The sequence below is a fragment of the Helianthus annuus genome, chromosome 10 (assembly GCF_002127325.2).
Source record: "Helianthus annuus cultivar XRQ/B chromosome 10, HanXRQr2.0-SUNRISE, whole genome shotgun sequence".
NCBI classification, from domain to species: Eukaryota; Viridiplantae; Streptophyta; class Magnoliopsida; order Asterales; family Asteraceae; genus Helianthus; species Helianthus annuus.
In genome coordinates this window covers 153,817,176-153,961,354 of record NC_035442.2, presented here as the reverse complement: position 1 = coordinate 153,961,354, position 144,179 = coordinate 153,817,176, and the positions used below count along the sequence as shown (strand labels likewise).

The window sequence follows — 144,179 nt, the reverse complement described above, 5'->3', positions numbered from 1 at the left end:
TAAATAAGTCTTATAAAATATTAGTGAATCATATTTTATTGGCAAGTTTATATAATTTTGAAGATTTGTATTTTTATAAATTACAACTTAACTCTTTGTATTATACCTTTTTTAATCTAAATGTTATCGTTTTAGAAGACCATGATATATGGATCTTTGAGTTATGATTTATGTATTTATCTATTCTGAGGTATTATGTTAGCATGCATTACAAGGGGTAAAAACTATGGCAATGTTTTCAATGGGATCATTGTCATTGACAATCCACTAGCTTAGCTAGGTAGCTTAAATGGCAATGTTTACAATGGGATCATTGTCATTGGCAATCCCTTGATCATCACTAGCTTAGCTAGGTAGCTTAAATAAGTTGATATTAAGTTGCATAGAAAAGCGAGAGGTCGCTAGTGGCATTGGTTATCACTCTCTCTACCTTTGAGAGATCACCAATGGCAATATTGATTCCTCTATTTCTCTTCTAGAGATCGTCATTGGCAATGATGATATCTCACGAACATAACAAAAAGTCGTCAACAACAATGGTGATTTATGGGTAACCTCTTGCTCTCATTTTGACTAAGCTACTTCACGTAATTCAAGGTTTAGAAATCGCCAACGGCAATGGTGATGAACCCCTCGTAAAACATGATCAAAATTTTACCCGTTTGTGATGCATGTAATAATGGGTAACTCCGAAATAAATAAATAAATCCTTAAATTATACTATATTTAAACCTTGATCAATAATCGTGTGCACATGGGTTAGCCATATTCATTTAAAACTATAACAAACTCAAACAAGCTTGCACCCCTGCAACTCATAACTTGCTTAATGTATATTACAAATTCACTTTGAATACCAAGTCAATCAAAACTACACTAAAATATCTAACACTTTAAATATGTAGTCAGATATTATGTAGTCGTGGCTTATGCTTATAAGTTATGATCAGCTCACAAGAAGCCACACGAATGTGTTCACAAAAACCACATATACTTGTGTGCTATCGAGCGGATGAGAACCCAAATTTCACAAAGGATCACACTGCTATGTTAATTAAATTAAGGGGCTGTTTGACAACATCTGAATGGTTAAGTGCTGAACCAGTAAGAGGTCTGAACCATTAAGTGCTGAACCAGTAAGAGGTCTGAACCATTGTTCAGAGGCAAATGTCTGACCAATTCAGATTAGAGGTCTTAACCATTCAGACTCTGTATAAATCTTAACCATCTAGAGGCAAATGTCTGAACCATTCAAACATCTGCTCATGAAACAAACAGTCTGAACCATTAAGAGCCTCATTAAGAGGTAAACAAACAGCCCCTAAGACGTTTAGCATAGAAGTAGTAAATTTACAGGGTTATCATGTGCAAGTTTTGAACTAAATCTACCTATTTGTCCTTGTTACGGTGGCTTAAAGATCGGGATATTTATCATAATACGAAAGTCTCGGATTTGATTCTACCCAGAGTTTTAGTTGAGTAAATTACAAAAATCGTCCTTTAAGTATGTCACTTATTGCAAACTGTGTCCTTTGTCTTCAATAATTAAAGAAAACGTACTCGATGTTTGCAAACCCTTGCAAGTTATGTCCTTTAGCACTAACTCGGTTAATTTTTGTGGTTAAATCTGACCAAATGGACCACATATGAGGGTATTTTTGTGGTTAAATCTGACCAAGTGGACCCCATATGAGAGTAAAAAGACCAAAATACCCTCATGTGGGGTTCATTTGGTCATATTTAACAATAAAAAATTAACTGAGTTAGGGCTAAAGGACATAACTTACGATGGTTTGCAAACATCGAGTACGTTTTCTGTAATTATTGAAGATAAAGGACACAATTTGCAATAAATGACATATATAAAGAACAATTTTTGTAATTTACTCCAGAGTTTATATGACTTACATCTATGTTAATCATGAAGCTAACTAATAGATTCTGTTGAGAAGGGTTACCCTTTTTAGATTTACTTAGAATACATTTGGTAGTGTTTGTATCGCGTAATGAAAAGAATTCTGAATAGAAAGGAAATGTACATTTCATATCTTATGCTATCGTTTCAACCAAAAAAGAACTTGAAATTAAATCCAAATCACCGGTTCACTTTCTTCTTTCTGAATACAACCTATATATAATGCATTTTAGATGGACAAAATTATAAATTCATAGTATATGTTAAGACAAATCTAACACAAGGCATTAATTCAACTATCAGATTGATGGATTATCATATAATGAAGTTGGGCTATTAATTAGTTATCCATTAATATTGTTATTGTAAAATACAACTCTTTGGAATTAAAAGGTAATTTCCATGCGATACTATGACACGATATAAAGACGATATTAAGACGCGGGATATTAAGAGGATACGATTTATCAGGTTATAAAGAGAAACTTGAAATTTAATACTTGAGATATTAAGACGCAAGATACTAAGGGGCTGTTTGGCAACTTCTGAATGAGTAAGTGTTAAACCAGTAAGAGGTCTGAATCATTAAGTATTGAACCAGTAAGAGGTCTAAACCATTAAGAGCCAGTATAATGTTTAACCAACCAGAGGCAAATGTCTGACCAATTCAGATTAGAGGTTATAACCATTCAGACTCAGTATAATGTTTAACCATTCAGAGGCAAATGTCTAAATCATTCAAACATCTGCTTGCGAAACAAACAGTCTGAACCATTAAGTGCTGAACTAGTAAGAGGTGTGAACCATTAAGAGCCTCATGAAGAGCTAAACAAATAGCCCTTAAGACGATATGATATATTGGTTATAAAGTGAAAGTATGAAATTTAATTCTCGCTCATTAGAACCTAAAGACCAATCATCTCTTTTCTTCAATGTAGCGGTTGTATAATTTCCTAATAGCCGACACTTTCGTCTTTTTTTTCATTTTTAACCTTATTCAAATTTTATTATTGTAGTGAAGATCACCCCGCCGCGTCGCGCGAGTTCTTTCTAGTTTCCTTTTACATATTTTACATTCAAACTCGATTGACAATTATACCAATAAAAACATTAAGAGATTTCAAAGGAATTCCTTAAAATCCAATTTCAATTAATATTTTAAAAACTAGTTTTTAAACTGCATTGGGTAGGGCTTAGAAATGGTTTAACCGGTAGTACCGGGCGGTAGGGGTGTTCAAAACCGGATATCCGAAATTTCGGATATCCGAAATTTTCGGATACCAGATTTTACTATCCGAATCCGTATCCGAAATTCGGATATCCGAAATCCAAAATTTTCGGATACCAGATTTTACTATCCGAATCCGTATCCAAAATTTCGGATACGGATTCGGATAGTGAATCGGATATCCGAAAATCAAACTTTTTATTTATGTTTTATTTTTTGATTATTTTTTTCATATTCGGAAACAGATATTTTGGATAGTTTCGGATATCTGAATATAAGTTTTCGGATATTTTTCGGATATTTTCGGATATTTTTCGGATATTTTCGGATACTTCGGATATTTTCGGATATCCGAAAAAAAGAAAATTTTGAAAATCACTATCCGAATCCGAAAAATTCGGATATCTGAATTTCGGATATCCGAAATTTCGGATATCCGATTTTTCGGATATTTCGGATTCGGATATCGGATATTTCGGATCGGATTTTCGGATACGGATAGTTTTGAACACCCCTACCGGGCGGTAATACCAGGCTGACTAGTTAACCCTATAATTCCATAATAATACAACTTCAACACATCTAAAAGTACATGATTCAATAACCATAATAAAAAAAATAATTCAGAAAATACTCCAAATGTACCCGATTTGAACTTGGAACCCAACAATGGAATGGACAGGTAGCGTAGCCTCGATGGGTAGCCTGCAACTGTTTGTGGCAAGTGATCAATGATCACTAGGCTTTCTTCTACCTTTTTACCAAAATAAGGAAGATAAATCTCGGAATTATTAGGATTTTATTAAAAAATTAAAAATTTAATTTGTAGATTAACAAAATCGGTACAACGGTTTGAACCGGTATTACCGGATTTACAACCGGCACATAATATTTACCGTTTGCTAGTTTAATCTGCCCTTATCGAGCCGGGCTTGAGGTTGACAGCCAGTATTACCGGTATTTAAAACATTACATTACATTCTATAAAACGAACGCTAAACCTCCGAAAACTACATCGTGTCGTTATCATCACTACATTCCTTAATCTTTATCATGAGAATCATGGACCATGGTGACCATTACACCCGTGTGGGGTTATATGCTTGTTCTTATTTTATTATATTATTAAACTAACATCATAATTGTAGTTACAAACCTATCTCACTTTTAGTGATGGAAAAGAAGGTTTTACAGGTAGCGATCGATAACAGGATACTCAATTCTAGAAATGTAGTGGTTGCCTTTGATAAATAATTATTACAAAATAAATATGAAAAATATTTTCTTAGCAAGTTTATTACAAGATTTGTATATATTATTGTTATCACAATACTTGATTATTGGCTAATTGGCTGAAGATCACCACCGTCTTCGTTTTGTTAGCCGTCATCACTATTTTTGCATAAACAAAATATAAGGTGAACGGATTTTAATATTATTTTCTAAAGTGACTAGTTTTGACCTATTAGTTAACTCAACTCATGTGTTTTGCTAGACTTAATAGATATTATATAAAATATTAGTGAATCATATAACTTTGACGATTTATTTTTTATAATTATTACTTAAAGTGTATTACACCTTTTTTAATCTTAATGTTATCCTTTTAGAAGACCATGATATATGGATCTTTAAATTATCATTTATGTATATATTTATTTTTGGGTATTACTTTAGCATGCATTACAAGGGGTAAAAACTTAGCAATGTTTTCATTAGGGCCATTATTGATAATGGTGATCTCTTGGTTATCACTAGCTTTGTTTGGTATTTGGTTTATAATAGGGTCGGAGGTTGTTTTAATGAAGTTAATTTTCAAAAAAAAAAGTTCACTAACTTAGTTTGGTAGGTTAAATAAGTTCACACTAGGTTGCACAGAAAAGCAAGAGATTGCCACTAATTACCACTCTTTTTATCCTTCAGAGATCACCAATGGTAATAGTGATTTCTGTATTTCTCTTTTAGATATCGTCATTGGCAATGATGATATCTCACGAACATGGCAAAAGTCATCAACATCAATGGCGATTTATGGGTAACCTTTTACTCTCATTTTGACTACGCTACATCATGTAATTCAAGGCCTAGAAATCACCAATGGCAATGGCGTCGAATCCCTCGTAAAACATGATAAAAAATTTACACTACAAGAACAGGGCACCTTTAGCGGCGACGGGTGTCGCCGGTATTGACCACTTTTGTCGCCGCTATTGACCATTAGCGGCGACATGTCGCCGGTAAAGCATCGCCGGTATTGCTGGGCCGGTATTAATTATTGTCGCCGGTATTGACCAGCCAGTTTTAGCGGCGACAGTTGTCGTCGCTAAAGGTGTCGCCGGTATTAACCTTCGTCGGTAAAGATTGAAAGGCAATAGCGGCGACACGTGTCGCCGCTAAAAGTCTGTTTTTGTTTTTTAATACAGCAGCTGTATATACAGCTGCCCAGCCAGTTTTACGGCCGAAAAAACAAAACCTGCCTATTTTCAAACAACGCAAGCACACGCCATGAACATAATCAACAGATACTAAAGGTAATATAATTAAAAACTACGTTTAAGTCGTACATTATATCCTACAACATTTAATTAAATCCAAATCATACATTAAAAACAAGTCACTCATCGTCATCGTTATCGTTGGGTTCATCGTCGGATTCATTATCGAATAAGTTGTCAGAATCGTAGTCTTTTGACTTTCCTTTTCCTTTTCCTTGTGAAGCAAGATAGTTGTTAAGTTGGTTCAAAAATGACGGGGTTTGGAACAAGCTGTTAACAAAATCCTACAATAATAGATAGCAAAACGTATATTAGCATATTAATTAACGCTACCAACATATATTTAACAAGGAAACATGCGTTCGTTTGTCATTTTATAAATTGCGTAGTTTACCTCGGAAAAGGGTTCTTGCGTCCGAGATTGCGAAGACGACATGTTAGATGACGAGTGCGAGGTGCGAGGACGTGTTGGAAGAAGTTTTAGGCCCCATCCTGCGGTACCATCCTCGCCGCTCACCCAACGCTTCCTGATACGGGGCAATTGGCGGACCCTCACCGCTCCATTCACTTGTGGCGTGTTGTATGTTCCGCTGTATTTTACGAAGATGATTAAATATATATGTGTATATATATATATATATATATATATATATATATATATTTGTTATAGAAAATAATACTTAAAAGAAATACTTACATAATTTTGTTCAGCAACCGGATCAACCCAATTCCCTTGATTGTCTGTGTGGGTTTTAGCATACGTAGGTACCCAATCCATATCCTGTTTAACATTAAACTTAGATTAGACATTAAATAAACAAAAGCTTACACACACGCACACATACATAAAACATTACATTTTTATAGGCGGTGCTACCGTACGAAGATGTCCCCCCCACGGTATGGGAATTGTTGTTTCTCGCGTACTAGTGTGTTGGCCTTGCTTCTTTTAATATATTTTTCTTCCCGGAAACCTTCGATGGTTCTCAACCAGTTATCATAGGGCATATCCGGGGGATGGAATGCCCTTGCACTCTCAAGATCATTGTAACCTCCCTTGCTCTTAAATAATTTTTTAGCATCGTGCTTGCGGTCAGAGTACCGCTTCATAAGCACAGCCCTAATGCCACCCGTCAAGTTTTTGGCCTCTATATCACGTTCCACTTCATCAAAATTGAAATTTTCCTACAAATTAAATAAAAAAGTTAAAATATCATATACAAATTAGATTTGCATGTGCTTAAATATTTGATAAAGTTTTATGCATATAAGTTATTTACCCGTAAGTGGTTCATGAGGGCATCCTTGTAATGTTGTTCAACGTTATCCCATCCAATTTTATCGAACGGGGTGGACCGCCACATATACAGGCCGACCTCCCGTGAAAACATATCTCTTGTTTTACCAACAGGGGTATACGTCACCTGCTTGTCAAACGTAAGCGATACAGCCCCCCCCCCCCCCCCCCCCCCGCTTTTACCAGACGCCTTAGTTTCTCGTTTTTTGCTTTCCCCCTAACCCTCTTCGGGGGAACCGCTGCAATTAAAACAAAAATAATTAGTAACAACATTTATAATATAAAAAATATAAGGACTACAAAATAATTTAGTAAAAGACTTACCGTCTGTCTCGTGTGTGCCACGAAATCCACCAGGAGGAAGCGGTGGATCACCAGCGCCGTCACCCCCATGTCCCCAGGGGGCCACATCAGCCATCAGATAAGCGAATATCAACAATACAGAAAACATAATCCCTATAAAGTTACAAATGTTACAGCATGTGAATGTGTATGACATGATTGTTTGTTTAAGAAAAATTCGGCAGCATTTCCTCTAAGCTCCCAAGTATATATGTAATGATATATATACCCGAGGAGCAAAGAGAAAATGATAACCGAATCCTTCTTAAACAAACAATCATGTAATACACATTCACATCCTAAATGAGATAAAGTATTCAAAAAGCAGTCCCAAGATAAATGGGGACAACCCGAAATTAATTTCTAAATCAATTTCGGGCGGGTATTTCTAAACTCGTTATGTTTAAAATGATTAATTCAAACACGGGCACAATTTTTTAAGCTTGTTATGTTCTTAATGATTGTTTTAAATTTTGGGCGGAACGTTATGTTTTAAATCATGATTTCAATTTCGATTGGGTGTTTTCTTAGCTCGTTATGTTTGAAATGATGTATTCAATATCAGGCACGGTTTTTTAAATATGTAATGTTCTTCATTTTGTTAGCTCCTTTTTTTATAAATGTTTTCAAACCTAAACACAAACATACTAATTATCAAACTTAAACTTTTTTTTTCAAACCTACACATAAACATACTACCAACACACATACATACTTATAAAGACACATTTACATACGTACAGATACATACCTACAAACACACATTTTGACCAAAAACACAAAATTTATACTTACTTACATACATACACATTTGCATACTTTATACAAACATACATAATAACATACACATTTTCACCAATTACAAACATTTACATGCACAATTGTTCATCATTTGTAAACACCTACATACTAACATACACCTACATACATACATTCATAAACTTACATACACACATACATGCTTACATACACCAAAATACACAAATCAATAGATTTTCATATACACATTTTTATCAAATACACCTACATTATACATTTGGCATACTAACATACACCTACATACATACATTACTTCATAGACTAACCGTATTCGAGATGCTTACATACACCTAAACTTAAAAAAAATAAAAAAAAATTATACATTTACATACCTAAACCAAATCAATAGATTTTCATTACTTCTAAACTTAAAAAAAATCAATAGATACACCTACATACATACACAAATCAATAAATTTTCATTACTTCTAAACTAAAAAAAAAAAAAAAAAAAAAAAAAAAAAAACCCGTATTCAAGATGCTTACATACAACTAAACCAAAAATTATACATTTACATACCTAAACCAAAAATTATAGAATTTCTAAACTTTAAAAAAAAATAGAGCAAAAACAAAGTGAAACTAACCGATGGTGGTGACCGGATTTGAGATGGTGGTGACCGGATATTTGAGATGGTGGTGACCGGATTCGAGATGGTGGTGACCGGATATTTCTTCCACAAACACAAAAATACACAAAAATGAGCAAAAATTAAAGCCTATAACATGTATATAACAAATGTAGAGAAGAAATCTAACAAAAACAAAGTGAAACTAACCGATTTGGACGATTTTCGCGAGTTAGCAGCGGTGTTCGGAAGTTTTTTTGGGGGAAAAGTGAAAGAGGAGGGAGAAGTTGGCGCTGTATAGGGGTTTGGGTCGTTCAACCATTAGCGACGACAGGTTGTCGCCGGTATTGACGCTTGTCGCCGGTAAAGACTTTAATGAGGTTGACCAGAGGTTGACCAGGGATAAGATTTGTGTGGCTAGGGATTAAAGTTCTGACATTTACTTTTAGCGGAGACCAGTTGTCGCCGCTATTACCCTACCCATGTCGCCGGTAATGATATATTAATCCCTAACCGTCAGATCATGCTTTTGATCAACGGATGGGGTTGTGTTTGAGATCCTGTGACGCGGATCGACCAATAGCGGCGACATTTGACCTGTCGCCGCTAAAGGTGCCCTGTTCTTGTAGTGTTACCCATCTGTGATGCATGTAATGATGTAATCTGTTCTGCTTCTTTTCGGTAGTTTTGTTTCTGTTTTCACCCTCTTGCTGGCTCTTTATATTTATATATAAAGTGGGTTTGCCGTTCAAAAATAAATGGGTAACTCCCAAATAAATAAATAAATAAATTCTTAAATTATACGATAATTAAACCCTAGTCAATAATCACGGTTGGATTAGCCATATTCATTTATGGACAACAGGGGTGTTCAAGATCGGATTATCCAGTTTTCGAATATCCGAAAATTTCGGATAGCGAATATTAATATCTGAAATATCGGAAACGGATTCGGATATTTAAACGAATATCTGAATTTATAAAAAAAAAATCAAAAAATTCGTTTCGTGCATATATGAAAACTAAACTTGTCGTCGATTTTTCAAATTTCCAACATTGAAAACAAATAATGTTCAAAAATTCACATATAAATCTGATTATTTACTATGTCTTTACTATATTTAAACTAAAAATGGTACCTCATATAATAAATACTTACTATTTTTTAGTTAATGGATATCGGAAAATCCGATTATCCGAAATTTTTAGAAATTAACATCCGAATCAGAAAATTCGGATAATCCAAAATTTTGGATAAGAATTTTTGGATATTTCAGATTTTGTTTTGAATCCGGATTTTTTTAACACATCAAACTTATAATAAAAGACTCCAAATAATGCCACATGGCATTCTCTCCTTCAACCTCATAAATTTGATTTATATTTGTTTAATAAATTTCTTTTAATATTAATATTAATTAATAAACAATATATAGATATCACTTATTTTTATCGTTATCTTTATCTAAAATTAATAAATAACTTCAATTTTGCAATTTAGGCCCTTTGTTTTTTTACTTTTAACCCAAAGTTTTTTATCTTTTGCAATTTAATCCCAACTCTTTTTTATTTTCAATTTTGGTCCATCATACTTTTCTTCTTTCCCAAGTTTTTCGTTTCGTTGTAAATTTTGTGAGTTAACGCACCGCAACGTGCGTGTGAGGTTCAACATTTTTACGTATATTTTTTTTCCGTTTGACTGGCCCGTCGCGTTACATCTATTTTTCTGCGTTTGACAAGTTCGTCCAACATGCGGGTCCTGGATAGACTTAGTTATTTTTTCTATGTTTTACGTTTCGGTTTAATTTCTCAGCAACGAGCGTGCGTGATTCAAAGATTTTGCGTCTGCTTTTCGCTCGGCGTTATTTTTTTCTCGTTTTTATTTATTTTGTTTTTACGAGCTTTTCCGGTATTGGTGGTGGCTGACAATGGTTTAATATTTCTACTACTTAACACAGTTTTATGACAACCGCTGCAACGCAGGGGCTTAATAATAGTCATTATATTATATTTCCATAATATAAATTTGCAACACCTTCTTGCATTATGTTGTTGTAATCTAAGCATAGGAAGTTTTTCAAAAAAAAATTGTGATTTTTCACTTTTAACCCAAAAGTTTACATCTTTTGTATTTTAACACTTTTAATTTGTTTACTTTTAACCCAAAACTTTTCATCTTTTGTAATTTAACCCAAAACTTTTTTATCCCATGCTTTTTATCTTTCGCAAGTTTTTCGTTTTACGTTTTGTTCTAAATTTTGCGAGTTAATATGTCGCAATGTGCGTGTGTGGTTCAACGTTTTTCGTCTATTCTTTCACATTTGACAGGTATGTCGCAACGTTTCTATTTTACCCTTTTGGCAAGTTCGCCGCAACGGGCGGATCCTACATTGACTTAGTTATTCTTTTCTACGTTATTTTGCGAGTTAACACAGCGCAACGTGTGTGTGCGGTTCAACGTTTTTACGTCCATTTTTTTCAAAAAAACAAGTTCGTCGCAACGTGTGTGTCCTAAATCGACATAGTTATTTTTTTTCATGTTATATGTTTCAGTCTTATTTCTTCGCATTAACACGCCGCAACTTCAGTGTTGGTGTTCGCTACCAACGGTGTGACATTAATTTTATTTGGTATAATTTTAGACCCCCGTCGCAACGCGGGGTGATTAATTCTAGTTATAGCTCAAATGGCATCCAAGATGGAGACTGTTGACTATTTGACTTTTGGGGTAGGGTAGGCCAATAATTGGAGGTGTACTCCACACTTAGAGAGCTATAGTGTATACTGTATACCATTCCGCATCTATCATAAGTAACAACACTCGTCAAGAGACAATTAACATGTAATTTCATTCCTAGTAACTAAAAAAACCTCCCTTTGCAGCCACCACACACCACCATGGCCAAACCGAAATCCGACAAACATGGTGTTTCAGGTAAGTCCAATGAACTCATCACTGACTTCGATCCATCAAAACCGTCAAAGAAGAACAAGTACGCTTTCGCTTGTGCCATGTTAGCTTCCATGACTTCCATCTTGCTTGGTTATGGTAATCTACTTCTCTATATCTATCTATCTATCTATGTTTGTTTTTTATTTTTATAATTTTTTTAAAATCCCACATATATTTTATCCAGATGATACATAAAGCTTATGGACTTCTACTAAATATTATTGTTTTAAACTTATCTTTGAAAAATATGTTGCTTTTAATATATTTACATTATGCAACTAATTTTGTGGCAGATACTGGTGTGATGAGTGGTGCGCAAAAATACATCCAAAGAGATCTTGGTTGTAGTGACAATCAAATCGAGATCCTTGTCGGTACGATAAACATATACGCGTTGGTAGGCGCAGCCGTCGCTGGGAGAACGTCCGACTGGATTGGCCGTCGGTACACAATTGTCTTAGCTGGAGCTATTTTCTTCATTGGAGCAATCTTGATGGGGTTCGCTACTAACTACGCGTTTCTCATGGTTGGCCGGTTTGTTGCTGGTATTGGCGTAGGATACGCGCTTATGATAGCGCCTGTGTACACAGCCGAGGTTTCGCCAGCATCTGCGCGCGGGTTCCTCACTTCCTTTCCTGAAGTGTTCATCAACGCTGGTAAGTTTAAAGAGTGTGTGAGTTAGTCGTTTTAAAAAAATAAATAACACGGTAGTTTGAATACATATTTAGCACTATTTATTTGGAAATGAGTTAAATGCCATTTTAGTCCCTGTGGTTTGGGCCATCTTACCAGTTTAGTCTAAAGGTTTCATTTTTCGCTTGTGTGTACAAAAAAGTTTCACTGTTGCCATTTTAGTCAACTGGGTTAACTTCTAACATTTTTTCTATTAACGAGAAGGTCATTTCGGTGATTTTATATGACCGAATTGCCCTTTTAGTTAACAGAATTACATATAAAATGACCGAATTGCCCTTCTCATTAACAGAAAAAATTGATGAAGTTAACTCAGTGGACTAAAATGGCAACAGTGAAACCTTTTTGGACCCACAGGCGAAAAATAAAACTTTCGGACTAAACTGACAAAATGGCTCAAACCACAAGAACTAAAATGGTGTTTAACTCATTTCCAAATACCAAATACTATAATGCATAGTTTTAACTTTTAACCATCTGCCAATATTTAAATTAAGGTAACACAAAATAACATTTATTGTGTTATTTGCTATATTAACTTTTTTTTTTGTTTTTCAGGAGTAATGCTTGGGTACGTGTCGAATTACGCTTTCTCAACGCTTCCGACTAGCTTGGGATGGCGATTCATGCTAGGAATCGGTGCTGTCCCATCGGTAGTCTTAGCCGTGGTGGTCTTAGGCATGCCTGAGTCACCCCGTTGGCTAATCATGCAAGGTCGACTCGGGGATGCCAAAAAAGTCCTTGATAAAACCTCCAACAGCTTAGAAGAATCCAAGCTTCGGTTGGATGAAATCAAGGAAGCAGCTGGCATCCCTGAAGACTGTAATGATGAATTTGTCCAAGTATCTAAAAGTAGCCACGGTGAGGGCGTATGGAAAGAGTTGTTGATCCATCCGACACCCACCGTCCGCCATATCCTAATGGCGGCTCTAGGCATCCATTTCTTCCAACAAGCGAGTGGAATAGACGCGGTGGTGTTATACAGCCCGAGAATCTTTGAAAAGGCGGGGATAACTAAGGACACGCCGCAACTACTTGCAACCATAGCCGTCGGATTCGTGAAAACATCCTTCATCTTAGTAGCCACGTTTCTACTCGATAGAATCGGACGAAGACCCTTATTGTTAACCAGCATAGGTGGCATGATCGTATCGTTAATGACACTCGGTACCACATTGACCATCATTGACCACTCTGATCACAAGATCACATGGGCTGTAGCTCTCAGCATTGCTACGGTACTATCCTTTGTGGCGTTTTTTTCGATCGGGATGGGGCCGATAGCCTGGGTGTACAGCTCAGAGATCTTTCCATTGCGGCTGCGGGCGCAAGGGTGTAGCATGGGTGTGGCCATGAACAGGGTGGTGAGTGGGTTGATTGGGATGACATTCATCTCATTGTACAAGGCGATTACAATTGGGGGCGCCTTCTTTCTGTTTACGGGTGTGGCGATTGTGGGATGTTTGTTCTTTTATACCTTGTTTCCGGAAACACATGGTAAGAACCTTGAAGAAGTTGAGCAATTGTTTGGGACGTTTTTCATGTGGAGGTCAAGACAAGCAGAAATGGACAGAAAGAAAGAGGCTGAAATGGTAGCCCATAAGGCCTAAAATTAAGTTTAGGCATTAAGATAAGAAAATATGTATGTAAATGTATTATACATTATGTTGTAGTTTGTTCTGATTTTACTGTAATGTTCTGAATGAGTGCTTTCATTTGTTCTGATTTTATTGTAATGTTCTGAATGAGTGCTTTCATTTTTATATTTACAGTTATATTGTATTTTATATAAAGTAACTTAAATGATATAGTTAATTACATAATTAGTCCTTGTTGTGTGTCATTATTATTTTGTTTATTGAGTTTTAATCTAATTATGAAGAAGACCTTGAAAACTAAACATATATTTGCATAAATTTTAAATTAAAAAAATTGTGTGATTGATCTTGAGAAAGTAAAAAAAAAAATCTTGTGTTCTTCATTCTCATATATGAGTCATTTGTTTTTGATAAAACACATGCCAAATGTTCCTCTGTAAAAACCCTCTCATTTGAATCATGAAAAGTTTTGAAATCAAGGAATGGGATTATTTGGTTTTCGAATATCTGTGTAGAGGGATGTCCAGCATCGGATTATCCGGTTTTCGGATATTCAAAAATTTTGGGAAGTGAATATTAATATCCGAATATTTATCCGAAATTTTGGATGTTCGATTTTCAAATATCCGAAATTTTGGATACGGATTCGGATATTTAAACGGATATCCGAATTTATCAAAAATCTGTTTCGTGCATAGATTAAAAGTACATTCATATTCGATTTTCCCAAAATCAATTCATAAATCCATATCCGAATCCGATTATTTATTATTATTTTTTTAATAATTCTTCTTATATTTCAAACTAAACATAATGCTCATATAATATATATTTATTATTTTTCTTTTAGTTTCGGAAATCAGATAATCCGTTTATCCGAAACTTTTAGAAATCCATATCCGAATCTGAAAATTTGAATTATCCGATCTTCGGATATCAGAAATTTCAGATATTTAGGATACGGATTTTCGGATATTTCATATTCGAATTTTTGGATATTTCGGATTCAATTTTTTATCCAGATTTGTTTGAACATCCCTAGAAGAGTGCATGGTAAGAGGGGGGGGGGGGTGTAATTGACTTTTAGTTTTATGTTTTATTTTATTTTGAGTATATTATGGGTATTTTGGCATAGAGCTTTTAGGAGCTTTGAGCTTTAAGCTTTTAAGAAAAAACTTCTACTCAATAAAAAAAATCTTATTTGGTTGAAGGAGCTTGAAGCTTTTAGGTTAGGAGCTTGAAGCTTTTGGTTGAACGCTACTACTAGTAGCGTTTAGAAGAAGCTACAAGCTTTTAGGGAAAAAATGACTATTTTAACCTCTAAATATAATGAACTTTTTAATGCACAAACTTTTTAAATTTTTAATTATGTCTATTTTGACCATTTTATACATTTTATTAAAAGTTCTAACTACTCTACCAAACACCAAATATATCTAAAAGCTACAGCTACTAGCTACCAGTTACAGCTAACAGCTTCCAGCCACTAGCTACTTTTGCCAAACATATACTCATAATGTTATTTAGTCATTTACACAAAAATAACATATTTTTAAAAGAAATTAATGTTATAAATACAAAATGTTACAAAACAAAAATAAAATGACTAATACCTACAACTTTTAAATTCTTAAATGTGAATTTAAATCTGAAGTGCTAAGATAAAAGTATATTAAATCTGAAGTGCTAAATATATATATTAAATCTGAAGTGCTAAATATATATATTAAATTTTATTATAATTAACAAAGAGTGTTATACTATATTTGGCATAGTTTTTCATCACGCTAAAGTTAATGTGATGTTTAGATGTTTATACGTATATGTTTAGATGTTTAGACTATACGTAGTGGAAGGGTAAAAAGGGAGGGGTAACCCTCTTCACTCCACCCCACCGCCTTTACTCTTGGGTGTTGCTCTCTCAATGTGTAGATCTTTATAGATGTTACTCTTCACCTTGACTAACTTGACTTTTTAGTCTCTTTACTTTGCCCCTCTTGTCTTTCATCACGCTTTCCTTTTTATGATGCGAAGGACCAAACCCTCAAGGTCTACATGACAGGGCTTTGCCCCTTCGATGAACGAAAAGAACTTTTATGCGTGTAGTCTTAATGTTAACTTCGGTGAACGAAAAGAACTTTTTATATTTGTATACATCATAATAATTTTAATGTAAGCATATTTTTTTTGAACGGCCGACAGAAATTATTTTATTCAAAGTAGCAAGATGCTACGCACCAAATATACAATGTTTAACACCAAGAAAATCAAAACAGAACGATTACATCATTACATGACACCTACATTGAACCGACTCCAATCCTCCCATGACAGTGAAATCAGCCTTGCTCGACTTTTAATCCATAAGAAAGCCATCGATTTTATCTCATCCAATGTTCTCGTTGTATTCGGCACCACTTGCCGGAATAATATGTCATTTCTCAACTTCCATAAACACCACATAGCCACCAAGAATAAGATCTTTGGATTGAAGACCCATAAATGATAGGGGACTAAAGTAATTAGCCACATTTGAAAATATGACATGTATAAAATATTACTTAGCATGGGTTCAAACTTCAAAGTTCAGCTTTTAATATACACGTTGTTTTATTTTATTTTTGTATATAAAAACTAATAAGATTTATTTATATCAGCAAAAGTAGTCCATTTTAAGCCTTACATTTTTTTAGGTGGGACAATAAAGTGTCAGTGTTAATCTTAACTTGAAGAAATCTCATTCACACATTCATTCATACATTAACATTGTGACACTCGTTGTGAATCACATATTTATAAATATAATATTAAAGAATAAGACTCAAAAATTTATTTTTGTTACAAATTCATGTGCCACATGTTTATTCAGGCATGTAATGATCATGTGTAATGATCATGTGGGGATTTCCTCCCTTTAGAACGAAATTTGGAGCCTAGTTGTTGTGACAAGGAAATGCTCATTTTGATGCATGTGTGCTTGTCTCCATTGTGAATAAAGAAAGATACACTCAAAGGGAACCTCACAAGTCTCACAACTATTCAAAGGGATAATGAAGGTTATCAATTTAATGATCACTTGGTTTAAAAACGATGACAAAAGTTTATACAAAAGTAAAACAACATGTGAGACGTTTTTTATTGGTTACTTATGTTATTGTGTTCACTATTTGAAAATGAATTGTGAATATGTGTCACTTAAGGCTAATGGGTATGGGCGTGGGTCGACGTGGCAGAAACGTCGCCAAGGGATGATGGGGACGCTCCTTCAGTTTTGCTTTCTTATCAACACAAACACACACATATACATACATACATATGTATATATAAAGGGGCTCATCACCACACCCTTCGTTAAAGAATTTCATAACTTTAATGATGTACATGTCTCGCATTATTTTCCAATTAGAAAACTTTGAGTAAAGTGGTAGTCGTGTAATATTGTACGTCACTCCATTTAATTGGATAATATGTGTGATTAAACCTCATGTCACTTGACTTGGGATAAAGCAATTTCGGGCTGAACCAAAACTTTATCTAGGTAATTGATTTGAAGTAATAGTATTTTTGTTTAAGTACTATGTGTAATATAATAAGTCGTTTACGAAGCGAAATTATAATTTTAATAAATCCAAATTTTTGGTTTTCAAAATATCACATAATCAAAGCAAGAATTAAGGGCAATGGCCAAAAAATTAATAATAAATATCATAGTTATGTCTGCTTTTCATTTTAGGTAGTCACTTTTTTCCTTTTGTTAATTTAAAGTATCAACTTGTGTGACATTTCATTATCATGTTAGTTGCTATACAGACAATATTTTGGTCATATTACACAAAAGGGTGTTAAACTACATCTAACTTGAATAGTACGTTATAAAAATGGCAACCACGACAACCAGCAAAGTTTACTGTGAAAAAAAAATATATACTTATTTAAGGGCCGACCATAAAATTTAATAAAAAGACCAATAGTTTGGGGCCGCAACATTCTAGAGGCCCTAATCTTTCGGTCCAGCTTTTTTAAATTGATATATTGTTAGACATAATCCGTTGTTCAATTCTCAGTTCTCATTAACTTTTACGTCTCCTTTTAGAGTTGAGGTTATCCAGTAGATTTCTAATTTCACTTCTTCAAATCAACTTTTTGACTTCACATCTTCAAATCAAATATGGCTCTTGCATATATAGAGCTTTAAAGATTATGTTACATGTTGTATCTTTGTGTGCTTCAAGTTTTAAAATTTTAGAACTTCAAGACATTTTCATTTTTATAGAACAGAAAGCTTGTAATATGACAATCTTTTTGAAGGTAGTGCCTTTTCGCTTTGTGGTCATGTTTAGCTTTCACTCCTGCAGTCCTGCATCTGTAAATTAATAGATGTTTATACACATAAGAAAATATATAACCTATAGAAAAAAAAATATGTAAATCCTTCGATTATAAACTTTTTAGTTAATTGTCCCGAGTCTGAAAGGAGAATGATTTATAACAATAAAAATTGAAAATCCGGATTTTTGGTTCACTTTTAAGCCACCAAAATGGTTAGCCATTCCTTTGTTTCTATGATTTTATCAACGAATTCTATATTAATCTTAAACAGTTAAACTAGAAACTAAACGTATTACTCTTATTTTTTGATAAATTAGTTTCTATTCAAGAATTGTTTATTAAAAGAGACAGAAAATGTGAAATTGTTTATTTTTTATATAATTTTCCCCAATTTTAAAGCCATAACTAGTAGATGCCCCGTCCGCGTTGCGGGGCAATGGCCGAATAATTCTCAATCAATTAAAAAAACACTACTATAATTTTGCTATGAAAAAAAAACGATGATAAGACCGTAATTTTGCGCTCAGGGCAAAACTGTAATTTTTCAGGACTAATGAACCAGTGTTAGGTAGCTAGAGTTATGCGTCGCCCGCGTTGCGGGGCGCTAAACCGAGTAAATCTTAGGTTAATAACATGTACGCCTTTACGTCAGTTAGTTATACATGCTACCTGTAACACGATATCAAAAAAGATACTTCAAGTTAACCAATTAAAGAAAAACAATACCATAGTTATGATAAAAAAATTAACTAAAATGATGACAAGCGTGTAATTTAGAGTTGGGGGCAAAACAATAATTTGTCAGGACCAATTAGCGAGTGATAGGCAGCTGTTTGGCATGAATAAAAACAAAATTAAGTCAACAAAGTAAAATAAAACACTATCATGGTTTTGCCAAAGAAAAAAAAAACTATGGTAAGATTGCAATTTTTAGCAGAGGTAAAATCATAATTTTAAAATGGAGATAAAATAATATTTTGAACTGAGGGCAAAACTATTTTTTTTTATTTTGAAATGGGGGCAAAATCCTAAAATTTTAGCTGCGGATGAAACCGTAATTTTTAGCTGGGGGCAAAATCGTAATTTTAAACTGGGAACCAAATCGTAATTTGGCAGGACTCTAGCTCAGGGCAAAACCATTTTTTTATTTTTAACTGAGGGCAGAATTGTATTTTTAACTGAGGACAAAATCGTAAATTTAAGCAGGGGACAAAAGCAAAAATTTATTTTGAATCGAGGGCGAAATCGTAATTTTACAACTGGGATAAAATTGTAATTTGGCATCACCTATAAATAACTATTATATGAAAAAAAAGAGAAAAAAACAAAACAAAAGTCAAAAGCGGCCGCCAAAAGTGACCAACCACTTAACAAAACTATTCAATGACGCCATATCAACTTGTAAATGTATATGTTGAAAATGTAATAGGAGTCAAATATGCTGTCGTTCTAACCTCATAAATAGTGTTGTTTTTATTCGCATATAATATTTAATTTCTAGTAGTATTTTGATAAATAGACAAAAACATCTTTAATTTCTAGTAGTATTTTGATAAATAGACAAAAACATCTTTATAATATACATAAACAATCAATACAGGCATCCAAACAGTCTAACTCATATGTGGAAAAAGGAAGCACCTATGTCGACAGGGCCAGAAACGGACCCATCTGGTTCACACACTGTTTAAGAGTTTTGACTTTGGTTCAAGAAGAATATGCTTAGCCGACGCATTTGACAACGTTAAAAGATAATCAATCACAGCTTCACAAATTATATCCAAACGCATGGGTCGACTCACAGGAGTACTGGTGGCGGAGCTTGAACGAAAAATCAATGGAAGCTGGACTCTAAAAAGCCAAATCAGTAGGGGATAGACTTTTAAAAAATCCAGTATTTTACTTTACAAAAAAAAAAAATTCGGGAACTTTCGGTAAAACTAACACTACAAGCGAAAAAATCAGTGTGGGTCGGGGCACCCCTGGGCCACAAGAAAGCTACGCCCCTGATATGTAAACGAACCAAACGTTCATGAATTGTTCAGCGGAAAATTCGTTTGTTTAATTAAATAAATGAATGAACACAAACAAAAAGTTTTGTTCATTTAATTAAACGAACGAACGAATATGAACACGAGTTTTATTCATTCATTTATGTTCATTTATCTACGTTCTTGATGTTCGTTCGGTTATGTTTGTTCATTAGTGTTTGTTCGTTTAAATTTTAAATAAATGCATAAGTAGTCATATATTATCTACTTATACTAATTCATAACATGTGAAATGAATAGTGGCTTTGTCTTTTTCTTCCTTTCTTTTTTTCTATTTTTTTAAGTTTTAAATTTACTCAAGAGACTCAAAATAATATACATCTTCAACCACATAGTTTTATTTTCGTATATAACTTTCGTTCGTTAGTATTTTTTTTTATTTTACAAAAGCTAAATATGCAATATCATTTTTTTAACCGGATTGAACTGGCGCCCAACGAAAAACAGTGGTACCGTATTGGCACTATTAGAACAGTTAATGGTATTCGTTTACCGTGGTTTTCAATCGATATAAACCATGTGTCGACATACTTATGGACTTAATGCAACTTTATTTTTTAAGTGTTCTCTTTCGATTGCAATATTGAGTGTCGGTACTATATCGATACCATAATGAACCAGACCAATATCGATTAGATTCCTACCATTAACGTTATTTTTTCCACCGCGTCTACGATTCATGTAAAATCTATTAGAATTCGGGTCGCCTTCGCCGCGAAGTGCGGATGTAACCCGCTAGTTTATATAAATATAAATATAAAACTGGCTATCAAACTACTTATTATAAATTATAAATATTAATATTTAGTAATTTCTAATAATAAAAACTGGGCTTTCAAATTAAAAAAAATAAACTAGGTAATTGAGTTATATACATTTAAAGTTTTAAACCACTAATTTAGATGTGTTTTTGGATTATATGTGTTACACCCTGTTCGTTTATGTTCATAAATGTTAATTTATGTTCGTTTATGTTTGTTCAGTTATGTTCATTTGTGTCCGTTTACATTCATGAAAGGTTCATTTAGGTTTTATATAGGCGAACATGAACATACACAAACATACCCATTTTCTTAGTGAATGAAATAAACAAAAAAATGTCCGATTATATGTCCTTGTTCGTGTTTGGTTTTTATTAAATGAACGAATACGAACCCAACCAGTAAAGAACTTTAACGTGAGATTTAGTAAAATAAATTTTGGCCTGCCAATCATTGTGTAATTCTCAAATCATAATCCAAAATAAACTAAAGTCTCATAATTCAGCCAAATAAATGAGTTTACTAATTACAAATTACTAGTATCAAGATTCAAGGGTCAGTAGATCCAAATCCACATGAAGACTGACATAACTCACTGAACTTGTAACATACACTTTCTTCACCAAAAGAATTGATCTAACCAGGGTTATATGTCTAAAATACCCTTAAATAAAAATAGTAATAATTACAATAGTAATGATAATAACAGGAGGGTTTATTTTTCAATACCCTGTTGTAAATACTGAATTAAATCATAGCCAGCAGTAGTCCATTTGTTATAGGCATCAGCACATATATGGATCATGTGATTTGCTGCTTCTCTCTCACTCATCTCGGGACGAAATCTCTTTCTTAAATTACCAATTGGATCTCCTCTGCTAAAACATGGTAATCCACTTTCTACCATCAATAAAACTGTGTTTATAATCCCGTTCATATGCCGGCGAGCATTAAGGTACCCCTTAACACACAAACTGATACATAACCGTCTTAGTTATAACCTCGAATCATAACTGCTGATCTAAATAAAGTATAGTCAAAAGTCAAAACCTTGCAATGTCTTACCTTTCAAATAAATGCCACGTGTCACTTTTCATGGCACCAGATGGATCAAGTAACTGAGTCATTTCGTGACTCAGCTTGAAGTGAGCACTTTCAAACCGCATGTTCCCGCCAGGTGATATCTCGAAAATGAACCCAAAGTCAATGTGAACAAGCCTCCCCTCACTGCACCCACAATATATTCATCACTCAAAAGCATACAATTGTAGAATAACTTTTAAGCTAGTTGAGCGTACTTGTCGATTAAAAGATTTCCGTTATGTCTATCTTTTGGCTGAAGCAACAAGCTGGCAACAGCATAACCAGCACTGCTGACGATGAAATTCTCACGGGCAGTTTCAAAAGCCGGTGAACCAACCGGCCCAAAATCCTGTTGAAATATTTCGTACAGACCACCATCAGTTGTTTCACCCATCTGGCTTCTGCTGCGTGAATTTGGCACAACCTGTCAGCATACAAGTACAACCTTCATTAGCAAAATAGTGTAGAACTTAATGAAAATAAAGCTAAAATAGAAGCAATGTATAACAAACGGGTGACCTCAATTATTCCTCTTTCTGGGTCGGTTGGAAGCACTCCGTAGGGATATAAATAAAGACCGAGTCCAACTGCATCAAATATGTCTTTTAGAAGTGAAATTACTTGTAAAGCAAGCACGTCTTGTCTACAGTCGTCTCCAACCTGCATAAACAAGCTCATTTAACCTAACCATGTGATGTAAGTTCCGCTATGGAACAATGGTAATAATACTTACCTTGAAAATACAAGCTTGCGGTTTAATATCTTTGGGGTCCCCGTCTCGATCCGCCACATCAAACGTGATCATAATCGGTACCTTTGCTGCTGACTGCAAGGGAATTCCACTATTTACCTGAATACCCTTGACAAGTTTATTAGGAGCTGTAGGTAGATAAAGGTCATCCCCAGGCAACTGAATTTTTTCCAACTCTCTGTACCATATAAATAATAAAATTAATAAAAATGTTAATTTATTACTGACTATATATAGGGTCTATGACTCTACTCTATATTCAAATAACAGAAAGATGTTAAGATACCTCCTAATGCCATCTCTCCTCTCTTCTTTTGGAAGTGGATAAAGAACACCTGATATAGATGTAACTTTTTCAAAGAAATCAAATTCTCTGTGAAACACGTCACGGGCCTCGGGACCAAAACCATCGATAATGTGTTCTCTAACAACTGGCAGCAGAGCTAGAAACGCTTGAGTCTGAAGGGGACAAAATGGTAAATTGCTGATCATATAAATATTGTAAGTTACCAAATTAAGAATGGATAAAAAGGCATTACCTTTGCTGACACTGCTTCTTTACTTTGCTCTGGTTCACACGTCTCGCCCTGATATCAACAAAAACAACTCAAATTCGAAATTGCCTTACAAAAGTAAAATGACTAATACAGCCAATGAGGTGGTGGTGGAGTGGTAAGGGAGAGACTTGGTGTTCTAAGGAAGCCAGGTTCGGTTCCTGCCCTCCCCATTATTTTCTGCGGCACCTGGTGATGATGGGAGACTAGGCGAATAGGTGGAGATCGCTAGTTCGATCCTTGAACTGAGCGGGTTTTACCTCACCGCACTGTCGTGCCTTCGGGCGAGTGTTCACGGGCTTCGGCCCTAGGTGAGGGTTTTCCCCGGTTCGGAGGTGAGTGTATCCCAATGTGGTGAATTTCGCCAGTTGCCAATTTGGAGGACTCGTTGGCCGTTCAAAAAAAAAAAGACTAATACATTTAAAACCAGAAAAAGAATATGATGGATGACCTGTAACTGCCAGATGAGAATATGGGCAAACACGTCACTCCTTTGAGTAGCTCTAAGCAAGTACCCTTCAATCAACATCTGCAAATTCAGGCAATAGTCATTTATGTAGAATTGTGTGCTAAACAAGAAACAAAGAGGCATAGTCATGCAGTCAATGAGTCAAATGTCACTTTGATCAACTATACCCACCTCATCATCATACCGCAAAGCTTGAATGAGTTGGGGCATGAAAAAGGTTACTTTGGAGGGAGGGTAAGACTCCAATACCCGTAAAGCATAAGCCATCACACGCGGGTGACCCTTGTATGCTGGAGTGAAAAACTCTATAGCTTGTGTAATTGAACAAGCAGCCCAATATGGCAATTGTTGCAAAAGGGGAGAATTTTCATCAACTGCCTTAGGGGTAACAAAATATGGTAGAGCTTCAGGTATGTTACGGATCTCCAAGATATGCGTCTGTAACAGAAATAAAAAAAAAAGTTACTATAATATAAATATATAATTATATACTAAATATTAACAGACATATGTGAGTATGTGACCTGAACCAACTGTGTAATTTCTGCCTTTATATTAGGATTCGCTGGAAATCTAGCACCTAAAGAGAAAGCAATCCGAGGATCAACAGCGAACGCAGTTCTTGTATACTCAACCCATTTCTCCGAGCCAATTCTTGACCGAGAATTCGTGCTCTCTCTACAATCGATGATAACAAGTAGTAAAATATTAATAAAAATATTTGATATAATAAAACTATACAGAAACTGATGTTGGTGAATTTACTTGGAGCTAACAGGTTGTGCCCAAACTTCAAGCCTATCAGCTTCATGCTGGCATAACATTAAAAGTAACTGTTTCCGCTTCTCTCGATCAATCGCGTAATTCTCCATCAGTCCCCATACAGGGTGACAATGATCCTTCTAGGATTAGTAGATTATTAGTAAAACCAATAACAATTACTGTAAGCAAAATGTCACTATCTTATAGGTGTGTGCAAATGATGGTTCGGTTCGGTTTTCACCTTTAACCAAAACCGTAACCGCTAGCTTTGGTTATGGAATTTCCTTAGCCATAACCATAACCGAACTTCGGTTTGGGTAATCAGTTATGAGACTTGGCTATTGTTCGGTTTCGGTTAATTAACCAATCTAAGTTTGAACTAAAATTTAAACTAAATGAGCATATTAGACAATTATTGTCTCAGTTACAATTGTTTTTATAAATAAAAAGAGACATACAAAAACATACACATGCATAAAATGAGTCAAATTTTATATAATAATTATATTTTAAACATTTCAAAACTAATTATATAACATAAAAAGCTTCCGTGTATGTTTTTATGTATGTAGTGTTTGATTCCTTGAACATGTATATTTTAAATATAGATATATTTTAAAAGTATGTCTTAATTCATTCTGGTTCGGTTCGGTTCGGATCGGTTAACGTTTGGTTATGGGACACCTTTACCATTAACCATAACCGACTTATCGGTTAATCAAATAGCATTATCCATAACCGCCGGCTAATATCGGTTAGCAGTTAATTTGATTCAGTTATCGGTTAATTCCGGTTAACGTTAAGGTTTGCTCACCCCTAGTATCTTACCATATCAATCAAAGAGTTTCCATGTTCCCCAATTCTTGTATCGTATTGCTGATTAAGGAGAAACTGGACAAATGAAGACAAGGATTGAGCTTCACTATGTGCAAAATTCCCATGATCAGATTCAAACCATTCGGGTTCATGCGCAAACCAGCCTAATGAAGCCCTGCAGTATTCCAGAGAAGTCAAAATCACCAGTTAATATGAAAAAGTTTATTAAAAGATATTAGAGTAAAATGCCATTTTCGTCCCTGAGGTTTGGCCACTCAAGACCACCCATTAACCTAGCCTTAAGTTAGTATTCAAATCCCTTTTTAAACACCTTGTGTGACTTATAGATAAAAGTTAATTTTTCGGAGATGTAATCATAGTGACTTTCGTCCAAAGGTTTTTTTCCGCATCTGGATCCAAAAGGTTTGAACTCTTGCCTTTGGACGAAACTCGCAAAACTGGCCAAACCTCAGGGACGAAAATGGCATTTTACTCAAAAGTTTATAATAAAAAAGTTGAATTTAATATTTTAATACCGATAAATCCCGTCTTCCAGAAGCTGAAGTCCCATTCTAACTTTTTGTAACCTCCCGCGATATTTGCATGAGCAGAATTTAAGTCCAAACAGCATGACTGTGAAAAAAGTACCAGCAGCGGCCGGGTGCCGTGAAAATTTCCACGGAAGTTTTGTAGTCGCCTGTAACATCCTACCAAGAAGCAACAGTTGTACTATGCTATCATGTTGTACAACCTCAAAACGATCAATGAAAAACCCAATCCATAACTTATGTGCTTGAATTTGTTGGACAGGATCCGTTTCAGGGGGTGATTGTGGTTCACCGGGTGAGAGGTGGGGCCTTAACTTGGCAGCGGGTCCGGAATACCTCACGTCAGATGCAAATAGACCACGTTTTGTATCAATGGTCCATAACCATGCATCAACAAGCTCTGCAAGGACTACGGGGCCCAGTTGAGGTGCAGCTGAAACTAACCATGTCCAGATGAATATACCGGTTTCCATTGCATCGATTGTAGAAATGTAAGCAGGACACCAGCAAAGAAGACGCAAAAGTTGGGAAAAGCTCTCTACATTCGTTTTTGAATCTGAATCCTGAAAATTTTCATCCCATGAATTCTTCAGCAAATGATGGGTCGGTTTGGGTTGTGATTTATCTCAAATCGGTCGCAACATGCAACCTCGTAAGTTTTTTTACTCATAACTAATCTATGAAAATTAAAATAGTAAAGTACACGGATGGTCCCTGTGGTTAACCAAAATTTTGGATTTAGTCCCCAGCTTTTTTAAAGTACATGGATGGCCCTTGTAGTTTGCACTTTCCGTATTTAGTCCCCAACTTTTGCCAAAAGTACATGGATGGTCCCTGTGGTATGCACTTTGTAACGCATTTAATAACTAGACGTTGGGGACTAAATGTGTTACAAAGTGCAAATCACAGGGACCATCCGTATACTTTAAAAGAACTACGGACTAAATCCAGAATTTTGGTTAACCATAGGGACCATCTGTGTACTTTACTCAAACTAAAAATGGACAAAAAAGGTGGTTGCGGTCAACCCAGCCTGTTTCAACCTATACGCCTATGCTAAAAATGGCATGTTACAACCCGAACCCATTTCGACTTTGGACCCGTAACCCAAACCACCAGACCCACCCATCTTACCACCGCTAAATATCACACTGAATTCCAGAATTTGCTTGAATATTTACCAGAGTTGATAGAACCAGTGCAGCTGCCTGAGAACAAGTTTCTCTAAACGAGGATTTATCCACATCACCACCCTTCTCTGCAGTGATAACAAACTTTTGAATAAGACGAACAAACTTATTAAGTAATATCGAACCAAAAGACTCTTTTTTGGGCTGTGGTGGTTGAGGAAAAGCTCCAGATATCAATCTTGAAAAACTACTCTGGGCCGGGCCAGAGCCCGAGCCCGGTCCAGGAGATGATGAACCTTCAATATCATCATCTGCTTTCTCCATATTCTCATACAATCTTGTCATTCCAGCGATTTCTCCAGAATGATTACACTTCACTGTTGCACTAACAATAGCTGTGCTAAGAACTTCAAGATTAAACGCCTCCGTTAACTTCAGATTCCCACCTGATGATGCAGCTGCTGCAGCCATAACTGCGGGTATATTTGCGGTTTTTGTACCGCTCCAGCAATCGCTTTTCCCCGGCCCGATCCGTATTTCCGATAAAAGTGAAACGACGTCGGTTGTAGGCTGGGCCCGTTGCCACATGTTTGCTTTACAAAGTTTTTCCTGAAGAAGGCCCTGGCTGGTGCATGGTGCATGTGAAAGTGAAATAATAATCCATTCGCGCACGATTTTTTGGTATAAGGATCGAACAGAGGATATCCAAGCGGGATCACTAACAATAGCTGAAGGCGGGTCATTTTGCACAGAGAATAGAAGATTATCCAGACAACATGAATTCCACAAGATCTGGAATTGTTTGTTACACACATAGTGAAAATAGTGTTTCTGTTTATTTAGATTTAAAGCCAAGTATTATACTATTTTTACCTGTGGAAAACTATCCCGAAGTTGAGATAAGAGTTTAACGGAGACTTCTCGAACATGTTCATCTCTTTGAGACAAACTCTTTATGAGAAAACATGCGTGAACACCAAGTGTCGATTCTCTAACATCCAACGGATACCCTGTTTCATATACTTGATCCTCCTGCACCCATATCATCAACGCACAATGAAGAGTGTCTTCACAGACAAGTAATCTAACAGTAATTCTCAACAACCAGAATACCAAAAAAAAAAAAAAAAAAAAAACATTACCAGCCATGACAATGCTGTCTCAAAAGCACGGTGAACAACAGCCATTAAGCATTGAAAAACAGCAGGCACGAGATTTGGACTTTTTAAATACTCAAAAGCGCAGCTGAATGCACTCCTAGAAGCCGTAGAATTGGGGCTGCAATTAAGGAGCCCGCCATTGCTGCTGAACCTTATGATTTCCAAAAACGCAACTGCAAGAAGATAAGTTGCCTTCACTCCTGAAAAAATTGAGCAACGAATTACACAATCTTTCACAAACACTTCGTACTTGCAAGCAAGACAAAGAAAATAAGTAATAATATCTAGTATATACCTGAAATTGTGCTCATAGTCCAAACCTCAACACGCCCTCCTAAAGCAGCGGAAAGCGCTGCTCTTTGGCTTGCAGCCGCTTTTTCGTTTCCACTTCCTCTACGACTACCGGGATTATGAAGTGCGTTAAGTTCTAGCTCATCTTCAAGCCATTTTACAGAGCTAACAACCTAACCAAAACAGAACCGGTGAATAAATAAAAACTGAATCTATAGTGACAACATTTACTGATTCCAGTTAATGACAACTTACGAGGGGTGGGGTCCCTTGAGAGATACGCTTTACAGCAGAACACCAGTGAGGACTCCACATGTACGGTCCATTCACAGCTTGAATAGAAATTGCAGTTGTACTTCCTGCGCTGCTGGATGTTGTAGAATGTGACTTCGAAGATTCCACCACTGGAGGTGCTAAACCGAAAAGAGCAATGTAGAACCATAGATTTCGAAATAACTTTTGAAGTGAAGGTTCAACGTCCACCGTTGGGTCAAAATCGGAACATATTTCAGCTACAGCTGGAAGTAAAGGCCCCAAGAAATCAGCTCCACAGCTGCACATTGCCAATAAAAAAGCAAGTAAATAAACGCTTTATGCTAACATCATAACGATACAATAAAACAACTCATACATAAAGTCATAAACAACTTATACCTTCCACTTTTGGACTCAGCAGCCAAGCCTACATCTGAGCATAATGATAATAGGCGTTGACGATAGTCGACTCGTAGTTGGGCATTTTTAAGGTCTCTAGCTATCAATTCAAACCCTGCAGGAAGAGTCTAGAATTTAACCGAACTAGTGAGCATCTATCGAAGATAATGTTTATTTACTACAAGTTTATTTTTGGTTTAACAGATTGATTTTATCATTTTAGTAAAACGATTTAACCACCAACTTAAATAAGTAAATAAGTTAATCCCTCATCCCCAGAAAAAGAAGTCAACATTTGACTAGCAAGAGTCAAACTTGAACTCTCTATTTAAACCGATGACAACTGTTGTAAATTTAAAAGGAGAATAATGATAAAATGACGAGATACATACCTCAAGGCGTTCTGAATTGGCATCTTCTGGCAAAGTATTGCTTTCTGCAGATGCAATGGTAGAAAGTTTGCTCAAGTAACTCCTCATCATTAGCACAACAACTTCACGATACGACTTCTCAAACCCTAAGCTTGCCATGCGAGAAACAGCATCAAGAATCTGCAGTAACCCAACAAACAAAAATTGAGAACGCCTCTAGATTTTCAAGAAATGAGTTGCTGTCAAGATATGAAACCTATAATACTTGAGATGATGTCATACCCGAAGGCGTAACAAGCCAGGTGTTGAAGCATCACCTTCCTCTAGATTTTCAATAAATAATGGCAATATTGTGTCAACCACTTCAGCTTTATTAACTTGTACATTTATCTGTGCAAGCAACCGGATGACATTGAGCTGTACAACAGGAACAGCCTTCTCTTTAGCATCCTGATACAACAAAATAAAAATGGTCATTAGATATATGTTTCAACAAAACTGGAAAGTAAAGTCTAGTATGCGCACTGCGCTATCATTTATATAACCACGAGACCGTCATTTGTTCAAAAAACAACCAACCTTTTCCTCATAATCATTTTGTTCACGAATACTTGTAGCCAATCCCATGATAAATGTATCCACCGGTGTCCGGTCTTTGGTCCATCCGTATTCGATTATCTCACAGCTCGTCTTTAAGACACTATCAAACATAGCTCCCTGGTTATTTCCGCTACTCTCTGCCTACTCAAAGAAATATAATGCAAATAAACAACTAATTAAACATCAAAGAAATATGCAAACAACAATATGCCAATAAATAGTAACCTGAGCACATGTAAGTAGCACAAGCTGTTTGAAACGAATAAGCAAAACCCTTAGTAGATGACCTCCACGAGTAAAAGCAATTTTGGAGATACCATCAAGCAATGAATTGAAAAGATCTTCACATGTTCGCAATCTACGCCACACAGAGTATAGACAAGCTTCAGCTGCTTCTACTAGCAAAGCAAGAGCCCCATGCAACAATTTCTTTGATGATTTACCATCTAAATCAAGGGACACGTGACTTTTAACTTTTAATTTAGCAGCAGCCTTGTAAACAGAAAGCTTCAAATTGATTCTAGCTTTCAGTGATGCTCCCTGCTCTGTCCAGTCATATTTCCTTATCTGCCAAAAATCATCCGTTCATAACTTCATATACTCTCTTTTATTTCGCATTTTGTTTATATGAAGACAATATATGAATCGTGTTTGTCAATTGCTAAGAAGAGTTGTTCAAGATACAACACCCCATTAGTGCACCCCAATTTTATTTGTTTATTTTTTTGCTAAATTCTTTGTTTAATGTTTATATTAACCTTTTAGGTCAATTTATGCGTCAATCTGTGTTTGTTTTAGTTATTTTGTCTATAATTTTCATTTATTTGTTACTTAACCCAACCCATTCAGCCTGTCCATATTTAGCCCCCCATACCCAAAATTCTTATATCCGCCACTGGTCATACGGGCCATATACGTTTGTCAATCACATAAATCATTTTCTCCATGCCATACAGCCCGTGTGACACGCTAGTGATGTCTGAACACTGTGTCATAGCCTAAGTCATTATACCTTGAGGAAAGAAGTCATTATCCGCAGCTGTTCCTTCGCAATAAGCCGTACACGTTCCAAAAGACCGGGATCAATCTGAACTTTATCAAGAACCCGTTCAATCAACTTAAACGCAATCTCTTGCTTCTCCAACATCTCCATAGCCTCCTCTTTAAAATTCGGAACACCCTTATTATCTCCACCACTTGGAGTACTCGACCCATCAACACCAACATTCCCACTCGAACCACTCGGACAACTCCCCAAATACGAATCAAGCAACCGCGTAACCAACTTATTCGCATCCGCAGGAATAATCTGCGGAAAACTCTCCGCCATCGCTGCCAAAAACGCCCTAGAAATCCCTAACTCATTACTCCCATCATCAAGAGCAGCAAACACAATCCCCCCCATGAATCCCGCAACATCTGTACTAAAATCCTGATACAACTCACCCGCTTTAACAACATAACCTAAAAACTCATTATAAAACGAACCAATCGATGAAACAGCAAACGCTTTCGGCCAAAACGATTGACCAAACGACGACGGAATGGAACGAATAAACTCCAAAACCGTGTTTCTAGGGCTGACGTCATCGTAATTAGGACATTGAGATATGAATCTGGCCGTTGCGAGAACCGCGTTGAGTTGAGAGCGTGAAACCCTAGGGGAACCGGATAGTAATGATTCTGGTTGAGGACATCGTTTGCAGATCCATGCGATTTTGGATGAATTTGGAGTTGGATTGTTTGAAATGAGATCGCAGAGCTGTGTTAATGCCTCCATTGTTGACGATTGATCAGATTAGGTTATGAATGAGATTGATTGAAGGTGTGTTGTGCATTGAAGATGATTACGTGAATGTTGTTGCATTTGCATGCAGAAGGTTTGTTTGTGTTGTGGATTGTTGAAAGTTGAAACCCTAGATGTTTCCCCAAATTTCTATGGTTTGAATGTTTGGTGCAAATTGTGGCTCTCTGTTTCTCCTTTTTTGTAGCCTTTGTGAAAACCGTCACCACCCTTTGCTGCCGCCACGAAAACACGACGATTTTCCCGTTAAACTTTTGAATTGTATTCTAACTATAATATGATATTATAATCTTTCTTTTTTCCTAAGCTCTCATGTCTGTCTACTCATGTCTTATAAAACTGTTAAAACTGAAATTTATAAATAAAAATTTAAGAAATTACGTATGTTTGGTAGCCAGTACTCTCGTATACGGTATATATGTCATTTATATGCGAGTATTGTGTTGATTAGGGGCGGATAGAGAGCTTGGGTTTTAGGGGCAGCCAAAGAGAAAGAGATAAGCAGTTTGAGTAAAAGTTTCTTTTTCGACGATGACTCTGCAAGTAAGGACCGTTTTGTTAACTATTATACGAAGAAGAAGCATAAATGAGGCATTATTTTAATTTGATTTCTAGTGCGTATAGTGACACAAAAGCAAGAGATGGTACAATGTAGCATTGGATTTGGTGAGTTAATATTTTGTATTTCTTGTATTGGTTTACTAGTATAATAACTCTTAGACCATGTGTAGTGGTGATACACTATAATGCCCCCACCATGGGGCGTTTTGCGCCATGTGGCGTCCTAGTCAGCAAGGGGGCATTATAGAAAAAGAGGTGTAGTGGGGATAATGCCCAAATAATGCCCCTTCCAATTATTAAAAAAAAAAAAAAAAAAAAGAAAAAGCAACATTAATCCTATTGGCTAGTCAAACTAACACCCTGCCACCATTGGTCCATTTCCCTGCCAACATTAAGCATCCGGCGTTTTCAACATCACGCCAAGGGTGCCTTTTTCAAATTTTTTTTTATTATAACGCCCCATGTAATGGAGGGGTGGGCGTTTTCGGGCGTTATTTTTGAAATTTTTTTAAAAAAAACGCCCCACTACACATGGTCTTAGGCACAAACACGTTTATGACATTCATGAAGGTAGCAAGCTGGTACATTGTACCATCTCTTACAAATCTAAATCTGTGTTACATTGTACCATCGCTTGCTACCTTCATGAATGTGTTTATCAAAAAAGTTCACATCTTACAGCAAAGAACTCTTAGGCACAAACACGTTTATGACATCCGCTATCCCAAATCATTTCACAAAAATGGAACATGAAACTTCTGAATAAACACACATTCATGAAGGTAGCAAGCTTTTATGATTATTGTGTCATCTTTTACGATCAATGTTTTAGGAGTATCTTTTGAATTTTATAAACATATTGGAATACTATTTGTCAAGCGAATAAATTACCTTACAACAAGCTCATATCTTTTGTTGAAAGTGTTCAAGTTGGAAACACAAATATCATCTAGGTAGTGTTTATGATCTGCTTAGATAATCGCATTACCAAGCTAATTGTAACTTGTGATATATAGATTAACAGAGAATCACAAGTACCAAAATCACCTCAAATGCTCACACAGGCATTTCATCAGCATGTGACATGCACGTATTAGATCCGTTGTACCAGGATCAACTTTTAAATCATTTCATCTCCAAAACACATGTTTTAACAATAACCTTCATCCAAATCATCATTCCAGTGCGAATAAATACAAGTTTTGCAAGAATCAGGCTAAAAAGCAAAATTGGAAGTCTAAAATAACGTACCTACAGACTGTTTAACTTGGATTTTGAATACAGAGATGCAGAGATAAAAGTGAAATCATAAGGTGATAAAATAGAGACACGAAGTTGAATCTTAGGCCTCCATTGCAGCCATCGTGGGCGGGTAATTTTAAGATAAATTCAGAAAATAAGTCTCTTTTCAGGGGCAGTTAAATGATTGTGGGCGATGGAGGAGGGGAGAGATGGGGCCGGTGGAGATGAAGAGTAGATGTGAAGCACGTGTTGAAGAAAGTGATTGAACGATTCTTTTTCTGGGTTTCCATTACCAATTAATTGAAAGTAAGGTGAAGAAGGCAAGAGTTGGAATAAAATTGTGGAGAGCACCAAATTTTGTCTTTGCCATTTCATATGCCATGTTAAAAAGCCAATGAAATTACGTTAGTGCTCATCCAGTTACCTTAATGTAGAATTAGTAGGAATATCTGTGCGTTGTTGCGAGTACTTTAGTTTTTTTGGGGCATGTAGTTTTTGGCTTGATCGTTGGAAGCTAGGTTTTAAAAAAACTCTTCTAGCACTAAACACAAACCTAAAAACATATCGCATTAACCATACCCTCACCACCACCATGGGTCTTTCACATAATCACATGCATACTATTTAAAAAATAATAGATGGCATTCCACACACACGTGGCTTAATTAGGATTTGAACACATGATGTCATAATCTTAGTAACATAACAAATAATACCATTGTAGCTAGTGTGCGAATGATATAGAACTAATGCCAACAATAAAGGACTTATAACAACCTATACTCCTACATGTATTTAAGAAGCTTGACTAAGATCTTTAAAAAACGAAATGAAACGACATAATCCGAAGACCATAAAAGGTAGTGTTCGTTTATGCGTGTCCTTCTAACAACACACGAGAAATAGTTATCTACTTCCAAGTCTAGAACATTCCATGATACAAGTCATTATACATTTATAATGGAAGAATTAAACATGATCATATACCAAGAATTGTGTAATGTGCAAAAGATACTATCATGTGCAAATACTAAAAACTAAGCTAACAAAGAAAAAGTCTGAATTGAAAGAACCTCCTAACCATTTATTATAAGAAAAGATTGTTTATGTATAATTCAGGTTTAGTGTTTATAGTTAACACATTAAATGCACAACAAAAATCATTTTGTATGAAACAAACAAATATGACCAAACCTCATGGACGATTTAGGCATTTTACTAAAAAAATATATACACTAGTAGATGTTAACGAAAATTATCGTGACCCTCTAATCAAATGATTCTAGTTCCCCCACTCAGGAGAGGGATATGGTTATGTGGTTGGTTTGAAATGGGCCTTTATTAGAGATATTGGATTTAGATAACCCCAATTTTTACCAATTGACCGGTAGCACTCTTAATTTTCGATTTGTACCACACCATTCCCAACTTTCAACTTATTGGCCGATAGCACTTCCAAACTAACCCAACACTAACCCAGTCTGCTAACATCAGTTGCACATCACCAAACTAGTGCCACATCAGCAGCCACATCATGAAAAAGCCAAGTTAGATGTTACGCCAGCTGCCACGTCATTAAAAAAGCCATGTCAGATGTCACGCCGGCAATAATTCCACGTCAACACACAAGTGCCACATCAACAAAAAAAAACTAACTGGTTAGGGTTCAGTTAGTTTGGGAGTGCTATCGGTCAATAAGTTGAAAGTTGGGAGTAGTGTGATACAAATCAAAAGTTAGGAGTACTATCTGCCAACTGGTGAAAATTGGGGTTATTTAATTCCAACATACTTTTTTTAATGTGTTAATAAGAGTAGGTTAGATATAAATTGAGAGATGGATAGAGATTTTGTGTAAAATAAATGGTTGAATGTGGTATGTATATCTAGTGTTTAAACTTGAATTGTTTTATAGGGACACAAATCAATTTTTATGGCATTATAGTCTTGGAGCACGGTAACCGTCGATTTGGCGCTCTTAATTTTTGCTTGCCCTCAGGGTGGTCTTCTCGTTAACCCCGCCAAGCCTTGTCTAACTCCCCGCCTCCACTCCACCCACCTTAAAAAACATACTACAAAAAATCGAAAGTGCATAATTTGATCTATGAAATAATATATGTCTTTTTATACATATTGGCTTAAAAATTTGCATGACTTCATAGATCTTCTTTATTGCTTGGTAAGTAAAGTAAGGGTGGTTAGATGGTCTATTGTCGAACACTCTAATGCTAGTTTAGGGTTTCAAAATTTACTAAATGATATTTAAATTGTCAACCTTCTCATGCCACCGAACAATCCGAAACTTAATTATTATGATTATTAAGATAACTTAATGCAATAACCTCTATGTTTACATGAGTAAGCATGCCTAGCATGAAAATATTCATAATTGAATCTAACCATAAACCATACGTTATACCTACAACAGTCTAAGAACCACTCTCTTCCATTCAACATCGGTGTGCCGTTATCTACACCATTATCCATCCACATCAACCTCCTTCCCTTTCCACCTCATTTTCTTCTTTGTCCAATATTTTACGTGGGGAATGGTTCACGCATAGTAACCCTTTTCCACCATTCTTCATACAACATCATCATTTTTATACCCATGCATGATCTAATGGTTGTGCTAAACATACACTCTCTTCATTCTTTCTATTTGTTGCATTGTATATTCAATTTGTTACATTAGTGTTCTATTTTTTTTTACACAAAAAGAGAAAAAAAACCTCTTTGCTCGATGTTGTCAAAGGTAGGATGAAATTTAGAGGATATACATTTAGTCAACCTTATAATTATCTTATAATTATAAAAGAGAAACTTTACTAAATCAACTAGTATCTTTTTTTCCTTGTCAAATAATTGATCTTATATTATGTATATGAGAGGGTTTTTTTTAAATAGGTGTCATAGAAAAATGATATTTTTATCTTTTATTATTGAACAATACAGAGATGATCAAATAGGAAGTATAGTTTGGGTAGAAAGAAAAGAGATTGTGACATTGTTAGGATCTGAGTTTGGATTGATTGTGATTTGTGTTTGAATTTAGATGAACAAATTAAAGAGTAGTGCAGCGGAATTTAAATGGAAGCAAACTTTTCACAATCAAACAGAAGAAATGCTTTCAATCATACATTTTCATCACTGAATCAAATGATTAAATTTAACTTTAAACTCCGATTACAATGTATGTATGATATGCAAACTCCCCCTCAGCCCGAGCTCAGTGTTTGTTCGTGCAGAAAGAAGATGGTGAAAGAGCTAGAAAGAACAGTACAGAATACTGTTCTATTTATAGGCACTTGCAAACCACTGAGCATCTAAGCTGACGTCACCATGAAAGTGACATCTAACAACCTAACAAACTCTATCTACTGATCTATACAACTACTGCTTTGCTAACTACTGATATTGCATTACATGAGATGAATAAAACTGCTGCTGCATCATTCTACTGCTGTGAACTCAGCAGTACTTGTCATGATCAGCAGTGCTTGAATCATGGCAGTAGATTGAGCAGCAGAGCTTTAGTTCTTCAGTCAGACTTTGACTTGATCAGCAGTTGTAGGTCAGCAGTTTGCATGATCAGCAGATAGGAGGTCAGCAGATGTTGAAACCACTTTCAAGGGGAGGGACTTGCAATCAAACATCTGTTTATTCTGGATCCACTGCTCTGATCCAGTTTTGGCTTTCATTATCTGTTCCTCTGGTAGGGTTCAATCCCAACAATTTCCCCCTGGAACAGATAATGCCAAAACTCTTCATTATTGTAGATCTTTATTGCCTCAACAACAGTTCCCTTATTTGCCCTTTGAATTGCAATTCAAAAGTTAAGGCATCTGTATCATCATCATCCCTGCTAAGTGGAAGATCAAGGAGATCCTGCAAATCTTCAAGACTCAGGCCAAGAGCTTGTTCCCTTGTTAGTTTCTTCACTTCACCATCAGACCTGAACACAGTCAATACGTGGGTCTGTTTATCAGTTTTCCACTTTAGTACTTTTGAGCCTGATGGGTTTCTTGGGAGATTTTTATTTGTTGAGGAGTTTGGTGATGTTAGCCTATTCATGACTGGTTGAGCAGTACTTGCAGATTGGTCCAACTCAAGAGCTTCTTTAATCATTTTTTGTATGCCTTCTTTCACAAGGTCATCTCCAGCAATTAACTCTTGAATTGTTTCAGCATCCAACTGTTTTTAACTCCTTCTTTTATAGATGGCAGCACCAGTAGGAGCAGTGGTTCTTTTAACTTGCAGCTTTGGTGGCCTTTTTGAGACCTCTGCTTTGGAGTAGTTAGGCTTTTGTGGAGCTGTAGGATCTTTCTTCCTAAGTTCCTCCAACCTTTTATAGGTGGCCCTGACCCTAGCTTCTCCCCACTTTGACACAGAGTTCTTTGACCCATATTCAGCAATTATCAGCTCCTCTTTCATTCTCTTCAACTCTAAGGCTTTGTCAGCTTCAACCTGTTTGAATTTTTCAGGGGGAGACTGTTGGATATTATCTTTGATCATTTCATGAATCCTGGCTACTTCCTTTTCAAGCTCAGGAATGGACCAGTTTTTGTACATGTGTTTCTCCCCCTTGTATTTCTTGTAGGTCATGATGTTTTCAATGTAGTCTTTTCTTAGGGACTCATCTGCCCTTTCTGAAATTTGTTGACTAACATTTTTGGCAAATTGTTCCATTGATCTGACCTGTGTAAGAAGAAACTGATAGTTTTGCTGAAATTCCCTATCAGATTTCCCTTGTTTGTTTTTGTTAGCGATATCCTCTGCTTGCTTGGCTTTGATTTCCAAATATTCTTCAATGTTGTTTGGCCTGGGATATCCTCTAACTGAAGGCAAGCTCCTTTTGGCAGGGTTGTCCTCATAGTAGAAAGATTTGATTTCATCTCTAACTGCTATGAGTTCTAAAGGAAACACAACACCTGCAGGAGATAATGGCTTTTGAATTTGAGTTGAAGAGAGAGGAATGGGTTTTGAAACTGTGACAAGTGCTTGGGATTTTGAAGCTGTTGGTGGTGGTGATGGAGAATCATCATCTGATATAATAACCCTTCTCCTTTTTATTTTAGGAGAGGCAGATGATGTTTTGGATGGAACAATGGAGGTGGTTTGTGACTGACTAACAGTTGTTGAAACAACTGGTGTTTCAACCACTGTTGTCATTACAACAGATGTTTTAACATCTGCTGTCTTCTGCTTTAAGGCAGGAACTGATGGTGGAGACATTGTTGTTTTTGGTGGTGGTAAGGCAGTGGTAGTGGTGTGTGTTAAAGTGGGAGCAGTTGTTGTAACAACTGAGGTACCAGCAGATGTTGATACAACAGAAGTTTCAGCAATTGTTTGGATGGAGGTTTGATGTTGGTGGCTTTTGGATGGTGGTTTTGGAGTATGCTTTGGAAGACTGGATGGTGTGGATTTGGGTTTCCTTACTTTTCTAGTAAGATTTCTTTTTGGAACAGGATTTTGATCATCCTTTTCACCAGAACAACCCTGCTCATTCAGCTTCATGAAGGCTCTTTTCTCCTCATTCCACCTTGACAAATCCTTTGCCGCTCTATCCCTTTTTACACTTATGACAGCATCATCAAATGCATTCTGGGTAACATCAACCTTCTTACTACCATCTGGCAAGGGAATTTCTCTGAGCATTGCATCTTTTTCTGTGTCAAGATATAGCCCATTATCAATCCCTTTCTTTATCCACTCCTTAACTTTCTCCCCCTTTTTGGCATTATCTGAGGGGATTTCATCAATGAAAAGAACTGTAGGAGGAGCAGTGCCAGTGGTTGTCAACAGATGGGCCTTGATAGCCTTGATGTCATCGTTTGTATCCTTGAACCTAGACGCCATTGCATTTTTGAGCTCTTGAACATGTTTTTCATGCTGCTGCTCAGCCATCTGGTGTTGTTGGTGGAGAAATGGTTGAAAAAGATTCCAGAGCTCATTTGTAACATCTGTTGGTGGTGGAGCAGGTGCTTGAGGTGGAACAGCAGTGGATTGTACCATTTGAACTGTCAACAACTGATGCAGCATGTCTTTGATTTCTGCAACAGTGGTATCCAGTTTTTCAACTTTGTCCGTCAATTCCTGGTACTTTAAACCATCACCCAATTTAATGGGATCATCTGATTTCCCACTAGCAGTGGTTTGATCAGATGTTGAGGTAGGGAGTGTACTCCAAACATCAACAACTGATGCCCCTTTTTCTTGGTACTGAGGTCTTCTTCCTTCAACACTTGATAATCTTTTGATGGAACCAGTGGGTAATACAAACTCACTAGCAGATAACAGAGGTGTTATGGAAGGAATTGCCTCCAAGGAAGTCTTATTGATATAACCACTGTCCAAGTGTAAACTTGTAGGTTCAACACTTGTAGTGGCTGCTTCACTTGGATTACCACCAAGAGTTACTTGTAACTCAAGGGGTGTAACCTCCTCAGGTTGTGTTGGTGGGTTAGCAAAGATTGATACATCAGGCCCAGTCTTTTGTTGAGGGATATTCTCATGGACAGGTGATTGAGAAGGACTGGTTTGTGCCAGGTTCAGATCAATTGCATCCAACAGTAGTTTGGTATTAGGTGGAATTGGGGATGTGAAGGTAGGTTTAGAAAGTGGAATTGCCCCAGCTATTGGGCTGTGGATGATGGAAACGAGTGCTTCCAGAGCATCATGATGTGGTGACCCTTGTTGTACAACCTGTTCTTTTTGTGAAGAGACAGGAGGAGTTTCGGCTAGGGTTTGAGATATTTTTACCATCTGCTGTGAGGAAGTAGCAGCAGTGGTTTGTTATGACTTTTTGTGCTGTCACAGGCAGTTGCTCTGGTATCTCATCCTCCAAAGTTGCCTTTTTGATGGGTTTGGGGGGTTTTGATTTTTCTTTTTCTGTGGCTTTTTGGTGATTTTAGGTGTGGGTTTCAAGGCAGTTGTTTGGCTACCTTGATCACCTTGAGCAGTGGGCTCAGCAGCAGATACCTGAGGAGCAGTGTTTGCTGCTAAAGTCTGCTCAGACACCTCTGCTTGTGTTTTGCAAGGTGTAGACATTCTTGTAAATGTTTCAGCAGTTAAGCTTTTTATCTGAAAAGAGTCACCTTGATTTATTACCGCAAGATCATCTTTACTGATTTTTTTCTCAAAATAATAACTCAAAAATCTTGGAAATAGTAAAAATGATTTTGTTTCAACATTGTTAACCAAATCATTAAAGATTGCCTGGGAATAATTAAAGTTTTCTTGTTGAAGAATAGCATATCCCAGATTTTGAATCTTCAATGGTATTTCATTAAAAGAAGTGGTTTTATTTGAAACACACATGAGGAGGGTATGGAATAGAAATCGTGTTGCAGAAGGGAAGAAACCTTTTTGTAAGGTATCCCTCTTCATCATTGTGTCTGCATACCCTCGCTCAATGAAGTCAATTTTTAACACGTTTTTAGGGAAAGAAAGGTTACCTTCCTGATCATCGAGCTGAAAGACTTCTGATATGGATTGCGGTGTGATTCGGACTGCTTTCTTCTGCAGAGTAGAGTTAATGGCTATAACATCTTCTCCTTGTTTTTCAAGGGTACAATTTTTCCAAAACTCTCTCTGAGTTTGCAGGTAAATGGGTGCATCAACGGTTAACAAAGTTTTGTACTTTGATGCGTTGATCATATCGAGGATGGAATCAAATGTATCGATGTTGCCGGGTTTTGTGAGAAGACCCAGTAGATTATGAGACGGTTTGTGTGGGATTTCTGTGGAGGTAGCCTTTTGAGAGGCCCCTTTCGAAGTTTTTGCGGATGATTTCAATTTTGTCATTTTGAAGATGAGGATCGAAGATGAGTCTGTGGAGAAATTTGATGGAATGGATTGGAAACTGCTTTTGAGAAGAGAATTTTTAAGAATTCAATTCGACAGTGAAACCCTATTTGGGCTTTGAAAATGGGGTTTTGTAGAGGAAAAGTGAATGCTGACGTGGCAGCGGTTACAAAAGGTCTGACCACTATGTACTGTCCACATGCCATCCCCTGGTGAAATGAAGGACAGTACTTTTGAACAATACATTTTGTGAAAACAACTGGTGAAGACAGTAGTTGTAATGGTAATGGAGAACAGTGGATGCTTTTCACTATCAGTAGATAGCTCAGCAGTGGACATAACACTGATTTTGACCATCAGTGGTTATCAAAGGAAAATGAGAACAGGGGATGACTTTCAGCAGTGGACAGACTTTTGAAGAAGCACAGACTTTTGAACCCATCAGTGGTTATGGCAGACGTTTAGGATTTTAATGAGAAATTCATTTTTAGCTATTTTTAAGGATGGATTTTTGATTTTCTGAAAATATTTTAATGCTTTTATTCATAGAAAAACAGGATTTTGCCTGTTATTCCATGTTTAGCATGCCAATCCTAGAGATCAAGCTTTCAAAGGTGGATGTGTCTAATACTTTGGTTAGCACATCTGCCAACTGATCCTTAGTTGGAACATGATGCAGAGAAATCAAACCTTTTTTCATAGCAATCCCTCACAAAGTGATGTCTGATGTCGATGTGTTTGGTGGTTGAATGGGAAACTGGATTTTTGATGATATTTTCTGCTGCCTGGCTATCCAACATAAGTGGTGTCTTCAAAGCAGTGATACCAAAATCCAGTAACTGATTTTGAAGCCAGAGCAGTTGGGTTGTACAGCTTGCAGCAGCTATATATTCTGCCTCAGCAGTGGATGTGGAAACAGCTGCTTGCTTTTTGCTTTGCCAAGATACTAAGCAATTGCCTAGAAATTAGCACCCTCCTGAAGTGGACTTCCTTGTTTTATCACATCCAGCAAAGTCACTATCTGAAAAACCTGAAAGCTCAATTTTACCATGAGCTGGATACCAGATACCAAGTGTGGGAGCACCTTTGAGGTATCTGAATATCCTTTTTACAGCAATAAGGTTTGACTTTCTAGGGGCTGATTGGGATCTTGCACAGACACATGTTGCAAACATGATATCTGGTCTAGATGCAGTTAGGTACAATAAAGACCCAATCATGCTTCTATATAAGGTCTGATCAACCAAATCATCCTTTTCTTCAGACATGACCAATTTATTGGTTGCAATAGGTGTACTACATGGCTTACAATCATCCATATCAAATTTCTTTAAAAGTTCTTTGGCATATTTGCCTTGATGGATGAAAGTACCATTTTGCAGCTGCTTTACTTGGAGACCAAGAAAGCACTGGAGTTTACCCATTGCACTCATTTCAAACTCAGCTGTCATGAGTTGCCTGAACTCTTCACACATTTTATTACATGTGCTTCCAAAAATGATGTCATCCACATAAATTTGGACAATCATCAAATCCTTCCCTCTCCATTTTAAAAACAGTGTTTTATCAATCCTGCCTCTGGTGAAACCAATGGAAAGTAAAAAGGTGGAAAGAGTTTCATACCAGACTCTTGGTGCTTGTTTCAAGCCATACAAAGCTTTATTTAGCTTGTAGACATGATCTGGATTAAATGGATCCTCAAAACCTGGAGGTTGACAAACATAAACCTCCTCTTGAATCTTACCATAGAGGAATGCACATTTGATATCCATTTGATACACCTTGATGTTATGGTTGACAACAAAGGCCAAAAAGAGTCTGATAGCTTCAAGTCGTGCTACAGGGGCAAATGTTTCATCATAGTCAATACCCTCTTCTTGTCTGTAACCTTGAACCACAAGCCTGGCTTTATTCTTGACAACAATACCCCTTTCATCAGTTTTGTTTTTGAAGACCCACTTTGTGCCAATAGGACTTACATTCTCTGGCAGTGGTACAAGCTCCCATACTTGTCGTCTTCTGAACTGTTGGAGCTCCTCTTGCATGGCTTCTACCCAGCTGTTGTCTTTCAGTGCCTCTTGGTACTTGACTGGCTGATGGAGTGATAGAAAGCCAGCAAAAAGACAAATGTTTTGGGATTGCTTTCTTGTAAGCACCCCTTCATTGATGTTGCCAATGATTTGATTTGGTGGATGAGATTTCAAGAAGATGAGCTCTCTTTGGTATGGAACAATGGCATTGAGTGGTGAGGGCTGCAGATGTGTATCATCTGAGCTAACCACTGCTGGTGACTTTGATGACCCAACAGTGGCTTCAAAAGGTGGTGGTATTGGAGGTAAAGGTGTGGACATCTACTGACTTTGATCCACAGTTTGAGGACTTTTGTCAGCAGTGTTTGATGAGATAGAAACAGGGGTTAAGGGGCTACTTTGGTCAACAACTGTTGAGGTAGCAGTGGGAGAGCTTTGACAGCTGTTTTGAACACCTGATGCTCTTCCCATTGAAGCAGACTTTTGAGGAATGATGATCTCATATCCATAGTCTGGTGAGGAATCCTCTGATGACCCTGCACTGTTAGTCTTGACAGCAGTATTTTCAAAAGTGAATTTATCAAGATCAAACAAATCAGCAGGATTCGCTGGGATTTTCATTGATGAAAGTTCATTAAACTTTACATTCAAGGTCTCCTCCACTGCCTTGGTCCGTGTATTAAACACTTTGTAGGCCTTAGCAGTGGTTGAGTATCCCAGGTGATAACCACAATCTACTTTGGCTGCAAATTTTGAGATGGAATCTTTTAAATTCAAGATAAAACATGGGCAGCCAAATACTTTAAAGTATGAGATCAGTGGTTTGATTTTATACAGAATTTCATAAGCAGTCTTTTTGTGCCTGGGGTTGATTAAGACTCTGTTTTAGACATAGCAAGCAGTATTTACTGCCTCTGCCCAAAAAGTTAAAGCAAACCTGAATCTGCAAGCATAGTTCTGGCAGCCTCAATCAATGTTCTGTTCTTCCTTTCAACAACCCCATTTTGCTCTGGTGTTCTAGGGATGCTGTACTGCCTTACAATCCCTTTCTTCACACAGAAGGCATCCAACTCCTTATTTTTTAACTCTGTGCCATTGTCACTCCTGAAGACTTTTACTGGAAGGTCAAATTGCTTTTCAACCTGTGTCACAAAGTCTTGCAAAATGCCTGCAGTTTCATCTTTTGAGTACAAAAAGAAAGTCCATGTAAACCTAGAAAAGTCATCAATAATAACCAGACAATATCTCTTCTTTTTGAGACTCATGACTTGAACTGGGCCAAACAAATCCATGTGCAGCATTTGCAAGCACTGGGTTGTTTTGGACTCTTCAATGGACTTGAAAGAGCTTTTGTGTTGTTTTCCTTTTAAACAGGAAATGCAGTGCTCAGGACATGAAAACATTTTTTGTGGTAGTCCTCTTACAATGCCATTTTTTGAGATTTCAGTGATGGTTTTGAGATTTGTGTGCCCTAGTCTTCTGTGCCAAAGTTCTGTCTCTTTGTTAGAGGCAGCTGAGAACAGACAGGCATCAGCTCTAGGACACTCTCTTGACATGTCAACAACATAAACATTGCCACTTCTTTGAGCAACAAGTTTAGTTGTGCCTTTCTTGATTATTGTTTCAATCTTACTAACCATTTCTGGTCCAACAATCCTACAACAATCCTTTGTGAAGAATGAGCCAAACCCTTTATCACTCATTTGAGATACACTCAGGAGGTTGAATTTTAGATTGTCTATAAGATTGACATTTTCAAATTTTACATTTCCATACTTTACTGTACCAGACCCCAGAACTTTTCCTTTACTATTATTACCAAAGGATATATCACCCCCTCCATGAGTTTTAAAATCTTGAAGAAGGGCTTTACATCCTGTCATGTGCCTGGAGCCTCCACTATCTACATACCAAAGACTATCTAAGCATGCAGAAGCTCCCTGCACATGAAGTAAAAGGATTAGTTCATAAAAGTCTCCAAAGCCAACAGGGCTTTGGATGGGGTCTCAACAGTGTCTGGGATGGAGGCAGATGTATGGACAGTGGTTAGCACAGGGGTTTGAACATTTTTGATAATGTTTTTCTCTAACCACTGTTGGGGGTCTTGACCCATCATCTGTTGATAACCAAAAGGATGCCTGTTCACTCTTGGTTTAGAGGGCCTTTTGTAGGTCTCATAAACGTGTGGAATCCTTTGGTATTATGCTTTTTCCTTGCCTTTTCTGAATTGATTGGCAGGGGGTGCATCAGTCACATATACATCTCTTTGGACAGATGTTTGGTTCAGCTGTTTTGTGACAGCAGTTTGGACAGGGACAAACAGTGGTTGTTTCTTGGTGAACTTGACAGATGATGTTGATGGACTCAAGGATGTTTTTGCAGTGTATTCATTCTTTTTTATGTCAAAGTTTTTGAGATACACACATTCTTGAGTTTTGTGATTATTTTTACCACAGATGGTGCAGCTTTCAGCAGGTAAAATGATGCTTGTTTTGTTTATATCATATGCTTTTAGATGAAAACAATCTTTTGTTAGATGATTCTTCTTTTCACATAATTCACAAAACAAGTTTTTGATCTTTTCTCTTTTCTTCCTTTTCTCAGATTCCTTTGCAATAGAGTTTTGAACCTCTGTTGGGATATCTTTGATAGGAATGATTCTTGCTTTTGGAGCTTTTACACCATCAGTGGTGGTGAAATCCATTGGTTTGAAATTTTCCAGGATATCACACTCATCAGACCATGTGGGTTTAAATTGGTATTTCTCAATTTCCTCAAAAGTTGAGGATCCCACAGATCTTTCCAGAGTAATTTTGTTACCAAGTTTGTCGGTTATTTTAACCTCTTGGCCATTTTTGTTGGTTGGAATTATCTCAGTCGAATCAGCTTGTTTTCCAGCAGTGTTTTCAAGATCATCATATTTTCTATGTCCAATACCAAATTTAACATTGCTTTCAAGCTGTTTTGCAAGCATAACCTCATACCCTTTACAAGACTCCACCCATCTTTCACAGGTGATCTGGGTAGACTCCAACTCCTTTTTGCAAACTTGGTATTTTTCTACCATAGTTTGGAGTTGAGTTTTGGTTATGCTCTGCTCTTCTTTTAAACTGCTGATCTCTTTATCTTTTTCATTCAATTTGTTTCTAAGTTCTTTTAATGACTTTTCAAATTTGACTTCATCAGATAGAACTTTATTCCTAAGGTTTTCATTTACCTCTTTGATGTTAGCAAATGCAATAATACATTTGTCTGAACACAGTTTTTCAAGAACTTGAGGTGATACCTTAGCATCAGCCATCATGGCAAAATCACATTGATGGTCATTATCTTCATCAGCTCTCCCTTCTTCTTCACCAGCTTTCTTCAAATCTTCTTTCTCTTTGTCATCTTGTGACCAAAGGTCGGTCAGTGGTTCAATCAGGGTTTCTGAATTTTCTCCCAGCAGTAGTTCACCAGCAACTGCTGTAACCACTACTTCAGCAACTTCATCCACTGTTTCAGCACTTAGCTGTTCACCTTCAGTTTCAACCCCTTCTGGTATTGACTCTAATGCCATCAAACAAAATTCATTATCAAAAGTATCATTAGTAGCATAGAGAGCAAAATTTTCATCACTAAGTTCATCAGGCATGCTGCTCCAATCAACAAAGCCTTGTGTGAAAAAGCTTTGCTGATCTGGTTGTGTCGCTGTTGGAGCAGCTTGTTGAGGTGTAGTAGGTTGCACTTGTGCCTGAGGAACAGGGGCTTGGACATACTGAATTTGTGGAATAGTGGTTTGAACATAATGCACAGGCACAGGGGTTGCAGCATAATGAGCAGTGTTAATATGTGCTGCAGGGGCATATTGGGTATAGTGCACAATGTTTTGTTGTTGTGGTCTAGGGTTTGAGCCAGGGTGAGTAATTATGGGACCAGTGGTTTGACTCCTGCATTCCCTAGCAAAATGACCTAGCCTATTACACTTGTAACACTTGATTTTTGACTTATCCAACCCAACCCTCAAATTTCCATGAAGCCCTGGAAATTTTCTCCCTGTTCTTTTGTAGAATTTGCTTGTTCTAACACTAAGCAAAGCCAATTGATGCAAGATGTCCATCTCTTCTAAGTCAGTGGGATCAAAATGTTGCAAATCATTCAGCTCAAAGCACAAATTGTCTGACATCTGGTTTTCAGTATTGGCAGTGAAAGCATAATTTGCAGAGTGAGAATCAGAGTTGTTAAAATTACCCCCAGCAGTTATGTCAATAAAGTGATCATAACTCTGATCCTTACTGCTGCTACCAGATTCTTCCTGACCAAACAGAGTTGTGCTGCCAAATGAATAGTCATCAGCAACTTTACCAGACTCTTGCAATTTCCTTTTCTGGTTTAACTCCCTTTCATAGGTCAGGAGTCTACCATGGAGTTGGGTCAGGGTCAGATCTTTGAACTCAGCTGAATTTCTGGTGACAAAAGCAATTGTGTCCCATTTTTCTGGCAGTGATCTAAGGAACCTGCTATTTTGGGTTGCATTTGGAAATGTAACCTTAACAAGCCTTAGTTCACTGATGAGACAACTGAAACGTTCAAATTGTTAAGTTAGTGACTCCCCTTTGATATGACAAAATGTTTCATTGTAACACCCCGTGTTTTCAAATGTCAATGTCAAAGTCAAAGTCCAAGTCAACTTTGACTTTCTTTGACTATAGGTAGTCTATTTTCAGTTTTAGTTGTATTATGTGGAGTAAGTGTTGTAATCAGAAAGAATCGAAGTAATCGAATGTTTTAACGCGAACCGATCTACGACTGTGAATAGTAGGAAGTATCAATGCGATAAAGTTAACTAATCTATAATCAAACCGATCTAACCACCATCGAACTCGAATCTCGAATTACGCGAACTTTGGTTGTTGATATACGTGTGTGTGTGCCTTATGTGTTACCTGTGCGTGTTTATTTTATGTTTGGTGTGTTACTCAATCGAACCAATCGAAACTCGAATCGAAACTCGAAACTCAAATCGAATACAATCGAACTCGAACTACGACGAATGGTAACGTGAGGATAGGGTAAAGCATATATGATTGTATGTTAGATATAGTGGTTGGGATTAAAAGTAATTTGAATAGGAAACTCTATCGTACTCGATCGAAACCGAAATATCGAAAATCGTCGCCCCAAACGTCAAACTAGGTTGTTGATTGATCAGGCTATCCGCCGATCGAACAGCCCAGCCGATCGAACAGGCTGTTCGATCGAGCAGGTTGTCCGATCGGGGAAGCCTGGCCGATCGGCCAGCCCTTTCCTCTTTTGGAGCCTATAAATAGGGTTGTAATTGTCACTCTTTACCACTTTTGGAAAGTTCTGACCGACCAGCTCGTGCTCCTCCTTTTTCCTCAGATTTCTTCCGATTTCGGTAAGTTTCCAACCTAAATATTGTACTTTATTGATCAAAACATGCTCCTACACCTTTCTATCTTTCCAATCTTGGTTTCTAACCATGAAATCATCAAGATCTAAGCATTCTAGGATGATGTCATCATGGTGTTCTTCAAGAACATCATGTTTTGGCCTCAGTCCACCATGAATAGCTCGGATCTAACCGATTTCCACATAAACAAGTCAAGATCTATCAGAGATCTAAACATTTACATGATGTAAAGAACTGGAAGGAGGATTTCCAACTTTCTTTCAACTCTTTTACACTCAATGCCTTCAAACCGGTAGAAACGGAGCTTGAGCCAACTCACTAATCATTCCAATGGTTGGGTGATTCAAGATTCGGGTTCTATCTACGAGGTTCACCGACTTCGGGTTAAACGTTAAACCGACGTTCCGAACCGTTCACCGGCCGGACTTGGGTGATTCCTGTCCGAGCAGGAGAAACAAGTAAGAACGGAAGTGTCATAGTTCAACTCGTTGCCAAACTACCTCAATATAACCTCCAATAATCAGAACAGCCAAGTGTTAGATGAACAGGCCGACCAGGTCAGGGTGCTGACCGAACGGTTAGGCTGTTCGAACGAACAGCCCAACCGATCGGACACGTCAGCCGATCGACCAGGCCAGCCGATCGGCTAGCATGTGGCCCCACACTTTTGACAAACTCATGAGGTATGGTATTGAACGAGGTAATGACCGATCGAACGACTGATTGGTAAACATTACTCTTCGGATCATGAGATACTATGCTTCAACACTTAATCGATTTTCAACTCGTTCGACGCATTGGGGTGCCACCCGATCGAACATGCTATCAGAACGAACAGGCTGTTCGATCGGATATGCTGCTCGATTGAGTGACAACCTGATGAGGACTACTACTGAAGTTCCTAACCGATCGGATAAGCCGACCGATCGAACAGACCGTTCGATCGATCGACCTGAAAGGTAAGAACACTTCAGTGTTCTCAAATGCTACAACAAAAACTTCAAAAGTTCAAACCATCATACACAAACACATCCTACTCAAAGGAAGAAACAATCCACTCGAACAGTCCAGCCGATCGAGCCTGTCGGCCGATCGAGCAGGCTGTCCGAACAGACTGTCTAGCTGAACGAACAACCCACTCGATCGAACCAACTGTTCGATCGACCGGGCTGTTCGACCCGCTTACACTTGTTTCCATTATTCGCGTTATTCATCGTTATGCTATCGAACTGTTCAGGCTAACCCTACTCTCAAGCGCTCCCTTCAATCCATCAATCAATCGCTGTGAGTATACTCGATCCCTTTTTGCTTTTAGCACTTTTGGGTGTTACATACGTTACTTATATCAAAACACAATCGATCACACTACTCAATTATTTGAACGCTAACCGATTCGCATGTATTACGTGACTAAATGAATGCTTGTTGATTGTGTTTACACGTGGAATGATGTCCACCTGCCTTAACGACGTAGTACTATAGTTTGGACTCAGCACCCGTTCACACGGGGGTTGTTAAGGACAATTACTTGCATGGATTATGGTGGTAATCATGTATTGCGAACCGTCTCGGACGGTCAACCCGCAGTCATTGGTATCGATAGATCCATGTTGATAATTAACATGCTTCGTTTTCCTCTGTGTACGTGCTGGTTATGCGTAAACTATTCGAACTCTATATGCTATATCAAACTTGTATGCTCACCTTTACATTTATGTATTGACTGTATTTTAACGTATGTGACAGATGTTTAAGATGTTTGCTTGCTAGGAAAGCGAGGCTAGAATAAAGCTCTAGAGGCCCCCAACAAATAATTGTCTGTCAGGAAAAAGCAACTAGAGCATAGTTGTCTGTAGATCTTGTCAGGCTGGGTCTTTAGGGGCATTTGAACAATATCTATGTTTTGTATTAAATTAAATATGAGTTGTCGGAACAGAACTACTTGTTTGGATGTTATCTGTAACAATGTATTTGTTTATTCGGGATACGGTATGGGACGTATCTTTAACTGGATTATATAGATAGTTGTTATGGAAACTTCTGGACAATCTGTTTCGCTCAGTGCCATGCCCCGATGATTCCGCCATCGGTTGGGGTGTGACATTCATACTGCTGATTCAGAATTTCCCTGTTGTTTTCAATAACCTCTTCTGTTCCCCCGAATTGTTCCTTCAATGCATCCCACAATTCTTTGGCACTGTTACAATGTAACAGCTCAGCATAGATTTCGTTGGGTAGTGCAGAGGCTATGATGCTAAACGCTTTGGCATCAAGTTCGAACTTCTGAAAATCCGATTCAGTGTAATTTTCAGTTGGTTAAGGAACGAACTTTTTAGTGTCCTCTGCGCTTGGCACCATAGGAACATAAGGACCGAAAACGACAGACCTCCAACATCCAGTGTTTTGTTGAGCGAGGATGTGACACATCCTTCGCTCCCAGATGTTGTACTCATTTCTTTTAAGCATAGGTGGTTTAAACAAAGAGCCAATGTTATTTTTATCATCTTGTGATTGCGACATATTTCTGGTTGTTTTACAGGGTACTGATTAATCAACTTTATCGGTGATTAAACCTTACTCTGTTTTTCAACACAGCAAACAAACTATCAGTATCAACAATTTCGAGCTGAACTATTTACGTCAAAATGATTGTTAAATCAAATTTGACTGTCCTAGCTCTGATACCAATTGTTAGGATCTGAGTTTGGATTGATTGTGATTTGTGTTTGAATTTAGATGAACAAATGAAAGAGTAGTGCAACGGAATTTAAATGGAAGCAAACTTTTCACAATCAAACAGAAGAAATGCTTTCAATCATACATTTTCATCACTGAATCAAATGATTAAATTTAACTTTAAACTCCGATTACAATGTATGTATGATATGGACTTGTCGTCACTTCCGACTTTAAGAGTCGTGTTTCTGCCTCGATTCTTGGGCATTCAACACGCATTCCTCAGGTCATACTTGTGAGTTCAGGTCGTTGGAGTCCGTCGAATGCCTTGGTGAGATGAAGTAATATTCGGAACAATTTGCCAAAGTTAGGGCTTCACCCCTGGCTTAGCAATTTCTTCCTTGTTTTAAGAAAATCTAAGGAGAATTTTCATCAAAATGGGGATCTCACTCCTGATTTGGTATAATTCTCCTCGTATGTTATTGAAAATATCAGGATAAGCATGAGTTAAATGGATAAAATCATCATAAGTTGGGCAATTTAGCCGGGAGTTTGCGGTTTTCACACCTATTCCTGACCAAATCGCTTAACTTTAATTGAAAATTCAAGTGCAGTGATAGTGAAGAATTGCAGAATAAGGCACATAAACTTGGTCTGTTGGTTCCTAACTATAGTCTAGATCTCTAAGGCAGCGACCCGGACTAGGTCGTGTCTCACCTAATTCCCTATAGTTATGGCTCTGATACCAATCTGTCACACCCCAACCGATGGCAGAATCATCGGGGCATGGCATTGAGCGAAACAGATTGTCCAGAAGTTTCCATAACAACTATTCATATAATCCAGTTAAAGATACGTCCCATACCATATCCCGAATAAACAAATATATTATTACAGATAACATCCAAACAAGAAATTCTGTTCCGACAACTCAGATTCAAATATTATTACAGCAATTGTTTATCTGCTTCTAGACCCCTATTCTGTTGACTTTCTGGCTGTATTGCCAGAGGACAAGATCTATAGACAACTATGCCCCAGACGCTTGTTCTTGGCAGACAACCATTTGTTGGGGGCTTCTAGAATAAAGTCAATACATATAATGTAAAGGTGAGCACACAAGTTTGATAATAGCATAATAGAGTTCGAATAGTTTACGCATAACCAGCACGTACACAGAGGAAAACGAAGCATGTTAATTATCGACATGGACCTATCGATACCAATGACTGCGGGTTGACCGTCCGAGACGGTTCGCAATACATGATTACCACCGTAATCCATGCAAGTAATTGTCCTTAACAACCCCCGTGTGAACGGGTGCTGAGTCCAAACTATAGTACTACGTCGTTAAGGAAGGTAGACAGCATTCCACGTGTAAACACAATCAACAAGCATTCATTAAGTCACGTAATACATGCATATTGGTTAGCGTTCAAATAGTTTGAGTAGTGTGATCGATTGTGTTTTGATATAAGCAACGTATGTAACACCCAAAAGTGCTAAAAGCAAAAAGGGATCGAGTATACTCACAGTGATTGGTTGTGGATTGAAGGGAGCGCTGAGAGTAGGATTAGCCTGAGTAGTTTGATAGCATAACAATGAGTAACGCGAAAAGCAAACAAGTGTGAATGGATCGAATAGGCTGGTCGATCGAACGGCAGGTTCGATCGAACGGGCTGTTCGATCGGCTGCTATGTCTGTTTGAAGAGTCCTGTTCGATCGGCCGGCAGGCTCGATCGGCTGGACCATTCGAGTGGGTTGTTTCTTCCTCTGGTGTGTTTGTGTATGAGGATTTGAACTTTTGAAGTTTTCGTTGTAGTATATGAGAACACTAAAGTGTTCTTACATTTCAGGTCGATCGATCGAACGGTCTGTTTGATCGGCCGGCTTAACTGATCGGTTAGGAACTTCAGATGTGGCTCTCAGCAGAATGTCACTCGATCGAACAGCCTGTTCGATCGGCTAGCATTCCATACTACAAGTTGTAAAATTGTTCAAGTGTTGAAGCATAGTATCTCATGATCCGAAGAGTAATGTTTACAAATCGAGTAGCATCTTCGATCGAACACCACTTCGTCAATAGCATACTTCATAAGGTTTGAAAAAGTGTGAGTCCATGTGCTAGCCGATCGGCTGGCCCGGTCGATCGGCTGGTATGTTCGATCGACTGGGCTGTTCGTTCGAACAGCCTAGCCGTTCGGCCAGTATCTCTGACCTGGTCGGCCTTTCGTCTAACACTTAGCTGTTTGATTATTTGTTATGCTTTTAAGGTATTTTGATCGCGAGTTAAACCGTAGAACGTGGGTCCTTACTGGTTGCACCGGTTCGGACAGGAATCACCCAAGTCCGGCTGGTGAACTGTTCGGAACGGTAGTTTGACGTTTAACCCGAAATCGGTGAACCTTGTAGATAGAATCCGAATCTTGAGCCTTCTAACTGTTAGAGTGATTAGTTAGCCGGTTCAAGCTCCGTTTCTATCGGTTTTAAGGTTTTGAGTGTGAAAGGTTGAAGACAAGTTGGAAATCATTCATAAAAATGTTAAGATTCTTACAAATCTTAGTTTGTTATGTGGAAATCGTTCAGATCTAAGCTATTCACGGTTGAATGAGGCCAAAGTATGATGTCCTTCAAGAACACCATGATGACATCACCCAAGAACACTTAGATCTTGGTGATTTCACGGTTAGAAATCAAGTTTTGAAAGATAGAAAGGTGTAGAATCATGTAATGATCAAGAACGTACAAGAATTTGAGTGAATACTTACCGGAGTTGAGAGAAATCTGAGAAAAGGTGAAGAAGAAGGCTCGTTCGGGCAGAGCTTTCCAAAAATAGTAAGGGTGACAATGACAGGGCTATTTATAGGCTCCAAAAGAGGAAAGTGTCAGCCGATCGGCCAGGATCTCCGATCTGATGGACTGCTCGATCGGCTAGGAACTTGCTAGCCGATCGGCTGGCCTGTTCGATCAGGATGCCTCATGTTCGATCCGCGACCCCTCTTGAGTGTTTCACGACGGTTTTCGATGTTTTGATTTCGATGGACGATGATATGAATACGATAGAGTTCCCAATCAAATTACTTTCAGTCCTAACTACTATATCTAACATACAATCTCCTATAAGTCACGTTTCGATGTCGGTTTCGATTGAGTTTGATTGCCTTTCGAGTTTTGATTCGAGTTTCGATTGATTCGATTGAATACCACACAAAACGTAAAGTAAACATGCACAAGTAGCACATAAGGCACACACACACGTAAGCATTACCACACTAGTTCGAGTCTCGAGTTCGATTGATTGATTTGATTAACTTGATTATTGATTGATTAACTTTATCGCATTGTTACTTCCTATTATTCACAGTCGTAGGTCGGTCGCATTGATTAAATATTCGATCAATTCATTTAGACAACACTTACTCCACATAATACAAATAAAACACAAAATCGACTAATTACAGTCAAGAAGTCAAAGTTGTCTTGGACTTTGACTTTGACTTTGTCATTCGAAAACACGGGGTGTTACAGCAGAGCTTTAGTTCTTCAGTCAGACTTTGACTTGATCAGCAGTTGTAGGTCAGCAGTTTGCATGATCAGCAGATAGGAGGTCAGCAGATGTTGAAACCACTTTCAAGGGGAGAGACTTGCAATCAAACATCTGTTTATTCTGGATCCACTGCTCTGATCCAGTTTTGGCTTTCATTATCTGTTTCTCTGGTAGGGTTCAATCTCAACAGACACGTGACAAAATTGAAAAATAAAGGGAATGATATTTTAGTCAATTTTATCTCATTTTCTCCATTTCTTTTTCCCTACATCTTCAAACCCCATCATCTTCAACTTTTCTACACTTTCTATCTCAATAATCACTAATAGTGCGATTTTCGTCATCAATCAATGATTTAAACACTCAATCAACGTGTTCTTCAACTTTTTTGAAGATACCGAGTTTAATTTCATACCATTTCTCTTTTTTATGGTGATTTTGAATCAAATCACTTGATTCGTTCAATTAGAACCTATAAGTGTTTCTAGCAATTTTTTTTGTAAGAAATCGGCTTTGATTTGTGTAAGAAATTTTTTGAATTGCGTTTTACGATATGAGTTTTCGAATTAAGTTACTGCATTTTACAAAGGAATGAAAAACACATTTTGTTGAGTTTTTAGTCCATTGCGTTTTAGAAACAACACATCTTTTTGTGTTTTTACTCCATTGCGTTTTAGAAAAAAAAAACATTTTTTGTGTTTTCAGTCCATTGTTTTTTTTTTTTTTAAAAAAAACACTTTCTTTTGAGTTTTTAGTCAATTGTGTTTTAAACAAAACACATTTTTTATGTTTTTACTCCGGTGCGTTTTAGAAAAACACGTTTCTTGTGTTTTTGGTTTATTGTGTTTTAGAAAAACACATTCTTTTGTGTTTTAAGTTCATTGCGTTTTAGAAAAAAAAAATATTTTTTTTAGTTTTAATCTATTGCGTTTTAGAAAAAAAAAAACATTTTCTTTGAGTTTTTAGTTCATTGCGTTTTAGAAAAAAAAAACATTTTGGTTTGAGTTTTCAGTCCATTATGTTTAAAAAAATACTTTTCTTTTGTGTTTTTAGTCTATTGGGATTTAGAAAAAAAACGTTTTTTTTTTGTCAATTGCGTTTTGGAAAAAAAAACAATTTTTATTTTTTGTGTTTTTTTGATTGTGTTTTACATATCTGGGTTTTTGATTTTTTTTTCAAAAGTATATAGCAATAGTATATTTGTTTTAAAGATAAAAAACGCTCGTTCTTATGGTACAATTTTTATAAAAAAATATCGTATGAAAAAGTTATTAACGTTTAAAAAACGGAGAGAATTAGAGAAGAGAACAACTACTGTTCCGAATGGACTAGAATAGCTTAGTGAAAACTCACATAGCTCGTTTTTTTTATCAATCCAACCCATTTAATTTAAGTCGTTAATTAGTTAATGAGGGAAAAGATCAAATAGGAAGTTAATTTTCGCTAGGAAGGATAGGAAGCCATAGGATTATGACATGTGGCAAATTTTAAAATAAAGAGAAAGGGTATTTTAGTCAATCCAACTCCTTCTTCTTCCTTTTTCAAAACCCAGTAACTTCAAAATCCACCATCTTCAACTATTTCTTCACTTTCTATCTCAATAATCACTACATTATAGTGCGATTTTCATCACCAATCAATGATTCAAAGCTCGATCAACGTGTTCTTCAGCTTTTTTTTGAAGAAAACCCAGTTTAATTTCATAAAAAAAATATCGTTTTTTCCGGTGATTTTGGAGATAATCACTCGATTCGTTCGATTCGAGCGTTGATAAGTGTTTCTATCATTCAAATTTCGTCAATTGATGAAGAAATCGGCTTCGATCCATGTAAGAAATTCTTTAATTTCATTTTCACGATCTGGGTTTTTGATTTAGTCATTGCGTTTTGCGATCTTTGCGGGGGTCCGGGGGCGGCAGCCCCTGGTAGCGGGGTCCCAGGGGCGGCAGCCCCTGGCGGGGTCCAAGGGGCAGAGCCCCTGGCTGGGGTTGAAAAAAATTTTTTCGATTAAATTGCTGTACTAAAAACGCATCAGAAAAATTAATTTTCCATAAATTGGCTCATTTCGAAGACAGTAATTCGTAGACAATTCAGACAGTTCACAGTGACAGACAGTTTTATGTGTCCATTGCGTTTTAGAAATAAGAGAGTTTTATGTGGTTTCTGGCTATTGCGTTTTAGAAAAAAACACATTTTTAAGTGTTTTTAGTCATTGCGTTTTAGGTAAAACACATTTTTTTGGTGTTTTCAGTCCATTGCGTTTTAGAATGAGTCATTTTTAAGTGTTTTCTGGCCATTGCGTTTTACATATAAGACATTTCTTTGTGTTTTTGGTGCATTGCGTTTTAGGTAAAACACTTTTTTATGTGTTTTCAGTCCATTGCGTTTTAGAAAACAGACATTTTAAGTGTTTTCTGGCCATTGCGTTTTACAAATAAGACATTTCTTTGTGTTTTTGGTGCATTGCGTTTTAGGTAAAACACATTTTTATGTGTTTTCTGGTCATTGCGTTTTACAAATAAGACATTTCTGTGTGTTTTCTGGCCATTGCGTTTTACAAATAAGTCATTTCTTTGTGTTTTTGGTGCATTGCGTTTTAGAAAAATGTCATTTTTAGGGTTTTTTTTTTCATTGCGTTTTACGTAACTGGTGGTTTTTCTATTGCGTTTTACGCAACTGGGTTTTAATTTTTTTTTAAATATAGCAATAGTATACTCGTTTTAAAGATAAAAAGACGCTCATTTTTTTGGTGCAATTTTTATAAAAAAAAATAATGTCGTATGAAAGAGTTATTAACGTTTAAAAAATGGGGGGAAATTAGAGGAGAGAGAAACTATTGGCTTGGATTGAGTAGAATGCCCTTGAACAAACTCACGCGCCTCTTTTCTTCCTTTCAATTTCCCTGATTTAATCTTAGCCCTTGATTAACTTAATGGATGGTCAAAATCACTTCCTAGTCTTCCTAGCCAAATAAACTTCCTATTGTATCTCCACTCTAGTTAATGAATGAATCAAGATTATTTCGTAACCTCATTACTAAATAAACTTATATCTGACCTTTAAATAATAAATAAAATTAATAATAGATAAGTTAAAATCCAATGTTAATTAAAAAGAACCCGATCTATCAAGACCTTGATGAACAGGCCGACATAACTTCTCACCGTCGGTACCATCTTCCGATCTAATTTTACGGCGGTTCACACGAACCCTGGCCACCGTCGGTTCTCCCGCAAACTTCGATTTTAACGGTGGGTTTTGTTAGAATTTTCGTGTAACTTTTAGAAAAATAATTATTTGTCAATTTGTCAAACAAACTGAACGCAGCGGAAAACATGTACACGAGGTTCGGTTCTAAACCGTTTCCACCAGTGATCTCTTTACAATCAAAATAGGTTATAATAAAATTAAAGAATCGTGACATCCAAGAAAGACACCTTGATTCAACGAACGATCTCGCTAGATGATCGTTGACCACGAAATCATATTTGTTCGTTTGAAACGATTTCAAACGAAACCTTAAAACTAAAGAAAATAAGGTTCAAAACTTTACATACCTTTTTGCGTAATTGAAGAAACAAAAACTTGCTTCTGCTCCTCACCAGAATATTAAATCTTCGGCTGAGTATGAGAGGGAAACAAGTTTTTTTTACCTTTTTCTTCTTGTTTGCGACTATCAAAAGGAATAAAAAATTCTCCTCAAAAAGTATCGTCCAGAGCAATGAATATATTCATGAGAGCTATTTAATTCAAGATTAAATAGTAATCCTATTATATAACTTTCATATATATCTTTGGAAATCAAATTGCCATATATCCCCAAAAGATATTTTTGGAGGAATTCTTTTATATTAAAGATATAAAGGATTAAGAATTGTAATCTAATCACAACTCCACCATAATTATCTCATAATTAAAACAAGTATCTCTCTTTTAATTATCTAAATAATTAACAATATATATATAATTTATTATAATTAACAAATTAATTATAATATTAATCTGGCTCACCGTAATTATTCTAAATAATTACCAGTTTCTTTTATTACGTTTATTATTTCGTGATCCAGTGATTAACGATTAAAACACCGTTAAATGTTCGTTGCCCAAAGTGTAACTCTTTGGGTCGTACCTTGACGGCAACGTTGAATTCAAATCGACAATTGAACATTATATCCAACAATCTCCCACTTGGTCGATTGGCCGATTAAGTTTCAATGTAGACAATAGTGGGTGCCTAGCTGCATCATATTGCCCCCGGCAAGGTATGACAAATTTATGTCAACTAATTCTTTGCACTAATCAAACCTTTGGTTTTGCAAGTACTATAGCCCTGGTTATCGACTCATTTATCCCTCTGTATTGAACACTTGTTGAACATGAGACATGGATCCAATTCATTCTCATATATTATTCAACATTTCTAATTTCGTTCCTGATTTGAAGTGGTTTATCAAACTACTACTAGTTCGAGCGTGGCCACGCGTTAACACCAGTTCAAACCAACGAAAGGCGCCAGAGTGTTCCTCTCCTAAGTATAGAAGCACAGATCCCTTTGGCTACAAACAACTCCCACTAAACTTCAGATCATTCCCAAAACTATCCTTATTACTGCCAGTTACATACAGCGTTAGATAGAATCAAAGAGCAACCACTCATTTAAGTTAGTTCTAGTATGTACCGCAGGTCTAAGGATACAATGATCGTACCTATTCAAAATGTCTTATGACTAAGATCCATGAAGATCATTTTGAAACGAGTTACGCCCAATATGATTCAACTAATCATATCAGTGAATATGGTTCTCAACACTTTGAGTATCCATGATATGGATCAACCATCTAATTCACAATAGTCTTTTACCAGATTGGTTCTCACGAATCTGATAGACTACGGACATTTTAGAATACAATATTCAAAGATACTTAACGTACGAATATTTGAACACAGATATAATAGTTTAAAAGACATTCAACCATTAAATTCAAATAAACATAAAATACTGTTTACAGTTCAAAATGCACCAAATTACTAAATAACAAAATCAGACCCACTGTCTAGCATATCTAAGACCTATACTATCAGCATGCTTCTCGTGTCTCACTTGAGGTATAGGCTTAGTAAACGGGTCCGCTAGATTCTGATCAGTATCAATTTTCTCTACTACGATGTCTCCTCTTTCCAAAACTTCCCGTATGTAGTGGAATTTTCTGAGAATATGCTTCGTGCTGTGATGCGACCTTGGTTCCTTTGCCTGAGCAATTGCACCTGTATTGTCGCAAAATATCTCGATAGGCTTCTGTATGCTTGGTATAACTTCGAGATCAGCAATGAACTTTTTCATCCAAACAGCCTCCTTAGCAGCTTCTGAAGCCGCTATATATTCTGATTCAGTGGTCGACTGGGCCACCACGCTTTGCTTAGAACTCTTCCAAGTTATAGCACCACCATTTAAAGTAAAAACATAGCCTGTCTGAGATCGTGAATCGTCACGATCCGTTTGGAAGCTTGCGTCAGTGTAACATTTTACTTTCAGCTCTTCTTCCAAACTGCCAAATATCATAAACATATCCTTAGTTCTTTTTAAGTACTTTAGGATATTTTTCACAGCAATCCAGTGACTTTTACCAGGATTCTGTTGATATCTGCTAGTCAAGCTCAGAGCAAACGATACGTCCGGTCTAGTACATAACATGGCATACATGATGGGACCGATAGCAGAGGCATATGGAACCTTTTTCATATCCTCTTTATCTTTGTCCAATTTGGGACACTGATGACTATTCAGTACGGTTCCACTTGCCATTGGCAAGAGACCCTTCTTGGAATCTTGCATTGAAAAACGTCGAATGACCTTATCAATATATGTACTTTGACCAAGTCCAAGTAGCCGCTTAGATCTATCCCTATAAATCTTTATTCCTAGAATATAAGCAGCTTCTCCAAGATCCTTCATTGAGAAACATTTACCAAGCCAGGATTTAACGTCATGCAGCATCGGGATATTGTTTCCAATGAGAAGTATGTCATCTACATACAGGATTAGAAAAGTAATAGAACTCCCACTAGCCTTCTTGTAAACACACGGCTCATCTTCATTTTTGATAAAACCAAATTGTTTGATTTTCTGATCAAAACGAAGATTCCAGCTTCGAGATGCTTGTTTCAATCCATAAATGGATTTATTCAACTTGCAAACTTTCTTAGGATTCTTAGGATCTACAAAACCTTCAGGCTGCTTCATATAGACATCTTCTGTAAGGTGTCCATTTAGGAACGCGGTTTTGACATCCATTTGCCATATCTCATAGTCATAATACGCGGCTATGGCAAGTAGAATCCTAATAGACTTAAGCATGGCTACTGGCTAGAAGGTTTCCTCATAATCAACTCCTTGAGTCTGAGTAGATCCTTTAGCAACCAACCGAGCCTTATAGGTTTGCACATTTCCATCCATGTCTGTTTTCAACTTGAAAACCCATTTACTTCCTACAGTCCGACATTCGGGAGGAAGTTCAACCAAATCCCAGACTTGGTTGTCATACATGGATTGCATCTCGACGCCCATGGCTTCGAGCCATTTTTCAGATTCGTTACCTGAAATCGCAGCTTTGTAGGTTGAGGGCTCTTCTTGATCAATTATCAAGACGTACCTATCAGGTGAATACCGATTAGGTTCATCACGATCCCTCGTACTTCTGCGGACGCCTAGTGTTACATCAGATTCCTGAATCCTATCAGGTTCATGTTCAACAATATTTTGTTGAGAGGCAGATTCGACTATTGGTTGATCAATTTGTGGTTCTCGAATTTCCTCAAGATCCATAAGATTATCTCCAATTCCTCGCGCCATAAGCTCATCCTCTAGGAATGTTCCTCGACGCTTACTGAAAACTCTATTTTCAGCAGGATTATAGAAATAATAACCAACCGGATATGCATATCCAATGAAAACAACCTTTTCACCGCGAGGATCAAGTTTGTCCGAAGACTCACTGGTAACATAAGCGTTACATCCCCATATGCGAAGGTAAGAGACTTTAGGTGGTTTACCATGCCACATCTCATATGGTGTCTTTTCTACCTTTTTAGTAGGAGCAATATTCACAAGACGTGTAGCAGTTTCAAGAGCATAACTCCAAAAGGAGTGTGGTAAGTTTGTACGGCACATCATTGATCGAACCATATCTAATAAGGTTCGATTTCTCCTCTCAGACACACCATTGAGTTGTGGTGTTCCGGGTGGAGTTAGTTGGGATATAATCCCACACTTCTTTAGATGTTCACTAAACTCTTGATTAATGTATTCACCACCTCGATCGGATCGAAGTGCCTTAATCGTTTTCCCTAGTTGATTCTGTACTTCATTTTGGAATTCTTTGAACCTTTCAAAGGTTTCATGTTTAAACTTCATAATATAAACATATCCATATCTACTATAATCGTCAGTAAATGTAACGAAGTATCTTTCCCCATTCCTTGACATAGTCCTGAACGGACCACATACATCAGTATGTATGAGTCCTAACAGGTCTTTGGCCCTTTCACTAGTTCCGGTAAAAGGGGCCTTAGTCATCTTGCCACTTAGACAACATTCGCATAAATCATAAGTCTCCTGGCCCGTGGATTCTAGAATCCCTGCGGTTTGGAGCTTCGTCATGCGATTGATGTTAATATGGCCAAGACGACAATGCCAACGATATGTTTGATTAAAGCTAGTTTTAACACGTTTAGAGGAAAGAGAGCATACTATATTATTTGATCTATTGTTAGAAGTATCTATTTCATAGACACCATTGTGAGGCTTAGCCTCGAAATAGAACACACCATTTAAAAATGCAGAAATGCTACCATTAACAATATCAAAAGCATAATTAAAACCTTGTTCTCTTAATGCAGAAACAGAAATAATATTCTTAGTCAAACTAGGAACATAAAAAACATTGTCTAAAGTAATAAACAATCCAGAAGGTAATTCAAGAATAAATTCTCCAACTGCCTTCACAGCAACATTCTGCCCGTTCCCAACATGCAGCTCTAAGTCACCCTGCTTCAGCTTTCTAATCCTTTTTAGTCCCTGCAAATAATTACAAATGTGAAAACCACATCCAGTGTCAAACACCCAAGATTTGCTCGAAAAGGAAAATAGATCAATAACATGTATACCTGAGGATTCTCCAATCTGCAGCTTCTTAAGCTTCAACTCAGCCAGGTACTTGGGACAATTCCTCTTCCAATGCCCGATCTCATCACAGTGAAAACACTTGGCATCTTTATGAGGCTTTGCCTTCGGAGTGGCAACCTTTTTGCCTTTGCCCTTGTCTTGCTTACTCGCCTTGCCTTTTCCCTTGGATTGCTTCTTCTTGGTAATTCTTCCTTCCCTGATCGCCAGCACTGGATTGCCCTTAGTTGGGATGTTTGTCTCAGCAGTTTTTAGCATCTGATGCAACTCTGGGATCGTTCTTTCCCACCCATTCATGTTATAGTTCAAAACGAACTGATGATATGAATTGGGTAGCGAGTTAAGGATCACATCCGTGGCTAACTCATTACTAAGGGGTGCGTTCAGACGCTCCAGTTGATCAACGAAAGACTTCATTTTCAGTACATGAGAACTGACCGAAGTACCTTCCTGCATGCGACATGTAATGAGAGATCTCATCACCTCAAAACGCTCATGACGAGCTTGCTGCTGAAACATGTTTTTCAGCTGCTCACTCATCTCATATGCTCCCAAGTTTTCCAGATTCTTCTGAAGTTCTGGAATCATCATAGCAAGCATAAGACATGTCACATCTTGGGAATCATCAACATGTTTTTCCCATGTCCTACGGGCTGCACCCGTATTAGCAGCAGGTGCTTCGGGAATTGGTCCTTCAAGGACATAAGCCTTTTTCTCCGCCCTGAGAACAATTTTCAGGTTGCGGTACCAATCCATGAAGTTAGAATTATCAAGTTTAGCATTTTCAAGGATGGACTTAAGCGAGAATTTGGTGTTATCAGAATTGTTTGTAGACATCTGTAGAATTTAGAAGAAAATTTTATTAGTAATTTTCATGCATTAACCTAATTCAATTTTGACCCAAGATATACAAAATTTCAGGAATTAGGATGAGATCCCATCTCCCCATAACTCAGTGAATGGACTTAGCACTCTTCACTGGCATAGATTGAAGGGTAGGTGACGATCACCAATTGTGTCAGCTACACAATTCTCGGTTTGGGGTCGCATGACGAGTGTTGTCAAGCATTGGTACGTTAACCCCAACTACACCCACCTTCACAACTGTAGAAGACGAATGCAGGGTAAACACTAACATTCGCTCTCGTGTCGCAAAAGTAATATTTGTCCTCAAATAAGAACCGTAGCCCGGCCCATGTAAGCATGGAAATCGCGGAACTACCCCTAACCAAAACCGTAGGCCTGGATGCAGGGTAAACACTAGCACCAGGGGTTCGGATAGATCAGTTCGGGTGTTCTTAATTTAGGGTGGCGTAGAATATCGATTTTAATTTGGGTTATATTTTAAAATTTCCAGTTCGGGTCGTTTTAAAATACTTGTACGGCCTATGGCATGAACATAGGCTATACAATTCCTTTGTAAAAATCAATTTTACGTTTTAATTTGTGACGACTTGAAACACCTTTCAATCACTCGACCGATTAATTTTAAATACCCTATTTAATCTAAGTTGGTCGTGTCGCAAATTTATTTTAATCAATAACTTTTATTAATTACGGTTTTCAAATTAACTTTTAATTTTTTGAAAAACCAATTTTGATTTTTGTATTTTAAAATAAACTGTTTATTTTAATTACCTATCCAATACTTAATAAACCTTTTATTAAAATTGTCGTTTTAATGATCGTGTATTAGTTATTAATTTTATGGCGTAATAAACATCTCATGGCAAAACGCAAAATAAATAAATAAATATGCAATTCCGGGTTCATAATATGTTCAGTTCGTTCGAGCCCAAGAACGTGAACCGAACCCATTAAGTGTAGCACAAACCCTTTTGTGCTCCCACTTAATCTTGGATCCAATCCTAAAAAAAACTTCCTTTTTTTGTTTGTTTAAATTTCCGATTGGAAAAATTTAATGAGTTCTTTTTTTTAATAAAAAAAATATATCGCTTTCATATTAAAATCATTATTTCAATATTTCCAACTTTTTAATTTATTTAACCGCGTAGCTAAAAAAAAACTAATTTAGTACGCGTGTCATAAAAAAAAAATTCTAAACCCGGATTTGCATAGTACGATCATTAAGCTAAACGAAATAGGTTAAGGCCAAAAATTATTTCAAAGAAGACTTTGACAAGTGTTAGTTTTGGCCTTAATACAAACTTGCCTATAACTATTGTACGCGACAAGTTCCTATGCCAAATCTACTCGATTTTAAGCATGCAATCCTATAAACTATTTTATCAAAAATAAACCTACTTTGATTTGTAAGGTGGCTCTGATACCACTGTTGGAATTCTCGTGTAACTTTTAGAAAAATAATTATTTGTCAATTTGTCAAACAAACTGAACGCAGCGGAAAACATGTACACGAGGTTCGGTTCTAAACCGTTTCCACCAGTGATCTCTTTACAATCAAAATAGGTTATAATAAAATTAAAGAATCGTGACATCCAAGAAAGACACCTTGATTCAACGAACGATCTCGCTAGATGATCGTTGACCACGAAATCATATTTGTTCGTTTGAAACGATTTCAAACGAAACCTTAAAACTAAAGAAAATAAGGTTCAAAACTTTACATACCTTTTTGCGTAATTGAAGAAACAAAAACTTGCTTCTGCTCCTCACCAGAATATTAAATCTTCGGCTGAGTATGAGAGGGAAACAAGTTTTTTTTACCTTTTTCTTCTTGTTTGCGACTATCAAAAGGAATAAAAAATTCTCCTCAAAAAGTATCGTCCAGAGCAATGAATATATTCATGAGAGCTATTTAATTCAAGATTAAATAGTAATCCTATTATATAACTTTCATATATATCTTTGGAAATCAAATTGCCATATATCCCCAAAAGATATTTTTGGAGGAATTCTTTTATATTAAAGATATAAAGGATTAAGAATTGTAATCTAATCACAACTCCACCATAATTATCTCATAATTAAAACAAGTATCTCTCTTTTAATTATCTAAATAATTAACAATATATATATAATTTATTATAATTAACAAATTAATTATAATATTAATCTGGCTCACCGTAATTATTCTAAATAATTACCAGTTTCTTTTATTACGTTTATTATTTCGTGATCCAGTGATTAACAATTAAAACACCGTTAATTGTTCGTTGCCCAAAGTGTAACTCTTTGGGTCGTACCTTGACGGCAACGTTGAATTCAAATCGACAATTGAACATTATATCCAACAGGTTTGTGTTGTAGATTAAGGTTTTATATCTCTTTCCCCGTACCAGAAACTTAAACCCCCAAACTCCACCATCATTGGACGTTAAATCAACTCATCCGTTCTTTTTCCCTCGATCTTCTGAAGAAAACATTACAGGCATGTTTCTATACCTATGTAATGAATTGCAAGTCTGTTTGTATGCATATACTTTAAATTATTTTTCTTTTTCACATACATTCCATCGATATATATTTTTATGCTGAAATCATTTGTGTTAGAGTAAAGAGAAAAATGCAATTTATGTCCCTGTGGTATGTCCTAAACATCAACCTGAGCCCCTAAATTAAATTTTTGGATGTTCGAGCCCCTGACCTTATAAATTCATAACACTTTGAGTCCCTGCCGTCAGTTTGACTGTTTGAGGCAGGGGTAAGGCCGCCTTTTGACATATATTAATAACACTTTGCGTCCCTATGGTATGAGTGAAATATCAACCTGAGCCCCTAAATTCATTTTTTGCTTTTTTCTTAAGAAATCTAATAAGTCAAATTAAATTAACTCTTTTATTTTTTAAAAAATGCAATCTAATAATTAACTCTTTTTAAATAAATGCAATATAATAATTAAATGTATCCTATATATATCAAAGATCCACAAACAATTGGGTTATATTCATTCATAATAAAATTCTCGATAACAAAAGACCGTAACTTACAGACTCGATAACAAAAGACCGAAACATACAATACAGAGACAAAACGTCAAAGATCCACAAGCAATTATGGATCTTTACTGACGGGTGCACTTCGGAATGTAGTAGATATGAATGAATATAACCCAAGTGGTAGATATGAAATTCCAGAGCTCGCTAATTACATATTTGCCACTGGGGTTGTATTCATTCATATGAATGAATATAACCCAAGTGGTAGATATGAAATTCCAGAGCTCGCTAATTACGTATCTGCCACTGGGGTTGTATTCATTCATATCAATCACTTCTTTATGTGCACCGCGCCATCTTCTAGGAGGTTGTCAAGTGTTCTCGCCTTCGTAGTTGGTGTTTTGCGTAGTATCTTTACGTCCGCAGCCATTCTGTACAACAAAACACATTCAAATGAGGAACACATTCAATCTAAAACTGATCCAATATAAACACATTCAAATGAGGAACACATCAATTCGAAACTGATCCAATATAAACACATTCAAATGAGGAACAATGTATTCACAATCTGATCCAATATAAACACATTGGGTTTAAATAACTACACAAGAATCAACACCAAAACATATTCAAAAACCTCTGTTTTGAAACTGTTCAAATGAGGAACACATCAATCCGCAAGAGTCAACATCAAACAAGAATCAAACATCAAACAAGAATCAAACAAAACCACAAGAATAAAAAACCTACACATTCAAATGAGGAACACATCAATCCGAAACTGTTCTTTTTAAACAGTTCTCAAACAACTACACAAGAATCAACACCAAAACACATTTCAAGTATCAATATTGATGTGTTTAAATAACTACACAAGAATCAACACCAAAACACATTCAAAAACCTCTGTTTTGAATTTAGTACCGTATTCATAACCAAAACACATTCAAACAAAAATCAAACAAAACCACAAGAATCAAAAACCTACAAGAACCCACAAGAATCAAACAAAACCAAACCTTTTGATACCAAAACACAGCCATTTAGTACCCTCTGTTTTGATACCCGAGACAAAAACCCACAAGAATCAAACAAAACCAAACCTTTGTTTTGATATCCGAGACAAAAACCCACAAGAATCATGTTATCTATGTGATTTAGGTTTGTGATTTTACCGTATAGAAGATAACCCTCTGTTAACCCTCTGTTTTGATACCCGAGACAAAAACCCACAAGAATCAAACAAAACCAAACCTTTGTTTTGATATCCGAGACAAAAACCCACAAGAATCATGTTATCGATGCGATTTAGGTATGTGATTTTACCTTGGATTGTTATCGATGAAGATGATGAAGCTGATGAATCTGATAAAGATGATGAAGATGAAGATGATACAGATGTATTGTTTGGAAGATGCAGATGATGATGGTGATAATCGGTGTTGGGAGATGGGAGAGATTTGATTGAGAAGTGTGATGAAACTGTTCGAATCATGATGAACTGAGATTAAGTATAAAAGATGTTAAGGCTCAAGGGCATAAAGGACTTTTCACAACTGCCAAACGGTCAAACGGACGGAACACTGACGGCAGGGACTCAAAGTGTTATGAATATAAGGTCAGGGGCTCAAACATCCAATAATTTAATTTAGGGGATCAGGTTGATGTTTAGGACATACCACAGGGACGCAAATTGCATTTTTCTCTAAAGTAAATTACAAAAATGTTCCTTTATTTATGTCATTTATTGCAAACTGTGTCCTTTATCTTTAATAATTACAAAAAACGTACTTGATATTTGCAAACCCTTACAAGTTATGTCATTTAGCCCTAACTCAGTTAATTTTTTGTGGTTAAATATGACCAAATGGACCCCCATATGAGGGTATTTTGGTCATTTTACTCTCATGTGGGGTCCAATTGGTCAGATTTAACCACAAAAATACCCTCATGTACGGTTCATTTGGTCAGATTTAACCACAAAAATTAACTGAGTTAGGGCTAAAGGATATAACTTGCAAGGGTTTGCAAACATCGAGTACGTTTTCTGTAATTATTGAAGAAAAAGGACACATTTTGTAATAAGTGATATACATAAAGAACGATTTTTGTAATTTACTCTTTATGTAACTAGATCAGGGGCAGATCTATATGAGGACTAGGGATAGCCCGTGATACCCCTCAACTTTCTTGTCGAAGTGTAATTTTTTTATTTTTTTTCCGTTTTATGTATACGGAGATCCTTAAGCAAATATTAGGATACCCCTTAATCCAATATTAGAAAGAGATGAGAAGAAAACGAAATATATTTTTTTATTAGAAGATGAGAAGAAAACGATTTTTTTGAGTTAAATGCCCGGATGGTCCCTGGGGTTTTTTTAAATAACACCTATAGTCCCCAACTTTTGGAAATTACACCGATGGTCCCTATGGTTTGACAGTTTGTTACTCGGATAGTCTCTGGAGTGGACAAGGGTCAGTTTTCTCCGTTAAGTCCATTTGAAATTACTTATTTGCCCCTTGTTTTTATTAAAATATAAAAAAAAATTACACACACATATATATAAACACTCACTCTATCTAAAACACACACATACACACACACACTCTCTCTCTCTCTCTCTCTCTCTCGCTCTCTCAGGAAAAGCCCCACCACCACCTACCGTCATCAGCACCACCACTGCCACCACCACCACCACCACCACCATTCGCCCAACTCCCAGTATAAGAATCAAGTTACAAGGTTAAAGATTCATTGGGGTTCAGGAGTAACGAAAATTAGATATTAACTAAGGAATTTAAAGGTTAAGAGATAGGAGAATTTGATCTAACCAACTGTGAAGTGAGACTAAAAGGATGTTTTCGGACTTTATTTATTAACCGGCTGAAAAAATTGCAAGATTTACGCGGGGCCTTTGTTGGGTTGAATCTTGATTGAACAAGTGGAAGAGTGTTTGTTTGTGGTTGCATCACATCAGATCAGGATTCACGATGTTAAAGAGAGTGACTTTTATTTAAGATGCAGGAATCGACCCATAATCGAGCGGAGTTCTGGGGTTCGATTTGCGCCATACCGATTGTGTTATGACGGGATTGAGAGTGATCTCCGGGATTTGAATTTGGGATGATGATACTGGGAGTTGGGCAAATGTGGATGATTGTGGTTGCGAGGATGGTGGCAGGTGGTGGCAGTGGTAGTGCTGGTGACGGTATGTGGTGGTGGGGCTTTTCCTGAGAGAGAGAGTCAGAGAGTGTCTGTGTTTTAGATAAAGGGGTTGTTTGGTAGCCTCTTAATGGTCATTAAGAGGCTACCTCTTAATGGAACCATTAAGAATTTTACTAATGAGAAGGTAGAAGAATGTGACATGTGATGATTTACCATTCAGAGGTTACCTCTTAACCATTCAGACTTGAGGTTACCTCTTATTCATTCAGAGGTTTTAAACCATTAAGATTTAGCATCTGAATTATCATTAAGAGGCTACCAAACAACCCCAAAGTGAGTGTTTATATGTATATATGTGTGTGTGTGATTTTTTTATGTTTTAATAAAAGCAAGGGGTAAATAAGTAATTTCAGATGGACTTAACGGAGAAAACTAACCCCCATCCACTCCAAGGACTATCCGAGTAACAAACTGTCAAACCACAGGGACCACCGGTGTAATTTCCAAAAGTTTAGGACTATAGGTGTTATTTTACAAAACCACAGTGACCATTCGGGCATTTAACTCTTTTTTTTAAGATGAGATAAATTACTATAGTTGAGCTCTCAAAGTTGCAGAAACCTTGATGAAGAAGAAGAGTGTGGTTTTTAAAACCAAAATGTTCTTATTAAAAAACAGTGACCACTTTACCTAATTTATTCAAAGTTTTCTATTTTCTTTATTATTTGTAAAATTGTCAGTCAACTTGATGTCCATTATTTATTTATTTACTACATTTATATATTTCTTTCTTTTAATTTTTTTATTATTAACTTATTTATTATTATTCTATTTAATCAACTTATTACCTATTAATTTCTTTTATTTTTTCTAGAACTTACTATTTATAAGAGCATCTTATCATAAATTATTTATTTGTATTTTAAACATATAATTGACTAGATAACCTTTTTCCGTCATGTAAAAATGCTTTATAGTTGAGATTATACAAGGGAGTTAATAATAAAAACCTTAAACACCTTAACAAATATACTAAATTAAAGTTCGTGATGAATTATTAGTATACATTAGAAAATACAAAAACTTATGTTATAACCCAACCCAACCTAAGTCAGAAATTTTTATGTTTGCTCGTATGAATTTGAAACATCTACAAACAGTGACTCCATACAAATAAAATTCTCTATCCGTCACTAAGTGTACGGTAATTTTTTTTTACGTCTTATGAATGTACGCTAAAAAAATAGGATACCCCTGATTTTTTTCTAGTTCCGCCACTGTTGTGTTAAGTATTTTTTTTAACGACAAGGAACGACGTGCCAACCACCCTGACACCGGGCGATGTGGCCAAGGTCGACTACTCGACCGCCGCCAACCCCTTGGCTCTCCCAGATGCGCGGAAACCCGACAGTGGAATAATCAGTAAAACCTCGCCTCCCATCCAAGACGAACTGGCGCCACCCGTATTCGCCCTTATCCTGGATGCTGCAGAAAATAACGAAGAGTGAGAGTCGAACCTGGGTCACAAGGAACATCAAGTCTTTCCCCAACCACTCCACGATTACCTCATTGCCATTGTGTTAGCTATTTAGTTGAACTATTAATACCACAACTTTCTGTTAAATTTATGTTTAATGTTTTTTTTTTCTTTTTATTTTATGTAAGCTAAAATCGCAAAATCAAACCGTTTTACAAACAGTTTAATTTGGTTCGGTCTAATAGTTTACTGTTTGTTTTTGGTTAAAAAAAACGTTACTAACGGTCTAGTTCATGCTTTGATATAAAAGTCGTAAAAAGCCGAATCATGAACGCTGATACACCGATGAGCTTTTTTTTTAAAGAAAAGTATGAGTGTGAATTTCTGACACGACTGAAAACACGATACAAATTTAACATGAAATTTGCGGGTTTAGGTTTAGTCTAAACGGGTTGGGTCAGGTTCGGGTCAACCCAGTCGGGTTGATGGGTTGACCAACCCATTTATAGTATTTTTTATTTTTATACAATATGTTTTATGTCATAAATTAGTCCGGGTGTGTATATTATGCATAATTAAATACTATTAAATAAGCAACATGTTTTGGCTTAGAGAGGTTGTACTCTTTGCTTTACGTGCTTTCCAAAAAAAATTTGCTCTGCTTCACTCACGTGCCAAACACGAACATTGCATCATCCTTCTTCTTCCCAGAAAAACCGCATCAACTCTTCTTCCTCCCCCAACACCCTTTCTATTCTCTCTGTCAACACTTAACAGTTGTTTCTTAGCCTTCCCAAATCGAAAATCGTCTGAGTTTGCTCCACTATTTCACCGAGCTCGCACTCTACTCTTCAACCGTTGACTGGTGTGCACCGTCGCCGGTACAATTCGTCATTGCAATCGAGTAATCCGTCAAGGTTTGTACATATTTCGTACTTTTGTTTGATTAATTCAACATTTTTCTGTATAGTGTGCTTATTTATGTTGAAATTTTGCTTAAATCTGGAAAAGTAGAGAACGAGATCTGGAAGTTGAATGTGCTTTTGAATGATTTTGTTTGTTGTTGTCAACCATTTGATTCCATAAAGTTCATCTGAGTAGTACTTAGATTAGGTATTTTACTGTTGTTTGTGATGAGTGAAATAGCTTAATGTTGTTTATTTTAGTGTATTCTCATAACAGGTTTTATCACTCACACTTTGGGGAGAACTGAAACCCAAGCACCTCACGCTTGAAAGTTTATCGCAAGTGCAAGGGAAACTTCTGATGGAGTGTAAGAATTTGATATTGGCTCAACAAAATGGGCTCCTTCTCAAGGTCTAAAAATTGCTACAGAATCTCAGGTCTTAACCCCCATAAGTTGCAAGAATCATACACCTTTGTAACGGTACTCCTAGATATATTTGTTGAAAGACTTAGATTATCGTTGTAATAATATTGTTTTTTTGATCTTAACTAATGGTTTAATTATCTATAGGAAGTTTAAAACTTGATAATTAAGGTGTTAGTGGCTAAACCTGGTCCGTCTTATCCGGTTTAACTCGCTACCCAACTGCCCATCTAACCACCTGTACTTGCAGTAATTAAATTGATAAATGGAGTGATCTACCTTCAGTTTGCAAGTGTAAATAGATGTGATAAGTTGATTAAAAAAATGCATACCACAGAGTCACTGAAGTTCATGGTAGATAGGGAGAAAGTGAGACTAAACCTTCTGGTGGTGGTTAGCCACCGTACGCGGCGGTGACGCCACCCACTCCGGCGAGGGCCGTTGGTTATGATTGGGCTGGAGAAAAACTGCAGTACGTTTCCTTCTTTGATCTCTGCTCTTGGCTTTGGTTTCCGTTTTCCAGTTGATGAAGTTCGCCTTTTAAGATTGACTTGAAGATGGTTTTGCAAACAGAGTTTTGTGCACATCTTTGGTTAGGTTACGTGTACATTGTCTAAATAAGACGCGTGTGTTTGTGGTGTCATTTTCTTCCCCCTTTGTAACCCACATAACCACCCAAATCGACACAGAGGCTCTCCAGTCATCGCTCATCACCACCGTTCTGCCCCAAATCGACGTCAGCGACCTAACACTACAACACCACAAGGCAAGCGATGGTTTTGTTAGGAAATTAGGGCTCCAACAGGTATGTTTAGCTTAATCGTAATGTTCATTCATGGTGGGTATGCTTACAGTAAGAAGATGGAGGCGGCGCGAGGAACCCGTTTAACACCGGCAAGAATTTTGGTAAGCCTAGCTTCAATTGTATGTTTCTTTTTCATTTAGATCGGTTTTCATTGTTTCCGTTTAAGCTATTTTTTGTGTTACAAAACTCCGGTGACTGATTGGTTGTTGTTATGTAAGTTCGATGTGTTGTTTGCTATGTTCCTCCTTGTCGTTTGTGTAGAAGTTAATTAACATTTTTCTGTTCATGAAAGAAACAATCTTAGTTTGTTTCATTGGCACTGCATGATTTTGAAAGGACAATTTTGTTGCTCCCTGCTCACAGTTTATCTCATGGTTACTGGGCATATATTTTGATGGATCACATATATGTGATCTTTTTTTTTTTACTTTTGGTTGATGATGTTTGATTTCAGTAAATTATTAAAAGAATAAATTAAAATAAATGAGAACTAATTTTAGTGTGATCTTCCATAAGTCTACTTATGGCTGACTAAGTGCATCAACAATAGTCTATTTTGAGGGCATTTTTTAGAGCCGCATCCGTGTACAAGGATGGTTCAGAGGAGTTTTGTCATCGAGTGAGGAGAGGGTGTTTTTAGTTGGTTTATCGGTTTTTAAACGCTGCTTACATGGCCACATTTTAGAGGCCAGCTATTGTGGGTGCAGCGATTGAGTGATAACAAAAAATATTACTTAGAAGATTGGCCACATACCCTATAGTTATTTGGATCTCAAATGAAGTTAAGCATTTACCAAGTTAATGGAGTTAGATTGGTCACTTATAATGTATCATAAATACTTTTCACCAACCAAAGGCCGAGAAAACGTCTATACTTAATTCATAGGGACTTCAGTAAACGGGTTGAAAGAATATAAAGCCAAAATAATGTGTACTTATTGTAACGAAGTTTTGTGCAGTTTGAAGCTAGACGACCATTGGTGGGTGCAAATGTAGATGGATGAACATGTTCAGTTCAAGAGAAAGGATTAATATCAAGGGATGATCCGAACAAGATTTATAAAAGTATGTAAAAGGTTAATGGTATTTGTATTGTCATAGGTTTTACATGGTTAATGTTTAATGTTATTTAACTTTTCGCCGCAACACGGATGGACTTTCATCTATCGTTTATATACGTTACGCCTTAATTTGTATGCCCCCGGCCGCAACGCGGCGGGTGTTCCATCTAGTTCTAATTTAAAAAGAAAAATTAACATAAAGTTTATAATTAAAATGCAATTTTATTATATACATTTGTGTTTTTTGTAGGAAAATTTTAATTTTACTATATTAATAATTTGCGATAAAAAATTTAAAAATTCGGGTTGAACGGGTCGTGTTCAAGTTCATATGTATAACAAGATTTTCAGGTTCGAATCAGGTTCAGATTCGCCTAAAATTTTTGGGTCGGTCGGGTTAAACCCGCGACCCCCAAAAAAACCCACTTATATGTTAACCTAAAACACCGATTTTGATTTGATTTTGATAAATATATTTGGGTAAATTATGTTTTTCGTCCTTTATGTTTGTATCGGATTGCAATGGATGCCCTTTAACTTCAATAATTACAGTCACAGTCCTTTATTTGTAAAACTCATTACACTCTACGTCCTTTAGCACTAATCAAGTTAAGATTTTCAGTTAAATATAACATGTGCGTTGCAAATGAGGGTATGTTAGTAATTTTACCTATTATATATTTAAAATATCTTATTTAGGGCATGTTTGGGTAAGCTTTTTGAAACAACTTATTGACTTATTGGGGCTTTTTGAAAAGTCATAAGCTCTAAAATGATATTTGGCAAAGAGGGTGTATGTGAGGGGGAAAAGCCAATAAATTAATAAGTCACAAAATCCTGACTTTTCCAAAAAGCTAATAAGTCAATAAGTTGTTTCAATAAGCTTACCCAAACATGCCCTTATCCTTTCATTTTCACATCCATCTAACCCAAACCTTATCCCCTTTATCCCTCTTCTCTCTCTGTATAAAACGGCCGGCTACCACCCTTGGTGGCGGAGCCACGGCGGCCGCGCCAACTACCACCACCATCCCAACCTCCGGTACCCACCCAAGACCAGTAAACAACAACGGTTTCCTCCATGAATCGGCGGTGCTCGATTGACGACCTTTGAAGATTCCGAGAAGGAAAGTGATTGCAGATAAGTTTGTAAGGTCTGTTTCTCCGATCTACTTCTCGGATTTATAGATCAATGATTCGTTAGCTTTTCGTTCAATCGGATTGTTGTTTTTCAGTGAGTATGTAATCTAATTTGGTTGAAATGTTGAATCAAATTTTGGTAATTTACGATGAGTTTTATGAAATGTTGAATCAATTTTTGATAATTTACAGAACAAAAGTCAATGTCGATCAGATTGACAGATCTAGGGCTCATTGTTTTTTAATTGGATGTTGTTATGAAATCGTAATTAAATGCAGGCCTAGGGTTTCAATTTTAAAGATTGAAGATACAGGGGTTAACTAATTAAAGGGCAGGAGATATATATATATATATATATTAATGTTTTTATTTTTTTAATAATTTAAATAGATTGGAGTAAAAAGACATAACTGCGCACATGTCATACTTGACTGAAAATTTTAATCTGGTTAGTGATAAAAAGACGTAGAGTGTAACGAGTTTTAGAAATAAAGGACTGTGAATTGAAGCTAAAGGACATCCATTGAAATCTGATACAAACATGAAGAGAGAGGACAAAAAACGTAATTTACCCAATATATTTTGGTTGGGGGTTGTTGATAGCCTGATAGGTAAACTAGAGGTGTGGATTCAGTGACTCCCTTATAATATCCACGTGGCACTCTACTCCCAACACATGATTGTCATTTTCCACACATATCGTCTTTTTCTCGCAATCGCCACAATTTCTGGGCGTACCACATTCATTAATGGCTTGAGAGCATCCACAATTGACCTCCACACTTCCCTTATCTTCTTAACTTAATTTGTTCGACTCCAATTTGGATTTCTTTCATCACAGATCAAGATACCACTCGGTAACTACTCATTACACCTCAAAATTCTCCTTAATCTTCCAGTATTACTGTCAATTCAAGGGCTTTTTGTAAGATTTCATAGTTTTTAGAATCTTGGTTTTTGTTTGCTTTTTTTTTTTTGTGATTACTCTCTGTTGGTTATGGTTAGCTTATTTGAATTTTTTTCATAAGTAAATGGTAAAAGTTAGAACCTTTAGAAAGCACAGGTGATGGATGATGAAATTGAAAAAGGGGGTTAGGGTTTTAAGTTTTAATTAGGGTTCTTTATTAACAAGAACGTATGAACACATTAGGGATTTTAATTATTTTTTATTAACTCTCCAAACGGAAATTACATCGAAATAGAAGGTAAACTGACAACAAGAATGTAAGAAATATGTTTTTTTTTGGGTGATTTAATATGTTTTCACATCACACAATGTTAGTTTGATCTTGAATGATGCTTGAGTTGAAGATAAATGAATGAAGAATACGTCAATTGACCGACTCAAACCGACCTAGACTAGCTGACCCGCTTCTTAGTGGTCTGGTCTTCAGTAAGATATTTTTGCTGTTTTTTGGTCATTAGTTCGGTTGAGTCTTAACTCTTAACGCGGTACGGTTTTTAACAGTGCACAACTCTACATGCCAGGACCAAATTTATAATCGAATTTAGAAGCAGGGATAGAAAGAGTAATTAACGAAGTTCAGGGACCAAATTTGTCACAACCACTATACCACATGAACTGATTATTGTATTTATCATTATTTACATGTCCTTTTTGCTTATGTGATATATTTTTTCGTTCCCACATGGGCTTTATTTAGATTATTAATGCTATCTAGAAACCATCTTTGGTTACTTTAAACAGAAGTAAAACTAGATGGGCTGGTGTAGTTGTGTGTTACTATGTCCATATTTTTTAATTAATAACACGTTGCGATATTACTGTTCAATCGTTCTCTTATTAATAATAGATATGATAATTTGTTTTCTGCAGACTATGGATCCAGTAGCCGAATCACAGAAGTTTTTTCGCAGGATCTCACAAGTAATATCTATTCAAATATTTTTCTATAATTTATTAATCATCTTCGTTAATTTTAATTTTTTCAAGATTCTTTTTGATATATGCACATTTAAACGCATCTTTTGTTACACAGAGTAGCAACATCATGCTCTTCTTGCTCTGGCATGTAGTTCACTTAATACTCAGTGTTTTATACATTGTTCGGGAGATCTTTCGCGCGATTGAAAACTACCTTATAACAAACGGATACGTGAAAACGTACACCAATCTAAATTTAGATCGAGTCAAATATCTTGGAATTGTTATCGACAGTGATGAAGCCCGTAACACTTCAAAAGTGGTTGAACTTTTAGAGTGGCTTTCAGCCTTAGGCGTGAAAAAGCTCTGCCTTTATGACCGCGAAGGTAAAGAAGATGCTAATTTTGGAATAATTATGTTTTTTTTTATATATTATAGAACAAAAGATATGTCACATTTATTGATGTATAATTTTTTGGCGGATCGTTTTTTCATTTACTAATTTAGGAGTGTTGAAAAAGTCAAAGGCGGTCTTCATGGAGAGATTTGGCTCTACAGAGAATTCAGTAGCCGGTCCACTTGTCAGTAAAAAACGTATGGACTTCGAATTTGTTTCAATCACCGATGGAAAAGAAGCAGTTGCCAAAGCAGCTAACCTACTCTTCAAAAAGTATTACGTGGATGGAGATTCAGAAAAACCGTTCTTTACTGAAGCCCACTTAACTGATGCATTAAAGACCCTCGGTTTGTTGTTTCTTCCCTTAGTATCTTTGTTGTGCATATGGTAAAAATCGATCATGAATCTTTCTCCGTGGTTTAATATTAGGTGCCGTAGAGCCAGATCCTGATCTTTTATTAATTTACGGGCCAGTGAGGTGCCACCTTGGTTTTCCAGCCTGGCGAATTCGTTACACAGAGATGGTGTAAGCCTACTTTTTTTTTACAAAGTCGCTATATCTGAAAATTGCGATGTTGGAGAAATTAGTCTTTTCTTATCAGTGAAATGTCTAGAATACCCTTGAAATCTTGAATGATACTTAATTAATCCACCTAATGGTGCTTTATACGATGCAGGCATATGGGACCACTAAAGTACAAGAAACTTGGTTTGATTATGAAAGCTATTCACAGATTCACTAAGGTGAAGCAAAACTATGGTACGTTGAGTTGACAAGATATATTTTTCGTTGAATACGATTTGGTATGTCCGTCCACATGCAATTAGTCTTGTGAGCTCGATACCAAAGAGACCCACTTTAAAATCATGAACTCTTTTCGTAAATCTTGCATCTTGGTTTGGTATTTTTTTTATAAAAAGACGAATCGTTACTCATATTTTCTATATCTTTGTATGCATCAGGTTCATAAGATTCTAGTACTGAGGACGAGTTGATGACTTAAGGGGAGCAAAATGCAAAGTGTAGGGTCGCTACTTCTTACTGAAGTGAGCAATTCAGATACATTTGTGGTTTTGTGTTTATCTGTATTTTGAAAACAATAAGTAATTTAAATACTTGTTTTAAAATCCTGTTTGCAAAGAGTACTGATTCGGTTCGTTTTTGGGGGGAAGAAAATTTATCTTGTAAAACGCACGTTGCATCCCACTTCGGCTTAATGAACTAACAGAAAGGCGGAGTTCATTATAAAAACAAAGCCCCTTGAATGAAAGAAACATACCTTTCTCGGCCTTTTGGCTAAGATCAAGTGTAGTGTTTGTTCTTATAAGTTTAATATCTGATATGTGGGTCATAGACACAGTCGATATTTTAGTTTTTTTTGGCAAATTTGAATCACTGACGGGTATCATCGTGCTATTAGCGGAACTATCGGATCATCTAGCTCTCTGGGTCTTAACGGGGTCCGTTCATCTAGTTTGTTGGGGTCTTAACGTGTCGCCTCCGGTTTGAATTATTAAGTTAAAAATTTATTTCACATAATTTATTGAAGATTACAAGATTAACCACCGTGGTGTGGTCCATGACGTCCTGGGACGCTAAAATCGCTGAGGTGGCGGGTAGCGTTAATCACACCCCTGGCCTTGGGCAATAGTGGCTTTCGCCTTTCACTTTACTTTGGGTGTGACATGTGAAAGTGTTAATGGATTGAGGTGGCTTTGAATTTCTGGTTTATTATATATATATATATATATATATATATATATATATATATATATATATATATATATATATATATTAATTTATAAAATAAAACAACCTGTTGCCCCCACGCCCTCAACGGCGCCCGCCTGTGGAGGTGTACCGCGCCTGGCGCCCGCCTACATGGCATCGCAATGGCGCCCATAACACACTCTCAGTAGTTTCACAAGTCGCCAATTTGCCACTAAACCTATATGGGGCCCAATATGCTATATTTGAAGTTCTATACTTCTGTAAAATAGTCTTTCCCAGATTACAAATGATGATTACAGAATACTCTTTCCCAAATAATGACAGGCACATCACTTGATGATTACAAAAATATGTGTTCCTAATTGCAACATACTCTATCCTCCCAGATTACGTATTTTGAAAGCGAACTCGTATACTTCAATTATCTGAGATGCAAATGAGCTAATATACTTCCTATCTTTTGGCTCATTCCGAAATTGGTGAGGGGAAATATCCGACGATCAACTCCAGTTGAGCTGAGTACCACTTGCTTGTGGAGCTGAACCTGACTTCTTTTTCATTTCCGAATTCGCAAGCATTACTTTAAGATCGATGCACATTCAATGATTATTTAGATTAGGAGACTTGATGAAGGTGTAGTTCCTCTTATATCAACAAGAAATTTGCCTTGATTATGGAAAAATCCAAGGTTGGAAGTTATGTTGGTGGGATGAGATGACTAAACAAGTGATTCACAATACTCTGTGCTTACATCTAGGTTGGTGCTGTGAGATATCCGGAAACCAACTCCAGTTGAAAATTGTGGGAGATCAAGAGTGGCATTTGCTTGTCGATTATCGAAGGTGTAACCAACTTCATTTCCAAACTCTCAAGTATAACTATAACATCCAAGCACCAGCCATCTCTCTTCAGGCATTACTTAGATTAGCAGAGTTGATGAAGGCATAGTATGTCTATAATCTCCAAGAAGTAGATACCGAATAAATTTTATAAATGGGCTGATCAAATTGTGAGATGGGTGGGCTAGATAAAAGACACCGTTTTAGTTTTGAGTTTTTTGCAGAAATAGGGGGTTTGAACCCCCAAAGAGTGCTTTTAGGTGGTCTGTAATTTTTTGAGTGTTCATAGGTAGTTCACCCTTTCAAACAGCGAACTTCTCTCCATATTCCTGCAAAAGTCTGAACTTATCTCTGAACATCGCTGATTGGAACAGCCAACTTTTGAAAGTCGCTGTTTGAAACAAATACAATAATGAACTTCGCTGTTTGAAACTGAGATGTTATTGTATGTCGCTGATTGATAACAATACTTTCCCAAATTTGCTGTTCTGAACCAATGCATACAAATATGTTACTAAACCTCTTAGACTATGGGGCGGGGGTTGGAGAGAAACGCCCAAGTCACCACCCCGGGTGGGCTTGGGTTTGGGCGTGGCGCCATTGGCGTGGGATTCAGCCCGGGCGTTGGGCGGGGCTACCCACATGACATGGTGAAACCTCATTGGCCAAGAGCACTAGCCACGCCAGCCCAACCACGCCCCACCATACCCCTTTGAAATTGGCTTTTGGTATTGGGTGCCCCATACTCCACGTGTCGCACCATGCCCCCAACCCACGCCCCACCATACCCCACGGTCTTAGAAGCATTAATGTGGTGTTCACGTGATTTTTTTGCAGAAATTATTGATGATATACATGCAGGTCAAAGACAAAAGATTAATAATGCATAATCACATGCAAGGCAAAATCATTTATAAAGCAATGTTTTATACAGGTCCGTAACGAGCGTGGGTCCGTATCATCGATACGGACGATGGACGATACGGACCCACGCTCGTTACGGACGACGTTGACTAAATAATAAACATATTATATATTTATGACTGGGTCTGTTTCGACGCTCGATACGGACCTACGCTCGTTATGGACGACGTCGACTAAATAATAAACATATTATATATTTACGACTAGTTAAGTTTCGACGCTCGATACAGACCTACGCTCGTTACGGACGACGTCTACTAAATAATAAACATGTTATATATTTACGACTAGTTCATCGAGCGTCGAAACGGACTCACGCTCGTTACGGACAACGTCGACTAAATAATAAACATATTATATATTAACGACTGGGTCCGTTTCGACGCTCGATACGGACCTACGCTCGTTACGGACCTGTATAAAACATTGCTTTCTAAATGATTTTGCCTTGTTCCATGTGATTATGCATTATTAATCTTTTTTCTTTGACCTGCATGTGTAGAGAGGTCACATGCATAAAGCTGTCATCAATAAGACTCAGTTTCAAACAGCGAATTTTAATAAGAACTCAGTTTCAAACAGCGACTTTCAGAAGTTGGCTGTTCCAATCAGCGATGTTCAGAGATAAGTTCAGACTTTTGCAGGAATATGGAGAGAAGTTCGCTGTTTGAAAGGGTGAACTACCTATGAACACTCAAAAAATTACAGACCACCTAAAAGCACTCTTTGGGGTTCAAACCCCCTATTTCTGCAAAAAACTCTTTAGTTTTGAGGAAGATTTTTTGCATCCCACATCGGCAGAGACAGAGAGAGCTAACAAACAAAAGGGAAGTTCAGTATAAAAAGGAAGGGCCTGGAATGAAAGAAGCATACCTTTCTCGGCCTTTTGGCTAAGATCAAGTGTAGTATCTGTTCTTATCAGTTTAATATCTGATATGTGGGTCATCGACCCACTCGATATTAATCTTATTTTTTATGGGGGAAGGTCCGTCACAGTAGCTTGCTGCTGGGATCTTCACGCGTCGCCTTGGTCTTACACTACCACTGAGGCCTGGCGCACCCCTCCAAAACATAGTTCAAACTTGTGTGATTAGATTTGATGTGATAAATGTGTTTACCACTCTGTAAATGCTCATTTGATTGATTAACGGCTAATGGATTTCCAAAGGGGAATGGAATCTCTTGAAGCAGGGATGCCCTGAAGATGAAAGGGCTGTGTTAAAGTTCATTCCATAGACTATGCAGGCAGTCAAGCAGCTTTCCAAGATCTTGATGAGGCTTCTTTGCAATCTTGGTTTTACTGAAGACACCCAATACTGTCCAGACCGGTTTTACTGAAGACACCCAATACTGACCGGCTACTAGCGGTCCGTTTAAGTAGGCTACCCAATCTTGGTCTTGACCGGTCACATGATATAACCTTTTGATCACAAGTTTCGATTAAGTGTGGTCAATGACACGAAAAAAAAAAAGCTTCATTTGTGTCTGAGAGTCCTAAACATAATTCCAACCGGTACTACATGCCTAACGTATATTACAACATGGCTGTCCTTTGTATAACACCACATGTACCAATAACAGTCAGTAAATTACATGTCAAAGATGAACATCCCTAACATTAAAATCTTAGTGGATAACTATTTGATATAATCAAAGCTTGCAACATTGGTACCACAGGTAGCTCGCATGCTACGTCATCAAAGTGGTGAATGCCAGATCATCTATGATCGTTGCATGCATAATGGTGAAACCAATCAGATCTAGTATTCGGTTTCGAGTATTCCATCAATGAGCCCAAATTCTAACGCCTACAAAAATAAGGGGGAAAATAAAGGGTCGTAGAAACTTGGTTGTTGTTAGTTACTTTATGTCTTCACGAAGAGCTCCAAGAGTATTCAAATGCATAAAGCCACGTAAAGCATTCTAATTATTAAAGTTCGATTACTTTTGTAATAACATCGTAATCATATTGAACACAATAATTATTCACGGAACTACAAGCATTACTTTTGAGACGAAACTTAAAATCTGAATAGAAATTTACGGAACCAAGGAAAAAAATAAAAGTTGGATCTGTTTCGGGAACAAGATCTATGAATGAGACTGAATAGTACCTCTGAAATGGATAGAAAACGATCCCTTCCAGTGTATTGTCTCACTTTCTCCAGTAGTAAATGCCGAACACATCATGTCGATATTCTGCATCATATTTAAAATAAAGAATACAAACTCCAACAAGTGAACATGTTAAAAAAAATTAATGAATAAAAACATCCAAACTGCAAGTCATCCAAAGTAGGTGACCAGAAATAATTAGAGATAAAAGAGTTATTTTTGTTTTATGTTTTCTAGTTAGCTAATTGTGGATGTTTATTAATTAGGAAATAATATCATACTCTAATTATGCTTTTGCCTCTAAATAACCAATCCAAGCAGGGATCATTCTGATTAAGTTTTGAGTAATTTTCTGAATTTAATGAGAGCTTATTCCTAAGATGTGTGTTTATGGATTGTGACTTAAAATAAAGCAAATATAGCATTCAACAAAAGTGGCATAATAAACTGACCACGATATACGCATAGTTTCCAGGCTGAAACATTGTAAACAAGTATGATTTGTAGAATAAACGTCGACAAGTGAAAGAGGAAACTACAGAATTGAGAAAATATCTTTTTTATCAGACTTTTGCAAGATTTATAGTTTTTTGTATCACACAGTATAATTTTATTCACCTGGTATCACAAATCCGTTCAGTTTTGAGGATCAGAGATGACGGATATTGAGCACCAGGTTATTGTATGTATCCCACATCAAGAAAGTGATAAACTTGTTATCTGTTTATAAGCAGCAGATGGTACACGAGAGTTGCTGGACTTGGTAACGGAAGCCTGTAACTCAGTGAGGGCTTTAAAATGATAGACATATACCGGCTCTTAATGGTTTAGACCTTACAGGCCTCACACGTTTAATTTTAAAACGCGTTGAAAGCTTAAAAAAGTTCGAACTTACTTCTATTTTATTATTACCGTTTAAAATATGATCATACAAGACAAATTCCAATTCTTGTGATGTTATTAATGAGTCTGACAATCTTTTAAATCACATGCAAACATCATGAATTAACTTTTATCCTAAATGGAATTTAAAATAAAAAATTAAAAAATTTAGTGAGTGATGGAATTGTATCATTAGTGATCACCCCCACTACAATTCTATCACTAGTAATAGCATATTGGGTGATGACATGGCATGAGTTGATTGAATATTGGGAGTGATAGAATTCTATCACTAGTGACCACCCCCTCCCCTAATAATGCATAATAGTTTGATGGACTAGTTTTTGTCCCAACATTTCCAGCTGTACTACTTTAATAAAATTGTAAAACAAATCAAAGGCACATAGTTGTATAATATTTCCCTTGCACAAAAGAACCATTTTAAAATAGGTAGATTTACTACAAATCTTGTAATATTTTGGAAGTAACAATAATTATTGAAGGGTAGACTTGTAAAATAAGTTATTCTTCATTTAAAGTTCACATTTGTTTTTAGATTATAAAAATAATAACATGAACAATAAAAGCAGATGCAAGTGAGTATAAAAAAAAAAAAAAAAAAGTTAAAGTAAGATATAACTTGAAAGAATACAATATATGCCCATGGATTTCCAAGAAGAATATCACATAACTACTTTTTCCTTGCTATAAGTAACACACGGTGCTTAAATTATATCATACAGAAATATAATCAACTATGATGAAGGTATTTGAACATGATCATCCCTTGAAGCTCGTTGATTTGAGGGTGAAGGATGAAGATGTAGAAGAATCTGATGATGAGGAGGAGAAGGATTATTTGGTTACACACAATGAGTTTGTATGTACTTGTAAGCGGTGCGGTCAAGAAATCAATGAGTACTACAGGTACTACTATAAATGCGTAGATGATTCATGTGATTACCCTCTTCATAAATCATGCGCTGAGCTCCCAACAAAACTAAAACACACATCACACCCAAACCTTCTTACCCTATGTGTATGTTCCATTCCTCGGGAATGCTCTTATTGCGTAAGAGGACTCAAGGCTTATGAAGTATGTTATATATGTTCTGGTCATTGTTAAAGCAGTACAACATGCAAAGCTAGCAAACATTATGACAAAGTTTGTTAATTCAACATACTACAAATGACACTTTTCGCCATACACATCCACTTATCCTTTCCTATTCCTTTCCATTTGAAGAGCAAAGAGCTAAATATTTCCCTAGATGCAGAGTATGTGATGGAAGGTTTTTGGATTATCTTTGGATTTACAAATGCGAGAAATGCATTTACTATTCACACCTTGATTGTGCGACATCAAAAAGGGAGCCGTTCATGTCCATAATGTCTCATGGTAAGTAAATCAATATGCATATGACTTATTTCAATTAATTAGTTGGTATTATTTGAGATACAAATCACATAACCATAATTTCAATCTGTCAGGAAAAGGACAAACCGTTAAGAACTTTGAAGATGTCGACTATCCTAATCTTCTCCAACTCCCATTTCCTGATCAGACTTATAACATACCCAAGCATTTATTTTCCAGAGAAATTGGGCCTACAACTTATGAGGTAAGCCTAGAGCATCTCAATCATGAACATGAGCTCATTCTAGTTGATATAGAACCCATTGGGCCAACCTCCTCCAAGAGCAGTTCTTTGATCATGTGCCATAATCCAATGAAAAAGATAGAACTGTTATGCAATGGGTGTTTGAGGCCAATCATGGAAAGGCCATTTTACAAGTGTGGGGCTAACGAAGAAGAGGGTTGCAACTTTGCTCTTCATGAGTGGTGCGCTCGTTTACCAAAGAAAGTAGAAAACCACCCAGGTCACCCATACCATCCTCTCACTCTAATGTCAAATGTTCCAGGTTTGTGTTTCAACATATTTCATTGCAAGGTTTGTTTCTTACCATGCAACGGATATGGTTATGGTTGTGCCAAGTGTGAATACTACGTTGATGTTAGTTGTGCGTTTATGCCGGAGAAAATAACACACAAATCTCACCCAGATCATCTTCTTTCAATAGTTAGAGTGATCCCCTTAAACGATCGGTGTTTCATGTGTCTTGCATATATGACTTATGATCCTTTGTTTAATAATGACATACCTAGTCGATTAGGTTTCGGTTGCAGTACTTGTGATGTGTCTTGCATATATGACTTATGATCCTTATGGTGTGCAAAATAAAGAGGGCTGACGAATGATTGTGGGGGCCACTTCACTTTAAACAGTTAAACCAAAAGGGGGGGGGGTCCCTCTAATCCAAAAGCTCCAACACACTGTGTGACTTGTTATTATCATCGCTCCCTCCTATCAATTCCATAAGGTGTTCATAGCTCGTATGGATTGTAAATGAAACCACTCTTTCTTAGGTACTTGCACTCATAGCTTCTTTTATGTGTGAAATAATGTAATGAAATATATGTTTAATTATTCATCCTTTTGTTTAACAAAAATCTTGATTTTATGTTTCAATTTAGTAGTAATTTTGAATCATTTATGCTTCAGGGGTAACAATAGCTTTAACTTATGCCTCACTATGTGAATAGATTTTTCAAAAGATCGAGCATCAGTGAGCTTTGTTTAATGAGTTTATGCTTTACTTTGACAATAGCTTTGATTAATGCTTCGATTTAATTTTAGCTTTAACTTAACTTTGATTATGTTTCAAGCTAATCTTATGTTCTTTCCCATAGTTGCAAGAAAAGAAGATATTAAAATGAAAAACAAGTAAAAGACACATTAGTTGTACCAATAAAAAAAATACATTTAAAATACCTGAATTTAATACAGATCTTAGTTAATTTGTGACATCTGTTTAGGGAAAGATAGTTTTATATTACTAATGTTCCATTTTGCAACCTATAACAATAAAGCAAATAGAACTTTCAATTTTAGAACTGACCACAATATGCAGTTTCTGTTCTGAAACATCGTAAACAAGTACAATACGTCCCAGCTTTTTATATGAAACACTAAAGAATAAACGTCAACAAGTGAAAAAACAAACAACAGAATTCAAAAAATAATTTAGGGCCAACCTCGTCAAAGATTTGTTCGTTTATAATGCGTCATAATCCAATGAAAAAGATAGAAATGGTCTGCAACGGATGGTTGAGACCAATCACAGAGATGCTATTTTACAAGTCTGGGACCGATGAAGATGCAATATCTGTCATGGCATCTTCAGATCATAATCCGAAGTCCGAGTCTGTTTGTTGTAGAATAAAGAATTTCATAGCATGGGAAGACACATCTTATCCTCGGTCGGGTTCAGTTATGAACATCTAATCATGGTTTATGGAAGAATCTAGGGGGAACATTAAGTTAGAATTAGTGGTGGTAGATCAAATTGATGGGTTTCTTGGCTAGAAACAAATCAACAATGCAGCGTTCTTAATTTTATGGAATGCTTTTTAAATCCCACAACGGCTGAATGAGCTAACAGACAAGTAGGAAGCTCAGTAAAACAAGAAAAGCCATTTTGGCTAAGATCAAGTGTACGTCGTATCTGTTCTTATCAGTTGTTTAGGGGTGTCCTTTGTATAAAAATCGAAAAAAATAAATTTTACACTACCGGTAAAAAGTTGAGCCGTAGCCCGTGCTGCGGCTGGTTCTAACTTTTAAGCCAGGTCCGCCCCTATCTAGGTTGATGCGGGGAGATATCCGGAAAGCAACTCCAGTTGAAAATTGTGGGAGATTAAGAGTGGCGTTTGCTTGTTGATTATCGAAGGTGTAACTAACTTCATTTTCAACCTCGCAAGCATTAGTATAGATACCGAATAAATGTTATGAATGGGGTGATCAAATTGTGAGACTGATGATGGGTTAGATAAAAGAGCGTTTTAGTTTTGAGGAAGAATTTTCGCATCCCACATCGGCTGAGAGAGCTAACAAACAAGAGGGAAGTTCCATATAAAAAGTAAGGCTCTTGGACAAAAGAGGCATACCTTTCTCGGCCTTTTGGCTAAGATCAAGTGTAGTATCTGTTCTTATCAGTTTAATATCTGATATGTGAGCCATCGGCTCACTCGATATTAATCTTATTTTTTATGGGGGAAGGTTCGTCACAGTAGCTTGCTGCTGGGACCTTCACGCGTCGCCTTGGTCTTACACTACCACCAAGGCCTGGCGCACCCCTCCAAAACATAGTTTAAACTTATGTGATTTAGTATGGTAATAATAATTATGTTTCCTACCAGTCAAATAGATTTTCAAAGGCTTTCAAACAAAAAGAGCAAAATCCCAGTAAAAACCAGATTTTCAAAGGCTTTCAAACAAAAAGGGCAAGATCCCAGTAAAAACCAGTTCAAGAAACCTGTTACGGTACAATTAATGGAATTTCTCCCTTCTGTGTTTTCTTCTTCTTTTATCTTTCTCCAATTTTGTCACGTAACACAACTGGTATATGTTGGTGTAATGTATTGAAGCGTTTGACTTACTGGATTACCAATTCTCATCTCCAATCGGCTTTGGTGATAATGGGACGTAATTTCTCCACATATTTGATAATTGTGGCTTTTAGTATATAAATCACAACGGTGTGTGTACAAGGCGTCATCGTTTGCTGGACAATACGTAAAAGCTTCGACTCCAGGGACATTTAAACTGTTATTGATGGGAAGCTTCTTAGCAGGAAGTATGAAGCTCCTGGAGCTTGTTTCTATCATCCAACTTGTCTGATTCTAAGTTCATGTAAAAATTTGTTCTTTTTTATTAAAAAAAAAAAAATGACGTGTTGTGCGTATTAAAAAAAAATTGTTCTTTTTTTATTTCTAAGCAGTCCTACAATCCCAAACCTTTCATGGAGAGAATAATGAGGACTACATTACACTCCATAACTGAGTCCTTTGTATAACCACAGGTACCAATAACAGTCGGTAAATTATATGTCAAGGAACATCTAACATTAAAATCTAATATGAGAACGAAGATCCACTAGATAGAATGATCGTTTTAGTGGATAACTATTTGATTTAATCATGCTTGCAACATTGGTAACATAGGCAGGTTGCATGCTACGTCATCAAAGTGGTGATTGCCAGACATCTATGATCGTTGCATACATAATGGTGGAACCAATCACATCTAGTATTCGGTTTCGAGTATTCCATCAATGAGCCCAAATTCTAACGCCTGCAAAAATAAGGCAATGCAGCATTAGTTTCAAGGCGAAACTTTAAAATCTGAAGTATAAATTTATGAAACCAAAGAAAAAAAATAAAAGTTGAATCTGTTTCTGGAACAAGATCTATGAATGAGACCGAATGGTACCTCTGAAACAGATAGAAAACGATCCCTTTCAGTGTATTGTTGCACTTTCTCCAGTGGTTGGCCAGTAAATGCCGAATACATCATGTCGATTTTCTGCATTATGTTTAAATAAAAGAATAAAAATCCCAATAAATGCACATTTAAAAGAAATTAATGAATAATTGCATGCTAATTAGAATTGAGGGCATACAAATTCCCAGTAATCATTTCACAAAAAGAAATACACATACCAACATCCATGTGATCAACCACTAAATGAGAAGGGACATAAGGAATATCTTACATGGCGATTCTGAACAGCTTCGTTGACTTGGCGCCGTACATCCTCAACATGACCCTATAATAAGTAAAACAAAGTAAGGTGCTATTTGTTTTTTAAGAGATACATGTCTGTAGTCTGCGGACAACAGACCAAACTTCTGCAATCTGCAAGAAGAAGGTTGTTTGTTTTTTTAACGTATATAGACTTCTAAATAAACTGGTGGTGGTATACAGACAGTGGTGGTGGGTGGTGGTGGTCGTAGACGGTGGTGGTGGTGGTGGACGGTGGTGGTGGTGGTGGTGGACGGTGGTGGTGGTGATGGACGGTGGTGGGTGGTGGTGTTTAACCTTTAGCAGACCTTAGAAGTTCTTAGAAGTGGCTGGGCCAAGTCTGCATTAAGAAGAGCTGGCGCAAACGTTTTTTAATGAAATGGCTTCGGAAAAACAAACAGCCTGCAGATGTCAATATCTGCGCCGTGCAGACCACAACGCAGACAGAAGAGTTTGCGCAGATCTTTTTTAGAAAAACAAACACCACCTAAGAATTAATTCTACCATCAAAACCATCCAGTTTCAACTTTGTAGGTCCAACAAACTACTTTGAACTTTAATGCTAACAAAAAAAGCATATGCTAAAGGAGTACTAAGTATTATACGTATAAGAAGCATCGATGTTAAAACTTCAGAGGTTGACAACCGTGGCTAAACGACTAAACCATAGGCTTAAACTGTAATATCTGTGAAATATAAAAATTTAGCCATACCCCACATCCACTTTGTGGTTGATGTATCATAATACGTGCATTTGGCATTGCGTATCTCATCCCCTTCTCTCCACCAGCAAGAAGAAGTGCCCCTTCACTTGCAGCAACTCCAAAACACACCGTACCAACTTTAGGCTTTATCTGATAAGAGGTTAAAACTACATATTAAACAAAAAGAAAAATAAAGGTATATAAATGCTTCATTATCTTGTTCATCAACGACAAAACATTATATATTTGCTAATGAGGGACTGTTTTTAACAAGTTTCACCAAGTGTAATTGAAAACAAAGTGTTCAATCTTACCCAAGACATGCAATCATAGATTGCCAACACAGAGTATGTACTCCCGCCAGGACAGTTCACATACACCTAGGTAAGAAAACAACGGTGGTTCGCATATATTAATAATTATTTTACAGATTAAAAATGTACAAGAAATAAGTATGTGAGTGGTAAAAATGAAATCACACCAGAATATCTGCGTTCTCGTCTATTGTGGCCAGTGTAACAAGTTGTGATATAACTCGCTGAGCAACCTGTGAGTTGATTGGCTGGCCAACAAAAATAATACGATTCCTGAATAATACGGTGGAAAGATCCAAAGGTCCACCTGGCGTCATGACAGCTGGCATTATAGGTGGAGGGGCCCCTCTTCTTGCTACAATTGGATTGTAACTGCTCAAAAATCGAAGTAAAACAGAAATGATAGGGATCAGGGACTCTATTCACATACTTTAACATGAATGCTATGGTTTCATGGAGAGTGGCATGTGCATGTGTGAAACTTTTAAGAAGTTGTATTGCTTGTCACTGTCTCTATGTGTAGTCGTTTCTTTAAGAAAAAGGTTCACAGCCTACATAAGCCTCAAAAACCATTCAGGCCGTAGATAACTTTTTAGTGGTTTCATGATGGCTACATTACACTGCAGTTCAATTTTGCATACAACCACTTTAGAGTTTGTGCTTATTGATCTATCATTTCCTTTCTAGCAAATGAGCTTCTCGTTAAGTTGTGAGGTCTAATGGTTGCCGGAAGGACTTGATTTGTGCTACGATGGCACGAGTCCAATGGTGCACACCATAAACTAGAATTACAAGCTTGGCACGTATGAAACTTTAGGCCTGTTTTTAGGTCGGTTGTGCAATTCTAATAAACAATTACTTAACCCAAATTCAACTGTTACATAAGTGAATCTATGTAACCGTAAACAATGTAGTGATGCACCAAACTTAAAATCAATAAAAAGTCTCTCTAGTCCGGTCACGGTCACGTTCGTAGCCTGATCACAAAGACGTAGTAAACCACATTACATTCTTGTTCTCTTTATTAGCAGGTGTTCGTTTGGGTCAGATTACCCAACACTTTTTTCGTCTTTCATGCTTAGTTGCTTACCTTTATAATTTTTAACATGATCATCATCAATAACAGATGAAACTATTAAGCATAGTGGTTACATAATAGCTACGCATCGAGGGAGTACAGGCGCTAAACCTTGAATTAAGAGGAGCATGTAAGTTCATTTCCTCTGGTGTCAACTGCAACTTTTGTGCATTACTTGACAACCCTGTTAAAAATAAGAAAGATATAATTGAAGTTGAAAACAGGCATTATATGAATTTATTTACTTAATAACCATGTTAGTAACTTTATAAAAGTTGAGAACACATAAAAGAAAAGAAAAGCAAAACAAATTAGGGCTTTATAAGTTTATTAGCAAATTCTAAAAGTTACTAATGTTGACCTAATTATCAAATACTTTGTAAATCTATTGGTTCGAATTAAGTTATATTTACATTTAGGATACAAGAGTTCTACAATTACAAGCATACCGAGTTTAGCTGAATCGCTATACGGACTCGGTAACGCACAAACTGTTGATTTCAGCTTGGAGCTTCTGCTGCGTAAAAATAAACAAAATCCGAATTATCATATGAAATTAGAAGTGTATTGGAATTGAAGAATAAAGTATGATGATACCGTTGGTGAGGAGAAACGGTTGAGAAAGTAAAGGACGGTGATATGGCGGAGGCTGCCATGGTTCCTGCTTGTACACGAAAGGGAAGAGAAGAGAGGATAGAGTACCCGGACCCGTAAAAGATGTTTTCCAAGCTAACTTATTATTGTTCAGTTGTACTCACAATCCGACCCGATTAGAAGTGATTCAATAGTTGCAAAACCACATCTTTTATACCGTAACTAGTGGTTAGAAATATAAAATCTATACATATAATAAAGTAAACCGATGTGTAACACGTGTCATTCATTCATTGGAGGCGTTTATTTTTTGGTTTTCCCGCCTTTCTTTCATATTTATCTTCTAACAATTTATTTTTTAATTTGTAGATAATATTAAATAGAAAAATATTTTAATAATTGTAAATAATATATTAAATAGAAAAATGTTTATCTGATAACTATAACCCTTTTATTGAAGTTTTAAAGGGTTTCACGTTTTTTTGCACCTGGTCTTTTATATTTTAAATTCTAGGATTTGGCTAAAACACACTTTGCCATTAATCACATAATTTTTTTTGGATTTATTAAAAATTCATGACTATATTATATACTTATAAGCTTGAATATATATGTCAAACTTAAAAATTATTCTTCAAAAATTCAGTAACATCTATACTCAATATATAGTGACACGTGTCATTTATTGAAGACACATATTTTTTAAGTTTTCCCGCTTTTCTTTCATATATATCTTCTAATAATTGTAAATAATACTAAATAGAAAAATGTTAATTAAATACAAAAAATATAGGATAACATCAAATGTATATCGATTACTTAAATGAGTATACACATGTATGAGATTTTTTTACTATTATTATTAGTTTCATTATTTATCAAATATATATAAGTGTTTCCGTCTTTGATTTGCATTTACAAGAAATATTTATTATACAGGGTCGGCTCAACCATTTTAGAGGCCTAAAGCAAGTTTCAAAACCGGGGCCCTTCTTGCCTATTTTTTTTTCTTGTCCAAAAAGAATAAACGACGGTCGATCGGCCTAAAGGAGATTCAAACCCACCCCCTTAAGGTACACATATGACATGCGCGCCAACTGGGCTACAACCTTTTAATAACAAGGCTCATACCCATATAGTATATAATTTTTTTTTAATCTTGAGGCCCTATACATTTGATGGCCTGAGGCCCAAGCCTCAAAGTACTTGGGCTTGGGCCGACCCTGTTATTATACAGTTTAAATTGTTCAACCCGTGTAACACACGGGGAACTAACCTAGTCTATACATATAATAAAAGAAACCAATTGGTGAACACATGTCAATACGAGAGACATCTATTTTTTAGTTTTCTTGCCATATATTTATGTTTATTTTTATCTTCAAAATTACAAGTTTTAAAATAATTTATCAAGTTATCTCATATTTTAAGTCGACGTTTATCTATAAGTATATCTCTATATTTTTATTTATCATCTAATATAATCTATATACTTATCTTTAGTTTATTATTTTGCGAATAAATTACATAAAACGTCCTTTATGTTTCCTCAAACTTGCAGGTTCCAGCCTTAATGTTTAAAACTTGCTAAAAACATCCTTTAAGTTTATTTTTGTTGCTGCTTTAATCCTTTATGACTAACCAAGTTAATTATCTCAGTTTATTTCCCTCACATGCCTAACATGTGAGGATCCCACTATCGTTTGATGACCGATATCAACTGACTCGCAAAATGGAATGGGGATGTGGTGCAAACGCAAAACTGCCTGAAACCCAAGCAAAAGTGCCTCTGTTTTCACCGGAGATGTAGTCCAAACACAATTGGATCTCTTAAATTTATGGGGCCATTCACATGGAGCAAGCCCCTTTTCATTTCGAGCTATCAACATCCACTTGGAGGAGAGATCCAGCCCGTGTTTCGCTGACTAAATGCCAAACAAGTCATATTTGCAGGTTGATAGCCTCATGTTAGTTCTGTATGTGAATTCAAATTGAAAAGTGCATATCATTTTTTTGTAATTGTTTTCCTCTTTAGTTTTGATTACTTGATTGAGATTACATGTATTAAGTAGGGAAGAATAAAAACTAATATTTAGGTACAAAGCAATGGGTCATGAATGGGGAAAGAAGAAATAAGTGGATTTAATGGACTTTTGTAATACACAAGTTTATAACCTAATAATAGAAAAATAAAAAAAAGTAAAATATTCTAATATGTAAATAGTATATCAAAGTTCTTTTTAAAAAAACGTATTTTGACGACTGTGTGTGTTAACTGATTACATTATATTTATTCAAGCCGTGTAGTACACGTGCCTATTCAACTCATGTTATACACGGGTAATTAAAGATGTAACTTTTTTTATTATATAAAAATCTATTTAATCAACCCGTGTAATACACGGGGTTCTAACCTAATTTATAATATCAAATGAAACAAAATTTATATCAAAACATAGACCAACCGAAAACGTACATAAAAATTAGCACGAAAACATTCATTTCCAAAAAAAATGGGGTGTTTGGGATTCCTTTTCAACTTCTCCTTCTCAAAATCTCCCTTTTGAAGACATCTGCTCTAAAAGTCTTTTTTTTTTGGTGTTTGGGATTCCTTTTACTTCAAAAGTACTTCTCAGGTGGTGTTTGGGATTCCTTTCCTTCTCAAAAGTCCTTCTTAGCTCCAAAAGTCACTTTGAAAATGAATCCCAAACGCCCCCAAACGTAAACCAATTTGAATTTATAGCAACGTGTACATAAAAATAAGCACATAAGAAAACAGTGTTTTTTTTTTAAGTTAAAGAATGAAAGTACGGGAGGTAAACTTGAAACTTTAGAAACTTATGAGAGTCAAAATGACATTTTACAAAGTTTTTTTTTTTTTTTTTTTTAAGTTGAGAGGGTGTAAATATCAATACTAAAAGTTGGGGGGTGGGTGGGAAAGATAAAAAAATTATGAGGCGTGAGGTGTGAGGTGTTGAACCCATTTATTACAACCCGTCAATTTATTTACACATAATCTACTAACCCGTTTGACTTACTTAGATAATCAGATTAAATTTGTCATGCTTGGATTACATGATTCTCGGTGTGTTAACTGTTTAGTTCAGGCCAATTGGATTTTAACACCTCCAACTTTGAAGAGTTGGCCGATAACACCCGCAACTAACACTTTGATCTGTGACACCCGAAACTTTTAATTTTGTTTGTCATTTCACCACTCAGTTAAAAATGACTAACTGAGTTAGTCTTCCATCCTACATGGCATCATTAATCCTACGTGGACTATATGACATGGCTAAGACATGTTATAAGAAGCAAAATGTGAGGGTAGCTGGCATTGTTCATCTGTTCGTTTTGGAGGGAACGATCAAGGAGGGTGACAGTGACCTAGCTTCTCTAAATCAACAATCCATTAATTTTAAAGAACGATCAAGGTAAGATTTCACATGAACTAGTAGATTATGCAATGGGGGAAACGATTGATGTTATGCTTTGGTATTATTAAACATAAAGATTTCTGTGTTTTATTGATATGAATTAGCAGAATACATAAGGAGTATAAATAGAGGATTACAGGTAAATATGGAAATCTCTATTCTAAAGCTAAGCATAAATCTTGGCTAACATTATTCTAATTATCATAAGTCTCAGCTGATTGTTAGGGCTTATTATTAGTCTAATATCCCCCACGCAAGTTGAGGGCGAGGAACGACCTGCAACTTGGACCGTAAGAACTGGAACCGCTGAGAAGATAACGGCTTGGTGAAGACATCAGCGATCTGATCATTAGTAGCTAGGAATTTGACATGCAGATTACCCTGAGCCACCTGTTCACGAACAAAGTGATAGTCCACTTCAACATGTTTTGTGCGAGCATGAAAAACTGGATTAGCCGAAAGGTAGGTGGCTCCTAAGTTGTCACACCAAAGAGTGGGGGAGTAATTTTTAGCAATACCAAGTTCACGAAGAAGGGCCTTTAACCAAATCAATTCTGCAACTGTATCAGCAAGGGCTTTGTATTCTGATTCAGTAGATGAGCGAGACACAGTGCGTTGTTTTCGGGCTATCCAGGAAACAAGATTCGATCCAAGATAGATAGCAAATCCCCCCGTGGACCGACGGTCAACGGGACACCCGGCCCAATCAGAGTCAGAATATGCCTGTACGGAGTTGGTCCAGTGAACATCAGTAAAGGCATGAAGAATAGAGCCCGAGTCGTGACGAATACGTAAACCCAAGTCAGTGGTACCCTTTAGGTATCTCAGGATTCTTTTGACTGCTGTCCAATGGTTCTCAGTGGGTGCATGCATAAATTGGCAGACTTTGTTGACAGAGAAGGCAATATCAGGACGGGTCAAAGTAGCATACTGCAAGGCTCCAACAACCTGACGATACTTGGTCGGGTCAGGCATCAAGGGACTGTCATCAGGCATAAGAACCTGAGATGTACTCATAGGTGAATTGACCGGTTTGCAGTCAGATAACCCTGAACGCTGTAAAGTATCCCAGATGTATTTCTTTTGAGATAGGATAAGATCAAGACCATGGCGAATGACTTCAATGCCCAAAAAATAATGAAGAGAGCCCAAATCTTTTACAGCGAACGAAGAGCTTAGACTCTGAATGATGTGATCAACGGCCTGGTTGTTGTTCCCAGTGATGATGATATCATCAACATAGACCAAAACATAAATAATTGTACCTCGTGAGTTGAGAATGAACAAAGATGGATCTGTTTTGGACCCATGAAAACCAAGCTGTTGAAGAGCAGTGGATAGCCTATGGAACCAGGCCCGAGGAGCTTGTTTGAGTCCGTATAGAGACTTATGAAGGAGACAAACATGATGTGGCTTGGAGGGATCAACAAAGCCCTGTGGCTGTCTCATGTAAACCGTTTCTTGAAGATCACCATGCAGAAATGCATTCTGGACATCCAATTGGCGTAGGGCCCATTTGTGAGTGACAGCCAAAGATAAAACAACTTGAATGGTAGTAGCCTTAACTACTGGACTGAAAGTCTCATGATAGTCAACCCCAGCCTGTTGATGAAACCCTTTGGCTACAAGACGAGCTTTGTAGCGAGTCACTTTGCCTTGTGCATCCCTCTTTAACCTGTACACCCACTTACAATCAACCACATTAAAATTATCAACAAAAGGAACTAATGACCACGTGCCGTTTTTATTAAGTGCATGAAACTCTTCGTTCATGGCATGACGCCACTCCGGAGACTTGTTAGCGACGGTAAAGGAAGTGGGTTCAGTGAGTTAATCAGGGGAAGTGGTGGTGTAATAGGCTGACGGGTTATAGCGGTTCGAACGCTTTGGGTTAGGACGAAGATGAGCTGGGCGAGGTCAAGTGGGAGAGTCAGGTTGGGCAGATTGGGTAGCATTAATAGGCGGATTCGGGGCTGATGTGGTCGGTTCTACTGGACCCGGTTCAGAAGAGGAATCGAAGGGTGTGGGCTGGACTGGGTCAGCTAATTGGGGAGGTATAGGTATAGGAGCAGAAGGGGGCTGGTTAGTGTTTGGGCTAGAAACTGTGGAAGTAGAGCTGTTTTCAGAGTTGGACAGGTTGGGTGGTGGGGTCGGGAAGATGGAAGTGTAGGATGAAGGAGGTGGGGCAGGTGGTGGTGGTGTACGAGATGGAAGAATATGTTCATTAAAACGAACATGACGTGCGACATAGACACATTCGGAGACCGGGTCAAAACACCGGTAACCATGATGGTCTGGGCTATAGCCAAGAAAGATACATGGAGTGGATGTAAGACCCAGGTTATAATACTAGATGTATATAAGTTAGAACCATACATTTAGTGCCAAAACTTTAGAGTTTACAAAATCTTTTGAAGATTTAAAACCAACTAGTTACAACATTCACATGTTTAACCTACTAAACGATGTTCAAAGTAAAACTACTAGTGTTTACATAGTTACAAAACGAAAGATCAAGTGCGGAAGCGTTATAATATGTGTGTTCGGTTCGACTCGATTGCTTGATCATCATCCTTTTTCTTGAGTACCTGAAAACTAAATGTTTTAAACAAGCATTAGCATTATGGTTCTAAAATTTCACGTATTCAATCAAATTCGAACACGTTATTCGAGAGATTAAAATAGAAATCACATCAAGCTGGGCTCCACCGTAATTTACGGTGTCACCGTAAATTACGGTGGCTTCTGGGCAATTTGGAACCTACCGTAAATCAGTAGGTTCCCACCGTAATAGTATGTTGGCCACCGTAAATTACGGTACCACCGTAATTTACGGTGTGCCCTGCACAAAACCCCCTTGTTTCAAATGCAGTTTTGCTGGTTGTTTTCGAGCGTCAAACAGCTTAATCTCACATTAATTGTTAAGCGACTGGGCTAATTTCTCCATACTTGTATTTTACTTATGTTAATACTCAACTATTCTCATGAGGGCATGTCTACGGATTAGCTTACAACTAAATTACAAGACATTTAGTTAATCGTTTGGGCTATTGTCATGCATCAAATATCTAAACTTTAACTCCTATATTAAGAGCAAAGTTTCTTAACTTGCTTATGGTATTAGCTACACGGCTTACACGTCATGTAAATCGTGCATTATGTAATAGTGTCTTGCTTGCTTATTACTAAAACTTGTTTGACCCGTTTGGGTGCTGAATTTACACACCATTCAGGATATGCAAGATTTCATGCTTATCACTTGTTTTGACCCGTTCACTTGTTTAAGACGAAAAGTCTCTTTTGTGACACAAGGGTCTATCCTGTTTACCATGCTTTATTCTATGACATAAAGAAAACAATAATTAACCTTTACGTAACGAAATGGTAATTTCGTACCTTTAGAGCACACCCTTTCCCCGTGGATTCCCTTCGGCTTGTCCGCCTGACGATCCGGACTCTTTGCCTAGAAATTTCAGTTTACAACATGTTTAGAACTCTTTTTATGACCACAATCACATCATTATGGACCATTATCAAATCTGCGTTTTTATCAACATTTTACATTTAAATCCTCACTTAGGCATTTCAACAACACCTAGCGGGTCAGATTTTCCTACAATCATTACCAAGTTCATATCTTGTAATTTTCATCGAATTTCACTTTAGTTAAACAATTTTGCACATATCTTGTCATTCTAACATTTCAGAAATCACTTCCAAATTTCTAATTGTGCTAGAACAAGAGTTTTAAATTCTGCATTTATCAAGTTTCTTGGAGTTCACTACTCACCTACAATGGTGATTATGTAACCCTACAAGTATCATACAAGGTTGTGTCAAGAAATCATCTAGGGTTTGATCCTAAACCTCATAACCCTTCTAATTTCAGTCATGCATCAACAATCAAGTTGAATTTCTTGTTTTTCACACTTAGCCTAGAATTCAAGATGGACAAAATATCAAGATTTTACATACCTTTGATTCCTACAGCGAGGTGATGATTAATTTGTGTTTAGAACTTGATTTGAGACAGATTTGGGGCTTCAATTTAAAGGATTTTGGTATGAAGCTAGGGTTTGGAGAACCCCCTTGTCGCCCCTCTTCTCTTGATCGACCAGACACACCAATTTTGGTGTGTTTGGTTTGGTTTTGTTACTATTAGTAACCAACTTTTCTAATTTGACAAGTTTAGTCCCCCAGCTTTGTTTTGTTCTTAAGTTAATGTGTTTTAGCCATATCATGCATTATTTCAAGACTTGAACTTAACTAGATTATATTCCTAGTTAGTAATTTCTTGTTTATTAATTCTTTAAAGTTTCAAGGTAAGGGTTTTTATTTTCGAGGTGTTACAAGTCCACCCCCCTTAAAAAGGGTTTCGTCCCCGAAACCGAATTACGTACCGAATAAAAAGGGGTATAGCCGTTGCACCTCCTCTTCGGGTTCCCAAGTGGTATCTGCCCCTTTCTTGTGTTCCCATTTGACCCTCACTTGGTTGATCTCTTTGTTCCTTAGGATTTTCACCTTACGATCTAAAATCTCAATAGGTCTTACCGCATAGTTGAGGCTGTTATCCACCTCGATATCATCGTAGTGGATATGAGCGGTCTCATCAGCCAAACATTTTCGAAGATGTGACACGTGGAATGTGTTATGTATCCCACTCAACTCTTCAGGTAGTTCAAGACGATATGCTACTTTACCAACCCGTTCAGTGACTCTAAATGGCCCAATAAATCTTGGGCTTAGTTTTCCCCTTTCTCTGAATCTAATAATACCCTTCCATGGGGAAACTTTTAGCATAACCAAATCGCCAATCTGAAATTCGATTGGCCTATTTCTTTTATCTGCATATGCCTTTTGCCGGTCTTGAGCCGCTTTCAAGTGTGCCCGAACTATGTCGATTTTCGCATTTGTAGTTCGGATTATGTCGGCAGGTGCTAGCCCCCGCGGACCCACTTCTCCCCAACATACCGGGGTCCGACATTTTCTGCCATATAATAGCTCATACGGGGCCATTTTAATACTCGCATGATAGCTATTGTTATATGCAAATTCAACCAAGGGTAAATGGACATCCCAACTACCTCCAAAGTCAATAATGCAAGCCCGCAGCATATCTCCCAACGTTTGTATTGTTCTTTCGCTCTGCCCATCCGTTTGTGGATGGTAAGCAGTGCTAAGGAACAATTTAGTTCCCATCTGTTCTTGGAATTCACGCCAGAATTTCGAAGTAAACCGAGTATCTCTGTCTGACACAATGGATATCGGTACCCCATGCCTTGCTATGATTTCATTGGTGTATACCTCCGACATTTTCTCAGATGTATAAGTCTCACGAATCGGAATAAAGTGAGCACTTTTAGTTAACCTATCCACGACTACCCATATAGCATCAAAACCACGACTTGTTTTAGGCAGTTTGGTCAATAGGTCCATCGTAATTTGCTCCCATTTCCAAACCGGGATTTCTAACGGTTGAAGTTTACCATATGGCTTTTGGTGTTCCGCCTTAACTTGTAGGCAAGTCAAACACTTTTCCACGTATTTCACGGTGTCACGCTTCATTCCGGGCCACCAATAGTTTTGCTTCAAGTCATTATACATCTTGGTCGCTCCTGGATGAATGGAATAACAGGATTTATGAGCTTCATCGAGTAGAAGCTTCTTAACCTCACATGTGTTAGGGACCCAGATTCTATTAAAACGAGTCTTTAGGCCGTGACTGCCTATCTCAAGGTCCTTAACTTGGCCGATAATTCTTTCCTTTTTCCAGTTTTCCGCCTTTACAGCTTCATCCTGTGCTTCTCGAATTCGTTCTAGTAAGCTTGAAGTCACAACAAGTTGCATTGATCTTACCCGTATCGGGGTATAATCTTCTTTGCGACTCAGTGCCTCGGCCACTACATTGGCCTTCCCAGGGTGATAATGTATTTCACAATCGAAATCTTTGACTGTTTCCAACCACCGCCTTTGTCTCATGTTTAATTCCTTCTGATCGAAGAAATACTTCAAGCTTTTATGGTCGGTAAAAATTGTAAATTTTACCCCGTACAAATAATGCCTCCATATCTTTAAGGCAAACACCACCGCCGCAAATTCCAAGTCGTGAACCGGGTATTTCTTTTCGTGAACCTTCAATTGCCTCGAGGCGTAGGCGATGACTTTACCTCGTTGCATCAAAACACACCCGAGCCCTAAATAGGAAGCATCCGAGTAAACTTCCATGTCGTCAGTCCCTTCCGGTAATGTCAACACCGGAGCGTGGGTCAACCTTTCTTTTAGCGTTTGGAAAGCTTCCTCTTGCTTAACGCCCCATACAAACTTTTCCTCCTTGCGAGTCAATTTGGTCAATGGCAAGGCAATTTTGGAGAAATCCTGTATGAATTTCCGATAATACCCCGCAAGCCCTAAAAAGCTTCGGATTTCTGAAGGGTTTCTTGGAGGGTTCCATTTTGACACCGCTTCTACCTTGGACGGATCCACTAGTACTCCATCGGTACTAATGATATGTCCAAGAAATTGCACCTCTCTTAGCCAGAAAGCGCACTTAGAAAATTTTGCATATAGCTTTTCTCGTCTGAGGGTGTCTAATACTTCCCGCAAATGACACACATGCTCAGCTTCATTCTTCGAATATACCAAAATGTCATCGATAAATACAATTACCGACTTATCTAGCATGGGTTTGCAAACCCGGTTCATGAGGTCCATGAAAGCCGCGGGTGCATTTGTCAATCCAAAGGGCATTACAAGGAACTCATAATGCCCATACCGTGTACGAAAGGCCGTCTTCGGTACGTCTTCCTCCTTGACTTTCAATTGGTGATAACCAGATCGGAGATCAATTTTGGAGAACCAACTTGCTCCTTGTAATTGGTCAAATAAATCATCAATTCTTGGAAGTGGGTATCGATTCTTCACCGTGAGTTTGTTTAACTCTCGGTAATCGATACACATGCGCATACTGACATCCTTCTTTTTCACGAATAAGACTGGTGCGCCCCACGGAGACACACTCGGTCGGATAAACCCCTTGTCGAGAAATTCCTGAATTTGAGACATCAATTCTTGTAACTCCGACGGTGCAAGTCGGTATGGCGCCTTGGCCACGGGTTTCGCGCCCGGAATCAACTCGATTCCGAACTCTACCTCCCGTTCTGGTGGTATCCCCGGTAGTTCTTCCGGAAACACATCTTCATAATCACGCACCACCGGTACATTCTCAATTTTGAGGGGTTCTTTTTCCGTTTCACTTGCATATACCATGTAGTCCTTGCATCCATGTTTCATGAGTTTATGGGCTTCTAGCATTGTGCATATCACCGGGTTACCTCCTTTTTCACCATATATCGTAACTTGTTTTCCACTAGGAGACGTTAGTTTTATTTCCTTTCGGAAACAAACCACTTTCGCGTGGTAACGGGATAGCCAATCCATTCCCACTGTCACTTGGAATTCTCCCATCGACATTGGAATCAAATCTATTGCGTATTCCTCGTCATCAATATTCATCGTACAGTTTTCACATACATCGCAAACAATAAAGCTTTTGTTATTACCTATCTCTACTTCTAAAGGCATAGGTAATTTTGTTAGAACAAATGAAGGGTGCCGAATAAACCCATATGAAACAAAGGATTTATTCGCACCAGTATCAAATAACACACGTGCGGGAATTGAATTTACAGTGAATATACCTGAGACCACGTCAGGTTCGACCTTTGCTTCAGCAGCGGTCAATTGGAAAGATCTTGCTTTGGCTTTTGAGGCTTCACCTTTCGAGTCTTGCCCTTCTTTCTTTCCCACCAGTTCCGGGCACTCCGATCTTTTGTGACCCGTTCGGTAACAGTTGTAACAAACGGTCACTTTCTCCGGGCATGATATAGCCATATGTCCCGTTTTTCGACATATGGGACAGGGCTTATCTTTGAAGCGACATTCACCCTTATGATTCTTGCCACAGATTTTGCAACTTGGTGTACCGCCCTTTGTATCTGATTTCTTCGCTGTTTCATTCGTTCTTGCTTTCACCCCGTTCTATACTCTTTTTCAGCTCGATCTCCCTTTCCCGAGCGGCATTGACAATCTCGGTAAGGGTCTCGTACTTTGAAGGGGTTATGAACTCCCTATACTCTGCGCTTAGCATGTTATGGTAGTAATAAACCTTTTGCTCTTCATTCGTTATCAGATCGTCACAGAACTTCATCTTGTCCATAAACATCCCCGTGATCTTGTCTATGGATTCACCTTTATGTCTGAGTTGCATGAATTCTTCCTTGATCTTGTTTATGACCGCTTTGGGACTATGGTGTTTAAGAAACGGCGTCTTAAACTCCTCCCATGTCATGGTCTTAGCCACTTCACTTCCAATCTCCTTCTTTTTATTATCCCACCAGTCTTTTGCTTGACCTCTTAATTGACCCGTACCATAAGCTACGTAGTCATTCTCATCGCAATGAGTTCTCTCGAATACTCCCTCGATATCGCCTATCCATCGTTGACACACAATTGGATCAACCTCCCCATTATATATGGGTGGTTTACAAGCCATGGATTCCTTGTACGAACAAGGCTTTCGTCCTCCAGATTTTTCCTTTGCTAGATTCGAGTTATCCTCTAGCTTCTTGATTCTTTCTTCTACTACTGATAAAACCGTATTTTGGATTTTATCAATGAAGTTCGATAAACTATTTTCGATCGCCTTTCCAACCTCCTCGGCAATCACTATTCTCATTTGTTCGGTGACTCTTGGCACCGCATCACCATCACCTCCGCCCGCCATCTTTAGTACTGAAATGTTTACATATATTGTTAAACATTCCATTTGTAACACATGCTTTACTTGTTTTGATTTTTATCAAGTTCACAACTTGATTTAATCATTCTTGTTTCATGCATTTCTTGTATTTGAGTGAGCTTACACACCCTTTTCATGCATATTTGTTCATGATTTATTTCTATATTCTCTAATTTCTACTTAAATGATTAACTCTTACCGGATGTTTGATCAAGCTTGAACCGAACACTTATTGGCAACCTTGGGCTCTGATTACCAACTTGTAAGACCCAGGTTATAATACTAGATGTATATAAGTTAGAACCATACATTTAGTGCCAAAACTTTAGAGTTTACAAAATCTTTTGAAGATTTAAAACCAACTAGTTACAACATTCACATGTTTAACCTACTAAACGATGTTCAAAGTAAAACTACTAGTGTTTACATAGTTACAAAACGAAAGATCAAGTGCGGAAGCGTTATAATATGTGTGTTCGGTTCGACTCGATTGCTTGATCATCATCCTTTTTCTTGAGTACCTGAAAACTAAATGTTTTAAACAAGCATTAGCATTATGGTTCTAAAATTTCACGTATTCAATCAAATTCGAACACGTTATTCGAGAGATTAAAATAGAAATCACATCAAGCTGGGCTCCACCGTAATTTACGGTGTCACCGTAAATTACGGTGGCTTCTGGGCAATTTGGAACCTACCGTAAATCAGTAGGTTCCCACCGTAACAGTATGCTGGCCACCGTAAATTACGGTACCACCGTAATTACGGTGTGCCCTGCACAAAACCCCCTTGTTTCAAATGCAGTTTTGCTGGTTGTTTTCGAGCGTCAAACAGCTTAATCTCACATTAATTGTTAAGCGGCTGGGCTAATTTCTCCATACTTGTATTTTACTTATGTTAATACTCAACTATTCTCAAGAGGGCATGTCTACGGATTAGCTTACAACTAAATTACAAGACATTTAGTTAATCGTTTGGGCTATTGTCATGCATCAAATATCTAAACTTTAACTCCTATATTAAGAGCAAAGTTTCTTAACTTGCTTATGGTATTAGCTACACGGCTTACACGTCATGTAAATCGTGCATTATGTAATAGTGTCTTGCTTCTTGCTTATTACTAAAACTTGTTTGACCCGTTTGGGTGCTGAATTTACACACCATTCAGGATATGCAAGATTTCATGCTTATCACTTGTTTTGACCCGTTCACTTGTTTAAGACGAAAAGTCTCTTTTGTGACACAAGGGTCTATCCTGTTTACCATGCTTTATTCTATGACATAAAGAAAACAGTAATTAACCTTTACGTAACGAAATGGTAATTTCGTACCTTTAGAGCACACCCTTTCCCCGTGGATTCCCTTCGGCTTGTCCGCCTGACGATCCGGACTCTTTGCCTAGAAATTTCAGTTTACAACATGTTTAGAACTCTTTTTATGACCACAATCACATCATTATGGACCATTATCAAATCTGCGTTTTTATCAACATTTTACATTTAAATCCTCACTTAGGCATTTCAACAACACCTAGCGGGTCAGATTTTCCTACAATCATTACCAAGTTCATATATTGTAATTTTCATCGAATTTCACTTTAGTTAAACAATTTTGCACATATCTTGTCATTCTAACATTTCAGAAATCACTTCCAAATTTCTGATTATGCTAGAACAAGAGTTTTAAATTCTGCATTTATCAAGTTTCTTGGAGTTCACTACTCACCTACAATGGTGATTATGTAACCCTACAAGTATCATACAAGGTTGTGTCAAGAAATCATCTAGGGTTTGATCCTAAACCTCATAACCCTTCTAATTTCAGTCATGCATCAACAATCAAGTTGAATTTCTTGTTTTTCACACTTAGCCTAGAATTCAAGATGGACAAAATATCAAGATTTTACATACCTTTGATTCCTACAGCGAGGTGATGATTAATTTGTGTTTAGAACTTGATTTGAGACAGATTTGGGGCTTCAATTTAAAGGATTTTGGTATGAAGCTAGGGTTTGGAGAACCCCCTTGTCGCCCCTCTTCTCTTGATCGACCAGACACACCAATTTTGGTGTGTTTGGTTTGGTTTTGTTACTATTAGTAACCAACTTTTCTAATTTGACAAGTTTAGTCCCCCAGCTTTGTTTTGTTCTTAAGTTAATGTGTTTTAGCCATATCATGCATTATTTCAAGACTTGAACTTAACTAGATTATATTCCTAGTTAGTAATTTCTTGTTTATTAATTCTTTAAAGTTTCAAGGTAAGGGTTTTTATTTTCGGGGTGTTACAAGTCCACCCCCCTTAAAAAGGGTTTCGTCCCCGAAACCGAATTACGTACCGAATAAAAAGGGGTATAGCCGTTGCACCTCCTCTTCGGGTTCCCAAGTGGTATTCGCCCATTTCTTGTGTTCCCATTTGACCCTCACTTGGTTGATCTCTTTGTTCCTTAGGATTTTCACCTTACGATCTAAAATCTCAATAGGTCTTACCGCATAGTTGAGGCTGTTATCCACCTCGATATCATCGTAGTGGATATGAGCGGTCTCATCAGCCAAACATTTTCGAAGATGTGACACGTGGAATGTGTTATGTATCCCACTCAACTCTTCAGGTAGTTCAAGACGATATGCTACTTTACCAACCCGTTCAGTGACTCTAAATGGCCCAATAAATCTTGGGCTTAGTTTTCCCCTTTTTCTGAATCTAATAATACCCTTCCTTGGGGAAACTTTTAGCATAACCAAATCGCCAATCTGAAATTCGATTGGCCTATTTCTTTTATCTGCATATGCCTTTTGCCGGTCTTGAGCCGCTTTCAAGTGTGCCCGAACTATGTCGATTTTCGCATTTGTAGTTCGGATTATGTCGGCAGGTGCTAGCCCCCGCGGACCCACTTCTCCCCAACATACCGGGGTCCGATATTTTCTGCCATATAATAGCTCATACGGGGCCATTTTAATACTCGCATGATAGCTATTGTTATATGCAAATTCAACCAAGGGTAAATGGACATCCCAACTACCTCCAAAGTCAATAATGCAAGCCCGCAGCATATCTCCCAACGTTTGTATTGTTCTTTCGCTCTGCCCATCCGTTTGTGGATGGTAAGCAGTGCTAAGGAACAATTTAGTTCCCATCTGTTCTTGGAATTCACGCCAGAATTTCGAAGTAAACCGAGTATCTCTGTCTGACACAATGGATATCGGTACCCCATGCCTTGCTATGATTTCATTGGTGTATACCTCCGACATTTTCTCAGATGTATAAGTCTCACGAATCGGAATAAAGTGAGCACTTTTAGTTAACCTATCCACGACTACCCATATAGCATCAAAACCACGACTTGTTTTAGGCAGTTTGGTCAATAGGTCCATCGTAATTTGCTCCCATTTCCAAACCGGGATTTCTAACGGTTAATGTTTACCATATGGCTTTTGGTGTTCCGCCTTAACTTGTAGGCAAGTCAAACACTTTTCCACGTATTTCACGGTGTCACGCTTCATTCCGGGCCACCAATAGTTTTGCTTCAAGTCATTATACATCTTGGTCGCTCCCGGATGAATGGAATAACGGGATTTATGAGCTCCCGCCAAAATCGTAGTGGAAGATTGGAGTGGGCTAGCAGTGCAAGCCCAGTTTCCACAACATGACGATGACGACGTTCAACAATTCCATTTTGCTCGTTTGTGTGAGAGCATGAACGACGATGAATGATGCCAAGCGAGTTAAAAAATGGAGTTAGATTCCGAAATTCACCACCCCAATCAGTTTGCACACTTTTTAGTTTAGTATTAAATTGACGTTCGACCATGTGTAAAAATTGTTTAAAAGTTGTGTAAACATCAGACTTGTGTGCTAATGGATAAAACCACATATAACGAGAGTGATGATCAACACATAAAAGGAAAAAGCGATAACCATCAAGAGATAAAGTGGGTGAGGGACCCCAAACATCACAATAAACTAAATCCAAAATATTATTGCTTCGAAAATTAGAAAGTTTTAAAGACAGTTTGGATGATTTTCCCAACTGACATGAAGTACATAAGCAGGATGATAATTTGGTGGAAATAGGTAAAGAACAACTAGAAATAAGTGATTGAAAAACACGAAGATGCGGGTGTCCAAGACGATGGTGCCAAATGGTGGAGGACTCTTTTGTTGTTGTGAAGGCGAGTTTAGGAAGAGACTTGAATGTAGGAAGGCGGATGGAATAAAGGCCTTGCTCACTTGGTCCCGTTAGAAGGATAGTGCGTGTAGACTCGTCCTTCACAACAAAAAAAAGAAGCATGAAATTCAAAGAAAACATCATTATCTGAGCAAAATTTATGAACGGAAATGAGATTTTGTTTTAGGGCAGGAACATGAAGAATATTAGAGATATTAAAGGTTTTGTGTGGGGTGTAAATTTTTGAAGAACCAATATGAAAGATGGGAAGTGGTGTACCGTCGCCAACGTGGAGAGAATCATTACCTTGATAAGCTTCAGAGTTGTCAAGACTTGCTAAATCCGGGGAGGCATGATCATTGGCTCCAGTGTCGGGCTTCCAGATGACATCATATTGTGAGCTGGTATCCGAAAAGGCAGCAAAGTTGGCCTGAGAAGGCTGCCTAGAGGGACTAGCCTGATTGGGGCATTGAGTTGGTAACTGACCGATCCCGCACCTGTTACAATGGCCAAAACTGTGTTTTGTGTAGCAGCCCAAGAAAATTGTCTATTGTTACCAGAATTGTCACGGCCCCTATTTGAATTTGCACGTGAGTTGCCACGATAAGTACCACGTCGATTGCCACGGTTGTTGTTGTAAGACCGTGGGGCAAAGTAAGCTTGGGGTTGTGGGCTGAAGGCTGGGGACGGCTGGTTGGTGTTAGGAGCAGGCTGTAGTTGATAACCAAGTTGAGCAGCGAGCAGTTGAAGATTTTGGAGTTGAGATTGGATGTTGTTAATGGTGGGAGGTTGTTTTGTGGTGCTGTTGTAAGCCTGTGGTATTAGGGAGGGTTGTGGTTCTTGGTTTTTAGTAATCATGTAATCATGGTCGGTCAATAAACCATATAATTCGTTAAACTTAACAGGTGGATTACGAGCAAGCAGATTACCTTTTAAGCTATTGTACTCCTCCCGAAGGCCCGCAATAGTAAGCATCACCACATCTTTGTCTTTCTGGGGCTCCCCGATGTTAGCCAAGGCTGTTGCATATTCTTGAGCACGAGTTAAATAGTCAACAGCTTTCTCATCGCCTTTCATGGCCATTTTCAAGAGTCGGGTCTTCAAGGTATACTCATGTGAGGCGGTTTGAGGCGCGTAGGCACGTTCCAGAGACAGCCAAACGTCTCTAGAAGTAGTGCCCTGGACATGTTGGAAGGAGGCTTCAGACACGGTTGAGATGATAAGCATGCGGACATGGGCGTCGTATCAGCAGCGGCTGCATCAGCGGAAACTTTGGGTGATGGGCAGGGTATGGAACCATCGATGTAACCAAACAGGGAATTGGAGACAAGGAATGGTTCGACCATTGCTTTCCAATAGTCATAATTTGAGGGTGAGAGGGTAAAGGCGAACTTGTGAGAGTTGTGAATGGTCTTTTCTTGGGTGGTAAAGAGGGCAAGGGTGGCCATAATGAAGACTGGAATGGGTGTCACTGCTGTTTAAAGAGAGAATTTGTTGAGTAGATGGCCGGAGATATTACTCACGGCTGAACCGCTGCTGTCCGGCGGTGGCCAGAAAAAAAAAGAGGCAGCAGCTAGGGTCAGAGACAGGCTCTTGATACCATATTAAACATAAAGATTTATGTGTTTTATTGATATGAATTAGCAGAATACATAAAGAGTATAAATAGAGGATTACAGGTAAATATGGAAATCTCTATTCTAAAGCTAAGCATAAATCTTGGCTAACATTATTCTAATTATCATAAGTCTCAGCTGATTGTTAGGGCTGATTATTAGTCTAATAGGTATGGTGGTTACATTGAGTTAGGTTTTGGTGTACCACAGTATGTTGGGGGTGAATCTAGGTTAATTAAAGTTGATGTAGACCACATTTCATACTTTGAGCTAGCAGATTATGCATTGGAAACGAAATGCTATAAATCAAGGAACTTTCATATGTATGGGTTGGATGCGGATGATGGTGAAATTAGGCATTTTTGTGATGATAGAGATGTGTTGGAGTTGGTTAAGAAGGTTTCTAATTGGAGTGAAACATTTATGGAAGTATTTGTTCAAGAACGTCAATTGAGTGCACCTGAAGCCCACTCCAGTTCTACGCCAATTAAACCTGATACCCAGCCCAACCCTGTTACCCAGCCCAGTAACCCTGTTACCCAGCCCAGTAAACCTGAAGCCCAATCCAGTAAACTAAAAGCCCAATCTTCTAGGGTTTCCCCTGGATGCAGCTCTAACTCAATAGGTAAGCAAGCAGACAAGGACAGTGAAGATAGTGAGTTCATCGTGCAAGATGAAGAGTCAAATTCTGATGATGAAGATTATGATGAACTAGTTGAGACCAGTGATGAAGAGGAAGCTGCAGATGATGTACTTGGATTAGAGTCAGACAAAGAGGATGTTGAGTGGATACAGTCACAACATGCAGTTAGAGAGGCAACCAAGATACATTTGGAAGCCAAAAAGAAAGTGCTTGATGAGGTAGTACATGAAAGACAAACAGAGGGTAATTTGCATGAAACTGAGGGTAATTTGCATGAAACTGAGGGTAATTTGCATGAAAGTGAAGAGGCAAGGGTAGATGGAAACAGTAGTTACGAGGAATTTGACGGGGACATTTTAACACCTGGTGATAGTGAGGATGATGATATCAGGGGCAAGAAGTACAAGGAAGCAGTCCCATCTGTAGGTGAACATACAAATTGGAAGAAATTTATTTGGAAGGTGGGAATAAGGTTTGCATCAAGGGAGGCCTTTAAAGAGGCAGTGAGGCAGTACTCAGTAGCTAATGGTAGGAACTTGTACCTTGCAAAGAGCGAAAAGACTGCATGTGGCCGTATTGTTGTCAATTGTGTTAAAGGGTGTTCATTCTTTATACATTGTTCACTTCATAAAGGGAAAGAGTGTTACTTGGTAAAGAGAGTGAAGCATACACATACCTGCCAAAGAAACATGGTAAAGAATAGACAGCTAACTGCAATGTTCATAGCTAATGAGTTCCTGCAAGTGTTTAAATCCAAGCCCAACTGATCGGCTAAGGAAATCATATTGGCTGTGAAACATAAGTATAAAGTAATAATCACCAAGTGGTTGGCCTATAAGGCTAAAGCATGTGCCCATAAGAAACTTCATGGATCAATGAGGGATCATTATAGCAAAATTGGTGCATACATGGAGATTTTGAAAAAAGTAAACCCAACATCAACATTTGTGCTTGTTACTGCACCACCAGGTTTCATTAACTTAGATCCCACAGCCACATGTGAAACTTTTTTCAGACTCTTTGTGTGTTTTGATGGTGTGAAAAGAGGATTTCTAGCTGGATGTAGGAAGGTCTTGTGTCTAGATGGTTGTTTTCTAAAGACCTTCCTAGGAGGGATGTTGTTAACTGCAGTTGGCAGAGATGCTAATGATCAGATGTATCCATTGGCATGGGCAGTTATAGATGGTGAAAATAACGATAGCTGGGAATGGTTTATGGAAGAGCTCAGGAAGTGTTTGGGTATAAGTGATGGTGGTGAGGCATGGACATTCATCTCAGATCAACAAAAGGTAGTAGCCATTGTCAATTATTACAATGAACAATTATCTTCTGCTGTAATGTCTAAGTTTAATAATCATTTATCTGCAGGGTCTTTTAAATGCTGTGGCACTTATTTGGCCAAGAGCAGAGCATAGAAACTGTGCAAGGCACATCTATGCAAATTGGCACAAGAATTTTAAGGATGAGGAGCTCAAGGAATTGTATTGGAAAGCTGCAAGAGCATACTGTGAACCTGATTACCTCCAAGCCATTGATGAAATGAGGGCTATAAACCAGGATGCAGTAGAGGCAATCTTAAAACTGGATCCCAAAGCATTTAACAGGTGCTACTTGAAAACTCACACTAAATGTGATGTCATAGTAAACAACATGGCAGAAACATTTAATGGTTATATCATAACTGCAAGGTCAAAGCATATTATATACATGCTAGAGGACATTAGGGTTCAAATCATGAGTAGGTTAGTCATCAAAAGAACTGAAATGGAAGCCAAAGATGTGGTCATTTGCCCCAATATCCAGAAGAAACTTGATTTCTCAAAAGATGCAGCCTTTAGGTGTGAGGTATACCCCTCATCTTATCAGGTTTTTCAAGTTAGAGATGTTGATGATGTTACAGTTGACTTGGAAAATAAGACCTGCACATGTAGAAAGTGGCAATTAAGGGGGTATCCTTGTAAGCATGTGTGTGTTGTGGCTGGATTTTTGCATAAGAATGCTGAGGATTATGTTGACCCATGTTACCACAAAGAAACATACATGAGAACTTATGAGTACTCAATCCCACCATTGCCTAGTGAAAAGTTTTGGCCGAAGGTTGATTATCCAATGGATCCACCTCCAATCAAAAAGGCACCTGGTAGGCCTAAGAAAAACAGAAAGAGGGACCCTCATGAGGATCCCAAGAAACCAGGCAAACTGACTAAGCATGGGGTCGTAATGACATGTGGGATTTGTGGAGAAAGAGGTCACAACAAGAGAAAATGCACAGTTAAAGGTGAACTCAATATATTCAGTTGGTTTATTGATTATATGATTGTTTCCTAAGTTTGTTTAATGTTAACAGATTCTCAAAATGCGGCAGAAATCGGAAGGAAAAAAGCAAGTAAAAGGGGAAGGCCAACTAAAAGAGGAAGGCCAAGTAAAAGGGGAAGACCAACGGAGAAGGCTGCAGTTAGTTAATATGTTATGAATGGTTAATGGTTAATCTTTTGTTGGTTGTGTAATGACTATGTAAACTTATGACTATGTAAACTTATGATTGCTGTGCTGAATCTTTTGAATGGTTAAACTGGTTAAACTCATTCTGCAGTTAACTTATGTCTGCACATGTATGGTCACAGGGGTAGAATGGTCATTCTGCAGTTAACTTATGTCTGCAGTTAACTTAAACTCATTCTGCAGTTAACTTATGTCTGCACACTTGTTTTGGTCTGCATATATGGTCACAGGGGTAGATTGGTCATTCTGCAGTTAACTTATGCCTGCAGTTAAGTTAAACTCATTCTGCAGTTAACTTATGTCTGCACACTTGTTTTGGTCTGCATATATGGTCACAGGGGTATAATGGTCATTTTGCATACTCTGCATAATTGTTTTAGTCTGCATATATGGTCACAGGGGTATAATGGTCATTCTGCATACTCTGCACACTTGTTTTGGTTTGCACATGTGGTTTCAAATGGTCAAATGGTCTGCATGGTCTGCACACTTGTTTTAGTCTGCATATATATGGTCACAGGGGTATATGGTCATTCTGCATATTCTGCACACTTGTTTTGGTTTGCACATGTGGTTTCAAATGGTCAAATGGTCTGCATGTGTTGTATTGTTTTGGTCTGCACATGTGGTTTCAAATGGTCAAATGGTCTGCACACTTGTTTTGGTAGTTGTTTACTTGTTTCAAAGTCAAAGTCTCTTGTGGTCTGCAAATGGTCTAATGGTCTGCACATATGGTACAAATAAAGACATCAAAGCCCAACTTCACTACATTCATTCATGTGTTCAAAGAACTTACAATAAAAAACAAGTTAAATTCGATACACTACGTAAAACAACATGGCAATGATAACAAACAAACTAAACACAAACTGCTGCTTCAACATGAATTCTTTCGCACAAATTTGTTGTTTCAACATATTGTTCTCTTGAGATAGTTGTTCCGCAATTGCAAATTATATTCATTCCCGGTCATAGCATCACTTCTTGTAACTGCACTTGAGCTGCAAGTTGAATGAACATCGAATAATTTGTCGAAATCTTTTTTCCACATAAAGAACTTGCAGTCGTCTCGCTACAAACCAACATCATGTCGTCAGTTCAAAAACAAGTTTAAATTCAATACATGGATACACAGGACTTACCGGCCATTGTGAGCAACCGTAAAATTCAGCACCACATCGAACACTTCTCCTTCCTGCTACACGAATAACAGCTCTGATCTCGTGATGACAATACAACTTCCCATCCATGTCCACCTTGAATATTTTAGGGATTCGGTTGGTATTACATGAAGAGTTGGAAGAAGTAGACATGTCGATCAGCCAATAAGTTGAAGGTTTGCTCTGATCTCGTGATGATCAAACTAGGAAGCAAATTAGGGTTTGGATTTGGGTCGATTCATGCGTATGGCCTTAATTTAGGGTTTCCCTTGTTTGTGCAGGGTTAAAATCGAAGAAGAAGATGGCTTTTATACCATGAATGTGCCACATCTGCAATTATAGTCCACGTAGGATGCCATGTAGGATGGAAGACTAACTTAGTTAGTCATTTTTTAACTGAGTGGTGAAATGACAAACAAAATTAAAAGTTTCGGGTGTCACAGATCAAAGTGTTAGTTGCGGGTGTTATCGGCCAACTCTTCAAAGTTAGAGGTGTTAAAATCTAATTGGCCTTTAGTTCATGTTGATGTCTTTGACACATAATCCACTAACCCGTTTGACTTATTTAAATATGAGTATTATTCAGGTTACACAATTTTAAATGTGTTTAGGGTAAGAATGTTATATTTGACACAAATAAATGTAATAGTCATGTTCAAATTCAGCAACTCAACCTCTCAACGTGACATGATTTATACAAGCATCCCTTTCTACCGGTAGACAATACCCACTATATGGGATCAAATGAGTACTTGTTTTAGTGGGGTTTTTTGAACGGTTAATTTTATTAAAAACCAAAACCCAACAAGGCGCTAGGCTACACAACAACTAATATTACAATTTACAATTACACCAATCTTTCCACTCAACAGTTCTATAAGACAACCTATTCTTAATCCATAAGAAGCCCCTTGACAACCTCATTTTGAATGGCAGCAATGGACACCGACTTGCCCGAGAAGACAACCTCGTTCTATTCTTCCAAATACACCATGCAGCCGTGAACACCATGACTTGTTTTAGTGGTTAAGAGACAAATCATCCCATTTCTATGTATTTTAAAAAAGATAATATGAAAACTTAATTTCAAACCTGGCAACCTTTCATCCTTCTAACCAAAAGGTTATAATAGGTTCAAGACCAATTCTTATTAGAAGTCGTATACAAGTATTTGCCGTATTTAAAAATAATAATAATTTTCACATCAGAACAACCACAAGGACAAGTGGACAACACCACCCAACACACTTAAGCAAGTTCAGATGCATAAGTGGTTCGCTTGGCTGCAGGTGTACAAATCAGTTCTTTTTTAAACCGGTCGGATTTTTTTGGTGGCAAAAAACCAGTTCGGTTTTGTAACCGTGTTATACGATGAGAACCCCAATTGGTACCAACCGGATTTTATCCGGTTTAAACCGGTTTTTTTTTAAACCAGTTCGGTTTCTAAACCGGTTTCAAAGATCAAGGATACTAACCGGTATACAAACTACCGGTTCGGTTCGGGTTGAAACTGGTTTTAAAAAAAACATGTTCCGGTTTTTCCCGGTTTCAATCCAAAAACCGGTTTTTTTTACACCTCTAGCCACAACCCTCTTAGCCAATACCCGGCTCAAAACATGAGACGATTAATCAATATAACTAGCTCTTAACATCACAACTTGAAGGAAGAGATTGCAATAACATCAAGGTTAAACACACAGGCAGGCTCCACAAAACAACTTCAAACCAAATTTACAATTCAACCATCCATGCAAATAAAGTCATGAAAATGCAGCAAATGTGTTTGTAGTAATGCGGATACAAAGTTTATAAAGAATGGAAATTGATCTCTAGCAGTCGCATCCAGAGGCCCTCTGTTGACTGGTGCTTCCTACATCAATGGTATCCGGCAGGTATCTTCAACAACAAAACCAGCATTATGTTAGTGTTGAACACTCCAATTATAATGCAAGTCAAATATCAACAAGTATCGCTATAACTGATCCTTTTCTACACAAGAGTCCCATTCGTCAAATGGCCTTGTATGGGCTGAACCGCTAACTAGAGTTTCATAAAACGACAAACCATCAGGTGGTCCGGGTGGGTCGGCTAGTTTGGCGGTTTGAAACGTTTTTTTAATCAAAATCGTTAGTTTGAATTAATTTTTAAAGATAAAAAATTATTCATGAATATAGAGCATTCACATTCCTTCCACCATATATACCCTATAATTACACTAAAAATCACTATATTTTCTCTCTCGTTTTTATTTAAATAATATTTTTTATACCTTCATTGTTACTTTTTCACTCTCTTCCACTCACAACCACTTTCACAATATTTAAAAAAAATATATATAGAGAGTGAACAGCGTCCCTCAAATATACAGATGAATGGTAACATTTTCTCTCACTTCCACTCACAACCACTTTTTATAATATAAAAACACACTCACAAATATTTAGTGGAAGGGATGTGAATGCTCTATTACATATATATTACCGAGTATTCTAAAAAAGAAAAAAAAAATACATAAATAATAAAAGGTTATACGACCATGTAAAGTTGTAAACCATTACACGGCCAGTCCAAGTTCCAAACAGTCATTGGACCTAGGGGTGTTCTTCGGCTTATTTTTCGGGTTCCGGGTTTTTCGGGTCGGGTTATTCGGGTTTTTGGCTAGGAAAAGTGACCCGATAACCAACCCATTTAAAGTTTGGGTTGTTCGGGTATGGGTTATTCGAGTTCAGGTTAATTCGGGTCTGGTTGTTCGGTTTTCGAGTTTAGATGTAAAAAGAAAAAAATAATGTTTTTTTTTTCACAAAATATCATCAAATATATCATGTTGTTAAAAAATATCATCACAATTCAAACATCATTTAAAAATATGGTAAGATAATATTCAAAAGTCTCAAAACTTAATGTTTCAAATACAAGACACTCCAAATCAAACCGCATCTATAGAAAAAGACAATTGATGTTCGGGTTTTTATTCGGGTTTCGAGTTTCGGGTTGGGAAAAAGTAACCCGATAACTGACCCATTTAAGGTTCGAGTTGGTCGGGTTTTGGTTATTCGGGTTCGGGTTTTCGGTTATTCTCTAACTCAGGTTCGGGTGGCTTTGAATTTTGGCCGGGTTTCGGATAAAAAAGGACAGCCCTAATTGGACCTTAAAACCGCAAAAATCTCAAACCAGCCGAACCTTCTGGCGGATCACCAGTTTTTAACATTTTATGAACACCCCTAATTTTGACTTTCTAGGTGACAATAAGTCAAAGATACATATCTCTTAACATGGCAGGAGTATTAATCATTTAATTGTTTTTGCTAATGCGATACGCATGCACGCACACATACGAAAAGAGAAGGGGTCGATTCGGAACTTACATTTCTTCCTCTTCCCCACTCTTCAAGGCATTCTTAGCTATGACTTGAAAAGCTTCTTCAACGTTGATCCCCTCCTTTGCAGACGTTTCAAAATACGGAATATTCCCTTTCGAGGCACACCAAGCCCTAGCCTTTTTCTCAGAAACCTACATCGTCACGACTAACAACGCATTCAAAACATGCACAATTAACATAAAAAAAAAAAAATTCCCACTGAAAACACAAACACCTACCACCCTGCTGTTGCCACCATCAACGTCAACTTTGTTACCCAGAACAACAAACGGGAAATTTTCCGGATCCGAAGGGCTAGCCTGCAACATTTTTTTGGCAATCAGTTCATGAAACAAATTGCTGGGTCTTACACTCAGTACATTTGAATTTGATCTACGAATTTTTTGTCAGTGTACCTGAATAAGGAATTCTTCCCTCCAGTTGTTGAGATTATCGAATGACTTTTGCACATTCACATCATACACAAGAACACAGCAATCTGCACCTCGGTAGAAAGCAACTCCAAGGCTCTGAAATCTTTCTTGTCCAGCTGTATCCCATATCTGCAAGAACAAAAGTTTGACTACATGTGTAGGTCAAAACCTAAAATATCAAGAAATAACGCAAGAGAACAGTATCGGTTTACGAATGATGCATTTACAGATACACCCGGTCCTGTTGGTCCAGATCAGCCTATCTTAAATGGTGATATTGTCATTATTATTGCGATCTGTTCATGATCGATTTGATGCCATTTTTGTCAACATCTGGCAACCAAAGGACCAATTTCTCTAATTTGTTAGAGATTAAAAACCGAAAAGGTATGTTCACTAAAAACCGAAGAACCAATTTGTAGTTCAGACGTTCGGTGTATGAATGAATAATATCACAAGCGCTAGCGGGCTAGCTACAAAATCACGTGTTTTAATTGAATCACTCATATAATTGATGTATTATGCCCTCTTCATCATATACTATGCAAATGTCACTTAAAAACAACTCAACTTTAGTCTATTAAGCATCTATCTCAATGGGGTGTGAAGAAATTTAAGAAGAAAATTCACTCCTATGCCGGTCATGCACTCACCTAATATTCTTATACACGAGCCCTTATTTAATGAGCTCGTTGCATTATTTATTAGAACAATAAGTCGATAACTAGCAAAGAAATGTAGAAAGATCCAAAAGTCGGTTAATAAACTTTAACCGTGCACCACACGAAATCAGCACAAACGAATAGATCTTAATTTTAGCTTAAACAAAAAATAAACCACTAGGGAAAATGAATCAATTTAAAGCATTTTCAAACATAAAAATGAGTTCAAAATGAGTTCAAAATGCTTTCAAAATTCAAAGGGAGACGAGTCACAATCAAATCAGCATAACTAACGACTAACCTGTAGAGTGAAGAGCCTATCCTCAAATTCCACTTCTTTTGTCAAGAAATCAGCACCGATTGTTGCCTTGTATTGATTGCTAAACTTCTTGTTTACATATCTAAATTCGAACATCAAGGGAAACAAAAGCCGCAATAATCATTTTTCTTACCGCATTTTCTTACAAAACCAACCATAACAAGTTCACCTCACCATTAATCACATATCCAAAAACGAAACACCCCTTCGAAAATATTTGGGCACATGACATAAGAAATGCAGATAAACACATGTGAAAATCAAATAAACCCTAATAGATTCAGGTATTAAAGGATACTGATTCATCAAGGATGTTTTTCCAACCCTGCATCACACATAAACAAAAAATTGTAAGCAGATCACTTCATAAATATATAAATTTGTGTATGTTCAACACAAGATGCATGCAACACATATTATTATGAATATTCACACTCACAGCATACAAAAATTCATATAAAAATAAACCTAAATCATTTCTAGTAATTTGATATTCAAACTCCTGATCTTTAAACCTACAGCATACAGATTTATTCATGAAGCAGTAATTAATCAATTTGACCAGCACAAAAGTCAAATCAAACAAATAATCGAGATCAACTGCTGATTGTGAACTGAAAATAAGTAGAAAACCCTAATTAAGATTGAAAGGGTGAATATGAAGAACTGACCCGCTGTCACCGAGGATGATGACTTTGAGAAGCGTTCTTCGTCTTGAAGGCATCGTAATTGGATCAACAGAAAAAAGGATGTGAATCGAATTAAGGTGAAGGTGATGATTGAAATAATTGCAGTAAAGGTTGTTTGTTGATAGTTGGAGGAATCTTCAAGTGGATTTAGGTCGTTTGGAACCCGGTTGTCTTTTGATCAAATGGTGATGATGATCGATTACACTTTAATTTTTGGAGTTTTTTATTTTGATTTGGACGGACCTTTCTAGTATGGGGCTAGATCTCAAGATTCGAAAATCAAAATTACCATTTTTCACGCAATAAGTTGTTTCATCGGTTTAAGAGCATTCACATCCAAATAATCAAATTGTGTGTGTGGTGTTTTTAAAATATAAAAAGTATAAAAAGTGGTTGTGAGTGGAGGAGAGAGAAAATGTTACTGTTCATCTGTATATTTGGGGGGACACTGTTCACCCCTATAATTTTTTAATATATTTTGAAAGTGGTTGTGAGTGGAGGAGAGATAAAAGGTAATGATAAAGGTATAAAAAATATTATTTTATTGAAAAGGAGAGAGAAAATATAGTGTTTTTTAGTGTAATTTAAGGTGAAAATATGATGGATTGGATGTGAATGCTCTAAGACCGTGGGGTATGGGTTAGAGACATGGTGCTATACGTGGAGTATGGTGCACCCTATTGGACTGCATTCTTAGACTAGGGTTTATTAGTGTAAGCCTACGGGCTCGATTAGGTTTATAGGGTTCCTTATGATCTCTATATATTGTAATCAAACATATCAATAAAATCAATCAAGTCATTTACCATCTTACATGGTATCAGAGCCCGCGCTCTATACCGTTTCCGCCGCGTTACACAAAAATAATAAAACCCTAGCCGTCACCACTTGAGAAAAACCCTAGACAGGGCGGCGTGCCGACACTGCCACCGCCCTGTCCGGCCCCTGTTCGTTTTCTATCATTCTTTTTTTCCAGTTGTGTTCCCTTGTTTTCTTGTTCCAGTCATAAATAAAGTCATTTTCTTTCGGTTCTAGATTCAAAGCCATTTTTCCTAAATCTTTTATTTCAAGCCACTGTTATGTTTCACCGCAAACGCAAATCACTCACGATCAGTTTATTATCTCCTTAATCTTGATAGGTGTTTTTTGCGTTGGCCCACATAATCAAAACATATTTGGTGTGGAATATATTTCCCTGGTTTGGAATATATCTTCCTTTTATTCAACGGTGAGATTACATATCATTGGCTTGAAATTTATTCATGGATTCCATGCATACTCATCATCCATTGACCTTTTTTTTTAATATACGAAACCACTATCCTCTCTTTCGATTAAAATTCTGATCGAGTATGATTCTGCTTCTGTCGCTGTTAACAAGACAGCCACATGCCATCGGTCTGAGACGCGCGGTCCTATGCCGTTGGTTATCCCTCGAGCCATTTCGCCGCCCAGATCTGACTACGGTCATCTGGTGCCACCTTTTCATTGAGCCGCTCCTTGTAGGACTATAGTCCACTAGCCGCCAGTCGTGTTGCCGCATCACATGCTGTACTACGGTCCGCATCCGTGTCGTTCATTGTCACCGTGGCCATCAATCTTAGACCACGGTTTGATCACTTAGATCTACGGATCTATATTCTCTCTCTTGTTGCCTCTTGACCATGATCACCGGCCTTCGCCCTCTATCTTTCTTGGGTCTACGGATCTCACTTCTTTTCGAAGTCCTCGCCTGACTACGGTCATCGGTGTTCGATTCGACACACAGCTGCACGACCACGGTCGCCAGATGTCTATTTGTTTCTTTTCTTTCTTTCTTTCGTTCACCGGTCCGCCGCCACCGATCTCAGCCTATCAAACCACGGTTTGATCAGATCTCTTTCTTTGATCTACGGATCTCAGTTCTTTTTGAAGACGTGCCTGACCACGGTCACCGGCCTTCACCATCTCTCTTAGACACACCGCGCTCGACCATGGTCGCCGGTTGTCTTCTACAGTCTTTCTTCCTTGTTCGTCTTGCCATGGTCGACTGGTAGGGGTGTTCAAGATCGGATTATCCGGTTTTCGGATATCCGAAAATTTCGGATAATGAATATTGATATTCGAATCCGTATCCGAAATTTCGGATACAGACTCGGATAACTAACCGGATATCCAAATTTATAAAAAAAAATCAAAAAATCTGTTTCGTGTATAGATTAAAACTAAACTTATATTCGATTTTCTAAATTTCCAACATTTAAAACTATAACAATCATAAATTCATACGAATACAATTATTTACTACTTTTTTTACTAATTTTTACAATACTTCAAACTAAATATAATGCTCATATACTATATATATTTATAAAAAAATAATTAGTTTTCGGATATCGGATAATCGGATTATCCGAAATTTTTGAAATTCATATCCGAATCCGAAAATTCGGATTATCCGGTTTTCGGATATCCGAAATTTCGGATATTTCGGATACGGATTTTCGAATATTTTGGATCCGGATTTTTTTAAACACCCCTACCGACTGGGATCTTGCTTATCTTGTGTTATTATTCCGGGAACTAAGAAACTAAAGCAGTGGAAGCCGTACACCGATTTAATGTGAAGTAGAATACGGATTTATTGGAGCTACGAGTCAAGAACCGAGATTGAGACTAGTTTATTTTTATTGTTTTGTTTGTTTTTTTTCCAGTCTAAGCGTTCGATTTTCTACCGCTCAGACTGCGGGGGAGTATTGGACTGCATTCTTAAACTATGGTTTATTAGTGTAAGCCCACAGGCTCGATTAGGTTTATAGGGTTCCTTGTGATCTCTATATATTGTAATCAAACATATCAATAAAATCAATCAAGTCATTTACCATCTTACACACCCAAGATCAAAAGCCAATTTCAAAGGGGTATGGTGGGGCGTGGCTGGGGTGGCGTGGCCAAGCCACATCATAATGGGGTTCCGCCATGGCTAGTGCTCTTGGCCAATGAGGTTTCGCCATGTCATGTGAGCAGCCCTGCCCAACGCCGGGCTGAATCCCACGCCAAACGGGCCATGCTGAAACCCAAGCCCACCTGGGGTGGTGACTTGGACGTTTGTACCCAACCCACGCCCCAACTCCCGCCCCATACCCCATAGTCTAACATCCCCTCACTAGGAGACTTGGGTTTTCCAATATAGACTCAAGTTCAATTCCCACTTATGTCATTTTGGGGTGAATATTAGGCAATGATGGTGACAAACCCACCAAAGGGGGTTCGATCCTGAGCCACACCCCAGTTTTCATCCGACTGTTACTTCAGCGAGGCATCTCCTGTGGAGGCAGTACGGTTTCCGGGATACGCCGTAACCAAGTCTGACCAACCCAGCGCTGGCCCGGTTAAGACAACGTAGTCTGGGCAGATCTTGGTTAGGGCCGCCACTTAGGTGGTGTGACATTGGGTCACTCAAAAAGAAAGTCACCGTTCAAAAAAAAAAAACAAAGAGTATGATCGAATACAAACCACCATTTTGTATACAAACTGCAAGAACTATTTAAAAAGTGTTATGTTACCACTAACAAATTATAGAGAAATGGTAAAATAATAACCTAAATAATATCAATTATAGAATTCCCTATAATTATGCTAACAAGCAATCAATTCTTTATTTGGATCCTCCTTTTGTTTTCAATGTGCTGATATAATCTATATCTATATTATATAATAAAAGAAACATGTTTTGTGACACTTGTCATTCTCTCATTTAATTGATTAAAATTATTAATAATACTAATAATAATAATAATAATAATATTTAATCTAATCTAATACAAATAATAATAATATTTAATCTAATCTAATACAAATTCTTATTATTAATTTAATAACCTATTGTTAAACTAAAACTTCAATAGAATCTTCAATCCTAGCTAAACAAGTTTCGAAATTCATAATAATATTAATATGTTAGACTAAATATATTATTAATATATATATATATAATATATTATTGATATATATAACTAAAATTATTATCAATAATATTAATAATAGGTTTAGAATCAAATACAAAGATTCAAAAAATAAGAAGTCGTACAAATGGTATCAAATAGACTCTGATTGACCTCATTCAACCGACATTAGAGCCGTCTTATCGAACTCTACGACATTAATTAATATGTACGAGTTGATGGGTTACATTTATATTAACTCATTTATGTCAATATGGTATGTAAATGTCTCTGTCTTTGTTTTGCATTTAGACCATACGTAATGGGGCTTTATAAGGGCGTGAAAGATTTTGATAATGCCCTTACACCATCCCCTATGGGCATTATAGGGGCATGAAGAGGGATGAGCATTTCTAGAATAATGTCCAATAAGGAGGAAAAACAAAGAAACTAATAAATGAAAGGGCATTGAGAAGCTTTAAACATTACATGAAGCATTATAATGATAATGTGGCAAAAAATGACTCTTAAGGGGCATTAACCATTACCCATGGTCTTATAGGAAATATCTAATACTATATAGTTTAAATTGTTCAACCCGTGTAACACACGGGGAACTAACCTAGTTCTTCATAAAAAAAGTGTTGATATCATCCACATATGTGCTAAAATCAATTATCTTGATTAATTTTCATGTGCTAATATAATTTAAATGTGTTACTTTTATGTATGTATTGTTTTAGTATTTGCTAATTTAACATTTTTAAGTGTTAGAATCTGTTCTCACGGTTTGTAGGATAAATATGGTTTGTACCGTAACCATCCCCCAGGTAACAAAAACTTTTTTTCTCTTGTTGAACAAATACTTTTTTTCTTTTTAACTACTATATTAAAGTTATTCTATAAAGGTTTCTAAATTTAAAAAAAAAATACAATGGATCGCAAAATGTAACACAATGCCAGAAAATATAATACAATGTCGAAGAAAAAAGACACAATGAGTCACAAAAAAGACACAATGGCGCAAATATAGATAAGACACGATGATAAATAAAATAACACAATGATGTAAACAAAAAGTCTAAAATCTACAAGCTAAACATCTAAAAACAAAAACCTAAAATCTCACATCATAGAGTTCGATGAGACGGTTTCAATGTTTTGGTAGTTGATCTCGTGGGAGTTCTTGATAACCAAAGGAGGTGAAACTTATTAGTACATTCATGGTGTGTAACAAACCTGTATACTAATAAGAGAAATCCGATATTGGAGAAGTAGTTGACCCATTTGTGGAAACACATCTTGTGATCAACCCTCGTTTATCAAGAATATCGTTGTTGGCCTGCACGGTCTATATGCTAGGCCTCGACGATTAGCCAAACCTTGGTCTTGTGACTTGTCTAACACGGTCTATATGTTAGACTTGGCGCAATCCAAGAGTTGGTGAACCCATATTAAAATATTATATGTCTTTATATATATTTATTATTATAACGGCACCCATTAAATAAAGATCAATCATCCTAATTAATCACAAGTGTCAATAGTACCCGTGGGGAGCACTAGCCATGTGAACAATGTAAAAGAAAGAAGAGAAGCTGGATGTAACTAACCCAAAATTAGGGGATTGTTCCTTAAAAATAACATTTATCTAATATTTAGGCAATGGATTATCTTTAATCGAATCTAATTTTATTTAAACCTTAAAGTCACATTTTGTAAATCTAATAAAAATTCGTCGGTAACCTTAGCTATGAGTCAGGTCTTTGAGCTAATTAACCTCATCTCTTGCCAATAAAATAATTATAATTCATACCAAGTGGATTCGGAGATCCAAAGCAACACTCTTCGTGCTCTTGATATTCTATACTAATCATTTATTACTTGCTTTTATTTTCTAGTTTTATAATATAAAAATAACAAAACATAATTAATTAAACCAGTTGGTAATTTAAAGTTAACTATTAAAAATCTTATCATTTGGGTTCGATACTTGGTTCTTACCTTGCTTATTGTGTGTGTCTAGCAGACGTAAAAACCATTTCTTATAAATTTAAAACTAGGTGAAAGTGTCTAAAAGTTATTAATTTAACCCACCTAATAAGTGCTAAGAGTTATTAAATTAACTAGATCAACACATCGCAAGACACGACACATTGATCGATGTCGTAAGGTCGGTCAAAAATATAAGTGAAAGTGTCCTATTCACCTTTTACTAGTAAAGGGCAAGTAGGGTGTCGAGTCCACGGGGAATCAGTGGAAAGTACGAAAGCTCGTTGTTTATAACTAATATCTAAATTAAAACCAAATTGCTTTTTGCAGTTTTTGAGATTAATTATGAAAACAATTGTAAAATTGTATTTGTAAACAATAATGAGAGAAAGTGGACCAATCTCTGGGTTTTCAGGTTATGCAGAAAATCAGGTTACTTAGTTACAACCAATTGGAAATCACATAGACATGATTTGAAAACTTGTTTTGATACATAATTAACGAATAATATATTTGATTGCAATGATCCACGATCGAAACCGAAAGATTGATGCAAATGAATAGTAATCCAATTAATTACCAATTTTAGATTTCATAAACATAATCCGGTTCAATGATTAAAGGTTTAAAACAATGACATCCTAGAATTTAATCCCGGTTGTTGATGAATAAACCAAATAATTGATCAACAAGAATGATTACGATAATCAAATATTGTTTAATCAAAACAAAAACAATATGAACAACTAACCGAAGGTTTAACCGAATCCTAATCCAAAAATTCGTAACATACGCAAACCCGATGTTCAAACATAAACCCTAGTCCCGGAGATGGTCACGGGACGACTAGCCGCTCATGATGTTCGAACAATCCGCAATAGCTTGGTAAGAGTTTGAATGCATAATTGATTCGGTATGTTGCGGAAGATGTGTGTTGAATGATGATGATGTTGCCAAGATGAATTAAGAGTTCGAAGTGGTGTATTATGGCTGCCAATCCCCCCACTCGATGATGATGATGATATCTGCTTTTATAACTAGGGTTTAAAACCCATATAATCTGCTCCCAAAAAAAAACACGTGCAAACCATTTTTTTATTAATGTTAGCTGCCAAAATTCCGTAAGTCTCATGTTAAATCCGTAAGCCGCAATCCCAATTCACTGTTTCTTTTTTTTTTTTTTTTTTGAAGCTCCGCCCGAAACCGTAAGTTACGGATTAGTTCCGTAAGCCTCAAACAAAAGTTGCTGTTACTTTTTATGTGTGCATGCCACCAAAGCCAACGCATGTGCCTCTAATTGATTCACGTGATTCCCTTTTCTTCTGACTATTGATCCATGTGATGTCCTCAAATATACTCATGATGATGTTCCACGTGTGTGTACCCACTCAGCCGGCCAGAAGCATGTAATCCTTGCTGTGAATTTTTGTGCTCCTCAAACCAAATGTCTGCATGTGTGTGTTGATATATTAAATGCCCTCATAAAGTTTTGTATGTCAAAAATCTCATCCCTCAAGATCTATGTAATCATGATGATGTTGTTGACTGAGTTTCAAGATCCAAAAATTGTATCTTGGCTGCCCAATATTCGATGATGAGAAGTAAGAATTGTGTTTAATAGCTGCTACCAACTGATGAGAATGATGTGATGTTCATCATGAATTAAAAGCTCCCAAAAATTGTATTTTGGCTGCCTCCTTTTCGTGAATATCATGCCCATCAGGAAGTCCCTTTTTCCCTTCATTATTAACTTTTGAATAATGACCATCCAGCCCCTCAACTTTAATGTTTCGTAAAACTTTCAATTCCAAGCTATTGTTTGACCCGAAAGATATCCAAATACTTCTAACGGCTGCATTCATCCATCTCACATGATCCGCTTTCTCTCTAAACCTCGTATCTTCACCGAATTACGCGTTCTTACCTGCAAACACACAAACTCTCGCAATAATCCAATTCCAAGCATATAGTTCTATAAAACAAGCTAAACCACACAAAATCAACCCTTAAATACCCATGTTTCACACTCTACATCACATCCCCACACTTACCTTTGATTGTCCTCAAGCAAACCGTTACGGAATTACTCACCATCGTAACAATACCTCTAAACCCCTTAACCGACGCAACAGTTTAAGTCCCAAGTCATACCCGTTCCATAGACTAACACAATCGAGATTAACAGTCCGACAAGCAATTGATGCAATTTCTAAAACTTAAGACTTGTTTATTCAAAACTAACATGCTTAGGATTAGAACACATGCTACACGCCCCTTACAATAAACTCTCCTCTCGGTTTAAAAACTGAACTAGCATGTAATGTGCTAGCATTTATATCACTCAATACCAAACATGAAATCCTGTAATCATAGGCTTGTATAATAATCATACCTCCACTGCATCGTATAACATGGCACATATCAAAAGGACTTTCGGTTTTGGGCTTAGGCTAACGCTAGGAAGATTTTCGGTTTTTATTTATATATTTTTCTTTTTTTGTGGCGAACAAACAAATGACCAACCATGACAACTTTATTTGCAAACATAACATACTTTTGGGTTGGTTTCTACCCAAGAACATAAACAATATTCACAACACTTTCTTTTTGTCTTTTTCTTTTTCTATTTTTTTCTTCCTTTTTGTTTTCTCTTTTTTTCAATTATTTAAAACTTGTTGTTCACGGTCGGTATCAAACAATTCACTTTAGGTGGACAAACGAAAGGGTAAATAAGCTCAACAAGGCTACTAAGGGTGATAACTAGGTAAACAAAGAACAAACACAACGGGTTTAAGGGATATCCAAATGCCTTTATCATGTACGTGCACATATTAAACCACAGTCTCAGCATGCATCAAATCATACAAGTTCTAACACAAAATAACACGCGGCCTGCTCTCAACAAATGAATTCAATATGTTAATCATTCTATCAGTCTACAGGCTCAAAATTCTCACCAAAGAAGGGTAAAAAGGCTGCCGACACGTAGCATATGCAATCTAAAGCATGTTACCCCTAAATAGACATCTCTTTTCAATTCTTTTATCCTAAAAACACCTGTCAGACCTACTCTCATGAAACTTAAAGGAACGACCATGACAAGGGACTACGCTAGTTTACTACCGGCAAGGAACCCATTAGTGATTGAAACGTTCGGTTTTCATATCCATTTAGTTCACTTAAGGCGATGAAATTCTTTAAAATTTTCAAAATTTTCAATTTTTTTCGCTTTTCATCGTTTTCAATCACTTTCAACCTTTATTAAGCTTTTGTATTCTTTTGCCTTCCCGGGTTTCCCATATCCCCACACTTGGGCGACATTGTCCCCAATGTATAGTGCTTTTAAAACAAACCCGGGAATACCAACTAACAAACATCATGAGCGACCGTTTTCTAACATAATTAACAAAAACACATTCCCTAAACACTACATAGTTTAACACCACCAAAAACACGAATAAAAAAGCAATAATAAAAAGTGGAACAGACTACCCTGGTTTTAATCGTATAATCCTCATACGTCATGTTCCACCACGACCGTATAGCATTCCATTCGCGGCCGTGTCCAACAAGTACTCAGGTTGATATCTACCTTTAGTGTTCAGATCATCCCCGTCCAAATGGAGATTGGGTATGGACAGTTTTGACTGAACTCTAATCCGTGCATTGTCCGCCACTGCAACTAGAACGTATTGGGACTTCACCAAACATCCCCACACTTGGACCATTGCATCCGTAGAGATCAATAACCTGATAACCTGCAAAAGTACTCATGCAAAAACAAAACAAATATACACTACTCTACATCCTCGGGCTGCCTCCCGAGAGCGCTAAGTTTATAGGTCTTCAGCCAGACCGTACCTTATGTACCCTCATGGTGGTCGAGTGGGATGTTTGCGTCCCATGGCCTCTACGTATGTACTACGCCAATGCTCCAGTAAGTCATCCGTTGTCTTCCACATTGGACCGAATAACTTTAACCTCCGTTTTGCATTATCACATTCAGGCGGTTTCTTTTTCTTCTTCTTCCCTCGTGGCTTCCCTTTGTCAGTTTTAAACTCCTCATGCGCCACACCTTCCTTTTTCCTTACTGCTTCGCTTCCTGCCACTTCAAACCTGTAAACCATAAAACACTCATGTTTGGTTTGAATCTCCTTTGCAGGAGAGACAATTTCTTCACCATTTTCAGCTTTTGAGTGTTCACCTGAAATTGGAGGATTAGTCGCATCCGAAAACACATTTAACCGCAATTCACGGTCACCAAACCTCATACTTACCGTTCCATCAACACAATTGATAATGGCATGAGCAGTCGCTAAGAACGGTCTACCCAGAATGACTGGAGGGTGCGTATTCTTTGAACTTGTGGCACAATCAAGCACTAAGAAGTCAACTGGGTAGTAACACTCTTCTACCTTCACAATTACATCTCTTACAATCCCCCTCGGACACATGGGAGTCTGATCAGCCAACACCACGGTGGTGTTGACTTTTTGTAGCGGACCAAAATCATATTGGTCATACAGACTCCCCGGTAGAATACTAACACACACTCCAAGATCCAACAGTGCCCTTTCTATTTTAAATTCACCCACTTGCACTGAAATAATGGGTGCTCCTGGATCTTGGAGTTTCGGGGGAAGGGTACCCAACAAAACGACATTCACATTTGCAGTCAAATCAAGTTTTTTAGGAAACTTGTGAAGTCGTTTTTGGGTACTTAACTCTTTGAGACATTCAACCTGATCGGGACTCTCTTTAATCGCATCAAGTAAGGGTAGATTAATTTTAGCTTGTTTAAAACTTTCCCACCTTTCATCCCTTGGTGGGTCCCGATCATGTTGAGAGTCCGATCCATTACCAACATCCTCCACCACCTCCTCAACTAATTGTGATGGTGGAGTAATTGTGACACTACCAATTTCAGAATTTGGAAAAATACTTACTGCGTTGATGTGCACATTTCTTCCATTTTTCGTGCTAGATGACTGATGTGCTGGGTTAACTGTGGTAGTGCTTGGCAACTTACCTGGATCTCTTCTCAACTGAGCTAGATCCTCTGCTAACTGCCCCAGCTGCTTTTGCATTGCTTCGGAAGTTTTGTCCCGAACTTCATTATCCTTCTGGACGTCCTTCATGAACTTCATAATAGCATCCAATTTGTCATCACTCGTTCCACCACTAGCACTTGAGGAGTTCCCTTGCTGGGTACCCTGATTATATGGACCCTGATTTTGGTAATTACCTTGCGAGTAATTATCTTGACGACTCTGATACTGCTGGCCTCCTTGCATGGGTACCTGGAAATTAGGGTTCATTTGATTAGCAAAATTACCGTAACTAAAATTGGGGTGGTTTCGCAAACCTGGATGATATGTATTCGATTTCATATCATATTGCTTTCGTTCACCATAGATTTGATTCACTTCATCAGTCTGACCACCCAGTACAGCACATTCTCCAACTTGATGCCCTAACTCTCCACACTCAGTATACACCGAAAATGTATGGGCGGGTTTAACTTCGGCTCCCTTTCCCAACTTCATCTGAGCCACTTGTCGTTCAAGCAATAAGTTTTGGTGCCTCAACTTCTCGACCCGCTCCTCAGCTTCATAATCAACCGACTTTGCTGAACTCGATTTTGCCCTCCTGCTAGATTGTGCCTGTCTCTTCGAAGTGGCACTTTGTCTCTCCAAATATGCCCAATCCACAACTTCTGTATTTGTGATAAACGTACCATTGCTAATGGCTATAAGATCTCTTACATGATCAGGAAGTAGCCCATCATAAAACGCCTTAATTAATTCCCATGTCTGAATTTCATGATGTGGGCATTTCCTAAGCAACTCCTTAAACCTTGTGAACGCCTCATGGAACGGTTCCCCTGAATGTTGCTGGAATGCTCTGATTGCATCCCGAGCTTCACTAGTTCTATTCATAGTTTAGTATTCCTCCAAAAACACCTGCTGCATCTCTTGCCAAGTGTATATACTACCTGGAGGTAATGTCGCGAACCATTGTCGAGCTTTGTCTTTCAAGGTGAACTGAAACAGCATCATCTTCACCTCATCCTTCGTAAACCCTGAACCTCCTATAGTTTGGCAAATCGAATCAAAACTCGCAATGTGCAAGTATGGTTCTTCGGTCCTTTTTCCATAGTACTCTGGCAAATGGCCTAAGTATTGAGGCCTCACCTCGAAAGGTCGATTATTGTTCCCCACCGGTGTAACTATAGCTGATGAGTTGGGTACTACAACGGGTCGACAATGACCTTCAACGTCTTGAATTGGTGCCCCTTGAACTACTTGTGGGACACCATCAACAAACTGTATCTGATCGCCCCCAAACCGATTATTAGCTCTCTGATTCCCCGCATTGAATTACGGGACTCCATGTTGAACTTGATTCTGTGGAATCGGGCGCAGGATGTGATTTCTTTGATTGACCTGTTGTTGTACTGGATAGCCTTGATTCACATTGTACCCCTCATCGTATCTGTAACCAGCATATCTCCCATCATACTGATTTTGGTAATCATCCTCCTCCCAACCAGATTCCCAAGTATGAACGCTACCTTCTCTGCGTTGGGAACCTTCATCATACCCGTGTTGATGCTGTGGTTGATTAAGGCGAATAATTTCCCCATGTCGGAGATTAAGGTTTCCAGGTTGGTTTTGTGGGCCTGGGTTGAATTGTGGAAATGGTTGTGGTGGCGGTTGATTCTGGTTTTGGTTATTAGGCTGGTTTTGGTTTTGAGGGATTGGTGGATCTGGAATGGGGGGGATTGGATCGTTTTGGGCTTGGTTTTGTGGCTCTTGATCAGCCATTTTGTGAGCTGCTTGTTCAAGATCTTGAGCAACTGTTGATGACTGAGCTTTAGTTTTCACTGCTGAACGGAGAAGAACTAGATTTTGTCGAGCAGTCTTCTCAATTTCTGGATCAAATAAGAGCGGTGAGGATTTCTTTGAAAACCTGGTATGCATGCAACACGAGAATCACCTGCACACAGACAAACAAGAAACCAAGCATAATACGGAACAAACAAATAAAAGACAAACAAAAAGAAATATTTTTGGTTTTTTAATTTTTAGGTTTTTTTTTTTGAATTTTTACAAAAAAACAACAAACTAAACTAAGCGCACCGACTCCCCAGCAACGGCGCCATTTTGATCGATGTGGTAAGGTTGGTCAAAAATATAAGTGAAAGTATCCTATTCACCTTTTACTAGTAAAGGGTAAGTAGGGTGTCGAGTCCACGGGGAATCAGTGGAAAGTACGAAAGCTCGTTGTTTATAACTAATATCTAAATTAAAACCTAATTGCTATTTGCAGTTTTTGAGATTAATTATGAAAACAATTGTAAAATTGTATTTATAACCAATAATGAGAGAAAGTGGACCAATCTCCGGGTTTTCAGGTTATGCAGAAAATCAGGTTACTTAGTTACGACCAATTGGAAATCACATAGACATGATTTGAAAACTTGTTTTGATACATAATTAACGAATAATATATTTGATTGCAATGATCCACGATCTAAACCGAAAGATTGATGCAAATGAATAGTAATCCAATTAATTACCAATTTTAGATTTCATAAACATAATCCAGTTCAATGATTAAAGGTTTAAAACAATGACATCCTAGAATTTAGTCCCGGTTGTTGATGAACAAACCAAATAATTGATGAACAAGAATGATTACGATAATCAAATATTGTTTAATCAAAACAAAAACAATAGGAACGACTAACCGAAGGTTTAACCGAATCCTAATCCAAAAATTCGTAACATACGCAAACCCGATGTTCAAACATAAACCCTAGTCCCTAAGATGGTCACGGGACGACTAGCCGCTCATGATGTTCGAACAATCCGCAATAGCTTGGTAAGAGATTGAATGCATGATTGATTCGGTATGTTGCGGAAGATGTGTGTTGAATGATGATGATGTTGCCAAGATGAATTAAGAGTTCGAAGTGGTGTATTATGGCTGCCAATCCCCCCACTCGATGATGATGATATCTGCTTTTATAACTAGGGTTTAAAACCCATATAATCTGCTCCAAAAAAAAAAACACGTGCAAACCATTTTTTTGTTAATGTATCTTGGCTGCCCAATATTTGATGATGAGAAGTAAGAATTGTGTTTAATGGCTGCTACCAACTGATGAGAATGATGTGATGTTCATCATGAATTAAAAGCTCCCAAAAATTGTATTTTGGCTGCCTCCTTTTCGTGAATATCATGCCCATCAGGAAGTCCCTTTTTCCATTCATTATTAACTTTCAAATAATGACACCATTCAGCCCCTCAACTTTAATGTTTCGTAAAACTTTCAATTCCAAGTTATTGTTTGACCCGAAAGATATCCAAGTACTTCTAACAGCTGCATTCATCCATCTCACATGATCCGCTTTCTCTCTAAACCTCGTATCTTCACCGACTTACGCGTTCTTACCTGCAAACACACAAACTCTTGCAATAATCCAATTCCAAGCATATAGTTATATAAAACAAGCTAAACCACACAAAATCAACCCTTAAATACCCATGTTTCACACTCTACATCACACATCACACCACATAACATTAACGTGTCTTAGCTTTGTTGTATGGACCTAGATATTGCATGTGATTGTATTATTGCACTTACGGAAACATGTCGTCTCATGATGTTAATTTTTTTTATTTTGTTTGTGTTATTGGTAGTTTTTTTCTATATTTTATTGTTTGTTTGTCTACTAATTGAGTTGGAATCGGTGTCTCTTTAGAAGACAACTCTGTATTCCACGAATATATGTAAGGTTTGTCTACATCTCACCATTCTGAGACCCTATCAATAGTTTTGCTACATGCGGGATTTAGTGGGCGAGGTCATTCTTGTTATTGTTTTGACTATTTGGTAAAAGTTTGTATGATATTGGATTTAAATAACCTCAACTTTCACTATTTGGCCGATTACACTCCTAATTACGAATTGTACAACGCCACTCCCAATTTTCAACTTAATTTCCTTTGACGCTTTCAAACTAAACTAACTAAACCCTAATCTAGTTAGCTTTTTGCTGACGTGACATTTAACATGACATTTTGACATGAATTTTTTTTGTTGATGTGGCATTTGACATGGTAACCGACGGGACATTTGATGTGGCACTTGTTTAGTGATGTGGCATTTGACGTCAGTTAACTGTGTCAGAGTTTAGTTAGTTTATAAGTTAAACAAAGTGTAGGATCGTGTTTCGGCCCTGTTTGAGTCGATCGGAAGAATCCCTATCTAAATCAAGAGGCGGAAACTAATGATTTGGTGCTATCTCAGTCACATTCACTTTAATATTGTTGTTGTATTGATCAATGACACGAGTACATGTTCTGACAGCACTTCGGCAGCACTTCGTGGCTCACCGGAAGAAAACACCCTTAACTATGTGTCTAGTTCCGCTTGAAAGTCTCCCTATATATAGATGAACAGATTTCGCTTATACGTACATGTACGTATAAGCGGAACCACATCATGACATACAAGCGGAACCTACTAGACTGACATACAAGCGAAACCTAGTTTATGCCCTATAAGCGAAATCTATACAAACACACGTTTCTAGGATTTCGTGCCACATCTAACCTATTCAACATTAAGACTCAATGCAAGACGTAGTCGACAGACGTAGTGCACCAACAGACTCCCCCTCGGATGTTGACGGAGTCTTCGAGTCTTTTCAAATGCCAATCTACAGTCTTTATCAGTCTTCAATCTTCCTCTGAAGAATATATCATTGCAAGAATCCGCAAACTCTATCTTCATCACTAACAAGCTTCTCTTTCATGATTGCAATTTCCAAGAACAGTACCGGCTCTAACTGCTTCTTCAACTTTCGTCTTCAGACTCCCCCTCTCAAACTGCTGGGATCGTAGTCTGGAATTCACAGCTTCATTCTAAGATTGTGGACAGGCTTCCATCAAGTTCAAGATCGTTACTTGACTCTAATATATCTCAGGATCATCACCTGGCACATATATTCCTGCACAATCTCTACCCAGATATAAGTTTCTTCAAAGATTAAATCTTTTAAACAACTTATAAACTATGATGATAAACTACAGAAATGATTTTGCATTCAGAATCTTTTACTGGCTCTTTTCAAGCAAACTTAACAACATCAAATACACTCTCCCAAACCTGTTCTTCATGTTCAGCACTTTGAACTTTGAAAATCAGCTTCTCAACACCAGTTGTCGAAAATCTTTTTAGATTTTTCAAAAATCAAAGTAACTAACACTACATGTAAAAACATGAAACAATACAGAAATGAAATATTTACAGACAGTATTTTTTGTGAGTTCGTGCAAGAGGATCATATCAGTTTCTGAGACATATCATCAAACACCGTTAAGCTTGATTTCATTTTAAGTTTTAAACAATTTACCTAGATTGTCAGTATGTTTGTCCTCTTAAATTTTCACACAGATTTCAACTGTTTCGAGATATGCAATTAGTGTCTTAGATACTTAAACTTATCCGTGTGTCCTACTACTTGAATATACTCCCGTATCCAGATCCCAATATTCAGTCTTACAGGTGAGTACACCACAGATGATATCTGTAAAGGGGTTATGTGCGAGGGCCGTGAGAGCTCAGGTCGATACTTCCGTATACGCAGAGAGATGACGGCTTCGACTTTTGGTGTGTCCCCTTTAGAGGATCTTTTATTTACAACAGCAGCGACTATCAATTTTATTGTTTCATCAGCATGCTGAGGGCGAGCTTATATTACAAAGCTTTTTGCGGAAAGCATTATCCGGGGACTAGGTCAGTACTTCCATACAGCAGAAGTCCCGGGATAATACCCCAGATATCACTGAGCATAAAGACCTAGTATCTCAGAATACGGGACCTTTCAAACAAGATTTCAGGGGTTACCTATATATCCAAGCAGTTTTGTTAACCCACATAATAAGCAAGTTTGATTTTAGGTTTATATCTCTTTACAGTTTACTAAATGTGCGAAAACCTACTGACACGTCCACAGTAAGATTGTTTATCACATTTTGACTTTTCATTTCTTTAGCATGTCGTGATAGTCCACTGATGTACTATCATTTCCTCTTATATGCAACAAAAACTCATTTTTCAGTTTTATCATGTTTTTGACTTTTTCAAATTTTCTGATGTTTTTGGATTTTCTAAAAAAATTCTTACTCCCCCTAAAATTCAAATACATCTAATGAAAATTGAAAACAAACTGTACAGAAAATGACAACTGATATCAAATCGCCTCAATTCTCCATCCGTTTGGCTTAAACAATCAGAACTCCCCCTCACAACAAACTATTTTCCCATAATGATTTCAAAACACTCAAGTTTGTTTTAATAAAAATGGTTTTTCCGGAAAATAAGTTCGTTTATCAACCACTTGTAGGTTATGGGGATCAAATCATCACATTGTTTGCCAATATTATGAATGAGAGTTAATTCAAGTTCAAATTAATGACCTTGATTAACCTCTTGTAGATATACACAACAAATCTTCAAACCTGTTTTTCAACCAATTACCATTTGTTGGTTGAATTCTCAAAGTGCCGATTCCTACTCCTCGCTTAAAAACATGGGAGTTCCGGCAAGTCCTGCAAAACTTCGCAAACACATTAAACAAACATGATAAAGAATGATGCCGATTCCTGATCCACAATTACCAACTTGGGATCTCCGGCAAGTCAGGTTTTTACTCTTTAAAAAATATATCCACCCAAGCCTGACCTTCCTTGGGTGTAACACACTCATCATCTTTACTTTTAACGGACTTGTGAACCCCTCTTTTGGCAGCGTAAAATTCTTTAACACCTTTGGCCTTACCATTGACCATATTGCCAAAAATACGTTTCACATTTCCGTTGAAAGTCTTTTCAACATCAAATTTCTTCTTTTCAGAATAAAATTGATTTGAAATTTCAACTTTTCCAACTTTCTTCATAAAATTTTCAGCACGCAACGGTGGAAAATTTTCATCATTCATAGTTGGAACTTTTCTTTCAACCTTTTTCACAACACGTGGCTCCTCTGATTTTATGGAATCAGATTCATCACCAGAACTGTCACCTGAACCTTTCACAACATATTTTTGATTTGGCATATTATCTTTTCTTCTTGAAGCACTCTTTGAACACTCTCCTTTTTCAAAAGTTGAATTTTCAAAGCCAGTAAACTTCCGGGTTGACAGTTCATTCTTCTCAACAACTTTCTCTTTCATTTTACCAGAGACTTCCTGTTTTGGCTTGAATGTCTTCGGACAATCCTTCGCCACATGACCAGCAATCTTACACTGAAAACATGTTCTTTTTTCAATCTTCTTTGGAACTTCATTCTTCTTCAGTTCTTCTTGCTTATTGGCAAGGAATTCCTGATTAGACTGCTTTCTGAATGATTGTTCTTTTTCAGCTTCTGACGTTTTCCCTGAAACAAACACAGTTTTTGGTTTATAAACTTTTTCATTTTTATAGTTTTTCGGTGGAACAAAACCAAGACCTTTCTTTTTGAAATTACGACTATGGTTTGGTTTCTTTTGGAAACTATAACCACAATTGTAACCCATTTTCTTATTGATTCTTTGTTGATCTCTTGAAGTGTATTGTTTAGGTTTTCCGATAAGATTTAAATCTTTTATTTCAGAAATATTAATTTCTGTTATTTTGAAAACCTTTTGAATCATTTCAAGTCTAACACTTCTTATTGGAAAACTCTCATTAGAATATAATTTGTCATAACCTTTCAAAGTATATGCCACTTTGAATGATTCATCATTTAAATTAGATTTTGACATCAAAAACTCTTTATCATAAACCCGTTTGTCCTTTTTGAATGTCGGCTTTGACGTATTGGACCCTGACTTTGACTCGGGTTTGGACTCCATGTTTGACTCCTCACTGTCATCTTTATCTAACACCTGATCGACCACACTTTTTATCAACTTTGACTCATGATCAGTGTCGGATGACGTGTATGTGACATCAATATTTTCTGGCAAGTTATCCGATGACCCAGACTCCCATTCTAAGTTTATTGCTTTTTCGACTCTCTCAGAATTTGGATTTCGAGGTGAATATCCATTTTCGACCGGGGGCGGACATCTATTGTAGACCACACTTGATTTCTTACCAGAAGTCTTCACTTTTTCTTCGTCTTTTGTCACAAATTTCTTTTCTTTGGACGTCTTCACTTCTCCAAACGTCTTCAAATTTTCCACAACCGGATAAATCCTGTCAACAACAAAAGTAGAACATGAATAACTTTCTAATAACTTTTTCACTTTCTCAATTTCTATCTTTTGTGTTGCTAACTCCAACTCCAGATCTGCACACTTCTTTATATGAAAATTAGCATCATCAAGCTGTCTCAGGTACGCTATCTTCAGTGTATTCATTGCCACAGCTTGTTCACCACTTGAATCAGTATACTTGTTGATTTCTCTGTTCATTGTATCATATGATTCTTTTAATCTGTTTATGTTATGCAGCAACTCATTGTTCTGCTTGATTAAAGAATCACAGTTCATGCATTTTTCTGGAACTTCAACTGGTTCAGCATCAACTTTTACTTCAAATTCAGGAATTTCTTTGACTTTTCTGTCTGGTTGGAAAAATTCAGCTCTTCTTTTTCTCTCAGCTTCAGCTTCAGCTTTTAATCTCTCTTCCTATTCTTCCTCTTCTTCGAGCTTTCTCCGTCTTGCTTCAGCAGCTTCCATGACCTTCCTGCTTCTTTCTGCACATTTCAAATCATAGGCATTAGCAAAGAAAGCATTAACATTTGAAGTGTTTTTGGACATCTCTTTGGCCATGAGATCTTTATCTGGGAAAAAATCATCCCAACAAAAACCTTCAGCCAACTTTTCATCTTCTTGTTCTGCCAAACACACTTTGCTGTTTGTTGGAATATATTTATCCCATGAAAAGTTTTCATATTTGCTTAGACATGCTCTTTTTGAATTATCAATCACATCTCTCCCATGAACAGTTTGTGCCTGATGCTGTGCTGGTGGTGTGACCTGATGATAAATCGCCCTTTTGTGATAATCGTTGTTTCCAAAAGGATTCTGGGCACCAGTGGCTTCACGGTTTTTGCACTCTCTCTTGAAATGCCCCTTTTCCCTGCAACGAAAACACGTAACTTTAGATTTATCAAAGCCTAAAGTTGAAACATTTGCATCACGGAAATCATCTCTTCCCGTAATTTGCTTAAACTTTTCAGCTCGTCTCATCACGCTAGCCATACACCATTTAATATCCATCAATTCCATTTCCTCAGCATCAATTTGATCGTAATCCTCTTTCGTGAGCATTGGATTACCGATCTTTCCGGCTAGAAAACTACTATAAGATTCAAGAACCATTCCTAACAAAGACATTTGATTTTTAGCCATCTCTTCAGTGTAATCTTGATCATTTTCAATACTAAGAACAATATTGCACTGGAGTTTTCTTCCATTCTTTGTTACGGAAATATTTGGATCAAATGATGAAAATCTTGAACTGCTAGATCCCTGGGAAGATTTCTTTTCAGAAGAATCTTTAACACTAAAAGCAGTTTCGATTTTCAGAGAATGATTTGTTGATCCAGTAGCACCACTCTTGTAGTACAAACTGATATCCTGTTCTCCATCATAATTCTTCATCCTGGCAATCTTCCTTTGCTCCATCTCTTGAGCTTCCAGGTGCTTGATGAAATCTCCCAGTGTCATATTCTTGTAATCTTTTCTGTTGGATCTTAGCATCATCAGAAACGTTCCCCATGTTTCATGTGGTAGCGCATCTGCAAGTTTTTCAACCAATTCATCAGTATCTTTCTTAATTCCAAGTTTAGACATGTTTCTCACCAAGTTACAATATCTATCAATTATCTGCTTGGTGTTTTCAGACTTTAAACCACGAAACAGATCAAACTCTTTCTTCATGAGAGACATTTTATTTTTGAGCATATCATCACTCCCAACAAACTTTGCTTCCAATTCAGTCCAAATTGAATATGCAGTTCCGTCATGTTGAAGCAAAATCAGAATATCTTCTTTTATCGCTTGCTGAAGCAGACTCACCATGAGTTTCTCATCTCGATATTTCTTTTTGTCCTCAGTACTCCTTTCCCGAATTGGTAACTCTTTGTTGTTTCTTGTGGGTCTTTTATATGGCTCTTCAGTGTGTTCCCATGCATCTAGATGATAAGCCTCGACCCAGTTTCCAAATCGTTCAGACCACACGTTATAATCATCAATATCCATGAGTTTGGGTGGTTTCTGAGACGTCCCGGTTTCATTTTCAATCAAAGCATTTTGAGTCATTGAGATCGGGCTAGCAAAAGCATTATAGAATTCAGTGTCCATTGTTCGATTGTCCAAAGTTCACAAAATTTTCAAGCTTAGGTAAAATGATCCTTGAAGCGAAACTGTCACAATAAGCGGAACCTTGATTGTAACTTCAAGCGAAACCCTGAGTTGTCAGTACAAGCGGAACCTTGAACGTTTTATAAGCGGAACCTTCAAGTGTCTTAGAAGCGGACCCTTTGAACAGATAAGCGGAACAAGGTGCTATTTGAAGCGAAACCACCTGCACCTTGAAGCGAAACTAGCTACTAAGCTGACACAGAAGCGAAACTGACTTGTTCCTTTGAAGCGGAACTAACTGCCAACGAAGCGAAACTACTGACAATTTGAAGTGAAACCTCAGTTTAACTGTCCAAACAAGCGAAAACAACCTGTACCTTGAAGCGAAACTATCAAGTGTACGTACAAGCGGAACCTATTCACGAGCAGTTTTGACCCATTTTTAATGTGAATTTTAACATCAAACTTTCCAGGGTTTGTCTATATCCTATTAGGCACAATCCGTGAGATTTTGAGCTGGTTTTACCGAGAAAAATTTTTAAAATACGAAGAAAGTGTAGAAAAATAGAGGAAATGCAGCTGAAATGGCAAGAACTCCTCCTCCTGAGCTCTGATACCAATTGTAGGATCGTGTTTCGGCCCTGTTTGAGTCGATCAGAAGAATCGCTATCCAAATCAAGAGGTGGAAACTAATGATTTGGTGCTATCCCAGTCACATTCACTTTAATATTGTTGTTGTATTGATCAATGACATGAGTACATGTTCTGACAGCACTTCGGCAGCACTTCGTGGCTCACCGGAAGAAAACACCCTTAACTATGTGTCTAGTTCTGCTTGAAAGTCTCCCTATATATAGATGAACAGATTTCGCTTATACGTACATGTACGTATAAGCGGAACCACATCATGACATGCAAGCGGAACCTACTAGACTGACATACAAGCGAAACCTAGTTTATGCCCTATAAGCGAAATCTATACAAACACATGTTTCTAGGATTTCGTGCCACATCTAACCTATTCAACATTAAGACTCGATGTAAGATGTAGTCGACAGACGTAGTGCACCAACACAAAGGTTGAAAGTTGAAAGTGAAGTACTACAGTTAGTAAGCTATGAATGTCATCGGCTAAATTAAATGGTGAAAGTTTTTAGTATTAAGGGTAAATTACTTTTTGAGTCCCTATGTTGTAGTGGATTTAACCATTTGAGTGTAAAATCAAAATGTTTAACGCCCTGTGTCCCTAGAGCCAGTTTTCTTAACCATTTGAGTCCAAATTCAAACACTGTTATAATTTTTTGGTTAAGTATTGTTAAATGACCAAAATACCCTTATAGTTAAAAAAACAAATGCTCATATATTAAAAAATAAAAAAAATAAAAATAAACAACAAACCTTGATCTCTCTTTAAAAACTCAAGCACTCAGTCTCTCTCTCTCAAAACAACCACCACCATAACCATCACACACCACCGCCACCGTACAACACCTCCTCACCTGCAACCAAACACCACCATCACATCAGAGCACTGTCGGACAACCATCAAAGCCCCACTTTCGACACCATCATCACCATCAAAACCCCACCTCCGACAGCATCGTCGTCACCATCAGAGCCAAAGCCGGACAACCACCGACGAGTTAACCACCGACTGAAACCCTA

General features: G+C 37.3%; 8 protein-coding genes, 3 long non-coding RNA genes, 2 other non-coding genes and 1 pseudogene across 19 annotated transcripts; 7 read left to right on the top strand and 7 right to left on the bottom strand.

The window, feature by feature from the left end:
- Positions 1-6,388: 6,388 nt before the first annotated feature.
- On the bottom strand, positions 6,389-7,002 carry LOC110882915. Its single transcript, XM_035978361.1, has 2 exons — positions 6,919-7,002; positions 6,389-6,823 (listed from the first exon to the last, which is right to left on the bottom strand). The coding sequence occupies exons 1-2, from the start codon at positions 7,000-7,002 to the stop codon at positions 6,512-6,514; spliced, it is 396 nt and encodes a 131-aa protein (XP_035834254.1). The 3' UTR covers positions 6,389-6,511.
- A 4,441-nt stretch (positions 7,003-11,443) lies between these two features.
- Positions 11,444-14,134, top strand: LOC110886076 (polyol transporter 5). The gene is made up of 3 exons (XM_022133840.2): positions 11,444-11,714; positions 11,912-12,274; positions 12,870-14,134. Exons 1-3 carry the CDS (start codon positions 11,564-11,566, stop codon positions 13,919-13,921), a joined length of 1,566 nt encoding a protein of 521 aa, XP_021989532.1. The 5' UTR covers positions 11,444-11,563; the 3' UTR covers positions 13,922-14,134.
- A 7,416-nt stretch (positions 14,135-21,550) lies between these two features.
- LOC110886075 (phosphatidylinositol 4-kinase alpha 1) lies at positions 21,551-32,684 on the bottom strand. Of its 2 annotated transcripts, none has more exons than XM_022133838.2 (24): positions 31,252-32,684; positions 30,465-30,806; positions 30,219-30,380; positions 29,922-30,089; positions 29,661-29,819; positions 29,269-29,396; positions 28,870-29,167; positions 28,619-28,787; positions 28,306-28,523; positions 28,037-28,195; positions 27,215-27,955; positions 26,022-26,596; positions 25,498-25,660; positions 24,673-24,809; positions 24,432-24,585; positions 24,079-24,345; positions 23,890-23,967; positions 23,424-23,471; positions 23,171-23,343; positions 22,867-23,062; positions 22,653-22,793; positions 22,349-22,557; positions 22,116-22,277; positions 21,551-22,024 (listed from the first exon to the last, which is right to left on the bottom strand). In XM_022133838.2, the coding sequence occupies exons 1-24, from the start codon at positions 32,017-32,019 to the stop codon at positions 21,766-21,768; spliced, it is 5,874 nt and encodes a 1,957-aa protein (XP_021989530.1). In that variant the 5' UTR covers positions 32,020-32,684; the 3' UTR covers positions 21,551-21,765. The 2 variants fall into 2 exon arrangements, with proteins under 2 accessions (XP_021989530.1, XP_021989531.1); XM_022133839.2 differs by having other exon boundaries at positions 24,673-24,806.
- Positions 32,685-72,657: 39,973 nt separating this feature from the next.
- On the top strand, positions 72,658-75,224 carry LOC110886074. Of its 3 annotated transcripts, none has more exons than XR_002562596.2 (3): positions 72,779-72,919; positions 73,169-74,238; positions 75,097-75,224. It is a non-coding gene; the product is annotated as an uncharacterized LOC110886074 (long non-coding RNA). The 3 variants fall into 3 exon arrangements; XR_004869780.1 differs by having other exon boundaries at positions 75,087-75,177; XR_002562595.2 differs by lacking the exon at positions 75,097-75,224 and having other exon boundaries at positions 72,658-72,919; positions 73,169-74,450.
- Positions 75,225-76,119: 895 nt separating this feature from the next.
- Positions 76,120-79,784, top strand: LOC110886073 (dehydrodolichyl diphosphate synthase complex subunit nus1). 3 transcript variants are annotated; one of them, XM_022133836.2, is made up of 7 exons: positions 76,120-76,352; positions 78,177-78,227; positions 78,340-78,610; positions 78,732-78,968; positions 79,051-79,147; positions 79,299-79,381; positions 79,585-79,784. In XM_022133836.2, the coding sequence occupies exons 2-7, from the start codon at positions 78,180-78,182 to the stop codon at positions 79,590-79,592; spliced, it is 744 nt and encodes a 247-aa protein (XP_021989528.1). In that variant the 5' UTR covers positions 76,120-76,352; positions 78,177-78,179; the 3' UTR covers positions 79,593-79,784. The 3 variants fall into 3 exon arrangements, with proteins under 3 accessions (XP_021989528.1, XP_021989527.1, XP_021989529.1); XM_022133835.2 differs by lacking the exon at positions 76,120-76,352 and adding an exon at positions 76,954-77,196; XM_022133837.2 differs by lacking the exon at positions 76,120-76,352 and adding an exon at positions 76,954-77,264.
- A 113-nt stretch (positions 79,785-79,897) lies between these two features.
- Positions 79,898-80,019, top strand: LOC118483582 (annotated as a pseudogene).
- A 2,966-nt stretch (positions 80,020-82,985) lies between these two features.
- Positions 82,986-83,181, top strand: LOC118483571. Its single transcript, XR_004870861.1, has one exon. It is a non-coding gene; the product is annotated as a U2 spliceosomal RNA (small nuclear RNA).
- A 5,934-nt stretch (positions 83,182-89,115) lies between these two features.
- On the top strand, positions 89,116-89,311 carry LOC118483560. The gene has a single exon (XR_004870851.1). It is a non-coding gene; the product is annotated as a U2 spliceosomal RNA (small nuclear RNA).
- Positions 89,312-89,916: 605 nt separating this feature from the next.
- On the bottom strand, positions 89,917-93,629 carry LOC110886072 (ATP-dependent Clp protease proteolytic subunit 6, chloroplastic). Of its 2 annotated transcripts, none has more exons than XM_022133833.2 (9): positions 93,449-93,629; positions 93,301-93,368; positions 92,963-93,035; positions 91,941-92,145; positions 91,774-91,839; positions 91,469-91,609; positions 90,727-90,780; positions 90,444-90,536; positions 89,917-90,305 (listed from the first exon to the last, which is right to left on the bottom strand). In XM_022133833.2, the coding sequence occupies exons 1-9, from the start codon at positions 93,505-93,507 to the stop codon at positions 90,258-90,260; spliced, it is 807 nt and encodes a 268-aa protein (XP_021989525.1). In that variant the 5' UTR covers positions 93,508-93,629; the 3' UTR covers positions 89,917-90,257. The 2 variants fall into 2 exon arrangements, with proteins under 2 accessions (XP_021989525.1, XP_021989526.1); XM_022133834.2 differs by having other exon boundaries at positions 93,301-93,365; positions 93,449-93,624.
- Positions 93,630-99,269: 5,640 nt separating this feature from the next.
- On the bottom strand, positions 99,270-101,008 carry LOC110882971. Its single transcript, XR_002560316.2, has 3 exons — positions 100,858-101,008; positions 100,279-100,345; positions 99,270-99,477 (listed from the first exon to the last, which is right to left on the bottom strand). It is a non-coding gene; the product is annotated as an uncharacterized LOC110882971 (long non-coding RNA).
- A 4,991-nt stretch (positions 101,009-105,999) lies between these two features.
- Positions 106,000-107,740, bottom strand: LOC110882970. Its single transcript, XR_002560315.2, has 3 exons — positions 107,590-107,740; positions 107,011-107,077; positions 106,000-106,207 (listed from the first exon to the last, which is right to left on the bottom strand). It is a non-coding gene; the product is annotated as an uncharacterized LOC110882970 (long non-coding RNA).
- Positions 107,741-112,978: 5,238 nt separating this feature from the next.
- On the top strand, positions 112,979-114,566 carry LOC110882913. Its single transcript, XM_022130802.1, has 3 exons — positions 112,979-113,392; positions 113,472-114,381; positions 114,451-114,566. Exons 1-3 carry the CDS (start codon positions 112,979-112,981, stop codon positions 114,564-114,566), a joined length of 1,440 nt encoding a protein of 479 aa, XP_021986494.1.
- Positions 114,567-117,423: 2,857 nt separating this feature from the next.
- Positions 117,424-121,492, bottom strand: LOC110886071 (ras-related protein Rab7). Its single transcript, XM_022133832.2, has 7 exons — positions 121,211-121,492; positions 120,838-120,864; positions 120,522-120,621; positions 119,541-119,687; positions 119,364-119,444; positions 119,131-119,276; positions 117,424-117,661 (listed from the first exon to the last, which is right to left on the bottom strand). The coding sequence occupies exons 1-7, from the start codon at positions 121,261-121,263 to the stop codon at positions 117,595-117,597; spliced, it is 621 nt and encodes a 206-aa protein (XP_021989524.1). The 5' UTR covers positions 121,264-121,492; the 3' UTR covers positions 117,424-117,594.
- Positions 121,493-131,015: 9,523 nt separating this feature from the next.
- On the bottom strand, positions 131,016-133,082 carry LOC110882912. Its single transcript, XM_022130801.1, has 2 exons — positions 131,735-133,082; positions 131,016-131,632 (listed from the first exon to the last, which is right to left on the bottom strand). Exons 1-2 carry the CDS (start codon positions 133,080-133,082, stop codon positions 131,016-131,018), a joined length of 1,965 nt encoding a protein of 654 aa, XP_021986493.1.
- Between the last annotated feature and the right edge of the window lie 11,097 nt (positions 133,083-144,179).

Coding starts and splice junctions, on each gene's coding strand:
- LOC110882915 (XM_035978361.1), bottom strand. CDS start 7,002: ATGTGGCGGTCCACCCCGTTCGATAAAATTGGATGGGATAACGTTGAA. Junction 6,824..6,918: donor CCCTCATGAACCACTTACGG/GTAAATAACTTA, acceptor TTTAATTTGTAG/GAAAATTTCAATTTTGATGA.
- LOC110886076 (XM_022133840.2), top strand. CDS start 11,564: ATGGCCAAACCGAAATCCGACAAACATGGTGTTTCAGGTAAGTCCAAT. Junction 11,715..11,911: donor TTCCATCTTGCTTGGTTATG/GTAATCTACTTC, acceptor ATTTTGTGGCAG/ATACTGGTGTGATGAGTGGT. Junction 12,275..12,869: donor TGAAGTGTTCATCAACGCTG/GTAAGTTTAAAG, acceptor TTTGTTTTTCAG/GAGTAATGCTTGGGTACGTG.
- LOC110886075 (XM_022133838.2), bottom strand. CDS start 32,019: ATGGAGGCATTAACACAGCTCTGCGATCTCATTTCAAACAATCCAACT. Junction 28,196..28,305: donor AGACAGCATTGTCATGGCTG/GTAATGTTTTTT, acceptor ATATGGGTGCAG/GAGGATCAAGTATATGAAAC. Junction 22,025..22,115: donor ACGTGGCATTTATTTGAAAG/GTAAGACATTGC, acceptor GTTATGTATCAG/TTTGTGTGTTAAGGGGTACC.
- LOC110886073 (XM_022133836.2), top strand. CDS start 78,180: ATGGATCCAGTAGCCGAATCACAGAAGTTTTTTCGCAGGATCTCACAA. Junction 78,611..78,731: donor CTGCCTTTATGACCGCGAAG/GTAAAGAAGATG, acceptor TTACTAATTTAG/GAGTGTTGAAAAAGTCAAAG. Junction 78,969..79,050: donor TGATGCATTAAAGACCCTCG/GTTTGTTGTTTC, acceptor GTTTAATATTAG/GTGCCGTAGAGCCAGATCCT.
- LOC110886072 (XM_022133833.2), bottom strand. CDS start 93,507: ATGGCAGCCTCCGCCATATCACCGTCCTTTACTTTCTCAACCGTTTCT. Junction 92,146..92,962: donor CATGCTCCTCTTAATTCAAG/GTTTAGCGCCTG, acceptor ATTTTTGAGCAG/TTACAATCCAATTGTAGCAA. Junction 90,306..90,443: donor GTTTTCTATCTGTTTCAGAG/GTACCATTCGGT, acceptor TTATTTTTGCAG/GCGTTAGAATTTGGGCTCAT.
- LOC110882913 (XM_022130802.1), top strand. CDS start 112,979: ATGAGGGATCATTATAGCAAAATTGGTGCATACATGGAGATTTTGAAA. Junction 113,393..113,471: donor TCATCTCAGATCAACAAAAG/GTAGTAGCCATT, acceptor ATTTATCTGCAG/GGTCTTTTAAATGCTGTGGC. Junction 114,382..114,450: donor GAGAAAATGCACAGTTAAAG/GTGAACTCAATA, acceptor TAATGTTAACAG/ATTCTCAAAATGCGGCAGAA.
- LOC110886071 (XM_022133832.2), bottom strand. CDS start 121,263: ATGCCTTCAAGACGAAGAACGCTTCTCAAAGTCATCATCCTCGGTGAC. Junction 119,688..120,521: donor ATAGGCTCTTCACTCTACAG/GTTAGTCGTTAG, acceptor TTGTTCTTGCAG/ATATGGGATACAGCTGGACA. Junction 119,277..119,363: donor ATGGTGGCAACAGCAGGGTG/GTAGGTGTTTGT, acceptor GTGACGATGTAG/GTTTCTGAGAAAAAGGCTAG.
- LOC110882912 (XM_022130801.1), bottom strand. CDS start 133,082: ATGAATAGAACTAGTGAAGCTCGGGATGCAATCAGAGCATTCCAGCAA. Junction 131,633..131,734: donor CATTATTTCAGTGCAAGTGG/GTGAATTTAAAA, acceptor CGCTACAAAAAG/TCAACACCACCGTGGTGTTG.